General features: G+C 48.5%; 7 protein-coding genes and 2 long non-coding RNA genes across 21 annotated transcripts; 7 read left to right on the top strand and 2 right to left on the bottom strand.

The window, feature by feature from the left end:
• Positions 1–3,933: 3,933 nt before the first annotated feature.
• Positions 3,934–7,479, top strand: HOXA7 (homeobox A7). The gene is made up of 2 exons (XM_010712842.4): positions 3,934–4,577; positions 5,656–7,479. Exons 1-2 carry the CDS (start codon positions 4,202–4,204, stop codon positions 5,937–5,939), a joined length of 660 nt encoding a protein of 219 aa, XP_010711144.1. The 5' UTR covers positions 3,934–4,201; the 3' UTR covers positions 5,940–7,479.
• A 1,214-nt stretch (positions 7,480–8,693) lies between these two features.
• On the top strand, positions 8,694–19,089 carry HOXA5 (homeobox A5). Of its 2 annotated transcripts, none has more exons than XM_085226253.1 (3): positions 8,694–8,832; positions 15,799–17,071; positions 17,941–19,089. In XM_085226253.1, the coding sequence occupies exons 2-3, from the start codon at positions 16,510–16,512 to the stop codon at positions 18,189–18,191; spliced, it is 813 nt and encodes a 270-aa protein (XP_085082379.1). In that variant the 5' UTR covers positions 8,694–8,832; positions 15,799–16,509; the 3' UTR covers positions 18,192–19,089. The 2 variants fall into 2 exon arrangements, with proteins under 2 accessions (XP_085082379.1, XP_085082380.1); XM_085226254.1 differs by lacking the exon at positions 8,694–8,832 and having other exon boundaries at positions 14,537–16,763; positions 16,908–17,071.
• Positions 8,694–53,519, top strand: HOXA3 (homeobox A3). Of its 9 annotated transcripts, XM_085226238.1 has the most exons (6): positions 19,927–20,031; positions 33,708–33,905; positions 37,433–37,499; positions 48,549–49,137; positions 50,132–50,206; positions 50,539–52,220. In XM_085226238.1, the coding sequence occupies exons 4-6, from the start codon at positions 48,666–48,668 to the stop codon at positions 51,306–51,308; spliced, it is 1,317 nt and encodes a 438-aa protein (XP_085082364.1). In that variant the 5' UTR covers positions 19,927–20,031; positions 33,708–33,905; positions 37,433–37,499; positions 48,549–48,665; the 3' UTR covers positions 51,309–52,220. The 9 variants fall into 9 exon arrangements, with proteins under 9 accessions (XP_085082363.1, XP_085082366.1, XP_085082365.1 ...); XM_085226237.1 differs by lacking the exons at positions 19,927–20,031; positions 37,433–37,499 and adding an exon at positions 8,694–8,832; XM_085226239.1 differs by lacking the exons at positions 33,708–33,905; positions 37,433–37,499 and adding an exon at positions 8,798–8,832.
• HOXA6 (homeobox A6) lies at positions 8,699–14,535 on the top strand. Of its 3 annotated transcripts, none has more exons than XM_085226257.1 (3): positions 8,699–8,832; positions 12,874–13,031; positions 14,244–14,535. In XM_085226257.1, exons 2-3 carry the CDS (start codon positions 13,007–13,009, stop codon positions 14,501–14,503), a joined length of 285 nt encoding a protein of 94 aa, XP_085082383.1. In that variant the 5' UTR covers positions 8,699–8,832; positions 12,874–13,006; the 3' UTR covers positions 14,504–14,535. The 3 variants fall into 3 exon arrangements, with proteins under 3 accessions (XP_085082383.1, XP_085082382.1, XP_085082384.1); XM_085226256.1 differs by having other exon boundaries at positions 8,703–8,832; positions 11,155–13,031; XM_085226258.1 differs by having other exon boundaries at positions 8,707–8,832; positions 12,776–13,031.
• Positions 27,404–29,949, bottom strand: LOC109368257 (uncharacterized). The gene is made up of 2 exons (XR_014883912.1): positions 29,032–29,949; positions 27,404–28,949 (listed from the first exon to the last, which is right to left on the bottom strand). It is a non-coding gene; the product is annotated as an uncharacterized LOC109368257 (long non-coding RNA).
• On the top strand, positions 29,938–32,253 carry HOXA4 (homeobox A4). The gene is made up of 2 exons (XM_085226248.1): positions 29,938–30,637; positions 31,114–32,253. Exons 1-2 carry the CDS (start codon positions 30,040–30,042, stop codon positions 31,443–31,445), a joined length of 930 nt encoding a protein of 309 aa, XP_085082374.1. The 5' UTR covers positions 29,938–30,039; the 3' UTR covers positions 31,446–32,253.
• A 126-nt stretch (positions 53,520–53,645) lies between the features above and the next one.
• HOXA2 (homeobox A2) lies at positions 53,646–58,489 on the top strand. Of its 2 annotated transcripts, XM_085226245.1 has the most exons (3): positions 53,646–55,034; positions 56,572–56,791; positions 57,413–58,489. In XM_085226245.1, exons 1-3 carry the CDS (start codon positions 54,815–54,817, stop codon positions 58,134–58,136), a joined length of 1,164 nt encoding a protein of 387 aa, XP_085082371.1. In that variant the 5' UTR covers positions 53,646–54,814; the 3' UTR covers positions 58,137–58,489. The 2 variants fall into 2 exon arrangements, with proteins under 2 accessions (XP_085082371.1, XP_085082372.1); XM_085226246.1 differs by having other exon boundaries at positions 54,891–56,791; positions 57,391–58,489.
• Positions 58,490–58,644: 155 nt separating this feature from the next.
• On the bottom strand, positions 58,645–62,222 carry LOC146544129 (uncharacterized). Its single transcript, XR_014883913.1, has 2 exons — positions 62,087–62,222; positions 58,645–59,075 (listed from the first exon to the last, which is right to left on the bottom strand). It is a non-coding gene; the product is annotated as an uncharacterized LOC146544129 (long non-coding RNA).
• Positions 62,223–62,461: 239 nt separating this feature from the next.
• On the top strand, positions 62,462–64,861 carry HOXA1 (homeobox A1). Its single transcript, XM_019611043.3, has 2 exons — positions 62,462–63,092; positions 63,461–64,861. Exons 1-2 carry the CDS (start codon positions 62,486–62,488, stop codon positions 63,814–63,816), a joined length of 963 nt encoding a protein of 320 aa, XP_019466588.2. The 5' UTR covers positions 62,462–62,485; the 3' UTR covers positions 63,817–64,861.
• The last annotated feature ends 38,911 nt before the right edge of the window (positions 64,862–103,772 follow it).

The raw sequence follows: 103,772 nt of genomic DNA, 5'->3' as shown, positions 1-103,772 counted from the left end.
CCTCTGTTGTTGCAGACAGAGGCAACTTCAAAGAATCAGCATTAAGAGTGTGTAATAAATGACGGGTCTGCAAACTGTCTGGAATTCGGCCCTTAATGAGTTTACAACTGTCCAGCCACAATTAAGATTTTCTACAAAAGCCTTTTCATTTGTTTTGTCTGGCTGTTTTAGATAAAGGGAGCGAGCGGAAATAACAGCCTTTATGAGCCTCCCCCCCGGCCGGGCCGGGCCAGGCGCGGACGCGGACGCGGAGCCGCGGGGCGCGGCGGAGCGGGGCCGCCTGCGCGGTGCAGTTCCGCGGGGCGCGGCGGACGGGCGGCGCGCCGGCTCGCCGGCAGGTGGCGCTGTGAGCCCGCGAAAGAGCCGCCGCCCGCCATCAAGCGCTCGGCCGCCTCCCGCCAGCGCCTAAAATGTCGACGGTGTGGGTGCAGAACGCGGGCCGGAGCCACCGGCTGCGCGTCAACAAAGGCCGAGTTCTTTTTTTTTTTTTTCCCCCTACTATTTTTTGATCTCTCTCTCTCTCTCTTTCTTTTCTTTTATTTTTTTTTCTTTTATTTTTTATTTTTTTAATCCATTTGTTTTTTCTTCTTCTTCTTTATTTTTATTTTTTTACTTTTTTTCCCCTTATCCCCGGCTCACTGAGCCATTAGGGCACAGTGCGGGTAGCATCAATGTGTGACTACAGCAAACGCTCGCTCCTCACCGCGTCCCGCGTTATTATTCTCAAAGCACCCACCGCGCTCCCTATGATGACAGAGCCGCGGCACAGAGCTGCGAGCCCTTCCTCTCCTTCCCCAACCCTCGCCTCGCTGAGATCCTCCCGTTTTCCCGGTGAGGAATGACATATTCGGAAAATGCGGGGACGGCAACGCTGGGGCAGAGCAGGGGGAATCGGGGTGCTCCCGGCTCCGCCCGGCCCTGCCCGGGGCATGCAGTGGGCACGGGCCGCCCTCGGAGAGCGTGGCAAAGACGGGAGAAGCAGCGCTGTGGAGCTTTAATTGGAAAATTATTTACTGGAGAAGGGAAATTTCCAACATCTGTCTCTGGTACAAATAAAACTCTGCCTGCGTCCTCGGCAATCCCCTCTCCGTGCGACCCGCTGTACTTCCATCGTACAGATGCTAACAGTCGAGCACTCTGCAAACTTGACGCGTCTCAAAGTCACTCCTAACTTCTGGCCCGCTACTCTGATTTCCTCGTCTCGTTTCGTATTTTTCTCAGTTTTCCTTTCGTTGGCTTTCGGTCTTGGGAATGAGAAGTAGTGGGGAATGATAGCGCGTGTTCACATGTTGCCAAAAGAAAGAGGGGAAAAGTAATTGGAGAGAAAACAGAAGTGGGAGGGAAGGAAGCACAAAATGTGCTCTGCAAGAAAATCGTTGTATTTTTCAACTTAGTCAGAGAAGAGAGAAAAAAAAAAAAAAGCTGAACAGCGCTGCGTAACAGAACCGCTTTCTCTGCGTTTTATTTACATTTCCTTAAATCAAAGCCAATATCTTAACATCGAAATTCAGCATCGGAAAGGAATGCGCGCTCTGTGCTATTTTTTCCCCACCCCGTTGTAAAGATTTAATTCTTTCTAGGGATGGAGAGCAGCAGCCACTCCCCGCTTTCTAATAAGAGCCTTCTTATCAAATGTTTGTCTACAAAGGCGTTGTTAAACTTGTTATGATTAATTCCTTTTTTTTTTTTCTTTTTTTTCCGAGGGCAGTAAAACTGCACCGAAATTAAGAAGTGTTTATGCGTCGTCATGAGAAGTAATAACGTGGCACAGTGCGCTCCATCATAATCGGGGATAAATTACGGCGGGATTCCAAGACAACAAAAATCCTGTCTAGTGCGAAGCACACCGCGATCCCTCCCGGCACATGAGCCATAACTGGGCAGTGCTCCCAGGTCGCGTATAACTTCTGAGCACCGTTTAATCGCTACCTATGACTTCCCAGAAAAGCTCGGGACGCACAGCGAGGCACCCCCGGCTCTCCCACGTAAAAAATAAATGCATTGAATGCCGCCTGGAGGATTATTTTTAAAGCGTGTGAGAAGATTGCGGTGACGGAAACCTCGCAATCTCAGCTCCCTCGCTATTTCCTCGACTGTAACATATAGATATATATATACACATTTGAATACGTTTTGCAGGCTGCTGTGTCCGGGGTTGTTTGCGTGCGACAGAATGAGACATTTCAGGGCAATTTCCAGGCAGCGCCGTGCCGCCGTTGGGCGAACACGCGGGGGGTGGGCGCGCACATAAGGCGGTGGGGGCCAATTCGGAGCTGCTTCGACGATTTGTTTGGTGGGAGGCATTTTGACGTTGTTATTATTATTATTTGTGGGTTGGCAGATAAAAAGCTGCGAGCAAAATAAAAGAAAAGGCGGCGGTCACAACACACCCCCGCAAAGCTAACGGCATCGCAGCGCTTATTTTGCGGACACGCGGAAGCCGAAATACACGCGCCCAGCCCCGCCGTTCGCTTCGACGTTATCAATATTAGAGTCTAGACATCGGCTATGTTTGCCGTTTCTTTCTCCTCGCGTCTTGCTATGTTGTCACCAGAGAAGCAATTTATTGGTCTAATGTCATCTACTTCAGCTTCTTTGATCTTCTGAGTCGTCGTCTTGTTTGCTTCGCGTTCGTTTAACTTCTTGGGCCTTTCTTCCCCTCCGGCAGCCTCTTCTGCCGGAATGTTCCCACATCGACCGCAGCGATATTGCCAAAATCGGAATAAACGCAGAGCCCTTTTCTCCAGATTCTCCCCCGCGCCTCCGAGTATCAGCCGCGTTTTCACGTGCCTGGCGCTTGGCACATCTCTAGGAGCAGCCGCCACATTTGCATGCTCTGAGGCTGCAATATCTCGGGGACCTCGCTCTAAGAATTTACTCGCTTCTGTCAGAAACCTGTATTCATGGGGCTGCAATAACCGCGCATAAAGGCTCCCCAAGGGCGAGCGTGGAGGTGTGTGTGGGGGAGAGGGTGTTCCACGGTTACAAAACGGAAAGTTTAGGGTCCGTGCGAAATATCGCCAAGAACAATTTTAAGTGGTGAGAAAGTCTTTGTACACGGGGCACCAAACTATAATTGAAAGGAGAATTTCCGGGGCAATTCCATTGTGCTCCTTCCAGTTTATGATGTGCAATACAAGCAGGCAGTAAAAGCTGTCTTTACCAGGACTCCCTGTCTGAGGGAAGGAAACTCATTTTACGATCCGTTTAAAGGAAGGGCACGGTGCAGCATCCTCAATGCAGAGCCATTCGCATTGTTGGGGAGCCGGGGTTTAGAAAACCGGCTGCGGTCCCCACGAGCTGAGAAGAACGGGGCCGTAAGGTATGTACGACGGAAAGGTAAAAGGGGCGCTGGGGAAAAAAAAAAAATAATAATAATAATAATAATAAATAAGGCTCAGGGCTGAAGACATTTGCAGGCGGCTCCTTGAGTGCAACGTATTGTTTTCTTTTTGCTTTTTAAGGCGCTCAGAAAGTTTAATGTTCTCTCAACCGCACGTTGTACGCTGCCTTTATTCGGGGGGCGGTGGTGTTTTCCTTTCTTCCCGGGGAGGAGGGCCGGCCCGACTCGCCGAGGGTTCCGCGCACCCCTGTGCTAGGTTCGGGCTCCGGGAACCGCAGCGGGGGGACGGGGTCGGTTGTGCCCCGTAGGCGAGCGCGCCCCAAATCCCCTCCCCGCATACCAGTGACCCCTCTGCGTGCTTACAGCACGGACAATAATAACAATAACGAGCGCTTTCACTTCTTCCAAGTTGTTTTGTTTTCAGCGTTCTCCCTCTTGGCCCCCCTCCCCGCCCCCCCGCCCCGTCTAACGAGGACCACATGGTGCCCGCCCCCCCCGCCTCCCCCCCGCCTCCGCCGAGCGGTTCCTCGGAGCGGGACACGGGTTCCCCCCCCACGCTCGGCGGAGGCGGCGGTGCCGTCGGGGGCGGGGGGGCGGCGGCTCGACGGCGCGGGGCGGCGGCGGCGGCCCCGGCGGCCCCGTCCATGGCCGGGCACCGGCGGGCCGCGGCCGGCACCACCTGTGAGGCGGGCGGGGATTGGCGGGCGGCGTCATATGACCGGTCACGTGCTGGAGGCAGCTCAGTCCAAAAGAAAATGGGGTTTGGTGTAAATCTGGGGGTGTAATGTTATCATATATCACGCTACCTCGTAAAACCGACACTGAAGCCTGCCGGACAACAAATCACAGGTCAAAATTATGAGCTCTTCGTATTATGTGAATGCGCTTTTTAGCAAATATACGGCGGGGGCTTCTCTTTTCCAAAATGCTGAGCCTACTTCTTGCTCCTTTGCAAGCAACTCCCAGAGAAGCGGCTATGGACCAGGCGCGGGTGCCTTCGCCTCCTCCATGCCCGGCTTGTACAATGTGAACAGTACCATATATCAAAGCCCGTTCTCTTCCGGATACAGCCTGGGCTCTGATGCCTACAACCTGCATTGTTCCTCTTTTGATCAGAACATTCCCGTCCTCTGCAATGACCTAACCAAACCCAGCTGTGAGAAAGCGGAGGAAAGCAACCTGCACAACCAGGCTGAGGCTAATTTCCGGATATACCCCTGGATGAGGTCTTCAGGTAGGGGCGAGCGGGGCTGGAGCTGTGGCAGCCAGGCAAAGCGTGTCGCCAAAATTACTGTCAGCACAGCCTTGATGGTTTTAATTATAGCCGAGGCGCCATTGCGTAGAAAGCCCGTGGCATTGTATGTAAATGAGTATCATAAAACTTTTTATTGCCCAATTAATGGGTTCTAGCCTCGTAAATTTATTTAACTCCATTTGCTATGGAATTTTAGCATTGAGTTTATTCGCGCTTTTTGCTGCAGAAATGCGGAGAGTTGGCTGCGTGCTCGCAGAGCCCCTCGGGTGAGCGTCCCCACTGCCCTCCGCCGAAGTCGGGCAGAAAAGCTCCGCCCGGGGGGGGAAGGGGAGCCCGGGAGCGGGGTCGGCTGTGCCGGGGCTCCGCCGGGCCGCGCCGCGTTCCCCCCCTGCCCCCTCCGCGGAGATAAGAATCTATAGAAACGGACTGAACAGGAAAGCGGAGGGAGGGGAGGGAGCCGGGGGGGGGCTGGGGGCGAGAGTGTGTGAAAAGCGAGAGCTCGCTTCTGGGGCTGAACGCGGGGTATTGTTTACGACCCGGGCGGGGTAGGGGAGCGGCGTGTGTGCGTGTGTGTGTGTGTGCAGGGAGCCCCAGACATTAAAATAAAATAAATACGGCCCAGCCTTCCAGATTTTTATTTCCCCTTGCGAAACGCAAAAGCCTGGAAGGTTTTAGGGAAATATATCGCCCGGGGGAAAGTTCCTCCTCCCAAAAGCAATTTCCTCCCCCACCTCCTCTCCTGAATGCTTTCTCTCCACTTTTTCTATGTCTCGAGCAACTTAATTTTTGCTTTGCCCGAGCAGGACAGGTCGTGTCGCTGAAATGTCTTTGTTAGGACAAAGTGTGTGTGTATGGGGGGGGGAGGGAGGGTGGAGTGCGGGGGGGGGGGGAAAGGGAGAAGGGGATTATTCACTCTCGCTTGGGCCGGTTTTGTTTTGGTGTTTGTTTTTTACGTTGGAAAAAAAAAATAGGGATGAAATAAAAAAAGATAAAACTTTCCTCTTCTCTTCCTGCCTAACCGCTGGGCGCGTGTGCCTGCCTGCCTGCCTGCCTTCAGGTCCCGATAGGAAGCGAGGGCGCCAGACCTACACCCGCTACCAGACCCTGGAGCTGGAGAAGGAATTCCACTTCAATCGCTATCTGACTCGGCGGCGGCGGATAGAGATCGCCCATGCCCTCTGCCTGACGGAGCGGCAGATCAAGATCTGGTTCCAGAACCGGCGGATGAAGTGGAAGAAGGAGCACAAGGAGGAGAGCTCCAGCACTCCGGCTCCCAACGAGCCCACGTCAGCAGCAGCGTCTGTGGAGAAAGTGGAAGAAGATGAAGAAGAGGAGGATTAGAGAGTCCCATTCGAGGAAGCAATCTCTTAGAATAACGTACGCACGTGACAGCTGTAAAAGCTCCCTTTAAAGAGAGAAAGGAAAAAAAAAAAAAAGAGACACTCACTGTTTTTAATTAAAAAAAAAAAAAAAAAGTTAATCAGTTCCCCTTAGTTCTGTCTTGCAAGCGAGCTTTTGCAAACATGAAAACGTCTCTTGGGTTGGACTTCCAGCCCTGTCTCCCCTCTCCCGTCCTCCCCAGACCTGCCCCGTGGTAGCATATCCTGAAAGCATCCTACAATCATTTGAGTTTTTGTTCACCCGTGCTCGGGTGGGTTTCTCCTGGGGACGTTTCGGTGGGAGGACTGCTGCTCGCACATAAAGTACACCGTGACCTTCCGAAGTAACTACCTGACTCAATAGTCCCAATCACGTCGTAAGGGGAAAAGTGCATTAGGCTCGTATTGAGAAAAACTACCTAATTTTGAATAAGTAGCTCTGCACTTTTCTTTTATTATTATTATTATTATTATTATTATTCCTTTATCTTTTCTTTTAATTATTGTTAGGAAAGTATCGTAACAGCTACACTAACAAAAGGTAAAACAGCAAGCGGGGGGGGGGGGGAAAGATGTGCCACAAACCACTACAATCCACAGCAATGAGTCGTACTACCTATTTTTCAGACTACCTATATATCTTGCTCCGCCTACCTATCTTCGAAAGTATGCTGTATTTTAGTAGTCAGAAGAAGATAACGCACTAATGTGAATTGCAAAACGCTTTTAGAAACATAAGCGCAGTCGTTCAAAAAGCACGCATCGATAGCTTTGGTATAGAATTTGGTACCGTAAAGGCTGAATATATTTAAATTTAAAATAATATATTTATTCCAAAGCAATTATTAATGAAAACCATATGCTGCAATATATCTCTGTCCGCGAACCTTTACTCTCTGGAGTGAGGGAGCGAACGCACACGCCAATATTGTACAAAACGGTTTAATATCTACCGTGGGCTTCTACCTTAGGCTGCCTCTGCTCAAGGCCGTTTCCTTATCCTGGGTTGATCTTACTCAATATAGCTGAAAGTGTTCTTGGCAAAGTGAATTTAAATTACCATGTAACCGCCTTTCAAGTATCTGTTTGTCCTGATGATCCCAACGTGTTAATATGTAATACCGTGAATTTTCCTAAGATAGCAGATATTGTATATTTGAACGATTTTTTTTTTCATTTATATTTGTCTTGGAGCTCATTTGTAAGACCATGTCATAAATTGGGAAGTATGTAATTAATTGGGAAACTTTGTCGCATGACGTATCGTTCAGATCTCTGTATAAACCCGTCTCGAAGGTTTGGCTAAAGTTTATTCAAACAATTGTATGTTACAATGTGTTTCGATGTGTTCGTTGTGAACATTTGGATATGCCGTGTAAGTATTGGAAGTGGAAAAAAAAATGTCTGTGAACTCTCTTTGGAAGTGATCCCGTGTTCAAGTATCCCCCACGATAAATGTGTTTTATGTCACACGGAAAATAAAGATGCTTGTTGACAATTCATTGTGCTTTTATTTTTATTAGGGAAACAGCTCGAAGGGAGGGTAAAAAATAATTCACACGCGCAAATAAAGAATTTCGACAACATTATTATTATTGTTTTTCCCCCATGATCGAAAGGAATAAAATAATGTGAGGTGACGAATGGGCAGCGATCAGTCAATTTCTCTTTCTCGACTTCGTGGTTCTTTTTTTTTTTTTCCCCTCTTTTAAAATTAATTAATTTATTTCTCCCAGCACGGTTGATTAATAAAGCGGAAAGCTTCTTTATGGCAGGGCTTCCTTCCACCGCGCTTCGGGTTCCTCCAGAAAGCCCGAGCCCGGCCCAGGCGACCGTGACAGAGCCCCATTGGCACGCAGGGAAACCAGATTTAGGAAGGAGCAAAAAGTGAGGGGCGAAACTTCTCGAGGTGAACGCTCGGCTGCGGGCGGGCGGCTTTCCAGGGCCGGGGGGCACGGGAATGGGGCTAAAAAAAGGGGAAAAACAGCCCCGCTTTAGAAAAGAGATCCGTTCTGCTGTGTAGCACGCGACGTCGAGGCGAGAAAGTGTTTTCAACGGCGGAAGAAAAAAAAAAAGTCAGAAATTTAAAATCAGAAATTAAAAATGAAAAATAAACCAACAAATTTAAATTAATTTTTAGAAACCCGAAAAGCGCCTTTATTTGGGCGGCCGAACGGGGAGCGGAACGGGAGCATCGTCTGAGCTGAAGTTCCCCTTCACTGCCGCGCTCGGTCCCCGCCGGTGGACTAATTGCAATTTTAATAAAATTAGTGCGAACTCCAGGTCTGGTAAAAAAAAAAAAAAAAAGCTCCAGGGCTGCGTCTGTGGTAAGATGGCGCCTCTCTAAGACCTGCCTCTTCTTAGTGATGAGGAAAAGGCCATAAATCCGTTGTTGTTTATGAAAATTTACAACTTTGCAATACAACTTTATGAGTTGTTCGGTTTTTCCATTGGTCGTTGTCGGTCATGTGGATGGTAACCGTGAACATGAACTTTTTTATAATTTCCCTTGCGAGAATAGAGCCGCATTCTTTTGCTGAGCTCTGTCCTGCTTCGGATCTCTCTGGCTTTCAATCCCCATTTCATTTGCTCTTTGTAAGGCAATAGTGAACAAAGTGTGCGGAGGTTCGGCATAAGCAGCCGCCTAGAACACAGATCCGGGATGGCAATTTCCAGTTCCCCCGCTGGAAGGTGTGGCATATTGGATTCAAAGCACTGGCGTGGCAGATTTTCAACTTGCAACCTGGCTAATTTCCTGCTTCTTCTGGCACCAAAAGGAGGGCGATTCGTCTCCTGTGCAGCCAAAGCGACAGCTGTCAAAGTCGCAGGGGCTCCTGTGAGCCAGAACCTAAAAGGTGAGAAATGTATATGACACTGCCGTAAGCAGGGAAACATGCTTTAATACGGGGAGATATTAGACGTGTGCAATTAAAGCGAATGGGAATGTGAGCGGCCAGAAATAGACGCGGTTGCAGATCGGCTCCTTTCGGTTTGACCTGTGCATGCGGAGATGCTGAATAAAACGGCGATTTGCTATTATTTATTCGGGAAGCGTGGATTTTTCACCAAGCTTATTTCTGTTGGCGTTTGCCAGGGGGTCGCTGTGGCATTCCAATTATTTTCTAAGAATTCAGGTTTACAGCATCAGTCTGGGAAGATTACTGTTATTATTTTTTGCCGACACGGGGGAGGTGTGTGTGGGGGGAAGATGATTTATATACGTATATAAAAGCAATATTTTTCTTTCGCAGCATTAACTTTAAGCTCCATCGCGGCAGCTGAAATTTAGATGTGATTTATCTGTGATCATTTTAAGGTTGTTTGAGGGGGTGGGGAGGGTGGAATCACGGCACGACGCTGCTGTGTCCGGGGGAAGGTTCTGCCCGGAACGCGGCTGTGCCTTCGGTTGTCTCTCTCGGATGGTCGCCGCGGAGCCGTGGCGCAGCGCTTGGGCGGCGGCAGCGCTCAGCCGGCTGCGCGGAGCGGTGCGGATCGCAGAGCCGAACCCATTCTCCCCTATCTGTGAGCGGGGAGAGGGCGCGGGCCCCTAATCCCCAACCCCCGAGGAAAGCTCCCGGGCCCCCGCCGCCTCCCCTCGGTGACAGCCATCACGGATGAGCGGCTCGCAGCTCTGTTTGTGCCGCCGAAGCCTCGCATTTGCATTGCACTGCGGTACCCGGCGGAGTGGGGCTGCGGCGAGCGGCGGATTATTTATTGCGGGCGACGGTGCTCAGTGCTGCCACGGCGTGGCCGAGCGGCGGAGGCGGGCACCGGGCGCGGGGCAGCGCCGGGAGACTGCGCCGCTGCTGCCGGCACCGCGCAGGGGCTTAACCCCAGCCTCCCCTCATCCAAAAATATATATATTAAAAAAGAGATATATTTTTAACAATGAAATCCTGCCTACCGCACCTCTACAGATCATTGCTCCTGTGGGCCGATACTGCGCTGCCCCCTCCCTTCGCTGTGCCCTCAGTGTGTGTGTGTGTGTGAGAGCCGGGGGCGGCCCTCGGTCTGTGCCGGCCGGGCTGCCCCCAGTGTCCCTCGGGTCAGAGAGGCTGCTCGGCCGGCCCGGAGCGCTCGGATTCGAGCTCTTGGTTAAAGGCTTGGGAGCGGGGGGGGGGGAGGGAATGTTGCCGGGCAGAGAATGGTTTCTAAAGGGGTTCGTACACGACGAGGAGGATTTTAGGGTGAGGAGGGGAAGTGCCCTCGCACCTGTACCTATGGATGAAGAGAGGGGTACGCGGGACGCGGGGAGCTTTGCAAACAAACGCACGGCCGGCAGATACCGGGGGCTGAAGCGCGGGGCTCTGTGGCAAAACGCTGCAGCTGCCTTCTGCTTCCCTGCGGGAAAACTGCAATGAATGTGGCCGGGAGGGCAGAGCTCGGGGTGCCGGGATTCGGGGTGCGCGAGGGCGGGGGGAGGAGCGCAGAGGACGTGCAGATATGAGTGCGGCACAGAGCACAGCGCCGAGCGTTCGGCTGTCACCGAAACGGTTCGGACCGCGGCCCGGCCGCGCAGAGGAGAGCGCTGAGTGCCTTCGGATATTATGAGGGCAACGAAGAAATGGTTTCGCTGCCCGCGGCCGGGATGTGGACGGTTCGGTTTGGATGCGAGCGATAACTCGAGGGAGAGAAGGAAAAACCAAAAGGAAAAAATAAAAGAGAGAGAAATAAATCAATGCATAAGCAATGCTGCAAAATGTAAATAAAAGGGAGACTTGTGCGATTTTTTAAACGTTGGTCTCCGTGCCATGGATTCACATAAAGGCCTCCCGACCACAACTTTTTAAAGTAGGGCCGCTGAGCTCCGCTCGCCCCGAATATTGGTGTTTCACGGCGCGTTTTCGTTCTGCCCCACGTTGGGGGAAACCCTCTCGTTTTAAATCTCTTTGTGCTCACCGCGCTGGGTGCTGGGCTGCTGTCGTTCCCCCTTTTTATAGCCCTATTTGCAGAGAGCACAAAACTTTCCTGGGGAAGGCAAACACGCGTTTCCCAATGAGCCCGCAGCTCAGAGCCAGCGTTCTGCCAGGTGTGGCCGCGGGTCGGCCGGCACTGAGAGTTTAAGGAAGTTGAAAAAAAATTGGAGGCAATCAACATCTGAATGTGAAAGTCCAGCTGAGGCCGCGAACAATACGAACTATTGTGGGGCGACGTTTTAACTCGCTGCTGTTTTATAGGTATCGTAATCAGCCCCCGGAAATGAGATAAATAGTTCTCCGACAACAACAGAACTCTCGGGTTAAAGCTGCTTTAGGAAACGGGGCTCGCACGAATACCACTTTCCGGCGGAGAGCGTTTAAAATGAGGATATTGGCTGTGTTGTAATGGGAACACGCACGGCTCGGGGTGTGCCCTCCTCCGCAGGAACCGCGGGGTTACGGCTCCGCCGTGCGCATCGCGGCGAATTTCATCAGCCCTGTTACTGTCCCAGCCCTGGGCCGGGAGTGAGATTTCCGCTACGGGTAACTGCCATGTTGAAAAATGAACGTGGAAATGTTTGTTTCGCGTTGTTGGTGGTTTTTTTTTTTTTTTTTTTCCCCTCTCCCTTAAAGACACACATCCGTGTTTAATCAAATTATTTTAGAGCTATGACGAAAGCGATTGGCTTCTACTGACTCATTAGCGGGCCTTTATTAATTAGGGATAGTCCCGCCGGCTCGTTGTTGGGTTCGGATGTTGGGTTCCTTCGGCCTGGTGGAGGCCGGGGTGGGGAATCAGGAAGGCCGACACGTGGAGGTGTATCGGGGCTGTGCGCGGGGGCTCGCCCGTCCCTTCTCGGCCCCTTCTCGGACGCTGAGGCGGAACACCCCCTCCCCGCAGGCCTCATTTCTCCGGGCCCGCAGCTCGGGCCCGCAGCTCGCCGTTAATTGCCGGAGCGCTCATTAACGCCTGGGATCGAGCCCACGCGGGAGGCGCAGCCTCACACAAAGCTGGCGCCGGGGCGGGAAGCCCCATCGGAGGGGGGATTTCAGCACATCACCTCCAGCCCGGCGGCCTCGGCCCCAGCGCCGCGGTGGGGACGGCGGCGGGGTGCGGTCGCTCTCCCACCGGCAGAGCCCCTCCGGCGCCTCGCTCCCCCTCCACGCTCCAAACTTTCCCTCCGCAGCATCCATCATCGCCCGCCCCCTCCCCAGGGCCGGGGCCCGGCGCCCGGCGCTCGCCCACTCCTCCTCGGCGCTGCGCGGCGACAACTTTTACGGGAGCCTCCTCTCCCCCCGCCGCTCCCCCCGCGGCCCCCCTCTCTTCCTCCGACCACCGAAGGAGGGGGCTCCGCGCCCCCGCTGTCACCCGCGCGCCGCCGTTCTCACGGCGGGATCCCCGAGGGGCGGTCCGCCGGGCGGGGGCGCGGTCGGTCCCCGCGGGCCGTGGGCGCGGGGCGGCGCGGGGCGGCGCGGCGGGGCCGGGGCTGTCGGTAACTTCGCGGCGCGGTGGCGGCGGCCCCGGGGGAGCGGGCGCCGCTCGCGCTCCCATTGGCCGCCCCGCCGTCAGCTGCTCCTATTTTCTGCTGTCGCTTTTGGCGCTCGGCCATCCAGAAACAAACCACTTCGATGACTACTAATAGTTATAGCCAGATGTACTAATACACAACAAATCACGGTCCGGGAGAGGGGAGAGCAAATGAGTTCCTATTTCGTGAATCCCACTTTCCCCGGGAGCCTGCCCGCTGGCCAGGACTCCTTCCTCGGGCAGATCCCCCTGTACCCGGCGGGCTATGATGCTCTGAGGCATTTTCCGGCTTCGTATGGGGCGAGCAGCCTCCAGGACAAGACCTACACCTCACCTTGTTTCTACCAACAGTCCAACACCGTCATTGCTTGCAATCGGGCTTCCTATGAGTACGGAGCCTCCTGTTTCTATTCAGATAAGGAAATTAGTAGCGCCTCTCCCTCCGGCAGTGGCAAGCAGAGGGGACACGGGGACTATCTGCACTTTTCTCCCGAGCAACAATACAAATCCAACGGCGTGCAAAGCAAAATTGTGAATGACGAAGGCAGCGACCGGAAGTACACGAGCCCTGTTTACCCCTGGATGCAGAGAATGAACTCCTGTGCCGGTAAGTGACTGAGCGCAGCCGAAGGGAAGGGGCACCAAAAGTTTCTTTCCCCCGGATTTTTTTGTTTGTTTGTTTGTTTTGGTTGTTTGTTTTAGGTAAACTCGGGCTGCCGGGGGGGCAATGGTTCCGCAGGCACCCGCTCGTATAGGACCTGGCACACTGGCATCCTGGGAGCAGCGGCCGGGAGCCCAGCCTGGTGAAACGGGCAAAAAAATAATGGCAATAGAAGGGATGGAGCAAAGCCCTTTTCCCACTCTTCTAAAGCCACCCCAAAGCTCGGCTCCTTCATTGTCAGAGAGCGATGCAAGGAATATGCCCTCTGCACTGAGGATCCAATGCATTTGTGGCACATTCCTCATCGCCCCCCTCCCCCAGCTCATTAGTATTGGATATTGAGAGCACGTTTCGGGGCCGAACTCCCATGGCATCGCGGATTTTCTCTGCCTTACAAAGTGAACTGCATGGGATCGAACCGTTCTGGCTGGGAGTGATGCTGGGGAAAGGAAGGGTCCTATCGGGGTGGCACTTATTTTTGATAATCCCATTATCACATTTGCTTACATTATTTGCTAATGAGTCCCGGAGTGAGAACCCCTCCCGTGTTTATGGTCGTTGGACTGTGGGTTGTATTTCTTTCTTTTTTCTTTTCTTTTTTTTTTTTTGGGGGGGGGGGGGGGGGATGGGGGGGAAGTTAAACTTTTAGCAGGACCATTCTGATGCTGCTTTGCATTGGAGGGCAATAAATTCCGGAGCAAATGGCAAAGGCTGTTCTATGATCTTTAGCTGATGTCTATCATTATGCTTAAATTACAGCTCCTCTGTAGCCATAGAGCAATAGAGCGTGTTTGTGTCAGCACACACACGCACACACACGCGCATACACACACAGCCCTGCCCGCACACGTGTGTGTGTGTGTACGTATGTATGTGTGTGTATGCACACAGCCTCCCCGCACCCGAGTAGGGTGCTACCTACAGCTCTCCCTCCCCCCCGCCCCCACCTTACAGCCCCTTTGTATCACGGTCACCCCATGAGACGTCCGCACCCACAGCCGGTCAGGCAGGAAGAAAGGGGGACAAAAAAGCCCCAGCAGCCCCCTCCTCTCCCACTCCCGACCCACCCCCCAACCCCCCCGCGAAAAGCGGCACGGCTTTGTGGTCTGAAAGCACTGGGCCCTGTCCAACGCGCTCGTTTTGTCTTTACTTCTGCAGGTACAGTATATGGAGCTCATGGGAGACGAGGGAGGCAGACTTACACCCGCTACCAAACGCTAGAGTTAGAGAAGGAGTTCCATTTTAACAGATACTTAACCCGAAGACGACGCATTGAGATTGCGAACGCTCTCTGCCTTACCGAGCGCCAGATTAAGATATGGTTTCAAAACAGGCGGATGAAATGGAAAAAGGAAAACAAATTCATAAATTCCACACAGCCCGGCAGCGACGAAACAGAGGAAAAGTCAGGGGAGTAGAACCGTGTTTAATAAACGCTACCAGGCCCGTCCTTAGCGCTCGCTGTTATATTGTTATTTACCTTGTGCTCCTTCTGCTACTAAAATCCCATACGTTTGTCACAGCCTATTAATCCCCACAGGCTGATGTACATCTGCGATCAGCCGGGACTTGCTCTAAGACACGCACAAGTCCGAGCTTTCGAGCTACGGCCGTGTACATAGATAAGAACCGCTTCTGCCACGAGTAGATGGCGTTGTTTAAAACATTCAGAGACCTGGCCCAGACTGTAAAATATTTGGGTATTTATCTGCGTGCGGGAGAGTGTCCTTGGAGTGCCTGTGTGAGAACCGACCCGCGAGGGACTGTTATTATTATTATTATTATTGTGCGTGTGTGATTGTGAACATTCATAGTGTAGAAATATGAGAGATGGTAGAAAATCTCGGGTTTATCTTTTTACCAGCTCCCGCTACTTCAGGCCGCCTCAATACGATGTGTTTGGGATTTTATGGTCCGTAGGGGAGGGGAAAAAAAAGTTTTACACGACTGTAGGATATTTAAGTAGAAAAAAAAGCAGAAAAAAATCCTTGTAAAAAAAATCGTTGTACAAAAACTTGGGTATAAGCTTGCAGATAATGCGAAAATGAATTGCAGGGAGACTTCTAAATGCCACTAAACTGACCCCAATCTGCACTACTGATACCGAGTAAGAGCTCGGTGATAAACTTTAGGGCGAGAGAGAGGAGAGGCTTTGAAGGGGCGAATTTCTGTGGTTCCCGTTGAGCTCGCACTGAGATTTCAGTGAGCTCAGCTCTGCACTGAATTATGGACTTCATTTCTTGGGGATTCGAGGGTTTGGATCCGTCTTTCTTTCTCTTTTATTTTTTTATTTTTAATTTTTCCCTTACCATCTTTTGAACTAAAATGAAAGAGTCGGTCACATTAACTCGGGGATATTTTTCCCCGCTTTGTGGTACCTTAATTTACATCTGCATTTCCTAACACTGGGGGGAAAAAAAAAAAAAAAGACAAAAAAAAGAAAAAAAAAATTTTAAAGACATATAGCTGCGATAGCATGGTTCCATTTCGGATTCTGTGTAAGGAACAGCGGTTGATATATACGTTCTATCTCTATCTCTATATGTTGTATTGTTTGAGTGTGCTCTTGTGTGCACACCGAGGATCTTTTGTTCGGGAGGCAGCGCAATTTGGGCTACTGCTCTCAACATTTCACAAGCCAGAGCTCCAAAATCCTACTGCAAAATGGCCACCATCGGATTTATGGTATTTTTTTTTTTTTGCTGGGAGGCAGAAAAGTAGCACCGACACCGACCGCCTGCGATCCGACCGCTAGCTAGGGAAGCGCCGCACGGCTCTCATCCCGCAGAGCTACCTGCCTGCGGAGCGGCGGGACCCGCTCGCCTCTCGAAACCTCCGCCGCGGGAAAACGGTACAAAAAACACATATCGTAACGCGGATCGTGCGAGGGACGTGACCGCCGCCAGCGCCGGGGACGGAGCACACGGCGATCGCGGCCCGCCTCGCACGAGCATCACCCGCGGAGCCGGCGCGGCGCTCCCCGCGCTGCCCCGGGGCTGCCCCGCCGCCCGCCCGCGCCCCTCTGCCTGCGCTCCCGCTCCGCGCCGCCGTCGGGGGCCGTCACCCCGCGCCGACCCCGCTCCGCGCCGCCATCCCCCGCGTCGCCAGCGGGTGGCGCTCGAGGCCGGCGGACGGGCGGCGGCGGTGGCGGCGGCGCGCGGCGGCGGCGCGCCCCGGGCCGCCCGCGCCCTCCCAGCTCCCCCACCAGTGCACGAGTTTACCTCTAGAGGTCATCAGGCAGGATTTACGACTGGACAACAAAAGCACGTGATTTGAAGCCGTACCCCATATTTGGGTGCCTACGTAGGAGGGAACCAAGTACATGTCCCAGTCATTTCCATAATTCATCATAAATTGTGCAAGGGTGCTATAGACGCACAAAACGACCAAGAGCCACAAATCAAGCACACATATCAAAAAACAAATGAGCTCTTATTTTGTAAACTCATTTTGCGGTCGCTATCCAAATGGCCCGGACTACCAGTTACATAATTATGGAGATCACAGCTCGGTGAGCGAGCAATACAGGGACTCCGCCAGCATGCACTCCGGCAGGTACGGATACGGCTACAATGGCATGGACCTCAGCGTTGGGCGCTCCGCTTCCACCCACTTTGGTGCCAGCGAGAGAGCCCGCTCTTACCCGGCCAACAGCACCTCTGCCTCGACAGAGCCCAGGTACAGCCAGTCCGCGGCCGCTTCCCACTCGCCTCCCCCCGACCCCCTGCCCTGCACCGCCGTGGCCGCTTCGCCCGTCAGCGAGAGTCACCACGGGGTGAAAAACTCCCTGGGCAACTCCAGCAGCACTTCGTCCAATTCCAGCAGCAGCACGCACATCAGCAGGGACGGGGTTGGCACCTCGTCCGGCACCGAGGAAGACACTCCGGCGAGCAGCGAGCAGGCAAGTGCCCCGAGCGACCAAAGCACAGCACAGCCTTCCCAGCCCCAGATCTACCCTTGGATGCGAAAGCTGCACATAAGTCATGGTAAAGCAAATACCCTGTTCTTTCTTTATTTCTCTGGAGGAAAAGCAGGATTGAATGTAAAGCCGGTGTCCGCGCCGAGCGAGGTCGGGGAGAGGGGGAGAGGAGGGCGTGGGAGCGCGCAGCCCCCGCTCCCTGCACGGGAGCTCCCCCCGGAGAGAGGGAGCGCCCGGCCCCGACCCAGCGCCCGGCCGGCTCGCGGGGAGCGGGGGGCTGCGGAGCCTTTCCCGGAGCGGGACCGCTCCCGGCTCTGCCCTTCCGGGTGGACCCTCCGCCGGGAACGGCGCTGCCGACCCTATTTGTGTCTCCGAGCCGAATCGAAAAGAGAATAGCAGGGGGCGAGGAGGGCATTTCTCGCCGCCGGGAAGGCGCGGGGAGGAGGGGGGGAGCACCGCCCTGACCGCGGGGAGCGGGCGGAGGGGCGCGGAGAGCCCCGGCCCCGCTACCTGCCGCGTCCGGCCCGCCGGGGAGCGCCGGGGGTTCGCCGCCTCCCGGAGCTCCGCCGTGGGAACGGGCTGCGCGCCTCCGCCTCGCTCCGCGGGCCCGAGAGCCCGGCGTGCACCGCAGGCGTCCTCCGCAGAGCCGAGCCGGGGGAGGAGAGAGGGGGATTCGCCTCGAAAACGCGCTAAAATCCCTTTTGTAGAAAGAGCGAAACCGAAATCCGAGCGGAAACTTAGCACGGCCGCCAGGTCCCCCTCCCCCAAAGGCTTTTCTAAAGGGGCAGGAGGGGGAAACTTGTTGAGCATTTCTCCAGCCCGGCAACAAAACCGAGCCGGGCTGAGAATAACGGTCCTGGTGGCTCGGAGCTGCAGAGAGACACGAGGGCTTCACGTCGCTGCTGGGAATCTAAACGCTGTACTTTTCTCTTCCAGACAACATAGGGGGACCAGAAGGGAAAAGGGCTCGGACTGCTTACACCCGGTATCAGACCTTGGAGCTGGAAAAGGAATTTCACTTCAATAGATACCTGACCCGCAGAAGAAGGATTGAAATAGCACATGCTCTTTGCCTCTCAGAGAGACAAATAAAGATCTGGTTCCAAAACAGGAGAATGAAATGGAAAAAGGATAATAAGCTGAAAAGTATGAGCATGGCAGCTGCAGGGGGGGCATTCCGTCCCTAAGCGTTTGATCAATTAAAAGTACTGAGCAGTATTAGCTGACCCTGCGTCTCATGTCAGTACTAAGTTGACTTTCTAAAACTTCCTTGTGTTACTTCTGTGAAGAAACCCTGTTCTTGTCGCCCTTATTCATCTTTTAATCATGAGCCTGTTTATTACCATTCTCTCGCGTGTATAAGTAGATCTGCTTTTATCGTACATTTCTTTGTCTTGAATGGCTTTGTCTTGAAAAAATAATAGATGTTTTAACTTATTTATATGAAGCGAGCTGTGTTACTTGAAGTAACTGTTAAAAAAAAAAAGCAAAAGAAAAAAGAAAAAAAAAAAGGGAAAAAAGAGAGAGAGAGAAAGAAACCCTCCCCCGATTTAGTACAAATGTTATGTGTTGCACTCAACCTGCTTAACTGTGCATGTGTGGTCAAGTGTTAATGTCCGTATAGCTCCAAGCTGTTAAAAATATTTTTATTCAAACTACCTATATAATTTCTGTGTAATTAATGCTGTCGTAGAGGTGAAATGATGAAATCAACTGAACTTGTCCTACGTGTAGTGAATAGTGAATCTGTGACGAAAACTGTGATTCCAAGCAGTATGTCCTTGCTGTGCCTTTGTATATGACTCTTTGCACGAACTCTTAGAAGTGGCTCTTATTAAGCGCAGCTTCTGTGATGTATGGTTTGTTTTTTTTTTTTTTTTTTTTTTTTTTTGGTGGTCAGAGTTACAAATATAGTCAAAGTCTGGCTGTTTGAGCAAACTGTGAGCAGCTTTTTTTTTTTTTGTATTTGTTTTTTTAAAAAAGAAAAAAAAAAACCCACAAAAAACAAACCTGACTGGAAAACGACAAAAAAAAAAAAAAAATTGATGATGATAATAATAATAATAATAAACTTTCTATTGTAAAGTTTTCGTGATCTGGTTTGTGCAAAGCAAAGAGCTGCGCTGCTTCTGCGCGCTCCACGGGCCCGCGCGCAGCGCCTGAGCGCGTTCACCTGAGCGGCCGGGCTGCGCTGCTCCGGGAGCGCTGCTGCTCTGCTGCTGCTGCAAAGTTGGAGCAGAAGTTCCTCCCTTAATGGCCGCTCGCTAAGGTGGAAAGCCGCCTCGCAAGGACCGCGATCGACAGCCTTTGTGGGCTGAGCGGGCGTTAGCCGGCCGCTGATGGCTGAACAAAACTTGTGCTTTGTTAAAACACGCTGCTAAGTCCGAGGCGTGCTCGCCCCGCTCTAGCTTTTCTCCTGTGGTCGCCTTAAGTATCTTTGCGGGGCGGCCACGTTAGAGCCCTCTGCGCCTATTAGTAACACTCGATCGCCACGTTCCCACTTTTCGCCCTTTACGGATTTTTTTTGCTTTCTTCGCTACTACGGTTAGTTTTCTATAAGCGCGATGTTACTTACCCCGTCAGAGCTTGAATGGTTAACTCTTCCCAGCTTCTAAGAGCAACTACAGATTTGCACATTTACTGACCGGTTACATTGATGCCTTCCCTTAAAAGTTATAAAACAGTAAACTTTATAAGCCCCAGTTCCGGCTATATGACATTTGGGTGCCAAATGAATAGGGTTTTGTCTATGAATTAGATCGTAAAATCATCCATAGCACAGACAGATAGGCTCACTGGCTATAAAAAGTCACGTGGTGCCATTAAAGTAAGTTTTATGGTTTTGGGGAGTTGACATCCAACATTATATACCACATAACATATAATCTCACTGACGCTGGACTTCATTTGACTCTTTTGCAGGCTACGTGTGCCTCCTGGCCATTCACATTGTCACTTTTAGGTACAGAAGTATCCAAACCACAAGTTCTCAATACTGTGTGAAAAAATGGCTCCCTGCAAGTCGAGGTAAGTTCTGTGCACAAGTTCCTTAAAGTTTCTCTGTGCCGGGGGAGCCGAGGCTCCCGCTCGCTCTTTCTCTTCCCCTTCCCCTCTCCCTGTGCCGAGGTTCGGGGCTGTCCCCCCGCCCGGGGCAGCGCACGCAGCCCCAGGTTGAGCGCAGTGCCGCGCAGTGCCCCAGCCCCGCTCCCGCGGCTGCCAGCGCTCTATTTTAGCGATCAAATCAAAGTAAACCACAATAAGCGACTTTGGCAGAGATGGATTTTGGGGCCTAGCTTTAATCACTTGGACTACCGCAGAAGATAATTACTTCCTTCGCTCCAATAGACTCTCCAAGTTTGGAGAGGTTTTGTTTAGCAAGGAGTACTTACTGCGGGCGATTAAAAAAAAAGGAAAACAAAGTAGATAGGGCTTGATATGATCTGGGCAGCGCCTTCAGTAGGCACGATAGGGGTGGAGGCGTGATGATATGGTAATCATCTTCGCATTGGTGAAATGTGTTGCACATCAGAGCAAGAATTAAAATGGCACGGAGCATGCTGGAGTGCTTAAGATTCCTCTTTTCTGCACTGGGTCGTGTGGGAAGCTTTAGCTATGTAGCTAAGCCCATCCGCGAGCGTGCGCTGTGCTTCGGATGTGTGCATTTATAACTCCGCTGCAACTTGGGTTTGTTTTTTTTTTTTTTTTTTTTTTCCCCAGCTTCTATCTGTAAATATAAGAATATAAATTGCGTTTGAGTGATGCGCGTGTGTGCATGCATGTACCGATCTGTGCGTACCCTTGTGTAAATCCAAGCACATGCCTCCGTTCATGCGCTATTGGTGTCTATGTGTACAAAGGGTGTGTATGTGTGTACACATACATACGTTCCAGAGGCTTTTTTTTTTTTTTTTTTTTTTTTTTAAGCGAACCAATTGAGTGTAACTCGTAGCTTTAATACAAGAGACCACAGGTCATTAGAGTACTTCAAATTATGAAATACGGGCTCGGTTTATTGAAGACTGTAAATATCCCCAATGCTCTGCTCTCTCCCTCTCTGCCTTATATTGCTGGCTGCCATTGTGGGGTAGGCCCCAGCTGCGTGTTTACTTCCACATTCTTTTTATTTAAGTGGACTGTTCTCACTAGAGTGTGATTACTCAGCAATAAACTTTATGGCCGGATTTAACTTCAGTCTTTGAATTTCCAGGACTTGAATGAAAGGGTGAAAGGAGCTCTGTCTCTCTTTGGTAGCTGCAAGGCCTGATCCTTACCCTCAGAGCGAGTGATCTCGGGGGTGTGACGGACCGGTGGGGGCCGGGGCGGAGATCTGAGAACGAGCTCCTAAACGCGTCTGTCCCCAACTTCGCTGTGAGAACCTCGTTCTCCGCTCGGGTTTGGAGTAGAAGGGATTCAACGCAATCCCCTCTGCAGATTGCATTGTTTTCCTCCATGTGTCATAAACTCGAGATTCAAGAAGAACGGGGCGACGTGATGGGAGATGGGAGCCGGGCTTTGTTTGATGTTGCCCCTGCTATCCCATGGCCCGAGCGGTGCGGTGCGGTGCGGTGCGGGCTCTGCGTGGCACTGCGAGCGGAAGGGAAGACGGGGCTGCGGGTGGGGCAGGTCGCCGTGGACCTCTGCAGGGTCCGCCCAAGGTCCACCACCAGCATTGCTGTCTGATCTCTTTTGATTTCCCATCCATTCGCCTTAAATGTTAAAGAGACTCTCGCATCTAAGGTTGAAGCAGCTAAAAGATTTCACCCTTTTACAAATATTTAATATTTGGAGTCAACCCCCAGTGTAAGATAAATGAAGTCCCAAGTCTTTGCGTCTGCAGAACGCTCTGTGAGCACTAAACAAAAACATATGCATACACTTTGTATTTAAATAATAATAATAATAATGGGAAAGGCTTTAAAAGCACAGACCCAAATACACATTCGAAAATCATTTCCGTCATAAACAGCTGGGGATTTTATAGCTCGCTAGCTGTCAGCTTCATCAATAGGAATACCAGAAAGTTTTATATGATAGGCGTGCACTAGATTATATTATACGCCATAAAAATTTTATAGTAGGAGGCAAAGGAATGCAAATGCTTTAAAAGTTTGTGCTCCTTTCATATGCGGGTCCTTTTCCGTAGGAGAAACCTTTTCTTGTTACAGGGAACCATTCCGGGCGCAAACCGTTCCCGATTACTCAATACACAACACCACCGTGTTGCTTCAAGTGCCTGGTTAATACACAAACACGTCCACGCACACACCCGCTCAACTCATGCTTTAGGAACCTGGATGCCATCTCGGGTTGTAATGGTCTGCAGCGAAAAGCTTTGCTCCTATTATTTTTACATTTCTGTATGCGGTTTCTAGAGAGTATTTTCGCAGTGCTGTGGACAGAAATTCAAGAGCTATGGGAAAGGAAAAGATCACAAAAGCCCATAAGCTCTAAACCCGCCCGCACCGCAAGGAACTCTCTAACAACGAGAGAAACTTCGCTGGAAATGACAACTTCTCAGTAGATTCGGCCCTCCCCCGTCCGAAGCAGAAGAGCTGAAGTCACCGCAAACAGGGAGCGCGTTCAGATTTTACAACCCGCTTTTAAAATTCGGAACTCAAGCGACTCCAGACAGCCGAACTGTACAGAAATATTCCCAGATCCTAATTGTTTTTTGAGTGAAAAACGTCACGGAGAATAATTGCCTGGAATCGAGAGAGGGCTCTTATCTGAGCGCTTTTTTTTTTTTTTTTTTTTTTTTTTTTTTTTTTTTTTTTTGGTGCTCTGTTTTGGGGATTAATGCGTGCGAGTTTGTTTTACTTTAGGCACAGCAAGTGACGTTCAGCGCATTGAAATACAGTTTACTTAAGCCTTTGAAAGAAATACTTGAGTGTAGTGTGTCATGTCTAAGCGTAGGGCCAATTAAAGATTAGGCAACCCTCTTAATGTGTGTAGCCAGTGACTTTGGAAGCCATAACTTTCTCTAAACCAGAAGTGTAACAATTCGCTTGAAAGTCATCCGTAAATTACAGCTCCGCTGCGCTTTCTAAGCCCTGCAAACGCCCTAATTGCAGAACATTACAGGGAAATTTTGATTCTGCCATTTCCTTACAGTTAATAAGTGTGTATCTGTGGAAGGGTGACAAAAGAAGGGTTTGCAATCTGCTCCATGGGAAATTGAATGGAACAGATCGCGAGGGGCGGATCGGGAGGTTTCGATTTCAAACCCTGGATACTGGAGCAATGCCTTTTCCCTCCCCGCAAATACAGATTTAACGCATTAGCTGCACACATAAGTAAATCTCCTCACCAAGTGAAGCCATCGCTTCGCTTTCTCACCTCCTGTCCCTTCCTGCCCCCCAAATATCCCCGATTTATTGTTAGAGTCGCTACCCAGAGCGCAAAAGAACACAGCTCCCACTGCCGCCTGATCATCTTCGAAAATATTACCCCTTTTAAATGAAAGCATCCTCGCTAACGTCTCTCTGGAAGGCAAATACTCATGGACCGTCGCAGTCACATGCTCGTGGGGCTGCACGCACAAACGACATCGAATCTGATACAGAGAGAGTGTAAAATTCGCGAGGATTTCGCTTTATGGCACGCGTAAAGAATCTTTCCTGCAACCCCCCCAAAAATGGCTTTTCAATAATAATATTTGCTATGAAGGTTATTGGGTAATTATTGCAATTTTGTGGAACAGTCCTTGCTTGAGGTGAAGTCTGTCTCCGGATAACAAATGGCAGCCCGTGCAGTTCACTGCCAGGTTAAGTAAATGCAGAAAAGATAAATCTGCACACCCTAGGAATCACCAGCAGAGCTCGCTTTAGACCAAGTTCACAGTCAACTCGTTTGCCTAGACAAGGCTTCGCAAACAATTAGAGTTGTTTCTTTATGCTTAAATCAAGGAGAAATGACTAAGACCCTCGCAGCAGAGAGCTGCAGCTTTTCCCCCAAAGCCGGTCCTTACGTCCTTCCAACCTCACGCCCAGAACTTACCCAGCATTTCACCTGCAATTGTAACCAAATAGCGCCTTTGAGCACAGGCTTCCCTCCAACGCTGCCGAAAGGCTGTGCAAACTGATTTAACAGCACTTTACAAAGCTGCCAGATTAAAGAAGAAGAAGAAGAAGGAAAAAAAAAAAAAAGGCAATAATTAAAAATGCAAAAGTATCCGATTTCTCATCAGCGAGAAGGAGGAAAAAAAAAAAAAAAAAAGCCCTTAGAAAGCTAGGGGGAAACGGCAGAACTATTGAAACAAACACTGCGAGTCTCTTACTCCTAAAAGAAGCTGCATAGCTTTTGTATATCTTTGTGGTTAAGGGCGTTACAACTGCAGGTCAAAAAGTTGAGGGTCAAAAGTTTACGTTTTGCACCACTCTTAGTCATTCGTCCAGACAGAGTTTGATGTCAATGTTATAGCCGAGATCTTGACTATCAGCACAAAAGATAAAATAGCTTTGAGTTACGTGTGTATCACAGTATGGACTCCAGGTGAACCCTACTGGCTGAATGACCTCAATTACCAAGGAAAGGATAGAAAATTCCTCTTTTCAAGAGTAATGCACGTTGTATTTCATCTTGAATTATCGGTCACATTTGTGTCTGAATATCTCGGGCTCAGCGCGGCAGGTAAACACGCGTGTCCCCCCACCCAAGAGCCGTCGCCGCCTCCCGGGGCCGGGGAGCGAAACGTTTCCCCTTGTTTATTATATCATAACCCGCTTTAAGAGGTTTAACGTTAAGCTTCCTCACTTTGCCAAACGGCAGGAAGATAAGATAGGAGCGGGGCAATTAACGCGCGTATCGATCCCGGCCGCGGCTTTGTTTTTGGCTCTCGTTTCTGTAACGCCAACTGAACCGCTCTTAACCGGGGCAGGACGCGGCCGTGCCGATGCGGGAGGGCTGTGCGGAGCGTTCCGGCCGCGGGAGCGCGGTGACGGCGCGGGGCTGCGGGGCCGCCTTCTGCTACCGCTGGAATACGGTGCTGGCTGCCAGAGCCGCGATTTGGATGGAGCTCCGAGCCTTCTGGAATTACCCGTCTCTTCCCAGAGGGATGGGGAGAGGCGAGGGTTGGTTTGCCTTCTCTCCTCAGTTAAAAAAAAAGGAAAAAAAGAAGAAAAAAAAAAGGTGGATTTTTAGGGGAATTTCTTCGCGCTGGGTTATTTCCACGTTGCTGGCGTTTTGTTTTGTTGTTTTGTTCTAGCGCTCGCCTCGGTGTCGAAGCCTTAGCCTAAAGCTCTCGGCCGGGCGTGTCTGTGAGGAGAAGGGGCCGGAATCTCATGTGGGGACAGGGGGAGAGGAGACCACTGCAAATGGCAGGTTGCAGTGATGGGGATGAGGGGTGGCTGGGAGAGGGAAAGGTCGTTCCGGAATATCCGCTAGAGCTGTGAAAGGTATGGAGGAGGGGACAGTGCCACGAGGAAGGAAGTCAGAGAAAGAGCGCACCTCACCGCCATCCGTGCATAGCTGCCTTTCGAGCCCAAAGGCGGGAGCCTGTGCCGTCCTCCACGCACGGGCTACGCGTGAATTATTTGCCAGGGACACAGCTGGATCGTGGCAGCAGGGCGATATTTCTTAGGAACACGTGCGCGTGGTGTGAGATTTCAGACCAGCCCGACTTACTGCTGGAGGCTTTGCCCGCTGTACCTGCCGGAGCTCAGCAAGGTGTGCGAGCATTTGCTCGGCGTGGGGACGTTGTTCCCGAGCTCCTGCTGCTACTCCCTTACAGCGCGCCCTGGCACTGCCCGTTTGGACAGCCTCCCCTCACCGCAGATATTGTTTAACCTTTCACATCTAGAGTATTTATTTGGTGTAAGAGCGAAGCCTGATAACAAGCTAAAAGCCGTGGCCAAATATCTATTTTGCTAAAGAATAGCGGGCAGATTGTTTCCAAGAACAACAATGCGTCTTTGATACACCCAGAACGAAAACTGCTACTATAACTGGGTTACTCAAGAGTAGGTGACGGAAATCCATTTGCTTCCTTACCAAAACAATTAGCCGCTCGGATTCCATGTTTTTCAGTCTAGCCTAGGACAAAAATATCAGTGAGAATATTTTCAAAGAAGTTGAAAGTTCGGCTTCGGGAAATACCGAATCTTTCGAATTGGTGTCTGAATTATTCCCTTAAAATAAATATAATAAAGGGGAAAAAAAAAAAAAAAAAAAAGAATTATTTGAGCAGAGCTCTTTCTTCCCTTCGACTCTTTGCTTTCAGCACGCTGCTCTCCGGCGTGGAAGCTCCGGCCCAAAGACCATTCATTCAAAATCCGGGCGCAAATCACGTTTTACGTGTGTTTATTTAACCACGGCGGGACAGAGCGAGCACGGCCGCCAAACACGGCGTTGTTGGGAGCAGAGCCTCTGCCGGGGGAGTCCCCGCTTCTACACAACGCTGAACTTGGGGACCCAGCGGGCGCGTCCCCCCAGCAGCGCCCGCGCGGAGCGAGCTGCGCGCCCGCGGAAGGCGGAGGCTGCCCGGGGGCAGTGCGATCCCCGAGAACAAAGGGGGGAATACAGTCGATACATTCCATAACGTTTACATTTTCCCGCGATTTTTTTCTTAATTTTCCCTTAGAAGTGGTGACCTGGGCAAAGCACCCCGCTATCTAAAAGGCGCTGTTATAGACCTTTTAGAAAAACTAAGTCCAAGGCCGAGGTGAACTTCAGGTCACCGCGTCTAACAAATATGAAAATGTCGCCTGGTGAAGGGCACGCCTTGTTATTTAACAAAGACTGTCAATGTGTAAGATTAATAAGAAACAAAATGCACACGGTGTCACTTTTCGGTCACTTTGAAACTCGGGACAGCCTCGCATTCAAGAGAGGAAAGCTGGGGCTAAATATATTCAAAATGGTTCAAATCAAATTCAACCCAGGCTGCGGGTGCGATCCTTCCTCCTCCTGCCCCTCTCTGTGGTGGGTGCCCGGGCACGGCGAAAGGTTGTCTTCTATTATTATTATCTTTGTTGTCGTTATTATTATTACTCTCCTCGTTCTTATCTTCTCTTTTGTAATCCGTACGGTTTAGCCGCGGGCGCGGAGGGGAAAGCGGTGTTTGCATGCTTCCTGAGAGAAAGGGGGACCCCCTCACCCCCTCTTTGCGTATGCATGAAGCTGCTCTCCTCGATGCACGGCAATTAACTCTCTCACTCTCAACTTAATTCCAGTGCAGTCCCCATCTCCTCCTCGGCCAGGAGCCCCCAGCTCCAACATAGCTGATTAAAGGCTCCTTCCGCAGCTAACAGAGCCCCCGGCCCCTCTGTAAAAATAAGGGACCCGGCCTATTTTCCCTCTCCTTTTCTTTCTTTGAGAGGTTAGGATGATGCTACAAGTTTGCAAAGGGAAGTACCGGGGAGGGGAAAAAAAAAAAAAAAAGAAAGAAAGAAAAAGAAAAAAAAGGGTTTCAGAGATTGTTTATTACAGCCATAAATCTTGCAGTAAAATGTCGAAATGGCCGTGTGCAAGATAACACTTGGTGGTCTTGGCTGGGTTCTTGTTTATGATAACAAAACCACAAAGACATGGAACAGGCCTTTTGGAGGTCCTGCCTCAGCACATCTCCGCAGCCTGATAGAACCCCGCAGAAACAGGCTGAGCCCGGCATCTCGGGTCACCTTGCAGATTTACGGTCGCACACAGCACCGCATCCTCTTCCGTCCAACACAGCGCCAGAACCACACGGTAGAGAGGTGCAGCTAAACGAGTGATCTCCGAGATCTAATCGCGGTAAATAATAGGAAGCAGAACCCGCTCAGCTCGCCTGCACAGAGCTGAGCCTACAAATCGGGACAGCTTTTTTCGTTGCGTTTTCTCGTGCCTCGGGAGCACGGAGCCTGCTGTTCCGAGCTAGCCATAGAGCCTTTGGAATTGCCTTATGGCGAGGATAACGTGCCCGGCACCGCAGGGCAATGCATCTGGTGGCGGCCCGCAGGTATTTGTGCGTGCGTGCGTGCAGCTCTGCGCCGGGAACGTGCTTTGGGCTTTGGCAATCTTTTCTTTCCTTTCTCTCTTTCTCTCTCTCTCTCTCTCTCTCTCTCTTTTTTTTTTTTTTTAAAGGTAATGCAGGTGAAAGCTCTGATTTTCCAATCTGGGTTGCCGTGTTGTTGTTATTATTTTTAATAAAGCAATCCCCTGTTCTCTGCCCAAAGTGTGCGGCTGCTCTGTGTGCGTGTGTGTAACCGCATTTCCTCTCCACGCAAAGTAAATAGAGGAACTTATCTATTACCCCAGTTAAAGAGTTCCATAGATGTTCTGTTGGAAATGAGTGAGTAAACGTGTTTTAACTCTCTTTACAAATTAGCCATTCGATATGAGCAGGAAATGAGTGATTGTTTAGATAAGTAGTCCAGTATGCCCAAGTGCTGGAAATGTTCGAACATCTTACGAACCGCCTGCAGTGTGCGTGTGTCCGTGTGTGTCAAATACAGATCGATACTCCGTGCGCCTACTTGGGTAGAATAGAGCTTCAAATGGAATTCTATTACACGTTCCCATTATCTGTAAAACTGCTAAAGACAATAATCTGAATTTCAAGCAGAGTAACTGTTAATGTCGTATCTTTAGAAGGGCGAGATCTAAAACGCGCCGTACTTATGCCTGATAAATTAGATGCATTTTTCCCACACCGGAGGGTGAGATTACCCACTCCGCAACTATATTCTCAAAGGATGCGGTAAACGTTTCTGTGGGTATATATGCTCTGCTGTAAAGGAAAAAAAAAATTAGAGAAGTTCGCTTCTAACTTCCAATTTGCAAGAGTAGATGGCGTTCGATAGTGTTTTTTCCCCTTAGAATAAGAGCGTAATTAGTTTAACCATCAAATTTCAATTACCTAAGGTCAGGGCGGGTGCCTCTTTTCCCTCTGAGCTGAAAATATCGTTAACAGTCTCAGTTCCAGCAACGCAGCAGTGGCCGGGTGCCCTTTCCCTCCCTCGCCAGGCGTTCTGCGAAGGCGACAAAGATTTCTCTTGGAACTGAGAATTCAGAAATTGAGCCAGCACCAGGCAAGCGAAGCGACAGTCTTACATTCGTAGCTGGAAAACGCAGTTCTGCGGGGAGGGATGTTCGCAGCAAGCCCCGCGGCAGCCGGTAGGAAGCTTTTATAGCACCGCGCCGCCCTCCCTCTCTTCCCCGTTATTCCCCGGCTCCCCGCGTCCCCCGCACCCCACAGGACACGGAGGGGCTCCCCTCGGCCTTCCCGCGACGTCCGCGCTAACTCTGGGATCTGCTCCTCCGGCAAGCAGGCTGCAGGGGGACGGGAGCTGCCGGCTCTCGGCTCGGGGAGAGGTCGCGGAGAAGGGAGGGAATGAGGCGACCTCCACCCCGCAGCCCCGACGGGAGGTGTTGGGTGATGGGTGCGTGGAGAGCTATTGTGCAACGCCCCGCTCAGCGACTGCCTCCCTCCTCGGGCTGCGCTCTGCTTCCCCTGCCCGCTTTCTGACACGAAAGGGGAAAAAAAAAAAAAAAAAAAAAAAAGAAAAGAAAGAAAAGAAAATTAAAAAAAAAAAATGACGAGTGTGAGGACTGTCAGTTCTGGATTAGTTTTATCTCGCTTGACACCGCGAGTGCCGGCCGCAGCCCGGGCGGGAGGAGGCGGCGATGCCGTTGAGCAGCGAGAACGGGGCGCGGCGAGGCCCGGGGAGGAGGCGCCGGGAGCGGCCCCGCGGTGGGGCCGCGGGCGCGGAGGTGCCCTACGGCCGCTCTCCCTCCTTCCATTTCCTGATCCGGGGTCCGCGGCCCTGCACGGTAATTGGCGCTGGCGGTCAGGTGGTGATGGTTTGTCGGGGTGCGTGCGTGTGTGTGTGTGTGTGTGCGCGTTGTGCGCGCTCCAGGGGTGGGAAGAGAGGAAGGGAGGGGAGTGCGGCGGGGAGGGGGAAGCCGGAGGCCCAAACTTTGGCAGCGGCGAGCACTTGACAGCGGCGGGAGGGGGAGAGGGAGGGAGTGGAAGGAGGGGGGGGGGAAGGGGAGGGGCCTCGCCGAGCCCAGAAAAACGACAACGCGAGAAAAATTAGTATTTTTGCACTTCACAAATTAATGACCATGAGTTCGTTTTTGATAAACTCCAACTACATCGAGCCCAAATTCCCTCCCTGCGAGGAGTACACGCAGCACAGCGGCAGCGCCGGCAGCTCCGCCAGCTACCACCCGCACCACCCGCACCCGCACGCCCCACCACCGCCGCCGCCGCCGCCGCCGCCGCACCTGCACGCCGCGCACCCGGGTCCCGCTCTGCCCGAGTACTTCCCGCGGCCCCGCCGGGAACCCGGCTACCAGGCTCCCGCCGCGCCGCCGGGGCCGCCGGGGCCGCCTCCCGAGGCGCTGTACCCGGCGCAGGCACCCTCCTACCCCCAGGCGCCCTACAGCTACAGCAGCGCCGGCAGCGCAGCCCCGGGCCCCGAGCAGCCGCCCCCGGGCGCCTCTCCGCCGCCGCCGCCGTCCGCCAAGGGCCACCCCGGGCCGGCCCAGCCCCTGCTCCCCGGCCATGCCCTGCAGCGCCGCTGCGAAGCGGCCCCCGCCGCCGGGGCCGGCACCGGGCCGGGCTGCGCGTTGCTGCCCGACAAGAGCCTGCCCGGGCTGAAGGGGAAGGAGCCGGTGGTGTACCCCTGGATGAAGAAGATCCACGTGAGCACGGGTGAGTCGCCCGGGGCAGGGGGAGGCCGGGATGCGCCTGCAAGGAGGGAAGGGGGGGAGGGTGCTGCCGGGGCCGGGATGGGTCGGTGCGTGCGTGGCTTTTTTTTTTTTTAACTCTCTCCGCGTTTCCTTAAAAAAAAAAAAAAAAAAAAAAAGTGAGAAACCTTTTGTATCCGGGGTCCTTTATCAAAAGATTTACGAGACGCCAAACTGTTAGGGCAGTAATTATGGCCCCCATAAATTTAATTGCCCTTCAGTGGCTCTGGGCCATGTGTCTTTGAAGCTTTTCTTCTAACCCAAATGCCCATCACCATTTTTTATTGCTCCTCGATTGTCCCCGCTGCCGATAGGCTGCGAAACAATTTTTCTTGCCGTTATGTATCTGATTTGAACCCGGTGTCAAGTTATCCTCTAATGACGATGTTCCATCGCTCCCTCCCTTCTCTCCTCTCCGCGTGGCCGTGGGTGCACGTTCAGTCAACCCCAACTACAGCGGCGGGGAGCCCAAGCGGTCCCGCACCGCCTACACTCGACAGCAGGTCCTGGAGCTGGAGAAGGAGTTCCACTTCAACCGCTACCTGACCAGGAGGCGACGCATCGAGATCGCTCACACCCTGTGCCTCTCCGAGCGCCAGGTCAAGATCTGGTTCCAGAACCGGCGCATGAAGTGGAAGAAGGACCACAAGCTGCCCAACACCAAGATGCGCTCCTCCAACCAGCCCTCGCTCGGCCAGCAGCAGGCCAAGGCACAGACACAGGGCCACCCCCGCCCGCTCGACGGGGCTGCACCCAACGCGGCCGCGCTATAAGGGGGTTATCGTTATTTTTTTTTTAATATATAGATCTCTATTTACCTATCTATTGGGGTTGTGCTGCCGCCCGCGCTGGCGGCTGGCCCTTGGGACCACGCAACTGTGTAAAACAAAGCAGGAGCAGGGAAGGAGGACGAGACGTGCCCAGGGACGGGCACACGTTGAAACCAAAACCCGGACGATTGCCTACATTGTATATAGATAATGGTTCCATGCCCATCATTTTTTTTCTATTTATGGAAACCCTCTCTTGCCCTCGCTGTAAGAGTGCTGGATGCTGTCACGGACGAATTCTCCGTACCTATGACGGACTCTTTTTTTTTTTTTTTTTTTTTTTTTTTAATAGAGAACACTTTACAAAATAAAAGACGGTTCAAACAAAGCCAGGAGCTCGGGGGACGCCCGGCCGAGGCAGTGACTCGAGTGGCGTGGGACGAGCGTGGCCGTGAGGGGCAAACATGGACCCACGAGGCACAGAGCGGACACGTTCACCTCGGGTTAGAAACTTATGGGAAGCGTCCCCTCCCGCCGTGTTGGTGTACCGGCGCTAACTTAGCTGGGTTTCGATGTAGCCCCGCAGTAGCTGTGATATATGAGTTTTTCTCCACATTCCCAATTGCATTTATTATTTAAAAAAAAAAAAAAAAAAAAAAAAGCTATAAAGGCTGTGGCTGTGTTCATATTTGGCACCGTCTAAATTGTTTGGGTCCATGTACAGTTTGTGGATTTTTGGTGTAATGTATACAGTGCCAGATGCTGGTAATAAAGATTATTCTGTACAAAAGAATTAAACGCTTGAAACACATACGCGTCCACTCCGTGCTGTTTCGTGCACCTTGTGCTCCGCCACTCTCGGCACCAGGAGTGGCAAACAACGGCCTAACGTGTCGGTGTAACTTGGGATTCGTTCTGTCAGTATGGTTATGGTTGCTTAAATGTAGCGCAAAGCGTCCCCCGTCCCAACTGCCGTCTGTGGGGAAAGACCTACGGGACGGGGAAAGCTGTCTGTACCGCACAGCGAGCCAGGTTCTCTGTAGAACTCGAGGCAGAACCGACCCGGTCCATCTCCGGGCTCTACGCTCGTTTGCACCGCGCTGCAGAGGGACTGAGCTGCGGCTGGGAGCCAATGAGCTCCCATGGCGGATTGTGCTGGAGGAGAAGTCCCACATGCTCGCCACGATAACACTGTAAATCTGTAGCCGGCCGTGATTTATTCGTTCGTTTTCTTCCTATTGTGATTCCTCAATTGGCAGCTCTTCTGAAGGGAAATACATGGGCGGTAACCTAAAGTTTCTCTAGCTGCCTCCTTCTCTTCCTTTCTCTTCCTTTCTCTTCCTTTCTCTTCCTTTCTCTTCCTTTCTCTTCCTTTCTCTTCCTTTCTTCATTTCTCTTTCTTTTTCATTCTTTCTTCCTTTCTTTCTTTTTTCTTTCTTCATTTTAAAGACAGTTTCGAACTGTATTGAGAGAGCCTTACCAGTGACACGAAACAGGGCACAGCTCAGATGTTTATCTGACCGAGGTTCTTCATAAGACGGGGACAAAATGGGGTGCGAGGGGAGCGGCTCCTCGCTGCCCCCAAAGGCTTTCTCAGCCCGAGAGATGGTAGCACAGGTCTGGAAAGGAGCTCCAGCGCTGTACCTCTCCCAGAGAAGGGCCGGAGGCCGGGACTCAGTTACTTACCGCATCCATCCGACAGGGATTTGGGATCCCACCGGCAGAGACCGGTGCCATCGGCCCGGGGGGGCACCCGGTGGGACCCCACGAGCATCGCTGCCCGCCCGAGGAGCGCAGAGCGCCTCGGTAAGAAATGTAACGTTTCACTGGCGGTGTATGCTCAGCACAGCAGATATGGCGTTGTAAACACGCTGAGCAAACACTGCTGTCTCCGAGCCTGGCCAACGAGCAGGCCCGGGAGCGCTCCCACTCAGCGCTGTGTGCTGAGCCCCACGTCGCAGCCGCCTCCTCCTAGAGGAGAGGGATACAGCTGGAAGCGGGCAGCCGCTGTCTGCGGGCGTGCAGCTCCTCGTTTTGTTTATTGCTCGAATCCCTTCGCGTATCTCGAGCCAAAATTAGCACAAGCGAGCACAATTCCAGCTGAAACGTATTAACTGGCAGCGCGGGGTTGCTTTGGTGTGCAGCCTGTGCGTATAAACCTGGTTTGTCCTACTGAAAAGAGAAATGAAATCACGCTGCAAATAGCAATTTTAGAGAGAACCATTAATCACCTCCTACAATAAATACTTCTTTGTAATTCAACAGCGGTTCTGAAAGGCATTCTCTTGGAAAACTCTGTGAAGACGCAAAGGATTTTCCTGGAAGAAAAAAAAAAAAAAAAAAAAAAGTGGTCATGTGTAAAGACACCGCATCTCGGCTGTCTGCTAAAAACATGCACACTCTGCCGGTGGAGATAGAGCGGCGGACTGCAAAATGCCCCACGGCCGATTTTCGTCGTTTAAGGTAAATCTTCCTTTTTCTCCCTTCCCCCTCCTCCCCCCCCCCCGGACCTCTGGGAGCTACGCGATGCTGCCGGGCCGGGAGCCCTTCGCTCCCGCTTCCATCCCACCCGGCTTACAATAACTTCCAAAATTACGTCGTCCGCCTTAAATTCTCGCATTGTGCTCCCTTTGCTAGGGCAACCAGGAGTTCACCGAGAGGACAAATTTTCTATCCCATTAATTGTTTTTTTTAGAGGAGCAGACTGACCCTTCAAACCCTTGACCTTTAAAGACAGTATTCTTTTTAAGCCGGAGCTCGGACCGCAATGTCTCTTTCTCTCCCTCCCTCTCCCTCGCTCTCCCCTGTCTCTCACACACGTATTTATCTGCTCTCGCCACAAAGGCGAGCGCGGCCCAAAACGCCGCAAGTGGAAGTTTGTCAATATCTCAAAGAAAGACAAAATCACCTCGGAGTCAATTTAATGGCCGCAGGGAACGCCACGCCGTTAACCCCGCTCCCCACCTCCCCTCCACCCACCAAGAAAAATGGGAGTTTGCCAAGGTCTCCTTCCCCATTCTCCCGCAATCTCTGCTATACCTGGTGTTTTATTACAGGGGGAACTCGGCTGTGACAAGCGCCTCGTGGTATTTAATAACTAGAGCCATTCCGCATTGGAGGATTACTCAATCCTGTGCTTTTTTTTTTTTTACTATATATTTTTTTCAGGGTGCTGTCGTCCAACGGACCGTTTTTCAGTGTTAATAACAGTGCAGGGATGGGGGGAGCCCTCACACAGGCAGAAGTTTGACAGAGAGATCCCAGCCCCTCCCGCCCCCCCGGGGCCACGCACCGGGACCCTATCCGGGCGGCTCCGTCCCTCTACTGCCCCCACAGTTCCCCTCGACCCCTCGGGCAAGCGAGGGCGCGAGCCGGGGCCGCAACCTCCCGGGAGTGACGCTCCACACAGAGGCCTCCCCGGGGCCGTCCCCTCGGGCTGACCCGGCCCACGCGGGTCCGAGGTCCGGGACTCCCCTCGTGGGCAGGGGAAGCTCCGCCACCGCCCCCCCACCCCAACCCCCGCCGCGCCCAGGAGCCCTCCTGGCCCCGCCCGGGACCGTGCGAAGGGAGATTGTCCCTCGATGGAAGGTAGTCCAGGGGCTTCGGGAGGGGGGGGAAGGGGACCGCCTCAGTACTCCCATCGCCACCAGCATCCACCCCCCCACCCCTCACTACCCACGCACCGAGGCTCTGGGATCGTCTCGCTGCTGTGTGTGTGTGTGTTTGGGGGGGGGGTGCTGCGGGGCTGCCCCATCCCGCCAAGGAGCGGGACGAGCCCATATTATTCATGTCCCAGCGCTCTCCCTAGAAACTGAGGAGCTGTCAAAGGCAGCAGAGATAGGGGACCGAGTACAGGATCCCTGCGCTCGCAGATAAAGGTGTTGCGTCTGTTCTGGGGGAGATATTGAAATTTTAATCTTTAGGGTCACGTGACTCATTAAATAATTAATGCAGATAGTCAGGAATGGATCTGTGGCCGTCAGTCCTCACTAGGAGTGATTCTCTCACAAGTGAAACTCAACTCCTTATTACTGGAGTTTGTTTTTCTTTCTTTCTTTTTTTTTTCTCATTTTTTTTCTTTCTTTTTTTTTTTTTTCTTTTCCCTTTAAAAAAACCCACCTGATTTATCTTGAAAGATTCTAAACTCCTTAAGCAAGCAGTAGGGTCTGTGTTGGTAAGTAGGGAGTGCGTCTTTCTAGCTTGATGACTTTAATTGTTTGTGCTTGCTTTGTCTGCTGAGCCTTTGCTTAACAAGTTTAATATTTAGAAATGTTGAATCTTTGTTTTCGCTGCCTTGTGGTCACATTACGGCGTTTGGTGATTAAGCGCTACCGAGGCGAACACATTTGATAATGTTCTAATTCACACAGCGGAGGGCTGGGTGCCACCGTGCAGGAGGACCTGCTTTGTTCCATTTTCCCGGCGCTAATAAATCACCGGCTCCTAATGCGGGGCCAAAAAAGAGATGGAGAGGCGGCGAGCATTGTAAAGGAAAAGTCACGGGCGAATTTCTCTATGACTCATTACTCTGAACGATTTATGTACGAACTTAAAGTGGCGCAATGAATATTAGAGTTTGGGATAACAACAAATTAAAAAAAAAAAAGTGTCGTAGCGTTTGTAAAGTGCTTTATTGCTACTTAGCAACTCTTTCAAGAGGAAGCGTAGTTTAAAGGAACGTGGCAGCGTAATATATGGCGGTGTGACTTAATAGCTCCAAAATAAATAACAGAAAGTCGCTGGCACCGTTTGCAGATACACACTCCATATTTAACACGAGTGGGGCAGCCCGGTCCCGGCTCTCTTGATCGATGCTGATGGCCGCTCGTAGCGCGGCTGTCGATGAGGGGTCGGGGCGGGGAGGTGCGGGCTGAGCCCGCGGTGCGGGGAGCCCTCCGAGAGGGGCGGATGGAGCGCCGGGGGCAGCGCGGCACGGATGGCGGCGGAACTCGCCGAGTCCTTCGGTGTTTGCCAGGAGATTGTAGCAGTCAGCGCTCTGAAATTTATGAGACGGCAATAAACAGCTTAGGAGGCTATTATTGCATGATTTTATGTAGGCTGGAGTTCAACACCAAATTTAAAATTATTAGAGTAATTATGGGACTACTAAATTACCAACGCGAAGTATCTGCTGGAAAAGTTCTCCCAAGACAGACTTAATATTTCCAGGGCTCAGAAGACGTTCTTCTACGAGAACTGTGTTATTTAATTATTAGCATTTACATTTACTGACAATTTTCAGACGCGTTAGACTTTTATTAGCGAGAATGAATAGAGGGGGCACGTTATTACATCTGACAAATTCATACGTAAACGTGATTCAGTAAGTGGCACCCGAATAATCTGACTATTGTCTCTTTGGATTGTATAATATTGTTTATTTTAGGGGGAGAGAGGCCGTCCAGTTTTCTTCCCGTCTACTGGCTTTCAGTGTTGGTGTTCTCGCGTTGTTCTTTTTTTTTTCTTTTTTTTTTTTTTCTTTTTTTTTCTTCCCCCCTCTAAAGCCTTTCGTGCCCTATGCTGCTTCGGCGAAGTCAATTATCAGGCTCTTCCTGCGCTACCGGGGCCAGGATCGGGCCCCGCTCCTTGTTTGAATAAGAGCCCAACCACAATACTCTCCGCATTGAAACTGGAACTCGTTCCGCGTTTTATTCAACAGAGATGAACACCACTGGTTGTGTTTAATGTCTGTTCTTGATTAAATGATCCTAAACAAAGGTTTCCCAGAGGAAAATAAAGCAGACATTCATGTAACAAGAGTTTGGAATGACAATATTTCCAAACACTTGGAGACAGAAGGCATAGCTGTCTACGGGAGAGGGGGGGGGGGGTAGAAAAAAAGAGCCCCACGCTTTTATTTCTCAGCTAGCAGCCCTCCTCGCCCCGCCGGAGAGTTGCGGGGCCGTCCCGGCACAGCCCACCCCGCCCGCGGGCGGCCGAGCGCCGGCCCCGCTCCCCCCGTTAAGGCGCTGTTTGTCGCTTGTTTGCAGAGCGTCCGGCGCCCCGAAAAGCCCCGCTCCGGGCGGCGGCAGCGTTCCGGCCTCGGCTTCGGACGAGGTAAGAGCCGGGACCGGCCCTGTGCCGGCCTCGTACCTGAGAGGGGTGGCGAGAAATATTTAACCGAGCCGGGGGTTCGGTGGCTCGTCTCTATTCATCTTCCACCGCTGCGAATGCGCGTGTCCGGGCAAACAAAGCGACGTGCCCGAGCCCTTATAAAGGCGCCGGGAACAGGAAGGATGCGAAGTCGTCTGAGGAGCCAAAGAGCTTGAGGATTTCTTCGTCCGTTCTGAGCTCCTTTCAAAATTGAAGGCATAAGGGGGAGAGGGAGATAGCGGGAGCACGGCGGGGCTGAGCTCTTCTCGCTGCCGGTCTGTCGGCGGCTCCTGGAGGGGCCGTGAGGCGATGCCCTGCCACGGTACACTGCTGTGCGTGGCTGCTCACACCGCCAATAAGCTCAGGTAGCTGCCCGGCCCGGCCCGCCTCACCCCGGCCGTGGGCTGATGCGGTTGGTGCCCGAGCCCTGGTGCTCTGGCAGGGACCGGCGATGCTTCCCGTAGCCATCGTGTTCCCCTGCCAGCCGCAGAGGAGGGAGGATTAGAGAATTAGCGTAAATTCCTGCTAGATTTACCTGCTTATTTTTGGACGCTGATGTATAATTAGTGTATTTTACAACCTTTTAAAAGCGGTCATAAATTACAGGACTACAAGAGCTCTTTGTGTCGGTTTAATGAGCTGCTTAAATCTTAACTACAAAAAGGCGCTGCGAACGTCCACTCGCGGAAATTTAAAAGCGAAAACGCGGTACGAGGGAACCTTCCTCCTGTGGCACGCACCCGCAGCACTTCGTGCGGAGATATTTGGGATTCCTAAAATGCCCCGGCGCTCAGCCTCAGCTGCCTCTCGGGGCAGCTTCCATCAGGGCACAGGCGCTAGCTCTGCTCTTTTTATCTGCTTCGAAGTGATCAAAGGGCGACTTTATCTCGATCAGCCTCGCAGATGTAGGTAAACAGCTCCGCATCCCAGCAGATCCCAACTCTTTCGAGGAAGCGAGGAAATAAATACTCGTGTAATGCGGCGATTCCCATGTCCTCTCTGCATGGGAGTGACAACCTGACCTCTTAACGACTGCCATAAATGTAAACATGAAAGACGGCAGAAATTCGAAATTTATTTGTACTGAAGGTAACTTTAAATCACATTAATGCTAGGAGCGTTTATTGGTGCCAGAGCTGGCTAAAGGGTTTCTAGTAAAGAGTGCACGTTCTGAACTCAGATCTGTTTGTTGTTACCGAGGCTGGAGTTTCAGCCCAACTCGGACCCATGTGTATAAAGCACACAAAAATCAGCAGGAGACTCACTGAGAAACGCCACGTTTTCTTTTTCTTTTCTTTTCTTTTTTTTTTTTCCTCGACCAGAAACAATGTTTCAGGTCTCCAAATCATCGAGGTCATAAAACACAGCCTTGAATGTCCAGGAACAGGAACAAAGTAATATATGGGATGGCGGAGGAAATCTAGCGTCTGCTACTTACACGGTCCTTTGAATTCGTGTTTGTAAACCCGTGATCATAAGTAGTGGAGCAAAGAAAGCCTTCTCCAAATTCGGCGGGGGAATCATTTTCAGCTGCCACCCAGGACAGTGTGCAGCAGGGAGGACTCCCCCTCAGCCCTCTCGAAGCACAGAGTCAGGTATTCAGCCGTCAAGGAGTTACTTTTCTCAAGAATTAATTAGTTTCCCCACTGCAGACACGAAGTTAATTGTTAAACAGTAGTTTTAGCATTAACTTGACCATTAATACTAATAAAGACGTTCATAGAAACGGGGTTTTGAAGCCAGTGGCCGTAGCTAGTTAAGGCATTTAAGCTGACTTATGATTGTGATTTATTGCTTTTGTAGTTTCTATTTGCTCAGGACTGCAACTTCTAAAGCCATCTTTCTGCTTTTGACGCAAAGCAGTCGATAACTTTTTACAACGGCCCCTAGAAAGACTTGCTCTGCTTTTTTCAATATCTGCTCCATTCCCCATTAATTTCGGCCTCATTGTTGCAGGGGAACTTCTCTCTGTGTTTCTTTGATGGGACCTAAACGCGCTGTATTCAAAAGAGCCATGAATCTGCCCCGTCCAGTAAATCTCAGCGTTGGTTCACATTTAGGACGAGGGCTCCGGAGTGCCCTATGGAGTCCCACGTCGTGCTGCTAACTACCGCCTTGTCGTGTGCGGATAATGCTCTCTTCTCTCTTTCAGAGGTGTTATCATTTTTATTCCAGTTCCTAGTGAGGGATAATGTATGTGTGCCCTGTCACGAGCTTAGCGAGTTCCCTATGAAAAATTGCAAATTCTTCCTCTGCTGTAATGTCACGCTGACTTTGCTGCACTGTCCACTCATATACGCTGTTACTGATGGGTTTAAATTCCAGTGGCCCACTTTTACAGCCCAAGCGAGAGTAGGAAGGCATGCCCCTAGCAGTAAAAATCGCCTTCCAAAAGAAATCCCCTCCCTTTCTGCTCAGTGGAGTGCAGGTGAAACGCTAAGGGGGATATGCAGTTGGCTGAAAGTTTTCTTCGAGCCCGTGGGGGTGGTGGAAAGGTTTAGGCAAAGGTATTCACATCACAGCGCATAATGCTGGAGTCAAGAGACGCGGTCAGGAACGCGTTAAAAGCGCGATTCTGTCCAATTCTCTGCGACTCCTTCCAAAAAGTTGGGTGAGATTAAGGCTTCTTTTGTTTGTTTAGCTTATTGTGTCAATAGCAGAAGTTAAACTGCCTTGCAGGGAAGATGTGATGTGTTCACACACAGGCGAGGCTGGCTCGCTGGGCAGGCTCGGGGGCCGAATAGGGCTTCTTCTTCTTCTTCTTCTTCCTTTTTTTTCTTTTTCTTTCTTTTTTTTTTTTTTCTTCTCCCCCTCAGGCGGACAGCTCCCCCTCCCCAATTTTTTTTTTTTTTTTTTTCATCGTTAGAAACCTATAATTTTGTGCATCACTCAAAGTAGCTGTATAGGAAATGCGTAAGCACAGGTTTAACAGCGAGGTCCCAAAAGGTTTTGCAAAATTCAGAGGCACGCCAGTGAAGGAAGGTGCGTGCTCCATAGTGTGGTACAAGGACAAAAATCAACTAGCCTCTTAGAAGAGACTCTTTTTTGCCTTTGTCAGGTAATTATAGGTCTTTTAAGTTTCTGCAGGAGCCCCGATGTAACGTGTGGGAGGCAGCAAGCCCTATACAATGGAGGGCAGAGGCGGCTGGGGAGGGGGGGAGGTCGGGAATCGTCCCATGTAGAAGGGAGCTGAAAAGAATGGCGTTGAGATTTGGGCTTTCTTCGGGGCTTGAAGAGAACGTGCGACGTGGGGCAGTGCGGTGGCCCAGAGAGCAAATGCCGGTTAATTAGGCTCAGTATCAGGGTGCGGTGCGATCCCACGGCGCAAGGATTCTTCCGACTTTCCGATGGGCTTTGTATAAAGAAATGCTAGTGTGGGATGAAGGAGACTCGAACCGATCCCCTCCTATCCCTCCCCCCTCCCTCCCCCCCCCCCCCCAAGGCAGCGCCGGCTCTTGATTGAATTTTATTCTATTTTTTTAATTTTTGTTGTTGTTGTTGTTGTTGTTCTATCCCTTTAAACTCTCCTCTAACGTACCGGGTTAAGGCTCTAAAAAGCCACGGCTCGCTCTCAGAAACCCCGCTCCTTCAGTGATTCCCTATTTCAAATAAAAGGATTTAAGTTGACGTATGACCACGTGAGCACATAATACAGCGCATTATTGTGGCATTTGGAGTGGAGACCCGGTCTGGCTCCGTCTGCGATTACGCTTTTCCAGTTTCTGTTCAGAGCAAGCACTGCTTTCTATTTTTTTTTTTTTCTCCTGCCCCCATCACCGTCCCCTCAAGAGCTGGCCATTCCGCTGACAGCTTTCGTTCCTTATGGAAAGCTTATTGTCGAGCGGAGAGGACGAAATGCTTCGTTAGAAAGGATGGATTTTATTTTAAGGTATTTCCGTTGATTGTTCATTTATGTGGTGAGTTATTGCTGTTCGAGGCAAAGGTCAGTAGAAAAGGCTGAAGTGAGTGCGTGTGTGTGCGTGCGTGTGTTTGCACCGGGGCCGGGCTGCTTCCCTCTTTGTTTCAATTTGCTGCGGTAAATATTCCTCTCTCCCCTCGCAGCGAGCGGAGCTGCTTTATTTATTTTTCTCCATAGAGATCCCACACTGCTGCTGATGGCCAGCTGCCTCCGCTCCGGCCCCCCGATTGCCATCTTATCGTTATTTATGGCCGGCGAGAGACGGGAAGCCTCCTTTTAGCGTTTTGTGGCATTTTGATGATGATGACGATTTTTATTATTATGATTTTTAATTCAAATACATTTTTCATTTCGCTCGGTGCGTTTGTTTACTTATGGATTTGCGGGGGTCGGGGCTGGGGGGGTGGGGATGCACCCGGGTTGGGGTCGCGCTCGGGTGTGCGACGGAGGTTGTTTTATGCGCGTTTGTTCGGCCGATGCCGAGCTGGAAATCGATGAGTACGCGACTGTGCTGCCATTTTATTTACGATGCTTCGGTGGTGTTTTGCTCGCCGTGCGCGGAGGGCTGCGCGGGCGCTCAGCTCTGTGGCGAGGGTTCCCCTTCCCGAATGAGCCGGGGCTCCTTTTTGCTTCTCCTCGGTGAGGAGGAGCTCAGCCGAGAGGCAGCCGCGTCTTCCAGCAATAAGCAGCCTTGGAAATGCGGCGGGGTTTTATTTAATTTGGTTTTGTTTGGGTTTTGATTTTGTTTTCCTCTGGAAAGCGAGAACAACGGGGGTAAGATTGGAAATGAGCTTCTAGGTGAACGTATAGCTGGTCGTTAATTCATATCCATCCGGTCTTTTCTATAAATACATACATACTGTATGTATAAGTATGTGCATATATGGATAAACGTGTCTGTGTAGCCACATCATAAGGAAATAACTTAAAGAGGAGGGCAAAATGTTACGTAAAGTGACACTGCCCTGGCGGGTCTCTGCTCTGGGAAAGGTCACAGCTCCGAGGCTCTGTCCTCCAATTTGGTCAGCGCCTATTTCTGCGGTACCAAATTGCCCCCAGTTCCCGGTGCTTCGTGACACGTCTTCTAGGGGTCAGAAAGAGGGAAAGAGATAGAAAAGCGAAGGACGAGATAGAAAACGAGTTGAAAACGAACAGCAAAAAGAAGGCTGTTTCCACATGAACCTATTCTCGACCGTTCTGCGGAGACCTCGGGGGCAGAGATGTTTAGCGCTGCTTTCTCACCTCTTCGCTTTTTAAGCGGCTTTCAGAACACATCTGACCCAAACGACTGCTATTTCCCCTCTCGTCGTGCTGAACTAAACCTGTGTCTCTCTCACGCCGGGCAGGAGAGCTGCTCCGCTCAACAGCGTGTCTAAAAGCCAAGGTTAGCTTTGCCATGTTTGAAATGGGCCAAAACGCGCCTCGAAAATAAAGCGTAAGCTTTAATTGCGACTCCATTACTTGGCAGCGTTTCCTCTGATTTATGACCCAGCTCGGATGCATGTTGACCCAGTTAAACACTCATAAATAACACGGTCCTGCTCCGGAGCAAAAGAAAGGAGAGTTCTGTAGAGAGGGCTATCTCGGCGGCTTGGGTAAATAGCCTCGCTCTGCTGAGCAAAGAACGAACTGTTCGCGGCAATTCTCTGGTGTTAGAGGATATAAAGAACGATTGGGGTTAACCACGGCTGCTCGCACTGCTCTTTTGCCCAGTCCCTCTGATATTCCCTCCTAAAAGCCCTACCGACCTGCAGAATTCGTCCCGCAGCTCCCCGCCTTTCTGTTTAGACTCACAGAGATTCCCCAGAATTAACCTTGAATGATATTCGAAGCATTCAGAGATACAGAGCTTTCCAGGCACCATTTTATTCGAAAGCTAAGACAGTGCAGGATCTCGTAAACTGAACTTTGAGGGGAAGAAAAAGAGAGTCGTCCGTGAGTCAGGAGTCAGCCCCAAAGGTCCCTCTCCGAGCGCTATCGCTCTCTGCGGAATGTGGCAGAAAGAAAATATTCGGCCCCTGAGAGGGGAAGGCAGATAAAAGCAGCGGGGGCTGTGCGGTGGGACACTTATCCCTCCATCATAAGGCACATTACGAAAGAAAAAAGATCGTCTTCTCGTGTTTAAAATGACCTCTTTGGGGAGAGAGGGGGCGTGGGGAAACGGGCCAAGAGGCAAAACGCTCTTTGCAGGCGGAAAAGACGAATGGAGGAAATACCTCTCTATCCCCACGAACTACTTCGGTTCTCACCATTAAAGTCCCTCGCAAATCCCTCCGGTTTTACGAAGCACCCCCCCGTCCCCGTCCCCGTCCCCACACTCAGATACAGACATGGTATCAGAACATCCGGCTCCGAAGTTACAAAGCCCTCAGAGGGAAGGGCGGCACACGCTCTCCTCAGCGCTCCCGGTCCGGCCCGGCCCGGTCCCGGTGTCCGCAGGTTTCCTCTTCTTCGGTGCTCCCTCCGCCACATTCTGCTCTTTATTCCGGAGGGCTCCGTCGGGGTTCGGAGGTGCCTCTTTCTATTCGGTCAGGCACTGGGGCGAGCGACAGCTCAGCAGTTTCAGAAGAAAGTGTGGGGTTGATTATTGACTAAAAAGACTTTTCTTCCGATGCCACATTCACTGGGTTGTTTGAAGAAAAACGCATACGCGAGATTTTTGCTTTCTCCTCTCCTCCTACGCTGCCCGCTTCCCCTTTCATGTGGTGCCTTCTCACTTGTGCCATAAGGAGCAAGTGTTTTCTGTTTTAGTGCTCTGTTTACAGCTTTGGTGCATGAAGTCATAAATCTTGCATAGCCATAAATGACAAAAACCATTGGTATGCGTAAGAGGCCACCCCAGCCTTATAGTGCTTTTTATTTCTCGCTTCCCCCTCGCTTTGTTTGTGCTTTAGGATGACGCCGGGCTCCCTCGTGCTTTGAACGGACTGGTTATATTTTTAATGCCTTAATTAACGAAGTAACGTCAAATTTACACCTCGACTCTACGCGGAGCCCCCGCTCGGTCTCGGAGCCCACAGCCCGAGGGGCCGCGGCTGCAACTTGTTTCCAGTCCTCGTGTGAGAGCCCGCTTTGCACGGACTCTGCTGTGTTGCTCTTGCACAAAAAAAGGGGGGGACCCCCCACTCCCACCCAAAGCCGGGAAAAAAAGAAGCGAGAGCTTTTCCTGAGGAGCAGGAGGCGGGGAGGGGCTGCGCGGCGCCGGGGCCACGTCCACGCGGGACTGCAGCCCACGCGTCCCCACGGTGCTTCGGTCTCCCGGCCCGGCTGTGCAGCACATGGGGGGGAGGTGGTGGGGGAAGCGCCTCTGCGCCCGTCCCGAGCGCTGGGGATATTTGGGGGGCGGGGGGGGTTCTGTGTCTACATCTGTGTGTGTGTGCGCTCACGCATGCATGAGTTAATAATTAGTAACTCTAATGATTTCCAGCGTGGCTCTGCGAGCATTGCCCAGAGCGGGGATCCTGGTGGGCTTTGGTTGGCTCTCCGGTCCCGGACCCGGCGCTCCGGGCCGCTCCCCCCATCCCCAGCGCTCAGCCGAGCTGTGCGGGGCTCCGGGCGGCGGGGAGCGGCGGAGGGGCCATTGCACGGCCCCCCCCCAAACCCGCTCGTGAGAGGGACAAAACAAACAGCCCCGCCGCAGAACCCCGGAGGCCGGTGAGAGCGACCCTTTGTGAGAGCCGTTTGTCTTCATTAGCATAATTTTCCTGGACTTTGGTGACGCCCGGGTGCTGGGTGGGGGGGCCGCACTCCTTCGCTGCCACACTCCTTCCCTCCTTCCCCCAGGCTTCCCCAGGCGGCCGCCTTTCTTTCTTCCTGCCTTATAATTTTATTTTTTCCTTCCCATCCCATCCCCGCTCCCCCCCTTTCTTCTTTCCTTCCCCTCCTTCCCATTCCCTCCAGAGGTGGGGATCGGCCCTGGGAAACGTCCCCATCCTCCGCGCTCTGCGCAGGGGGACAGGGACAGGGGCAAGGTGGGCAGCGAGAAGCGGGAGGGAGCCGGGGAGGCGGGGGTCGGGAGCAGCCGTCCCCATCCCGCACGGGGCAGGGCTCGCCCCTCCCGGCCGGCGCGGAGGAGCTGAGCCGGTGCCCATCCCGCAGCCGCAGAGACACGGCCGGGGCAGATAAATCTCTGCTCCCCGGGCTGTGTCGCCGAGGCTCCTAAAAAAAAAAAAAAAAAAGGCAAAAAAAAAAAAAAGGCAAAAAAAAAAAAAGGCAAAAAAAAAAAAAAAAAAAAAAAAAGCATGCTGGCTTCCGCCTCAGTCGTCAGAAGTTAAGGTAAGCAGGCCACAAATACGCTGCTATCAGTCGTGAATGGCGGAGTTTATGTCCCAGTGATTTATGACCGTAGACTTAAATGTCGGTTCAAGAAGAGTTCACAAGCTGGGGCTTCCTTCCAGGCAGTGACTGATACCCTTACACTTCGTGTTCAGGCAGCTCTCTCTCCTCTCCCCCCACCCCCTCACCTCTTCTCAACTTCGTCTTTATCTTTCAGGAAATCTTTCTGGGGGGTTGCTGTTTTTTGCGTCCCGGAGTCAGAGTTTGGGGCTCGGCCGGGAGTTACAGGGGAAAGATGCGGTGTATTTAGGGACGGGGAAGGGGGAGGTAGGGGAGAGCGGAGCCGTGGAGCGGGGAGGCGAGGGGGACATGCCTGGGGGAGGCAGCTTTCATCTGCTGTCTCCGGGCTGTCTGGCGGGGGGAGAGGCCGGTAAAGGGCTGAGAGGTGTACTGCGCAAATGGGAATGGATGGACCGGCCGAAAAGGGCTCTGGCAAATTTGGGGGCCGAGTTCTTTTGGCCTTTTGTCTTCGGCGGGGGCGAGGAGCGCTTTTCCCATCTCAGGCACCAGTTCGGGTGGCAAACCTTCCGCCTTCCACACTCCCTTCCCCGCCAGCTCCCGTTAGGGCTCTGCTATTATCCGCTCCCTGTGGCTATAAATCCCGCTAGTGCTGTTTCCGCGAGTAATGGCCGCTCAGGTTACCCTAACTTTTAGGAAGTGATTAACTCCCGCAGCCAAAGGCGGGGGCCGATTTTCCTTTCCTGGCGGGCGGCCGAATTTTCATTAATATTTTGCCTTCGAGGCGCAGCCGCCCATTGTTGGCGAGGCGGGCGCGCAGCTTTTGCGCGGAACATCGCGGGGCCGCCGCTCTGCCCGCCGGCGGCACCCGGCAAATCTGGGAGCGCCCGGGGAAGGCGAAATGTTTGGTGTGGACGTCATGAAATGCCGGTTGTTTCCTTCCTGTTATTGCGGTTCCCTCTTTCTGAAGGATAGGAATTGAGAAAAATCACACCAGGCCCAGATATCTTTAGGGAAGAGAGGCGAGGAGCTGGAGATGGTGTCCGCGCCTCAGATCTTGATTGTCTTATTAGCTTAATAACAGCCGGAGAGGTTGATTAGTGCAATAATGGGGCTGCCGCCTTGCTGTAGGTGCGTTACCTTCATTTGGTTGGGATGTAACAAAGGAAAGGCTGTTTTCTAAGAACTTGTATAACTTGAAAGGCGCAGAATGAGGTCGTTTGGTGCATGTGTTGCCTAAGACATTTCGCCCCTAAGCATTTGTCGTCGTTAGATGTTTTTGGGGAAAATAGCCAGCTGCTTAAGCGCGGGGGAAGTGGCAAAGAGATCAGAGCTGTTCTGACCCGAAAGAACGGAGCTGTTGGTCAGGAAGGGGAGAGGGGACGGCGAGCAGCAAGCTGTGATTTCTGAGAACAATGTATGTACGTGTGGGACGAGCTGCTGGATGGGAGATGGCGTACAGGTCTCTCATTAGTGAGGGCCATCCTTGGGCTGCTTATTTTCAGGTAGGTAAGCCGCAGAATTTAATTTGAAAAAAAATAACATAGAACAGAAGGACGGAGAGAGCAAAAAGAGAGGGGAGAGAAAGAGATTCTCCCGGGCAGGAGCAGCATTCTCTGGGTCGGTGTCCACCCTCTCCCCGGCCAAGTGACCCTCATACATCAAATTACATAGCAGCTTCTAAGACAGAACCTATTATCGCTAAGTTGGAAGGAAAGTTCAAGCCGTGGTCATGGAGATGAACGCTGGTTTTTCAGGTTCCTGGTGTTTTGTCGGTTGTTTTTTTTTCTTTTTCTTTCTTTTTTTTCTTTTTTTCTTTTTTCTTTTTTCCCCCTCCAATCCATCATGTTTTAACAGGTAGAATCTGGCTGATTCCATGAAAAGTTAATGTCTCGAAATAACTGCTAAAAAACAACAGCAGAAGCACCCAGCTTGCCCCTACTGGCCTTGCTGAAGGGGCTCCGAGCTGGGCTGGGTCCAGCGGGGGCTCCAGAGCCGCTTGCAGGGGAAGGAAGGGTGGGGAGTTACCGTGGGGTTGTGGCAATGCGGTATTGAGGGGCTGTAGGAGTGACAGAGTGGCCCTGCTACCACTCCAGGGCCAAGCAGGAGCCACTCTGGGGGAACCACTGGTGCCAGGGTGCTTGACCAGGGAGGCTGGAGGCAGTGTGCGAGCACGGAGGGGAGAATGCACTGGCTTTGTTTTTTTTCCTATTGAGCGTTTCATAGATGAGCCAAAATCTGTCACTTAGGATCTGTGTGTGTAAATATCTCTGGCTGCAAAACCTTTCCACCCCGCTCCTGCCCCCTGCCACACATAGACAGGAACAATCTCATGTATTTCTTTGAAGCCGGATGGAGAGCCGTAACCTGGAGAGAAAGGCTAAAAATAAAGAGATGCCAGTTACAGGGGAGGGTTTGGTTGTGGAGCTGGAACGGAGCGATAGCCCAGCCCTTTGCATTAGTGATTCCTCGATCAGCCTTATCACAGAGACTGGTATTAAAACAGCCTCGCAGTGATAAACGGCTGACCCCTTTGCCGTGTGGTGCCCTGCCCTGTTTCTTAAGAAGAAAGGAAGGAAAAACCCTAGAAAGACCCTATCCCGGTGCAGCAAAGCACATATTTGTAGCTGCCAGTAAATCCAGGCAGCTTTTACATCGAAACACTCTGCGCCTGAGGCCAAGTCATGCTGCTAAATATTGCTGACCACTTTTTCTTTTATGGCTTTCATGTCACTTAGCTATTGAAAGTAAGATGGATTTGCACCGTTTCTTCACCCTGCTCTGCTCTCCCCACACCCCAGGTCTGCCCGGAGCGGCCATTGGAGGAGCAGCGCCACGTGACAGAGGGGTGCCAATGTTATTCTCCAAGGGTGTCAAGACCCTGTCAGTTTGCGAAATAAATATTGGGAAACAACGAAATGCAAAAAGCGACCTACTACGACAGCTCTGCAATCTATGGTGCCTACCCCTACCAAGGAGCAAATGGTTTCACTTATAATGCGAGTCAGCAGCAATATCCTCCGTCTTCGTCACTTGTGGAAACTGAGTACCACCGCCCCGCGTGCTCCCTCCAGTCCCCTGGCAGCGCCGTGTCCCACCACAAGGCCAATGACATCAGTGAGAGTTGCATGAGGACCCTCCCCAGCCAGCCTCTGCAGCCCCCTGGTCTCGCTGACCCGCAGGCCCCACCGCAGCCACCTCCGGCCCCGCAGGCACAGCCTCCACCTCCGTCCTCGGCCTCACCATCTCAAAATGCCAGCAGCAACCCTGCCCCTGCCAACCCCACTAAGAGCCCGGCTCTTAACTCGCCCACCGTGTCCAAACAGATATTCCCATGGATGAAAGAATCTCGGCAAAACACAAAGCAGAAAAACAGCAGTTCCAGTTCAGGTATGGAAAACGCTCCCCTCACGTGTCCTGCGGGGAGGGGGCAGCCCTGGGCGCCTTCACTTTTGGGAGGGAAGGGAGGGTGGGGGGCTTGTTTTCCTCCCTGAGCTGTCCCCCATGGGCTTGTTGGCTTGCGATGGGATCTCAGTGACCAAACAACACCCTGAGATCTTTCCCAGCCTTGCAGAATGGATCCAATGTGATTTGGTTTCCTTTCGGCTGTGTCCTCCTGCATCTACCACATTTTGTAGGTAATCCCCCACCCAGTAAATCACGCCAGTGCCGAGCAGCCCAGGCCCTGAGCCAGGGGCCTGTCCCAAGTACTTTGTTGGCACTATGCTGCTAGATTAATAAGACAGTGACCTATCACTGCCGAAGTGTAACACAAATAAAATAGCTCATAATTATGTGCAGTTGGGATCAATGCCCTGTGTGCAGTCAGAACCTCTTCCTACTTTTACAGGCTGATTGGCAAAGTTACAAGACTGGTAAACAAAAGTCTTCTGGAGCGCCATAAACTTTAGCCTGTAAAATATTATTTGGAGGATGGCAGTGTACATTAACACTTTTATTACTCAAGGAAGCCCAAATCAGTAACACCAGGATTAGCTCCAATCCTAGGAGTTGTGTTTATATTTACCTCTCCCTCTTTTTCTCATGAATGTGCTTTGGAAATAGGGTCCAAATCTTTAGCAAAGGTCTCTGCCAGTGTACTTTTAAAGCTCTGATAATATTGCTGTTTACAGACTTCCACAGCATGTATTTATTTTATTAAAAAGCAATAACAGTTAAATATGCCTGTATGCCTGTATACAAGCACTGTATGCCTGTATACAAGCACGGCCGCCATATGCTCTTCTGATGTGCATTATATTTCCCAATCACTACCATATGTTAATGTTGGATGTGCGAGAAACACTATACTGCCAATTCTATGTGTTACTGCATTATATGTAGATATCTGACCTTCAGACATCTACAGCTTATGTATGTACAGCAGGGTTATCAGAAGAAGGGGCTGTAGATCTCTGTGGTTGTGGAGAGCAAGTAGTTCTCAAAGGATCTAAGCCTGGTATGTATGCGGAACAATAGGTTCGTCTTTTGAGTTTTTAAAACCTGCTTTATTTCCCAGAACCTTTCTTATTCCTTTATGCAAAGCTCAAGATAAGTTGCGCCCTGTCATTCTTTATTGGAGCAAGTATAGCCAAACAATGGTACCAGTGAAATAAAGGAAGCCTACTGGGGCTTGGAGCATGGCGTGGCTGAGCTCATGTTGAGGTTACTTGCTGCACATGTGGGCGTCTCATGTCCAAGAGCTGGGCAGTTGTGACATTGTTGGGCACTGTCTTTGGTTGCCATGTCTAGGTTTACCATCTGATTGTGCTGTTTGTGTGATTTACATAGGTGAGAGCTGTGCTGGTGATAAGAGCCCCCCAGGCCAAGCATCCTCTAAGCGAGCCCGTACAGCTTACACAAGTGCCCAGCTGGTAGAACTGGAAAAGGAGTTCCACTTCAATAGATACCTTTGCAGGCCACGGAGGGTTGAGATGGCCAATTTGCTCAATCTCACAGAAAGACAGATCAAAATCTGGTTTCAGAACCGCAGAATGAAATACAAAAAGGATCAAAAGGGCAAGGGCATGATGACCTCTTCAGGAGGACAGTCCCCGAGCAGAAGCCCCGTCCCTCCAGCTGCTGGGGGATACCTAAACTCTATGCATTCTTTAGTAAACAGTGTCCCCTATGAGCCCCAGTCACCTCCGCCATTTAATAAGCCTCATCAAAACACCTATGGCATCCCTGCATCATATACCGCTCCTCTTAATAATTGCCCACCTCCTCAAAAGAGATACACGGGGACAGCAGCTGTGACACCTGAATACGATACTCATCCTCTTCAAGGCAACGGTTATGGGAATCCACATATACAGGGAAGCCCCGTCTACGTAGGGGGCAACTACGTGGAGACCATGACCAATTCCGGGCCTTCCATCTTTGGTCTAACTCATCTCTCTCATCCTCCCTCTGCCAACATGGACTACAGCGGGGCTGGGCCGATGGGCAACAATCACCACCACGGACCTTGCGACCCGCACCCGACATACACAGACCTTACAGCTCACCATCCTTCTCAGGGAAGAATTCAGGAAGCGCCCAAACTCACCCATCTGTAGGAGCCACGAGTCACTAGGTAGAACCTAGCAAAGCCCCAACCTTTTAAAGTACTCATCCCTTCCTCTCTGCCTCTCCTCCCCACCATGCGCCCTCCTCCCCTCTCTTTCTTCTTTCTTTTGCTCATTTTAGTTTGTTTCGTTTCCTTTGGTAAAAGCGTTTTCTAGTTTATGTGACGTAGCAATATTTGTTGCTTGAATTGCTCTATAGTTTCACTAGTGGATATTTATCTTCTTGAACTGCAGCCTCGTGTCTCACTTTGGGAGCATACAGAGGCTTTATACTTTACCTTCTACACTTTTATCAAAACAGGGTATATGAACAAATTTTCTATAAAAGGAATTCTTAAATGTGAATTTGTTCGTACATGATTGATCCCACGGGGAAGCAATTTTTTTATTGCACTTCTTTTAAATAGCGAGAAAGACATCAGAAGCGCTTGGACAGGGATTCCCTGGACAGTTATTGATACGTGTAAGTCTTTCAATGTGTGTATGCTGGTGAACATTCAGATTTATTTATATTATTTTTTTGTTTTTTGTTTTTTTTTGCAAACATTGAATAATCTAAGTGTTTAAAATTTTATTTATCCCCATTTGTTCATATTTATATATATATAAAGAATCTGTACCCTGAATATTCAGGAGGTATTTACCTGGCCATGTGTTAGATGGCATATCGGCACGCGTAGGAAATATCATTTGAAAGGGAACTATAACTCCTTTATTAAAATGATAACTGTGATGACAACAATGCAATAAAATCCGGGAAAAAAAAAATCACAGCTTGAATAATTGATGCCTGTAACATCCAGGTAGCGGGAAAGAAGGCGTGTGAAGCTGAAAGGCTTAGATTTGTGTTGAAAGTTATACATTCCTTGCTGCTCACGTTCTGAAAAAAAAAAAAAAAATAAAGTTTTTATTCTGAATAATTAAGAGTTAAGGCCACGTTATTTGCAGTGCGAGGAAGGGAGAGCCCTTCATGACGCGGGGAGTCGGTGGACTCATCTGGAGCCTGCACGGGGCTCAGCTCTCCCACCGCACGGCTCCGTAGCGCCCTTTTAGAGATTGAGAAAGGGATTTATTAAGATTATTTTTCTCATTGGGTTTCCTTGCCGCCTCTCCCACGCCTGGTGCGGAGGGCGGGGGCGCGGACCGCGGGTGTGCACGCGGGGGGGGGGGAGGGAGTGCGCGTGTGCGTGCACGAGCGTGTGCGCGGGGGCGAGCGCGGGGGCTGAGGCCCAGCGAGGTGCGGTGCGGTGCGGTGCGGTGCGGTGCGGAGGGGCTGCGCGGTGCCCGGGCTCCCCGAATGGGGACCGAGGAGAGACGGGCGGAGGCCGCAGACCCCAACCGCAGTTGTGGGGTGGATGCCGGGCACAAAAATGGCAGTGTGCCTCTGGGCACCTCTCCACCCGCACTGCTATTTTTCCCGTTTTCTTTAAAGGAGTGGGTTCTCTCTCGTCTTCCTTTCATTTTTATTATTACTGTTATAATACTGGATTTAAGTCTGGGGCCGTTTCCTGTTGGCCGAGCCTCCTCCCCCCCTCTGCAGCCTGAGGCAGTGGGGGAGGGGAGATCCCGTGCTGCCTTTACCCCCAAACCCCCCCGCCCCCCGCGTGTCCGTGTGCGTGCGTGTGCTCGTATGGCGGGGCTGTGACACGCGGGGGTGAGCGGGCACCCGCGGGTATCTCTGGGCCGAGTCGGTCCGAGTGAAGGCAGGAACCCCAACCGCCGTGTTTAAATGCCATGTTTCTTCCTTCCAGGCCAAATGTCCGTAATTTGTAGATTGAAACTTGGAAGATAAATCAAAGCGGACCTTAATAGACTGGGTAAAATATCCCCTTGCGCGTTTATAGAGACGTATCCCTATGCCGTGTAGATAATCGCGCACGCTGTTTGCCATCTGTATCTTCCAGAGCAAAGGAAAAATGTCGCCATTTTGGTCGCACGCTGAAATATTATTAATCTTTGGGCTTTATCTTGTTCCCAGAGCCACTCCTGCCCGATGCCGAAGCATTGCCACGCAGCCGCGAATCTATAGAGAGCTTTTCTGCATAAGTAGATAAAGAGTGCTCGGGCAGAGAAAGGGATGGCGGATATATCCTAACCGTGCTGCGCGTTACGGGCGGAGATGTAGAACCGTGGAAGGTGATCTCGTCCGAGATTTTTCTTCGAAACCCGATTATCGCCTAGCACAGACCAACTACCCGTTATTGTTTTGTAGGCAAGGAAGGCATTTTGGCACCGTCGCAAGGCATCGCTCGTTTCCAGTTAGCGAATATAGAGAATCTAAACGCCCCCCACCCCTCAGATAAGTGCCATAGATCAAACAAAAGGTAACGGTACGGGCGGTGAACTCGGGTTGTGAGGCTTAGCGCCAGGATTGCATTTCTGAAAATGTCCGTAGAGAAGGAATTCGGCTTTTCTTCCCCCTTCCACTCCGAAGAAAGAAAAAACAGGCGGCTTTGCCCCCTTCTTTCCTCTCTCCATCCTCAGAGCCTGCACGTTGGCAATACGAATTTCTATTTTTGCATTCGAGATTCGCCCGATTAAAAGATCTCTCTGGAGGCAGAAGTAATTGATTTGCCAAGAATTTCGCGTCCCCTCTCCAAAGGTTTTGTTCCAGGTGGTTTTTGTATTAGAACGACCACAAGGAACAAATGTGCAGAATAGAGACACCCACGCAGGTTTTACTCACAAAGCCCGGTTAAAGTCCAAACCTCCCTCTTTATTATTTGCCATCCTGCTGTTAATCCCAATATTTTCGAGGGGGGAAAAAAAAAAAAAAAAAAAAAAAAAAGAGAGAGAAGAAAAAAAGCAAAGCCCTACCCCGAGAAAGACGCAGAGAAGCAAAATAAAACCGGGCTTTTCCCACAGCAGAGCAGCCCTCCAACAGCATATTTTAAAAGCAGCTTTTTTTCTTGTTTACCCGCGTTTCTCTCTCTGCCTCTTTGCTCGGACACATTTGATCTTGGAAAGAGCAAGAAGCTCTAAATGTGTTCTTAAGGGCCAGAAGCTGTCAAACCTTTTGGCGGCCAAGATTGATCGCGCGCAGACACCACCAGAGCTTTGTTTGGACTAAAAGCAAGAAAATTAAACCCTTTGCATTTTCCAACAGCATCGATATTTGTAAGGCATCCCTTTCGAGGGATTAAATGACAAGTCTCGTTCTATATTTTATTTAAACAAGCAACCACCAAAAAGCCCATTTAAAGCCTCCCAGCCCCTCCCCTCCCCCTCTCTCCAATGCCTTCGCAGATATGCTACATCTTGAGGGTGCATTAACTTAAAACTGATTTTTAAAATGCACTTCGTGCAGTCCGGACCTAGACCGGTCCGCTGAGTGCTTGGGGCTTGTTTTTTTTTTTTTGGGGGGGGGGTTCTTCCCCCCCCCCCTCTTCTTTCTTCTTCTGTTTCTTCTTTATTTTTGCAACACGAGGAAGACTCTTTGCCGACACCCCTTTTGGCAACTCCGAAAATGCAGAGCGACGGCCCCGCCCGGCGCTGCGATGCTCCCCGGCAGCTGGAGGACACACGGACATCGCCCGCAGCTCCTGCCCGGCCCCCGGCCCGGTTTTGCTCGCAGGACTCGTCGGGCCGGGGACGCCCCTGGCATTGTCATCCGCTCTCCCGGTTGTGCCCAAAGCTCCGAATTCGGGACCCGACCGAGCGGAGGCACATGGAAACGACGGCGAGAGCCAAGCGTCGGAGACGAGAGCCGTGCCCCAGGTTATCACCCCGCAGCTCTGCTTGGCCCCGTGAAAACAAACCCGCTACCAGCCCATATATCTCCTGGTAATCGAAAATACTCACCAGACCCAGCCTACTACGGTTATTAAGCAATTTATGCCAGCAGACGGGAGTATCGTTTGCAAGCTAAGGCACAGGATTTTGGCCTTTTTTTTTTTTTTTTTTTTTTTTAAAGAGGCACCGGCCAGCCGCCTTTGCAGCCTCGCGATTTGGCTCGCCCACAGCGGTGCTCGCAAGGCACTTTTTTGTGGTCCAATCCCGGGAAGGAAATTGGAGAGGGAAGTCACGGAGCGCGGGGGCTGCTGCTGCCTGTGTGACTCTTCCCTTAGAAGCAAGGTTGCTGAGGAAGATTCTCTTAAACAATGGCTCGGCACCGGCGGCCAATTGTTCTCCGTACTGTACAATAGATGGCCACCAAAAAAAAAAAAAAAAAAAAAAAAAAAAAAGAAAAAGGAAAAGAAAAAAAGGGAGAGAGAGAGAGAGAGAGAAAGAAAACAAATGAAAAGGAAAGAAAAAAATAAAAAGGAAAAAAAACATTAAAAAAAAAAAAAAAAAAAAAAAAAGAGGAGCCCATGCATGGAGGCTGGGTCTGAAGCGGTAAAGTAGTTTTGGAGGAAGTGTTATTCTCCAGGAAAAAATCAGGACTCGAGACTCCTGCCTGGGTGCAACTTCTTATGTGGGGGCCTGGCAGTGTCAAAACTTTGAAGATTAATGGACGACTTTGTTAATGACTCACGGCGTCAGATTGAGGTGCTTAAATGATTTGTGAGGTGCAAAGCGCTTTCCTGACAGTCCCAAACAATGAGGGGAGAGTGCGCGGGCGGAGGCGAGGAGGCAGCGGGCTGCAGGACGGACGCACACACGCGGGGACACACGGACACACGCACACACCCCGCAGCCGCCGCACCAACGCACCCCCGCGCCCTCCCTCCCGCCCCGATCATTTCAGATTAGGACGCCGAGGGGACGGATGCGGGAGATACCGTTTCCCTCTTTAAAAAAAGTGTAAATAAAGCCTTTCTGGCCCCCAATGAGGCGTTCCTTCCCGACTTTTTTGGATCAATCAAACAGACAGTGGCTTCTTTTGATTAAAGCCCAAATTGTCATTGGGCAGAGGCAATCATGTGACAGCCAATTCGGTCCAATTTCAACCTTGTCTCCATGAATTCAATAGTTTAATAGTAGCACGGTCCCCATACGGCCGTAATCAGTGAATTAGAAAAAAAACACCCCACCAGCGATCTTCTATGATATATTTTTTTCTCCTCTCTCTCCTTTTTCCTGGGCCTTCCCCCCCCCGAGCCCCCGGCATCCGAGGGAACTTTTTCTCCGCGGGGGCTGCGAGTTGAAGGCCATGAATTTCGAATTCGAGCGAGAGATCGGTTTTATCAATAGTCAGCCATCGCTTGCTGAGTGCCTGACATCTTTTCCCCCTGTCGGTGATACATTTCAAAGTTCATCAATCAAGAACTCGACGCTTTCACACTCGACACTGATTCCTCCTCCTTTCGAGCAGACCATCCCCAGCCTGAACCCCGGCGGCCACCCTCGCCACAGCGGCGGCGGCCGCCCCAAGGCGAGCCCCCGCGCCCGCAGCGGCAGCCCGGGCCCCGCCGGCGCCCCGCCGCCCCCGGAGTACCCCTGGATGAAAGAGAAAAAGGCGTCCAAGCGATCCTCGCTGCCGCCCGCCTCGGCCTCCGCCTCAGCCGCCGGACCCGCCTGCCTCAGCCACAAAGGTCAGTCCCGGGGCTCGCCGCCCCCCGGCCGCCCGCAGCCCCCGCTCGGACGGGGCTCTGCGCGGAGCCCAACTTTCCCGAGTCGCCCCAACGCGGGATGATTTATTTGAGTTGGAGCTGACCTCTCTTGTCTTGCTGTCCTAGAGCCGGGCTATTTGACAGTAATGAAGAGTGATAGATTGCTCCCGCTCAGCTCGGCGGCTGATGCATTAATTATCAATCGCGCGATGGCCGATATAAAGTTGGCCGCGGCGTGGGGAGGGCGCGGAGCGGGGGGCGCGGGGCGCGCCGAGGGGCCGGGGGGCTCCGGGCGCCGCACAATGGGGTCCCGCGGCCGAGGGCGGCCATTTTGTTGCAGTCGCTATTTTACGCCGCGAGGACATATGGATAGAGAGGCGCTTCCACACAGGGGGAGAGGGAGAAGATCTGCCCCCCCCTCCAGCCCGGGCCGCGAAGGGCTCGGGGGCCGCGGTGCCATCCGCGCTTTTCCCCGACGTGCGCGGGGCTCTGCTTCGCCTCCGCTCTTCGCTGCGCTCCGGGGCGCGTGTGCGTGTGGTGGTGGTGGCGGTGGTTCGCCTTCTCTTTTTCTTTTTTAACAGACCCCCTTGAAATCCCCGATAGTGGCAGCGGTGGATCTAGGCGGCTGAGGACGGCCTACACCAACACGCAGCTCTTGGAGCTGGAGAAAGAATTCCACTTCAACAAGTACCTCTGCAGACCGCGCCGGGTCGAGATCGCAGCGCTGCTGGATCTGACCGAGAGGCAAGTGAAGGTCTGGTTCCAGAACCGCAGGATGAAGCACAAGAGGCAGACCCAGTGCAAGGAGAACCAGAACGGCGAGGGGAAATTTAAGGGTTTGGAAGACCCCGAGAAGGCGGCGGAGGACGAGGAGGAGGAGAAAGCCCTCTTCGAGCAAGCCCTCGGCACCGTCTCGGGAGCGCTGCTGGAGCGGGAGGGGTACGCGTTTCAGCAGAATGCGCTCTCGCAGCAGCAGGCGCAGAATGCGCACAATGGCGAATCCCAAAGTTTCCCCGTTTCGCCTTTAACGAGCAATGAGAAAAATCTGAAACATTTTCAACACCAGTCACCCACTGTTCAAAACTGCCTCTCAACAATGGCCCAGAACTGCGCAGCTGGCCTCAACAATGACAGTCCTGAGGCCCTCGAGGTCCCCTCTTTACAGGACTTCAACGTTTTCTCCACAGATTCCTGCCTCCAGCTTTCAGACGCGGTTTCCCCCAGTTTGCCGGGCTCTCTGGACAGCCCCGTAGATATCTCCGCTGACAGCTTTGACTTTTTTACAGACACGCTCACCACGATTGACTTGCAGCATCTGAATTACTGAGAAATTAAAGACGTCCTCTCCCAGGGTCCTGCCTTCTCCTCCTCATTCCTCCCCTTTATTATTATTTTTTCCCAGTGAATTAATTTTATTTCCTCCCCCTCCCCCTCCCCCCCGGTCGGTACATTCTGTTTGTCCCCTCCCTTCGCCGTGCCATTTTACCGATTCTGACCAAGTTTTAGTTGTCTTCGGTTTTAACCTAGCCACGTTCTAGGTCCTTCGACGAAAGCAATATATGAGGTCTGTAAGAAAGTGATCATATAGGGATCGAATCGTCACTTTCTTTTTATTTTTGTATTACATTAGGATGCGTTGTCATAAGTATTTTTGGTAGAATAAATTCTTGTTTGCTACAAGGCGCTTTCTCTTTTTTTTTCCTTTTTTTCCCCTCTCCCTCTCTCCTTTGAGCACTGATAACACAACGGGTATTTCTCACTATTAACTCACTAATAATCAAACCCTGCCATCTCTCTCTCGTTGGCAACGCAGGACATTTAGCAGAGAGGAAAAACACGTTCAAATTCTTTATTGCGAGGGTTAGCGGAGGGGAAACAAACAAACCAACCCAAATCGTTCCCAGCTCCTATGGCGATTTCTTCCCTTTAGTGTATAACCATAGCATCTCCGTGTGGACGCGGAGCTTGAGAATGCTCAACTCTAACAAAGGCGTAAGGGAGAGCTTTCTCTGTTACAGACAAAACGAGGGGCACGGTCAGGAGGGTGCTTGTCTCCTGCAGAAATGAGCCTGGTAGATTCACCAAAGGCTTTCTCTCTCTCTTTTTTTTTTCTTTTTCTTTTTTTTCTTTCTTTTTCTTTTCGAGCATAGTATTTTGTTCTCGACCATAATGAACAGCCAGCAGGCTGGCTGGGAACCTTAAAAATCGGAGCTCACAGAGTGCATTCGATGGGTCCTCCAGCGCTGAGTGGTCCGGGAGATCAGCCCTAAAAGGAGAAGGAAGGGAGAAGTTAGAGCCTGCAACAGCCAAAGGCCGCACAAAACACTGGGAGGGACCGCATCCTCCGCTCGGTCCTTTTTGGGGGCGGTGAGGGGTCGTAGAGGACGACATTTGCTGTTCAACCCCATCCTGCGGGGCGACCCAAAAGGGAAAGCTTTTCCGCCCGAGCTGCGGTTTCCTCGAGGTCCCCACTCGCCGAGCCGCTCTGGGAAACCCCCGGCACACCTCGGGCAGCAGCGCAGCCGGGTCCGAACGGGGCGAATCCCCTCCCTAGGACGCGAGTGGGGGCTCCCAGGAGGGCGAGAGGGGCGGCGGCCGCGGCTCCGTGCGTGGGGAGCCTGTGCGAGGAGAGCGGGGGCCGGGGAACGGTGCAGCGCTGCCCGTCCGTGCACGGAGAGCCGTCTCGCAGCTCTGCACCGCGTTGTGGAGCCGGGATGCGTGGGTTATGGCTGGAAGGGCTGAACGCAATTCTTCCTAAAGTCATAAATCAAACGCTTTCTATGAATGAGAATGTCATCAAAGAGATCAATTGCAGGAACACATGCACAAATAAAAATCCTCTTACGTATTTGCCGGGGCTGGGGATCCCCGTCTAAAACCATTAAGTGAGAAGGCGTTTAGTCATAATTCATTTTTATTGCTCCTTTAAAACAACAGCTTGGCTGAGCTGCGGCCGCGGCGAAACCCCTGCCCTGCTCCTGTCCTCCTCCCGCTGCAGCCCTGCGCGGGGCGGGCGGCCCCAGCGGCCCCGCACCTCTTTGGCACGGGCCGAACAGGGCTGCTGTGCGCGGGGGCATTTTGTGGCCCGATGTCTGCGTGCTGGCAATGCTTTAAAAGTAAAAAAAATGTATATTAAAAAATAAATTAAAAAGAAGAGGAAAAAAAATAAGAGAGAGGAATAAAAATCCCCGACAAGATCTCATTTTTTCGCCAACTCGATTTAAATAAACGTGGGGTTGCAGCTATCAGGAGTCGCCTCAGTTCCTCCCCATGAGCCCCGGGGCGCTGCGGGGGGAGAACTCCCACGCCAAAGCTTAAGTGTGGGCCCCACTCTCGGGCAGGAAACGGCGATTCCCGGCTCCGGCCCCGAGCGGAGCTGCCGAGGGGCAGTGGTCGCCCCCGGCCCTACAGCCTCTGCCCCTCACACAGAACGGGCAGCGAAAACCCAAAGCATCGCGAGAGAGACAATGCAACAAAGGGGATGGGGGCTGCTCCCAACAATGGCACAGAAAAGAGGAAGAAAAAAAAAAAAGGATTACAGGATGCTGGAGACTGTAAGAGATGCTGTAATTTGCCGAGATTTACGGGTAAAACAGATCCATTTGCAGATAAATACATACTTTTTCTTCGAAGGCTGCTGTTAAAAAAAAAAAAAAAAAGCACTGAAAGGATGCCAGCTCTTTTATTGGTAAACAGTCCCAGCGGCCCTCCTTGCTCTGCCTTATGCTGTATTTATCACAGCAGGTTTACGGGAATGAAATGAATGTGTTTCCGTCCCTTACCACAGCCCACACTGATGCAGTATAATGCCATAAACGCCCCCGGAGTGTTGTTGCTGTCGCTCTCCCCACAACCCCCCCTTCCTCCCCTCCCGGAGTTTAAGAAACGGAACCTTTCCGGAGGGCCCTCAGCCACTCGTGCCTGCTCAGTAAATCAGAACAGAGATCCTAAGAGCGGCCCTTCGGCTTTTGCTGCCCGTAGGGAGGCCTTGGAGATGGCATGGGGTAAGGGCTGACCTAAGAGCAGCGGGAGAGCCCGCACCTCGGGGAGGATGTTGTGGTTCGGAGTGGAGGGAGGAGCTTGCGGGTGAGCGAGTGTGCGCGTGTGTTGGTGAGCAGGGAGAGGTGGCAGGGCAGGGGGAACCTTTGGGATTTCAAAGCAAGCAGCAGCGAGCACACAGCGATGGAAGAGCCGGCCGGGAGTGCACCTGCAGCAGTACAGGAGGCGGATCCTCCCGGGGTCGGTGCTGAGGAGCACTGACTGTTGGTGCCAGCCCCTCTCCCTGAAGATAGATGAGAGCTTTGGGGCAGATGGATGCCCGCTCTTTGCATCTCCTTTCACTTTCCGCATATGTAAACAGAATACGGGGTCGCAACCCACGTGCAATCGCCCCCTGTCATTTTCTTTCCACGGACCCTTTTTTTTTTTTTTTTTTTCCCGGGGATGGGGGTGGGGAAAGATAAGCTTAAACCGATGCTCGGCGCGGTTCCCAAGGGTCCTGGGGCCGCCTCTGCCACCGGCCATCTGCCACCTCCCACCACTGCCGGCCTGGGCGGTGGCAAAGCGCGGGGACAAAAGGGTCGGGCTGAGGGCCCTGCGTCTCCTGCCTCTCTCCGGGCCCTACACCGGGACGCCTCCTCAGCCTGCGACCTGAGGCACACCTTCCCCCGCCCGGCCTGCGATATGCGGGTGGCAGCGCGCCGCGGGGACCCGGCAGATGGGTTGCGGAGCCCGGCGAGCCTCCGCCCCGTCGTCAGCCCCCCAACTCCCCCTCCTCTACCCCAGCCCCGGCTGAAGCGGGGAAGTCCGGAGAAGGTGCGGGGGGAGAGAGGATGCGGGCTAGGGGGAGGCTGGCGTGCCCGGCAGAGCACAATGGCCGTCAGTCCCCGAAGCGCCTCATTTCCATGCTAATGTCCACGGCCGCCTGGTGATGCGGCTGGACAAGCCCCTTTAACTCTTGGCGTCGCGTCGCGCTGGGCTCTGCGGAGGGGTCGGAGCAGCGGCCCCATTCTCATCCCCCGCATTATCCTCGTCCCCGTCACTATCCCCGTTACGGTCTCCATCCTCACCCACGGTCCCATCCTCACCGCCGTCCCTAGCGCTGATGCTCTCCTCTCTGTCCCCATAACCTCTCCCACCCCATGCCGCGGATCCAGCCCTCCCCAACCCAAGCCGGGAGGACGGCAAAGGTGCCCAGCACCAGTTTGACAGCCGGGTCGGCGCAGGAGCGGCCCGGCCGAGCCGGCCGCAGAGGCACGCACTCACTCACTCACTTACCCTGGAGGGGCCGGGCTCCGCGGGCCGGGCTCCGCCGCCGGGTTCTCCGCTGCCTTCCCCTCTCAGCCAGCGGGCGGGACCCCGGCGGCGCGGCAGCCCTGCCCCTCGCCCCCCGGGGGGCCGCCGCCGCCCTGCCCCGCGGTGCCGCGCCGCGCCGTGCCGCGCCGTCGGAGCGCTCGGCGTTTAAATGCCCCCGACGCGGCGATCTATCAGCGGCAGGAGCCGGGAAAGTCCCGCAGGCGCCGCAGCCATTGGCTGCCGCCCCCCACGTGCCTCCCCGCTCGCGGTACCTTCGTGTCATTTTCCTCCCGGCCCCATGGAGGAAGTGGGAAAGTTGGCGCGGCCCCGCCGGACGCTGAAGACCCGGCGGCGGCGGCGTGACAGCGGCACGCTGCGAGGATGAGCTCCTTCCTCGAGTACCCCGTCCTCGGCGGCGAGGCGGGGGCTTGTGCCGCCCGCTCCTACCACCCCGAGCACGGGATTACAACTTTCCAGCCCTGCGCCGTCAGCGCCGGCAGCTGCAGCGGGGAGGACCGCTTCCTCGTGGGCCGCGGGGTGCCTCTCAGCCCCCACCGGCACCATCATCCCTCGGCCCAGCCCGCCGCCTACCAGCACCACGGCGGCCTGGGGATGTCCTACGCGCACCCCGGCTGCCCCCCGACGTACGGCGCGCAGGGCTTCGGCGCCGCCTACGGCCCCTACGCTCTGGGGCAGGACGCGGAGCTGGGCGGCGGCTTCCCCCCCTGCGCGCCCGCCGTCTACTCGGGCAGCCTCTCCTCCGCCGCAGCGCAGCACCCGCACCAGGGCTACGCGGGGGGGCCCGCGCAGTACGTGCCCTCCCCGTACGGGCAGGAGCAGCAGAGCCTGCCCCTGGGCACCTACAACCATGCTCTCTCTCCCCTCCACGCCGGCCACCAGGACAACTCCCGCTCCCCCTCCGCCGATACCTCGCCGCCGGCGCAGACCTTCGACTGGATGAAAGTTAAAAGGAACCCCCCTAAAACAGGTCAGTGGCCAGCGGGAGCGGAGCAGCCCAGCCCGGCTCGCTCTGGTCCCGCCGTCGGGGCGGCAGGGGGAGATGGGTGCAGGTGCCCGCGGGGGCGGCCGGGTTATGTGCCCTCAGCGCTGGGTGGGAGCCTGCGCCGGTTCTTCGGTCTCCCCTCCCACTCCTCCCGCGGTCGTATTTCGTGTAATTCACAAAGCACTTCCCGATTTCCCCGACACCGGGAGTTTAGCACCTCGCACCCCATCATTCACCCTGCCGGGGCTTCTCCCGTATCCCGAGGAATCCCTATCGCTCGGCCGCTGCGGGCGTATCGATTACATAGCCTATAAATCATTTGTGCTCGCTTAACGCTGCCCGTCTCCTCACAGGCAAGGCCGGCGAGTACGGCTTCGTGGGGCAGCCCAACACTGTCCGGACCAACTTCACTACCAAGCAGCTCACCGAGCTGGAGAAAGAGTTCCACTTCAACAAGTACCTGACCCGGGCCAGGAGGGTGGAAATCGCCGCCTCCCTCCAGCTCAATGAGACGCAGGTGAAAATCTGGTTCCAGAACCGGCGGATGAAGCAGAAGAAGAGGGAGAAAGAGGGGCTGCTGCCCATCTCCCCCACCACCCCCACGGGCTGCGAGGAGAAGGCGGAGGACCCGTCGGAGAAGTGCTGCCCGTCACCTTGCAGCGCCTCGCCTGCATCCTGCACCTCGGACCCGGGTCCCGCTGCCAACTGAGCTCCCCTGAGTTGCGGTGCACTCTGTCGGTCCGTCCGTCTGTCCGTCCGTTGGTCGGGCCCGGGGGCGCCGGCCCAGCCGCTCCCGGCCCCTGCCGCCAAGAGGTTTTCTTTCGGTTCCCCCCCCTTCCTCACCTCCTTGCTGGAAGAGTTGCGTTGGCACATGCGTGGGTTCTCCCTCCTCCCCGCAAGGATGTTCCTCTGAGTTTCCCTGGCTGACAGACAGGTCATGGAGGGTACATAACCTCACAAAGAGATGCACTATGGCAAGTGTTTACACGACTTCTAGGACTTTCACCCTTTAATTTAATGTATACTTTGTTCATGTCTATGAGTTTGTTGCTTGTAAATACTTTGTCCAAGAGATTTATCTTTTTACAGATTTTTCTAGAGATGACGTTTAGATGATCAGGTGAAGCAGGGTGAGTGCATTCGCCAAACCAGACCCGCTTTTCTATCGGTCAGGCTGACGGCAGCATCAAGCAGACGTGTTAAGCTCCAGCAGATACCTCAAAGCGTAGCGGTATTTCCCAAAACGTGACAAACAAGGCTTCAATTGCACTAGGTTTTGTAAACCTTACCCTGTGTGCTCATTCCTCCCTCCCCCATACAGCTGTGCTGGGCTGTGCCTGACAGAGGGACACCGCCGCCGCACAGACCTCACCTCTCCCCATTTCCGTATCCCCCCTCCTTTAGCCTCGATGTCTTTTCGACCCACTCGTGAATGTGTCGGATGGCCAAATGAATGTATAACTTCTGTGGTTGGTGTCCGGGCCGCTGCATGCCGCCCCATGTGTGCTGTACTCGGGACACGGAGCTCTGTCGGGTGGGAGCCGCGTCCCCCGACGTTGCGTACAATCACCAGGGCTCTGCGGTCCCCGCCGCTGGGACCCAGGGCAGGATTTACGGGTCCTTACCATGTCTGTAATAAATATATTCCGCTTTCAGGTATACCTCGTGTGTCTGCCTCTGCGTGACGTCACCAGCACGTCACGGCTTGGCTCCCACGTTTTCCGCTGTTGGGCACTTCCGAGGGGAGAAGGGCAGAGGGTCCCAGCTTCACCCCCCCGGCCTGCCCGGTACGCCCCATAAACACGCACCTTCCTCCTTTCCTATGCTCAAACAGCATTATTTTTAGAAAAAATATGAGGCCCTCCGCTGTAACCGGGAGGAATTTATGACCCCGATCTATTTCTGAAGCACAAACACGAGAGCTTCCTGGGTCAAGTGCTAACCTTTTCACCTCGGGATGGATGGTGACACTTACATAAACAGAGCACGCTTCAAAAGCAGAAACTGTCTTCGAGCCCTCTTTCCTCACGTCGCAGGCCCCTCGCAAGGGCTGCACATTTAATTACCGCGGGCATCGCGTCCCCCCCCGCCCAGCGTTGCCACCCCGAAGGGCTGCCGAGGGATGGGGCTGGGGGGAGGGGATGGCCCCTAGGTGCTCCCAGCCCGTTTTCCAATCGTTTATTTCTGGAGAAAACCCAAACAAGTTATTGCGGGTAAATAGTGTGACATTTCCAAGAGGTGCCAAAAGCATAGGGGTCGGGGAGGGGGACAGAAGGTGCCGGGGGGTGCCCGGAGTCCCCGCTGCCTCTGGAAGCTCCACGCATGACACCGCCTGACATGATACAGCTGCGGGGCAGCGCTGCCAGAGCGGCTCCGCTGTGCGGGATCGCTGGGAGCCAACGAAACGTTCTTCACTTCGGTGTCAAAAGAAACAAGCCCCGATCTGCAGGCGCGGCGGCCATATCAAGAGCAGCTATCTGCGAGGCAGCGGGGCTGTCTCCAAAGGCTCCCGCCACCGCTGCCTCGATTTCTTTCATTTCCCAGCCTGCCATATACTTTACCTTTTGTTTATTAGTGTAAAGCCACAAAGCAAACCAGATGGCCTTCTTCCAGAGACTTGGATGTGTTAAAGTTCCATTTGCATGCCAATGAGGCCATTTCAATATCGAAATCTGGATCTAAACATTGCTGGAATCCGGATCTGAGAGCCGGCTCCCCCGGTGCTGACTCAATGCGTTGGGAAGAGAGCTCATAAATTACAGCCTAAATGCGGGACGGGACACACGGCAGTGCGTCCGTCTGCGCGGAGCTGGGACACAGAGCTTCCTCTCCTTCCGAGCCAAACCCCATGCTTTAACATTTTTCGCTTCATCATTTTATTTTATTTATTTTATTTTTTTTCTCAGCCACGAACGATTTAAAGCTGACACCTCCAACCTTCCCGACCCTAACTCATGTCGTTATTTTTACTGTTATCATTTCGATATGATCAAGTCCTCAGTGCTGCCGGTGGGGGAAGGAGGAACGAGTTTCTGGCACAGAAATACCTCAGTGAGCAGAGTACGAGTTGGCCCGGGGGAGCCATCAGCTTTCCTTCGGAATGAGGGGAGTCTTTTTTTTTTACCCGATTTTTTTCCCTATTTTTCTCTCTTGAATGTCTGGGAAACAAACAAACAAGCAAACAAACCACACACACACACACAAAAACCCCACCAACCAACAAGCAAACAAACAAACAAACAAAAAAACCCCAACAAAACCACACTCCAAAAACAACAACAACAACAAACAAACCAAAAAACTAAAAAAAGAAAAAGCCCAACTCACAAAAAAATCCCTCACCAACCACCCCAACTCAAACCGCGTTCGAATGTCACACGGAGTTTAGCATCCTCCTATCATACTTAAGGCCATTTCTGCTGTTCACCTTTAAAGTTTACTTTTGGAGGCTATTGAGATGCTTTGGTGTTTTCCTCTGGGGCAATCAGATTGAAAGCGATCAATATTTACTCAGTCTGAAAGGGCTGTTGAAAAGGCAGCTAACAACAAACTGCTTAGCTGCTCTCCCCTCTTTAATCTCAGGTTCACCGAAAGTTCAGGCAGAAATGAATTCAGTGATGGGTCACTTTAGAATAAGCCCCAGTGGTTAATCTCACTGCCTCGCTAAAGGCAACAATCGCAGAGCCATCCCTCTCTCTCCGTCCCTCTCTCGGTCTCCCCTGCGGCAGTAATTCCCTCTCCTCTTTGCCTGGCCGTTCCGCGGTGTCCCGGAGATGCGCACCGGGCTGCGGGGAACCGTCCCGCAGGGGACGCGGGGAGTCCCAGGGGCAGGGCGAGATGCTGGGGCTTCTCCCCGGCAGCGGCAGGGTCAGCTGGAGGCTGGGGGAACCGCGTCCCCCTCTCCGTCCTCGGTGGGAGTACATAATAATGATAATAAATCTGGGCATGAGAAGAAGAAATCTGGGCAAAACGCGCTGGATGTCGCTACTAATTGTAGGAAATCTTCAAAGGCCAGGGATCGCGCAATCACTGCATCACCGCATGCTTAACGGGGGTTTATTAGCACTTCTCTAACGGCAGCTCACGTTCGGGCCGTAGAGCCGAGCATGTTTCCTCCCGCACATCGCCCCTCAGCTCACCTCCCCCAGCCCCCCCCAGAGCACCGGGGCGCTGCGGGAGCCCTGCGGGCGCGGAGGCGGCTCCGGGGCGGCCGGCGGGACTCCATGCTGGGCGGCAGCGCCGGGAGTGCGCCCGTACGGGGCTGGACCGCTTCGCCCGCTCACACTGGGAGAATTTGGATGGAATTGAATCTTTTCGGAGGATTTCTCTCGTTAACTTCCTTGCTCGTCTTCCAGAGGAGATTAGTTCTGCGCCAGCTCCTTAAACTACAGAAGAAACAAACAAAAACAAATAAAAAAACCCAACAGAAAAAAAGCAGAAATAACCAAATGGATAATATTTAATTAAAGAGCAAAATAACATCTAAAATGATCACAAATATTTCTTTATAGCTTTCTTCTTTCCCTCTCCTTCCTCCCTTTCTCCCTTCCAAGGCAAACATTCCCGTTCTCCCCCAGGCACACCACTTGGTCGACTCGCGCTGTTAACATTATTCTTTTATGGTTTATGTGTCAAAAAATATTACAGGTCACAGTTACTCCTGTTTCAGACACAGGAAGACCATTGGAATCAGCGGGAGCCTCTGGGAAGAAAATTCCTAAGAACTCGGGGGGCAGACTGTTGATTTTGATCATGTGAAGAGCCCCATTTGCCATGCAACTACCAAAAAAAATGGCGTATTTTAGTAATACGAGCAGAAACCGGCCCGGAAAAAACGCTTCCATGCTACTTTTTTTTTTTTTTTTTTCTTCTCTTTCCTTTTCTTTCTTTCTTTCTTTCTTTCTTTCTTTCTTTCTTTCTTTTCTTTCTTTCTTTCTTTTCTTTCTTTCTTTCTTTCTTTCTTTCTTTCTTTTCTTTCTCTCTTTCTTTCTTTCTTTCTTTCTTTCTTTCTTTCTTTCTTTCTTTCTTTCTTTCTTTCTTTCTTTCTTTCTTTCTTTCTTTCTTCTTCTCTTTCTCTCTCTCTCTCTCTTTCTCTCTCTCTCTTTCTCTCTCTCTCTTTCTCTCTTTCTCTTTCTCTCTTTCTTCCTTCTCTCTTCCTTCCTTCCTTCCTTCCTTCCTTCCTTCCTTCCTTCCTTCCTTCCTTCCTTCCTTCCTTCCTTCCTTCCTTCCTTCCTTCCTTCCTTCCTTCCTTCCTTCCTTCCTTCCTTCCTTCCTTCCTTCCTTCCTTCCTTCCTTCCTTCCTTCCTTCCCTTCTTTCTCTCTCTCTCTCCCCTCTCTCTCTCTCTTTTTTTTTTTTTTTTTTAACGGGGCAGTGCCATATTTGAAGCATTTGTTCCACATGGAGAATGTTTCAGCCATTACTTTCACAATTCTTTTGGCTTTCCGATCTTCTTTCCTTGACAGTTCCTGTCTCGTGATGTGAAATGGCCACCGGTGACTCCTATGAAAATGTGACCAAATGATGATCGACTTCTCTTAGGGTGAAAACAACGGACGCTTCGCGGCTTTTGAGTGGGTCCGGTTTATAAACACAAAGGCAACGCGTTGCCAAAAATAACTACGTAAATGAATAATAAATACCATAAATCAAACGAAACAAATACAAGACCAAAGGAGCGCAGAACGGGGGCAGCGGGGGACAGGAGGCCAGCCGCAGCCCCAAACTTTCGCCTCCGCTCTCATCGTTTTAAGAAGCGGTATAGAGGGGGGTTGGGAAACACAGGGGCTCACGGTGCGCTCCGCTCGGAACAGCTGTAGGAGGTGTCGGAATGGCGGGGAGCAGCACAACTCTCAAACCCGGCCCGGCTTCCCCGATGGGGAGGGCGGTATCCGCGTCCCACCCGCTCGGCTGTGCGAAGGGCTGAGGGGTATTGCGTAATTGCAGCCCGGGCTGTAAGCCGGCCAGAGGAAAAGCAAGTCAAAACCCAGTAATAAGCTATCGATTATTAAAAAAAAAAAATAAAAATAAAGAAGAAATAAATCCCAGGAAATATCTACTTTGATGGAATGCTTGGCTAAGGAGTTTTGGAGGGATCGATCGCATTCGCAGCTGTCCTCGGTTTTGATCTTCGGGAAATGACTAATAGAAGGAAAATTCGTTGTGTGCTCTGTGACAATAACCGAGGGGAGACGGCGGAGGGAACGAAGCGCTCGGATCCGCTCTGAGCCGGGCCGGGGTGGGGCGGCCCCGGGGGCTGCACCGGGAGCGTGCGGGACTGCGAGAGCTGAGTCGAACCCCGGTGGCTGTCCGCGCCCGAGTGGCACCGCAGCGCTGAGCGGAGGGCATCGCAGTCGATCTACTTTGTCTATTAATACAGCTCTCACCAGTCCCGGCTAACTTCCCTCCCGCTCTGTCAACACCCGGGAGCCCCGGCCCGGACTCGGGGAAGAGGGATGGGAGCTGCCACCGGGGTTCTGTAGCAAGGGGGTGCCCCTTCTAGGGGGTTCGTGGTGACAGATGTTGATGTTTCTAGGGAGCTCGGTAAACAGAAAGTTGGACTGGACTTCTTTATAGCCCATGTGGTTTTCATCATCTCCCGTCAGGCTTAGACCAAAGGCAGGAGCTTCCCTCTTCACACTCCTCATCCCCTCTCATCTTCAGCAGTCACTCAGCTCTGGTGACATGGAATAAAGAGCAGAGAAAACACATGAGGCCGGGTTCGTTAGGAAACGAGAAGAGACGGGATGAGGATGAGGCTGGAAAGGGGAACAAGGCAGTGGGAATCTCCCGACTGCTGCCTAGCGGTGGGCACTCAGGTGCAGAGCACAGCTGTGCACAACAGACTCCATTTAGGGACACATCAGAGAGTTGAAGCGAGAGCCACAGAGTGCAGCCACTTGCTCAGGTTTCCCTCTGGCTTTGTAAAACGGTGAAGGTTATGGAAGCCATGAGGGTAGGGATTTCCACACAGTTTTAATGAAACTCCTTAGTACCAAAAAACCTTTTTTAAATTTTGACTGAAGCACCAGGTTGACAAACTCATGTGCAAAATGCCAGTTCCATTAGAAATGCTATGCAAGCCACGATTTATTTTCTTAGCTTAGTTGTAAAATATTCCCTCCAATCTTCAACAAAGAAGGAGACTTTACCAAACAAGGCTATTTTGGAAGAGATACCTGCACAATTGCTCTGTAATACCATTGGACTCCTGGATGGTTCTGGGGATGGATGGATCATAAAACAAAGTGCATTGATTGGGGTAGTTTGTGTTCCTCATGCTGTGCTGGGGAAGAAAAATATTAAAAAAATAGCACTGTCTAGGCACTGAAAGGTGATCCCATTCGAGCTGAGCCATCGAAAAGCCATGCATATTTCACTGTGCAGAGACATTATCTTGAAGGAACACTCCTTCCAGCAAACAGCATTAGCATGAACGATATGTTTAGTCATGGAGGTGGGCATTGCAGGCAACTAAGACCCCAGGGGGCTTTGCAATTCATTACATTTTCAGCCTCCTCCTCTATGTATTTCAGTTTTGCACCTCTGACAGTGCTAGGAGAACAGGCAGTGATGACACAAAAAGGTCTGGAGAAGACCTGTATGTTGGTCAGAAGAGGAAGAGGATAAGGATGAAAGTAAATCCCAGCTCCCACTGTATCCATGTGAATGTGTATGCTCCCTCAGAATTTAGGTTAATTTAATGAGAGATTACCATAGCTTCTTACAAGTCAGCTCCCAAACTGAATGATTTAATGTCAGCAGAGGCTTGTACCTGGCCCTGTGCATACATCGATCTTGTGTTGGACTTACTATGGCCCATTGCCCAAGGAGATTTTGCTCACCTGAGCCCCAGGTCTGCAAATCAAAAGATTAGATTCACTGAACCCAGTAATCCATCAGTAAAGATAACTTTTCTCTTTTCAGATTGCATGTTTCTCACCCTAGGGTTTTGAATGCCACAGTAAGACGCACAAGGAAAATAGACAAAAAACACTGAAAATTCTGCTGGAACTCAGAGCTCTAACGACTGCAAAGCAGACAAGTAGATCTAGAAATCCAGATAGCCTCCATGAAACCACCTTTTTGAGCACAAAACAGTGATGTGTTTTGGAAACAGTTGACCATGAAGATTGCCTCTATTTTTACCAGGGCTGAAAAGAAAGAGTCATGATCATTTCAGTGGACTCTGAACCGGGCTGTAACTTTAGGCTCTGTACAGAACAATGAGCAAAAATCCATCCTCTGCTTTCCACCGAGAAGGCAGAAGGGCAGGCTGTAGACCAGAGCAATGGAAACCCAACAAGCAACATTTGGTCATTTTACCATGATCTGTCTCTGGGAATCCTGCTTGTGAAAGTGGAAGGTAAAGCACTTAAAAGGTTTTCTACCACTAGAAAGAACAATTTTCCTCCCTCTATCCAGTATGCGTGAATCAAAAGAAATGCAAATCATTAAGGCTTAGATAGAAATCTTATCTGCAGCCTTAGCTATGAGCTTATGAGAGGGTTCTTTACTAACCAGCCTTAACCATGGTTGAATATAGAACATACAATGGGACCCCCCCTTCTGTAGATCTCATTCATTATAATTGGCATAGTTTTGTCTTAAAAATACTGCAGCTTTTTTTTTTTTTTTCCTGAGCAACTACTTTTTCAATGTGACATTTTACGATTCAAAATAAGTGAAAATCAGTCACCTCATATACAGCATTTAAAGTAACAGTGAGCCCATGTTAACATTGATTTCTCTCTGTGCGTTTCCTTCTCTCTCTCTGTAAAACTTACATACTCTATTGATACAATACTACCCACTTTGATAATAAATCTGTTGTTTCAAACTAGGATGCTGCCATTTCCTTTTCCATGTAATTTATAGTTCTATTGATTGCAAAGCTCCTCTTCTCTATTTCCCCCTCTTGTATTAAAAATGAGTTCTAATTGCAAGGCAAATGATCTTTGGTCAAAGCACCTCTCAGAGTATTTTAACTGTGGCTGAGGAGATTTAATTTGATTAATAGAGAAATGAAAGCCTCGAACATCTTAAATGATAATTTTCAGCCTAGAGAAAGAGAGGGAAAGAAGGGAGGTTAATGGAGCTGGGGAAAGCTTTCATAGATCAGCGTGAGCAGATGTTCTTTTGCTTTTCTGTCAACAATTCTGGTTTGTTGTGCATAGAGAAAAACAAGCTTTTCAACTCTCACCACGATTTCAGTCTGTTGCCAGCTTTGCTTGCCTGCAGGATATCTGCTTATCTAGTGAGAGCAGGATCAGGCCTCCTCCCCTTTGGTCTAGAAGCAAAACAACCTTTCACAAGGGCTGCAAAGGTTGTCACACTCCCCCTCCTCTGCACATACATTTTTCAGTCCTTAGATCTTTCATAAAATTCCTCTTAGACATAGGAAAAAAAAAAAAACCACACACACACACATACAAAAAAAGCAACACCAGGAGATGAACGGAAAAGCTGAGAAATATTAACTGCATTCAGGTGTGCATTTACTGAGAGGAGACGACAGGAGCTCCTTCCTCGAGGGCAGCACATGCATTTGGCCCCACAGCTGTACAGGGTCCTCTGCAGCATGGTACCTTATTCCAGTGAGGTGTTTTGTCAGAAAAAGAGCAGTGGAAGCAGCCCCAGAGTCACTATCTGTGTTGTAGATGGTATCTGATCTCAAAGAGAAGAGGGAGAGAGGAATGAAGCCTGTCAGCTTCCCTTTTTGGAAACACACCTGCCTGCAGTGGGTCTGTCCCACAGCAGGCGTGGTGCTCCGCTCCCAGGACCCTTCCAACCCATGCTCAGACATTCCTTCAGCTGCCACATGTGAAGGTCCTTGTGGTTGTGAGTAGGAATACATGCGCTCAGCCAGAATTCACTACTGAAAATACCTTTTCCTGACTACTCTAGGCGCACTTGAAGGGTGAAGAGCTGCATAAGCTCTTATTAGAAGAAGGGAGGGGTAAGAATTCCTCTCTGCATACACCTTACACTTGTATTTAAAAGAATTTTGGGGATAAAAAAAAAGGTTCATCTTTATGTTTACCATATGTTTATCCACATCTTTAAGACAAGCTCTTTAAGATCGTCATTGGTGCTCCAAGTCTTGGCAGCACATGATGAGCTTACATCCTCCAGTCTGCACACTTGGAGCAGTGCTTCCATTGCTTTTATTCATGTTGGGATGAGGGTGGCCAAAAGGGCAAAGCTAGTGTGGGGCAAGAAGAGGGAAAATCCTTTTCCTTCTATTCTCCTTCCCCTTCTCATCTTCCTTCCTTCCCTCCTTCCCTTCTTCCCTCCTTCCCTCCTCCCTCCCTTTCTCTCTCACTCTTCTCCCTTCCCTTCCTCCTTTCAGACAACCTGAAACCTTACTCTTGTTTGCCAGGTGCGAATATGAGAAGTGTGTACCTCCATTTCCCTTCTGGAAGGCCCCCAAAATTTATACTGGGGTGTGTGGGGAGGAAAGGGGATGTACTACTTCCCCAGATTTCTAACCACCTTTTCAGTGAGGGGATTTAAAATTAGGCTTTGTTCTGAACAAAGGTAACTGCTGAAAGGAAGAATGGTATTTTATTCCCTTTTGATGCTGGTGGTTTGCTTTTGATTTCAAAAGTTCCCTCATTTCCTTCATCCCAAGATGCACAGGCTCAGACTCTTGCTGCAGGGGAACGATAGATGTTTTTTCTTATCACAAAGCTGTTTTTTTTTTTTTTTTTTTTTTTTTTTTTTTAGCAGTTGCCTCCTTTTCTACCATCTTTTCTTCTGCTTTAATATCTTTAGTAAGTGCTACCAGCTGCCTGCATGCTTGGTGTTACATGTTGTGAACAGGGCTGGCTTTCTGAGGGTCTGGGATGGTGCTGTTTACTATTAGGCATAATGGATATTGTTGTTTTTGCCTGCGGCAGGTGGGCTGTGGCTGAAGCATGCACAGAAATGCAGAACATGTGCTGCTCTGAGCTATCTGCTTCTCTGTTAAGAGGAGGCCGAGCTGCAGCACTTGCTTAGTATGCAGGGACTCCTTCTCCTGCCATTCCCCGGCCCCTTGCATGCTTAACCTTAGAGAGAAAGGCACAGCATATTGTGATTCTGCTACCCGGTCGAAAGGCACTATCAATTTTAGAAGTGATAGGTGCATGTCAGAATCAGCATAATTAACTGGAATGACAATCCTGTTAAATGTGTTCATGCCATTGCACTGGCAATAAAGCATGTGTAAATTTACAATTAAGGCCTGTCTTTCTTCTGTACCTTGGAGACTGGTGACAAACATTAAGAAGTTGTATGGCATCGGGAGTTGAAGGGAGGTATTTATCACAATAAAAACATCAGGTGATGCATTTCCCAGATTATCAGGCCTACTTATTCAGATCTTCTTTTTGCTGGAAATTTCAGGATGAGTATTATATTTCTGATCTGAAAGGTGATATTTCACTCTCTGGATTTCTGTTTTCATTTGCAAGATGGATGAGAACACTACTGTTTAGCCACCTTGCAAAAAGATGTTTGAAATAATCCTCATCCCACATTATACGTAGGACTGTACTTTCTTTGCATTGGTTGTGTTGGGCTTGGTGGATCCAAAGAGAAATTTTCAGGGATGCTACAAGGTATTTCCCTACATTGCACAGAGGTGCTCCAGCTCCTGCTCAGGCGGCTGCTGGAAAGCATCAGCATAAGCGAGATAAAGGTGATTTAAAGCGCGTCTGTGAGTCAGGCAGTGAACTGACAGCCATCTTTAACCAGCCTGACCCTGGGATGACCCTGAGCTCAGCTGGTTGTGAGATAGTTGGGTCTATTATGGGACAAAGGATCATATGTCTGACAGGATGCAGGGAACACATTATGGGATCACAGCTGAGTAGCAGGGCGAGACATAATGTGCATTTATTTGATGAACAACACAAGCAAACCTTGCCAAGAAGATGTAATTTCAACTATTTTGTTTATTCTGAGCCAATCTCTTTCTGTCGCCTATTTCAAGAAATTCATATTTGTTAGATTTTTCTCTTCCAGGAATGAAACAGATGATCATGCTAGCGAAATTTATAAAGCTTGTAGAATGTATGCTGATAAATTCATATAATGGACTTGCACATTTCTATCGTATTTCCTGCTTCCCATGTGGGCTCAATCTGCATCTATTCCACATTAGATTTCTAACATCTTCGCCTAAAACCACATATAATTTGGTCAAGCAAGGCTGAGAATGTCAGAATGAATGCAATAGTAAGATGGAGAGAAAGCCATAGGCTTGAAACTGCATGGTGAGAAACTGCACTCATGGGCGGTGCCAGAAGAATGAAATTTAGTGTGACAAGCTTCTCAGGAAGGCAAAATATCCAGGTACCTTTCCATGCTAAACTCCATTCACATCAAGTCTTAGGGATAGGATATTGTAACAAGAAATCCAATATTCTCCATTTAATCATGAGAGATGGAGGGAGAAAGGCTGATGGAGAAAAGGGCAGTGATAAGCTGTGACCTCACACACACACACAAAAGAGATTAGCTTTACCTGCTCCACGAGGTGCATTGTATGCCACGAGGAAGAGAAACGACTGTGTTAAGGGTGTGGGAGCTGAGGCCAGGGAGAGATTGGGCTTGACGAGGTACTTGGAGTTGCAGGATGTTGGGTGCTTGATGCTCCAGATGCAGCGTTCTGCACCCTGGGGAGTGCAGCAGTGCGTGGCCTCTGTCATCACCACCAGTAAATGAAAGCAGAGTGGCTGGTAATATCCACCATGGTAACACCCACAGCTCCTGCTGTGTTGTGTGGAAGAGATGGGAGCATGGTGCCCATTCGAGGATGTCTTTTGACCCCCTGCCATGAAGGCAGAAATGTGTCTACTGGAGTTGCAGGTGATATTGAGCCCCAGTCCCTCACTGCCTGTGGTCTGGCTACACAGAGCAGGAGGCAGACAGCATAAGGAAAACTGAGCATTAGCTCTGTCCTTCCCCACTGTCATCTGGCCTGTGTGTCAGGCTGAGGAGGGCAGTGGGATGAAGCATCTCACTGTGGGCAAAGTTGAGAACAGCTTTTCACCTTCAACAGCTTCCGAGGGGATAGAGGGGTTAATTTGCACCCTAGGCCTCATTGTCAGCAGCCACACATCCTATTGCTCCAGGCAAAACTGGATCTGGCTTGGAGTCCTGTACAAACAGCTCACTCTTTGCAGAACTGCTGTGCTGGTGACCGCTCCTAATATATGACTGGTTTATATGTGGGCTGATTGCTTCCAAAGGGGAAACAGCACAAAGTGATTCAACGTGACCTCATTAGCTCAGCTCACACTGGTAAATGGATGGCCACCATTAGGAAAGCTCTGTTGTGGCAGCACTTCCATCGTATTACCTGTGGATAGTATCATAATCTTGCTATAACCTGCTGCAAAGATTTATGCACTATGCTAACTTGCACACTACAGCTGCTTTCTGTCTTATAAATATTGACTTCTGTGCCAAAAACAACAACTTTGTACAACAGGAATTAATCTTTTGCTTGACTGATGCATCTTCACAGGCCAGTTTGTCTTTAGCAAATAGAGCTCAGGAGAGTTCTATGATTTAGAAAAATACCTTATAAGTTGATCTAAAATATAGACTGTGATAAGCAGAGGCATCGTTAAAGTGACACAGGGGCTATATTTTGCCTTCTAGATTTTCCTAACTGTACCATTTGTTTGTCATCTCAGCTTGTGTGAAATTTTAAAGAAATTGCCAGACCCTGTGTCCTGAATCTTTTCTATATTTCACAATTTCTCTGATAATTTATCTCTCACGCTACACAAATGCTTTAAATTCATTTGATTTTTAATAAAAAGTAATCAATGGAGGATCTGATTTATCAAAACACTTACAAGCGTCTTATACTTTTTGTCCTCAGGTACAGCACTGCAATGCCAGGGAAGCAAAGCGCATCCCCTGCCTGGTGCTAGACACTAGGATGAACTCACGATATTGCAGGATTCTGGAGCTGACAGCACATAGCAGCTCATGGACTCAAGGTGTTAAAAAGACTAAAAGACAGAACATTAGCTTGTCTTATTCAAGATTCTTGTAGGAAGATTTTTGCACTGTGATTACTGAACAAAGATATTTTTCTGTGCAAAAGAACCATTTAAGGTATCGGACCTGAAGATGAACTTACTGTGTTTTGACAATGGTCCTTTACTGTAGTTTGAATTTCCAGAGCTCCAATTACACATATTTTTGTAAGCCCATTCATACTACACATGAGATTGAGAGAAAGCGAGTGCTCCCTGCTGGGGTGGAATTTTTGACTTGACTGTTCTCTTAGCGATCATGGAAAAGTCAGAGAAGTACTGTGGTTTTGGACCATATCAACTCATACCACATACTGTGATCTTATACTCTACAGGCCAGATATGACTGACTTACAGCTCAGTTTTCATTTGGATTGAGACTTGATTCTTCAGTGTTTTTAATGAAGCACACTTGCATGTACCCTGGGTAGGCAGGCTGGTGGTAAGACATTTCTGGGATGAAATCATGCTCCCAAAATGGAGCCAGTCACTAGGTTGTCTCAAGTCCCTACCTAGGCAGCTGTTTGTTTTGTGCTATGTCACAACGATGCCTTCAGAGCCACTAGCTCATGCTGTCCCACCGAAACTTTCCCTTAGATGAATGTCCACGGGTGCAACCTTTTGCAAGTGAAGGAATTTAATGTCACACCTTTGCTCCATACACATGTCCATGTCAGACACCATTCTGTCAGACTGCCCGTCTGCTGCCATCTGTCACATGGCCAACACATGGCAGAATATCAGTGGGAAGGTTCAGCTTATACTACCATGCCAGCAACATCCACCTCTGACATCATCTGCTGACACAACAAAATAGGAGATACTGCTTTCAGTTCAGCCCTCATATAAGGCTTCAGTTTCTTCAGAAAAAAACAATGAAGGAAAATACTGTAAGCACATAAAATGTACAAATTGATAGTACTTCACAAAGCTTACTTGTTATATAGTGAAATTAAGCATTTGAGTTTTAATTTTGATAAACTATTAGCTTTTATCTTTTTGTAGTTCATTTCCATGCTTGCTGAATGCATAAGAATTCAGGCAAGTACCACATTTCCACTAGCTGAACTTTATGGCAATCCCAGTGATTAAATTTTAAAATTTTATTATGCTTATTAATAGGAAATATATATGCCTGTGTCCTTAAAATTATGGTGCAGAGTATCTTCAAACAAGAACTGCTTTTAAATCTTTCCAGTGGACATAGCAACGTAAGGTAAATTAAGATGGAATTTTAAGGTTCATCTGTTTAAGAGTCTTTCTAATGCAAATATTCTTACATGAGATGAGCATTTTTTTGGTGTTTAAGCCTCCTAAAAGACAACTGAACTGATTAAAATCTCTTTCAACCAATGGTAAGTAATCAGTGGAAAAATTCTTCAATAGAACTTTGAAAACATTAATTGAGAATTCAATTTCTCTTGTGATTATAAGCTCTACAGTCATTTGATTACTTGAGGAGTATGAATAGGTTCATTCACAGTAAAATGCACATAATTCAGGTATTTTTTAAAATACATAGATACAAATCATGGCAATGATAAGGTTAAATTAAAAAAAAAAAGGAAAAGAAATTCCATGGCCAGAATATTTAAGTGAGTTATAGCTAGATGCAGATCTTCTGTAACAGCCTGAGAAACTGTGCATCTAATTACAAATATATCAAAGCACAGATGTGATCTTAGTAAATACATGTTCATACATGCATCTTCCCAGATTTCCATGAAGCAAACAAACATATTTTGAACTCTAGGAATGATTTATATATGGAAAGTCATATGGGCTGTAGTTTAGATGTGCTGAGCCCCAGTCTTCAGATTGCAAGGTAAGAAATCTTATGATAGTTTGGTCTTAATTTTGAATCTAAATATATGAAGGAGAGGATATTTGTTTCTTTGTTTAGCACCTTCCACAGATGAGATGCCAATCAACACCACAGAAGTAATTCCTGTTGTTTTGGTACTGAAGGGCAAACCAAAGAATGGCACTTGAGTAGCCCTCCCAATCTGCGGTACAACAGTCACCAGTACCAGCTGTAGCTGAAGATCCAGGACTGGCCATATTGCAGTAACAATAGCTCCTTCCTATATATAAGCACAGGCTTTACTCTGGATTTTTAGAAGCCTGTCCTGCTTCAGGCCCTGATCAGTTCTCAAGTAGCAGATAATCCAAGACTTGAGACAACGTGGCTACAAGAAAAGGACTTCAGAGTCCATGATCTGTGAACCCCCTCAGGTTTCTTGAAGAGTCCTCTTGGGCTAGGAGTTGTCCGATAGAGAGCAGATGAGATGAGCATCCATGGGCTGGAGATTCATCACGGGCATTCACTTAGAAGGGAAAGGGGAGTTCTTTTCTCACGTCCCCATCTCCGCTTTCCTTCCCTTGTATTGTGCTCTTGTATACCCTGTGAAGTGAGTTTGAATGAGACAACAGGAAGCCAGCAAAAAGTGTAGGGAGGATCTGGTCTTGAGCTCTACTCTGAAAAAAGCTGACGTTTGACTTCATTGGAGGCCCAGGCTCTGCAGAGTGGGATGAAAAGGGGCAGGAACCACATTTCTTCCAGAGCTGGGAAAGTCACTTGTGGCATTCTTTTTCTCCATGGTTTCAATTTCTTGTAAATTCCTCCCAAACTTCTCTGGAGCTGAAAGTTTTGACGCTCCTCATAAAAGACTTTTTTTTTCTTCTGAAAGTTTGAGGAAAATTCTTTGATTCAACTTTAAGTCACAGAAGAGAGAGACAATGAGGTTTTTTTTTTGAAACTACAACTTGGAAAGAAGCAAGTAAACAAACAAAACTGAAAACTGAGAGACGGAAGGCTAATCTTGGTGCCTGAATGTTCTTCCATGAAGGCCAACGTCCTAGCCAAGCTGTAGTCCCACAAAATTGGAGGAAGGTTGTGCACAGGAAGATTGTGGATAAAACCTCATGTTTGAAAAACACATTGTTGAGAAACAACTACTGGGTATGCATTGGAAAATATCCCTTTGAGAAACACAAACAAATGACAACCCTTCACCGTGACAGTGTGGGATGTGGAGAAGAGCTGTGTATGTCATGTGGTTGGTCCCACTGGAGCCTGGTGGTCATGAAGAATTTGTGAATGCCTGCAGATGTGTGCCTCTCAGACTTGAAGGGACTCATCATCCCCATGCAGTTTTCAGCCTATTTGGACACCGATTCAAGCACTGAACTTTTTAAACTGTTATCCATATAGATGTGTTGTTAGCCTTGTACACAACTGGCTGTTGTAACTTGGTAGTTGTAGTAATAATCCTGATGGGCCTGATGAGCCATCTAGACCTAGATCCTATTTCAAATTCAAGTATTTCATAAATCAAGGTGCGTGGGCTTTTTTTGTTTGTTTGTTTGTTTTTTGTTTGTTTTTGTTTTAGCTGCAAAGTGCTAAGCATATTCTGTTGGCCTGATTTTGTATGATGACAAATAAAAGCCCATAAAATAGCTGATGCCCTGAAATAATACCAGCAGGAATATGTAATGAAAGCAAAGTAATAGTGTTTACAAAATCAAGGCTTATCATGCTGTGTAAAGCAAGGCTCTTATTTCAGCTGCCTTTAAATCTGAGCTCCCCTCACTGGTTTTGTCTTAATAACAAGCACACATCTCACACTGGCAAATAGAGCAATCCCTATTGAGAATAATATGCCCGTTGCTGTCATAATGGATCTCCACTGACAAATTTAACAGCTTGAAGGTATACACTTCAGACACTATAACTTACACTAATTAATCTTTATTACATCATTACTGCCTTATAAAAAAATTAAAAGCAGAATCTCTGCAAGAATTTTTCACTGATATTAATGAACATGCCAGACCATAATAAAGTTACAGTTAAACTTTATTTTTACATTAAGATGCTCGAAGAACCTTGTGCCAACAGTGGGTGAATAAAGCCAGTCAACCAAAACTCTGTTCTCCGTTGTGGTAGAGTGTAACCACAGCATGTTCTTATCTGCCACTGAGTTATGGGTGTCTGTGTTTAGAATTCAGAGGATTACTAAAGAGATTATCTGATCTGTCAATCACACTGATATCTTGATGAGTTGGAATACTGCTCCAGATTTAGCATAGTGTCTTTGCTCTAACGTTCATTCTGGATGTCATGGTTAACCAACATCTTAATTATGTATAATGAACAATCACTCCAATGGCTTATTATTGCAATGCAGGTCTCAGTAGTGTCATGTAAGCTGAGTCCATTGCTGGGAGTCGCTGAGAGCTGCAGGTCTCACTGAAGGACTGCTGCAATAACAAATTCAGTAAGCCTCATCCACAACAAGTTGAAGGAATCTTATTCTTGCCTGCTTTGGAAACTAAGTGTGCTCAGGCTTGACTAGGAGACTTAGGTAACCATATAGAAAGTCCAGGTACAGTGAGCACAAGTCGTGGAAAGGAATTGACCACAGAAGCTAAGTAACTGAAGTTGAAATAATCTACACTTCTTCACTGCTGCTGCTATATGATGCTTATGGTGAAGAGAAGAAGCCTCAGTGTAGCCAGTTGAAAACAACTTCTTTCATTAACATTGCATCCTGTTGTCTGGTAGGACCTTGAGGTTTTGCATAAGCTCTATCGGTGTCTGAGTTAATAGACTAATGCACCAGCAAGTTCACCCCTCTTCTTTGCCTCATCCTTTCTGCATTCCTAGGACTTTTTGTTCTCATCCCTCTATCTGTTTGTTTGTCTCACAAGAGGGGCATTTTGGTGAGAAGTTTTCCAAGGAGAGACAGACACCCTGCTCCATGAGCATACCTGAGAATTATTGGTACAGAATAAATGGCATTTTGCACTAATAACTATGTAAGATTGCTTGGACATAAAGACGATGAGGTGTAACAAAAGTAGGCACCAGAGAAGGGACATACAGACAGTCTCTTAAGCCCAGAAAAAGATATCTGATAAGAGCAAGCAGTTTCAGCATAGCACTTCTTCATTTGCATGCTTTAGATTTCTTCAACTTGCTATCAGTGCTGCTTAGGCAACTCTAGGTCTAAAACAACTGAAAGATCTAACATGATTCCAACATGAAAGCCTTCTGTAGTGGCAGCTGCCAGGGCTGACTGTTCTCTATCACAGCCTGGAGTGGAATTGCAGCAGTATGATCATTGTGTGCTATCAGTGCCCCCTTGTAACTGCAGAAGAAGGGAATGTCATTAACTCAGCTGGATCCCTTAAAACATGGCATTGCTGAGGAAAGATGGTTTCACCAAAAAATTGTTACCATAGGGTGTAGCTATCCCTATAAGGCTTCATCAGCATAGAAGGAGAGGGATGTGTTTCAAAGGGATGTTCTAAAATGTCTAGGTGCTCCCTTTTGCAGCAATACAAACTCATCTGCACTGTGCACTGCATCGTCATCTAAAATTATAGATACCTAAAAATCAACACCACTTATTCTCTGCCTGGGCACTGAAAACAAATGCAACAGTTATAGTGGTTAGTATATATAACAGATGAACACAAAAAGGTAGGTATTGCAACATTTTCTATGTCTTTCTGCCACAGCTGAAGGCAGACAGTAAAGAAAGGATTAGATTTGCATGCAGACAGTGCTGCAAACTCACAGCTGGCCTAGCTGATGGGAGATAAAAGATTTCTGAGGAAGATCTGAGAAAATACCACCAAGGACTAGCAAATACGAATCCCAGTAATTGTATTTTAAAATTCATGATCAGGCTCTATTTATAGTTATTTTGCATTTTCTTGCATTCCTGTCTCTGCATACCTCTATCTGTATGAAGTAGGCTTGAGCATTTACTTGTCCCGACAGAAAATGGAAATGGTCTGAAATGATCAGCTACATGGACACGTGACCATAGATACAGCCAGGTAATGATGTATAGTTATAGGTAAAGCTGATAAGTAGATAAGATTTAGGAAGAAATATGGCCAAAATTCAACAAATTATTCTCAGTTAGCATTCATTTAATGTTTTGGTGCACTGTTCTTAATGTGTTCCTCATTAAACTTTTGCTAGCTGTGCCTGATATGTGTAACAAGTCCTCTGCAGCTGAAATGGAAGGTAATGATCTGCACATGCAAACTGTGCTCCGTGACTTAAATGAAAGGAATAGGAGTGAGAGCTACAAAGTTTATTTCACCTCATTGCTACATTCCTGGCACAGGAGGATGACTGGTGGAAGCTGAATGATTCTCTCTGGTCCTTACAGTGGATTTGGGCTGATTCACTTTACAGTCTGCACATTTTGGGACAGATTTTTTCCTACCATAGGAAAGGTAGCTGAGGTCTACAAATCAAAAACTACTTCTAAACTGGATAGGAAAAAGCCTCCTGAGTTTCTTATTTTGGACTCAATATCATCAAATTGACAAAGTGACCTTGCATACACATTATCCAAAATGATGTGCGTACCATGTTGTTCCCAGTTCAAAGAAACAGCAATCTGCTTTAAAAATAAAATGGTAGAAATTGGTAATTTAACGGCATGTAGTAAGCAGTTTTCAGCTTTCCCTGCTGTGAATCAAGTCTGTGTCTTCCTGTCTTAATCAGGATTTTATTTAAATGTTTAATTGTGCCAGATGAAACAAAATTGGCAACTCATTCTCTTGCAAAGAGCTTCATTGTCTGTGGGTCCAGCTTGAAGCCTCTCAGCAGTGTTGGCAGAGCTGTATTTTGCAGCCATGACATGAGACGACTGGGCTCATCCCAATGCTGGATGAGAAGGGCAAAGGAAGGGCTGGAATAGAGGAGAGTCCTGGAGAGCCAGACTCATCCCTCCTGTAGCACTAGGGCGGGACATCTGCCACAATCCCCAACTTGAATTTCCAGGGCTCTGCTGTAGGTAAAGCAGGGCTATTTTGCTGTTTCTACCCATCATCTGCCCGAGGCAACTGTTGACTTTGCCAGCAGCAGTGCCAGCTGTGGTTGTTAGCTCGTCACATTGAATGCGATGTGGAAGGCAGACGAAATTGAGAAGCCACTCTCAGCCGCAGTGGGAGAGAGATTTTGACTGGCAATGTGCCTTTGAAACTGCCAGTTTCCCCCAGTGAAAGGCTGACTGTTCTTGTTTTACTACTTTATGTAGGTATTACTTCCCCCTACTGCAGCACCACTGTGAAATGTGTGTCTTGACTTTGAACTTAAAGATCAGGATAAATTTTCCACTTCATCAGAGTCTGACTTATGTTGAGTAGGGCAAAAGGGAAGGAGACAGCATCAGTTTGACCCTGGATGTAATTTAGATCTACTAAAGCGTCAGTCCATGTGTCTGTCATGCCCTCTCCTTGACAATCAGCCTTCTTATTGCACAAACATCACTCTTGCCTCTCAACTACTCCTTGCCTGTAGGAGTCTCCCCTCCTGGATGGAAGCCTCCACTGCCCATTGCTTATTGTGAAGGTAAGCCTTGAATGAAGCAGAATTTGAATTCAAGAATTTCCATGACTTACCCACATTTGAGGAGTGTGGCCTTGTGCAACCTTTTATTGGTTCTTACTCTTGCAACTTGCTGTTTTCAGATGCCAGTAAGAAAAGCCTGTCCTTGTTCTATATTGGTTGAAGTGGCTTTGTTGAGTTATGACTGCATCAGCTTAACAAATATGATGTCCTAATCTTAAATTTGTGTACAAATTCTCAAATGAAATACAGAAAGTGCATGCAGTAACCTTGGGTGAGGCTTGCTAGTGTTACCAGAGAGGGGTAACAGTGGTTCCTTGGGGACAATGTAGCCTGGAGATACTGGAATAATACAGTGGCCTCTGTGGTTTAGGGCAAGAAAGAATGACCCAAAGTGGGTGTTGAATATATAGATCCTTCCTAAAGCTCTTGTATCACTTGCTATCAGTGCAGGCAAGATGCATGGCTTGCCCTTAGGCTAGTGACTGCTGTGTCTTAGGGGCATTCTGGGGGTCAGAACTTTTTTGGAAGCAACCAAGTTGCTGCTGTTCTGGGGGCAGTCTGTAGGGACTTCCTCCATGATCCTTCCTCCATGAACAACTCTTTGCCTTATAAAGTATTCTGTGATGAATATTTGAAACACTTAGTTATGTCCTTAAATATATAGGATAAAGCAGTAATCATAGCTAATCACTGAAGAGAATAATTAGACACTTCTTGATGTCAGATGACCATAGCACAGTAATACCCATCTTGTCACATTTTATTGTCTAGTGACACGATGAAGTTTTTGAAGATAATTGAATGGCAGGCATTCACTAGCACAGCCTGTGATTAAATGAGCAAATAGCCTAACAAGCATGGTCAGGTACTGTGTGCATTTCAGCTGTTCATTTTGCTGAAGGCCAACAATTTATGCTACACCCAGTGGCTACTGACTCTCTTCAGACCAGGTACATGCAATAAAACTGGAATGTTAATGGAGCTGTCTGCAAGGCCTTAAAGGAACTGTGTTCTTGCAAGTATTGGCTATGCCTTATTCTAAGCTGTTTCACTCTTGAATTTTAATTTAAACCAGACCAGTTGAAATGCATATGGGAAGGAATTAATAAAATAGGCAACGTGTTTTGACACATACTGAACATCCTCATTTCAAAGTGGAATCCATCTCTCATATTTTCCTGCAGGCAAGATGACGTAGCAAATATTTTAAAGTAATGCTTCTGGCCTATGAGAAAGGCACTGCACTAATAAATGTGGAAGAATGCCAGCTCTGTGGAAATATTGACAGGTCTGGTGTAAAATTCAGTTTTCCCAATACCACTCCAACTAAACAGAATGAATGGGACATTAGACTCTCAGGGCCTGTGGCTGCAGGCACATTATTCACTAAACACCTTCCCAGCTATGCAGCTAAGGGGCAAAGGCCAATGTTCTGCTTCAAATCACAAGCCTACCAGCACTTCTTCTGCAGCAGGTAAGCTTCTTGCTACCTGCAGTATTAATTATTAATTACATAACCAAATATTTTTATAATCTGTCCTGCTCCTCAATAACCAAAGTCGGCATCCTTCAAAATTGGGAACATCTCAAGGAGTAACTCCTCAGGAAATTGTTTAAATGTTATCTGTCTAAGCTCAGTTTCCCAAAGGTATTTATGGTGTAACCCTTCTGTGGCTAGATTTCCACCCAGGCCAGAGGGAAGCCAAATGCCCCTAAAGGATTTAGGTTTCCAGATATCATTCTGAATTTGACCTCTAGCATCTGTAAAGTCTCCTGTTGAGTGGCATAAAATGTTTCCTGCTCTCTAGAGATTAAGCATATTGGCTATCTACACTAATCCCCATCTGTCAAAGAAAAAAAAAAGAGAGAGAGAGCGCTGAGATCAGTAGCTGGAAAACAAGTGTCTCTCCAGCGTAACACACACTCACTGGACCTTCGAGACAAGCTATGTTTGGAGGTTTGCCACATCTTCTGTTTTCTCATGGACTGGATGTTGACAGCAGTTGAGATCCTCATATTGCCCAGACTCTCCTGACATGAGAACTGTACAGTGATTACAGATTAAGGGTGTTGGTTACATCTGTTTCAAGGCTGCTCCACTCTCTCTGCTAACAAGCTGAACTGCCCCAGGCCAGTTCCCTGTTGTTTGTGGCTCTCCTACCTTTTCTCACACTTAGTCACGAGGCAAAGCACAGATACTTGTTCTGCATGGAGCCTGGCTGCCGAGCATATCCTTAGCAGCTCATGTCACCAGCTGGATCAGCTGGATTAGCAGACTAGGCTCTTGCAATAGATCCTCAGCCTTGGCAATAATGGCAGGAGGGACAGATATAGTCACAGGGAGTTGCGAATATGATTAAATGCACGCAGGCTTAGGAGTGTATGGCCCACACAAGTCCATCTTTGATAGCTTTTGCCTGATGTTTTGACTTTTAAGCTCCCCTGAACATGATGGGTCTATATTTTCACTGAATTACACAGTCTTCTCGTACATATTCCCTTTCTAAAATCAAAATGAATAAAAGACATTAAAAGCCTACACTCTTGCCCCTATCAAATGAGGGCATGAAGCAAAAAATAGAAAAGCAAGTGAATGAAGTTTAGAAAAATATGAAAGCAGAAGTAATGTGGGAATCTATGGAAAGAAAATAGTATATGGAAGCTAATGATAAGTACGTAGGCTTATTCTTACATGAACCATTTATCTTTTTAAATACATTTAAAAAATAAAAACACCGAAAACTTGTAGGAAAGAGAAATCTACCTTGTGGCACAATACAAAGGAGAGGTGAGCCCAGGTAGGAGGGCCAGAAGCAGTTAATAGTGGTGCTCCACAGTCAGGTTTTGTAGTGTCAGCTTCTTTCTGCCTCCCCTTGCGTTGCATTTGGATAGCACTCCTGCAGAGAGGAGCAGAGTGCTGGTCAAGGAGGGGCTCACACACCTCCTGTGAGCTTCTCAGAGTACACTGTTGCTGCAGCCCATTTGTCATCTGGTATTACATTTGGGATGAAAGAAATGAGCCATTTAAGTGAACTTTTTCCATCTTTTCAACTCTCGCTTTATTTGGGCCATCACAGCCAGGCAATATTGAGTTCTACACTCAATATAATATAATCTGTAGAAACCTTCAGTCTAACGGCAGTATCAGGATGTTTAACTGGGGTTTAATTTTGGGAACTCACTAGATCCCAGCTTATTTTAGCCTTGTTCTCTCCTGCATAGGATTAGAGTGCCTCTTCTGTCAAAATTACTAATAGATCCCTCAGGCAGAAACTGCTTCTCCTGTAATGATATGTACCTTACTACTTCACATCTGGAGTGCTGCAGGGCCACTCTTTTGGCTCTCACTTTGTGGGGAAAGAGATGGAAAAATGACTGTCTTTGCTAGTACATCTTCAACATACTTTAGTTCAGTTTACATTAAATACCCAGGAGTGAGGACAGAATGACAGCTACTTTACTGTGTGAGCTGCCCAAAGGTAGACTCTGTTAATACAGAAGTTAGACAGTGTGACAGATAGATGGGAGATAAGCAAAAGGCTATTATCCCAAGGTAAAGTTATTTCAACATACTGCCAATAACCCCTACATATAATTTGGATGAGAGGTGGGAAAGGCACGACTTCAGCTGAGATCCTTTGACTGCCATCTACACCTTTCAGTGAGGCTCTGACACTCTATCAAAGACGGGGGGAAAAAAGAAAGATCAGTCTTTATATTCTGGGCATATGTCCAATAAGAAACTCTAGCAGAAGATTAAAGTCTTTAACATGAAAGAGAGATCTAGTGCAATGTGTAATATCTAGCAGTTCTAAAAATAAGCACATTTGTCAAGTCTGTAACAATCAGGCTGATTGCTAGCTTTGACAGCATGACATGCAGCTTGCAATCTGGCACGGAGTAAAAATGTTATTCAAATGTCTCCATAGTCAGGCTGGCCTTTACATTTAGTGGGAAGAGACTGTATGGCTGTCCTGGCTGCATGCATGCACTTAGCTCTCTCCCAGCTCACGACAACCCAGTTCCCAATGGGATGGGAAAGGTCTAGAAAGGCACTTTCTAAGGTGTATAAAAAAAATATCCCTGCCTGATTATGAATGTCTGAATAGAGGCTTCTGATTGTCCCTGGCATGTCTGCGGGAGTATCACACATTGAGATTGAATTGTACAGACCGCTGCTGGGAGAAGGATAAGCCAAGAGAGATGACGGTTCTTCAGCAAACAGTGCCAGAGCTGAGTCTAGGACTTACCTGCGCCCCTAGACATTGACAACAGCTAATGGGTCAGAGAAAGGGCTGTGCACAGAGGATGAGATTCTGTGTGCTGACTGATTACGCAGGGTCTTCTGAACTCCTCTGTGAGTAGGAAAGGAGCATTATATCATTTGCAAAAAATAAGGTTGGGATTTGGAAAGAAAGAAAACTGAGGGGGAAAAGCTATGTAACTTGACTGTAGCCGCAGAGCGAACTGATGTACAAAGTAGGATTCACATACAGAATTGCTCTCCTCTGGTGAAGGAGAACTAAATATAAGCCCAAGACTCTGGACAACCTGCCAGTTCGTGCTCCAAGAGCAGCCTTATGTTTATGGCCACAAATCTGAGCAGTGGCCCTCAAAGGATTTCAGTCCTGGAAGGGAGCTGCTGTCTTTGGGCTGCATGGGGTCCCTAAATGGCAGTGCTCTACTCCTGAGTTGACACAATGCTTCTCTGAGCAAGGTGTCAGTGCACAGGCACCCCTTCTGCAGACACTGAGCCCCAGCCAGAGCTGGACTGAGACCAAAAACAAACTACATGCCCTAATAAGGGAGCCCCAAAACAGTGGGTATTTGTTCTGTCAGAGAGGCATGGTTGGCTCAGTTTGATCTTCAAAAGAAAAAAAAAATTAAAAACTCACTTCAGCTTTCATCTGTTCCTTACTGGGGATGAAATGGGGCAGTCGGTGGTTTCCACGGGCACAACACCAGCAGCTAAATCTCTGGGTTTAAAATTCCAACATCCCATTCCCTGTCTCTCCTGGCTAACCTTCCTGCGCACCCCGTGACTTCCACACTTGTTTCCACACTTTCTTTCATTTCCAGGTGTCCTTCTGATCCTCTCCAATGCATGGGATGTTTTTCCTGCTTATTTTTTCTTTCCATGAAACCAGAAACTAAAATCTCAATGTGAACGTAGTATTAACCACCCTAAACCTTGTTTTAGGCCAAGAGAACAGCCAAATGAATTGCAATGCTGATGTTCTACAGCACCTCATTAAAATCCTGGACAACTGAATGCAGATGCTCACATGACCAGAACTGCAGACATTTGCAACCCTCCACATTAATAAAATTCTGAAATACTTTATTAAAACACTGCAGCTCCACCCACTGCCAAAGATACCTTTGGGGTTTGTGAGCCTGAGGAAAGAAAGCATCAGGCAGCAGAACTATTTCTGGGTCTGGCAGGCGTCCTCTGATAACAAATAGTGGCTTTGATTCCTGTAGCTCTCTTGCTTCTTTTAAATGCAGAACCTTTGACTGCATACTTTCTTCCTGAGGCTAAGTGATGATTCATATTCATTACTGCACATCACTTTCTGCAGCAAGTATCTTCTCATGCTCTCTTCCTGAGAAAATAAAACACAACCTTTGTTTTCTGGGGCAGGTCCTGTTTTTATGTAAATTGACTGAGTTGGGAAAAATACAAACGTTTTAGGCAAATACAGTCATGGAGGGCTGGCTTAGTGTCTCACTGTTTGTCCCTAGGGCTAGAATGAATGGGGAACACCCAGTTTCACTTAGAGGTGGGACAACAGAGTAAATTCATGTGATCCTTGACTGTTTCTCTGCCAATTCACAAGGCCATTGCTTGTGTGTTGAGAGCACATCCATCTCTGACGGATCTACAGGGAATTGCGCTTTACTTGTTATAGGGAGGGGTGGTGGATACACTGGGTCTATTACACAGTCTGAAGTAGTTTAGAAAGTTTATGTGATGAGAAATGACCTTGTGGTAGCATTTTTGAGTGAGAACTGGGAAAGTGTTCCCATACAAAAACATGTCCAAAATGTTTCTGGTTTCTGGGAAAGCCTTGTCCAATTCATCTTTATAAGGTAAGGAATTAGATAAATAGCTATAATTTACCCTTTCACTCACCCGTAAATGTGAAATGCAATTCCTTACCTCCTTGACCTTAAAAAGATACATCCGGGTTTAATGACTCTAATTCCGATGGTATTTTACAGACTGTTGGCTATGGCAGCATTTCTTGCACAGCAGGGTAAGGGTTTGTTACCCTGGAGAGCAAATCCTAATCCATACCTAGGAACTGATCCAACCCCATTTTAGCCATTCTCTAGCAACCTGCCTCAGTGTCCAACTGCTTCAGCACTACTGATTGAATCTCCCACCAATGATGTGTTTTTTGGGATCACAGCTGTTTCTCTAGGCTCATCAGCAGGACTGGCATATGAAGCTTTCATGAGAGAAAGAAAGATCCTGTTCTCTGTCAGTTTCAACACTGCTGTGTGATGCGTTGGAAGTAGCAAATCATATCCAGAAACCACCTAAGCTGGAAGAGTAGCCAGACCTTTTGTGAGAGTGGTTCACACTTTCAGCTGAGCAAAGGCACTAATGTTTCCACAGCACATTATTTCTGACATTTAAAAATGTCTGGCTTGATAAAAACTCAGTAAAACCTGGCTTTATTACAGTTAGTATGAATTTCATAGATGATTTCAGTGGAGCTAGAATTTTACCTTGGGCATACAGACTGGCTAATTAGCTATAAAAATTTACCTATTCAAACTTACTCCAAAGCGCTTTTGTAGACAGGTTTATGAGATGAGATGTAAGATCGTACTGCCAGTTTGAGTTGAGTCATATGCTGAAAGCTCTTTCAAATTTAAGGCATGATACTTGGGAATAGGATGACAGCCCATACCATTCCACTCTTTAGTAGCACATAATAGAGCAAGTGCCACCTGTTACAAGAGCTGTCAGCACTCTATTCAATGGAAGGGCGATTGAACAATGAAAAACACTTGTCTGATCCACTCAGGATTTATGTTGATGTGCTTCTGAGTTCATTCTATTTTTTTAACTTTAGGAAAGCATATATATATGAATGCATCTACCTACATCAGTTACCTTTGCCTCTGAGATGGCAAATTTATTTTGCTTTTTTTGTATTTTTTCTTGCAAATGTTTTATTCCGTATCTACTTATAAAGTTGCTTCCTCCATAATATGTCCCTTAATCACCTCTTTCATACACCACATCACTGATTTCCCCCGCTGCATATGCAGATTATGTGGTAGGGACTGCGGGTAATTCCTTCCCCCAAAAATGCCAGAGAAGGGCACCTCCTTCCAAACAATCCTGTTTACCTTCACAAGAAGCTGTCTTAGCTTAAGGAGAGCATTTTTTCTCTTACTTACAAACAAATTTCCCCAAAGGCTTTGTGTGAATTGTGCCAGATGAACCCTATTTGTTAGGACACTCAGAACAATTACCATACAACACCTGTTTTGTTATGACAACATTTCCCTTATATACAATCAATTCACTGTAGTCACTCAGACCTGAGGACTTGCTTCACTTCTTAAGTTTTGAGCCTGTTTAAATAAGCATTAAAGTGAAGCAAACTGGAAATCACAGCATTTGACTGGGTTCTGGTGAGCAGTCCAGGAGGCAGCGCTGAAAACTGAGGGGACAGCAGAGGTGCATTCCTCCCCATCCTAGGCATGCTTGGAAAGAGGAGGATGGTTGAAATGCAAGGGGTAGAAGAGGCTGCTGTTTAAACCATGATCTTCCAAAGACTTTCAAGCAGATGAATTTGTAGGGCTGACTAGAACCTCCCTGAGTCATCAGTTTCCAGTGCAACTCTGAGCTACTTGCTGGAATCTGATCAGAAGGCCAGGCTGTGGCCACAATGCTGTGGACCAATTCTAAGCCCCAGCTGCCTCTGTTTGTCCTCTCCAGCTGTGAGAGAGCCTCCTGCAGTTTTGCCCTGATGCATGCAAGCCAGCCCTTCAGGGGAGGAGTGGAGGTGGAGAAGGTGCTGGTGGGCAGCCCGTGTCCTCCCTGCATGTACAGGCCCAGTGCCAGGAGGCCTTTGATATGGGGATGTGATCAGTGCTTCCATCCTTTTGGGCACTTCTGAAGAAGGAAGATATCTTAAAGGGAATTTTCCCTTGTAGTTTAGCCCATTGATCCTTGTGATGTGTGTGAGGAAGGCAGGACATGCATACATCACTGTGTTCCTCTGCCATGCATCTCTGTGAAGACCCTACCTTCATCTTCTCAATAAAGTATCCTGTAGGTTCTGCCAGGGTGCAGTTATGTCCTCCCAGAGCTGCCTCTTCCCCACGCTGAACATCTCCTTGCTGGGAAAATCACAGAATCACAGAATTGTAGGGGTTGGAAGGGACCTCCAGAGATCATCAAGTGCAATCTCCCTGCCAAAGCAAGCTCCCTGGCCATCTCAGCAGACCGCTGCTGAGCTTCCTCTAGCTTGCGCATTTCTTGTATTATGGACTCCAACGCAGAACTTCATGTGTCATTTGTATTTTTTTTTTCCACTTCAGTTTGATTTATATTGTATAGACACATAAAGTCTTCTGTTTGGTTGAATTTTTCTTAAGAATCAGAAAGCTTCAAAGTTATTCCAAGATGATGACTTATTTTCCCAAAAGTTTACTGAATCACTCTGGGAAAACTCTATCAAAATGCTAGATTTCTGCATGCAGTTGTTTTTCAATTACAAAAAAAAAAAAAAAAAAAAAAAAAAAAAAAAAAAGCTTACATGTAAAGATATGTCAGTGCAAAAGCTGATGAAGCTGAAGAAGTTGTTATATTAAGGTTGTGTTCTCTGAGGGGATGGATTCTTATATCATAGAAACTGGCATGTCAATGAGCCACAGACTGCAGCTGACAGGCTGATCCCAAATAAAATCTGGCAACTCAGAAAGTATAAATGGATTAAAAAAACAATTAGGAAAAAAAATCATGAAGAAAAAGCCATGAAGAATAATTCCATTAAAAATGATGTATGTATAGCCTTCTGTTTAGGATGTCCTCATAGTATGGATTGCTGGATATTGCACTGAATTAAAATATGCTTGTCCTTATATGATACTCTTCCCCAAACATTTGGTGCTGGACTCCAAGCAAGGCTGGGCAGGACTATCTGAATCGATCCTTGGTCTGGCACAGACCTGTCACTGAGTTCTCACTTCCTCATAATATGCAAGCCATCATCAGTCACATAGCTCTTACCTATATAGCAGAGGCTACTGTACTTCCCTGATTTTCAAAGGAAGTCATGCATAGCTTTATTTACATACATTTTGTAAAATACAGTCTGTGGGATGTAAAGTATGGCTGTGCTCAACTTCTGTAAAAATATCAATTTAAGACATCCCAACTGACATCAGTCACTAAGAAAAATGCATTTAAATGTCTATGCTCTTACTTGTTTTTGTACAAGAAATCACATGCTACTGATGCACGTCTTGTTTTGAACTGCAGACTTCAGACTTTTTCTTCCCTGCGAGGCATACTGAGCTACCACTGCTGAGCAGCATGGAGGTTTTAGCAGGCACAGTTCGCAAAGAACCCCCTGGAAATCTCATCAGTGTGTCAAGACTGATGTTATTGATGTATATGGGGAGACTTCTCATTCCATCCCCTGCTGATCCTTTAGAAACCCAGAGGATTGTTAACATGGTTAGAGAGAGTTCATGAACTCTGCTTTGTATGAATGCAAAGTATCTGGAACATTGATATGGAAGTGGGGATTCTCTTGCCTTTGTTTCTATTCATGTTCCCTTACATAATATTTTAATGATTAAGAACCAGATTTAGCCCTCTGATATGCCTGCTGACCCCTCTGAAGTCACCCGGCTGTTACCGAACACAGAATTGAGTCCTGAATCTTGTAAAAATGAGGTGATAAAAATCCCAGCTCTCTTAACTTTGTAGAACTTTGAAAGAAAACTATCCCTTTTAGTTTCTGTCATGTATTATTATTCTACTAAAAAGAGGAAAAGGAGCTTAAAAGACACAGCACCATGGATCTGGCTTTCATAACGGAGGCATAAGCACAGGGTAAGTTCCTTATTAGTTTTTCCACTGGGCAAGTGAAGGTGGAGGGAAACACCTATGAAGGTTCTCTTCCAGCATCCTCAAGGACACAGAGGCTTCTAGCTGATCTATGCCTTCAGGAAGTATGCTGTAGCATCAGAATTTCTCATTGAGACACTGGTGCAGTGTGAATCACTGAGGTGATCATGAGGTATGACACAAAGCAGAGGGATGCAACAGTCAAAGCCTCACTTGAGATAAACCACACTTTTTACTGGACTGGGTCTGGTCCCCAGCCTGTTATTGGCTGCATCTGCTGCCTCCTCTACCTCTCTGGAGAGGTTCTACAGATCTTGGTAGGTTGGATCCCATCCTTCCCCTGCAGCATGCAACCTCTTCTCCAGTTTGACCCCCATACTGGCTGGGAACTCCTGAAAGGGAGACAGGTTGATGGTATCACCATGCAGACACTTCCCCAGCTGCCCGTATACAAGGCACTGCTGAATTCCCCTTCCTCCTTTTCTGAATACATCTTTCTCTTTTTGACAGCATGGACACTTTTATATTCAGCGGGCCAAATTCTGAGGAGTATAAAACGGATTTAGCTTGCACACAAAAGGGCATCTTACACCATGCTCTGAATTTGAATTTCCTGGTACACTAAAGTTAAAGGGCGAGTTACAAAGTGTATGATAGCTGTTAAATAACTTTAAACACCTCACAGTTATAACTAATAAATTGTTTACAGCTAGCATGTAATTAAGAGAACTGCTTGATATGGCTCCAGGCTGGTAGGTCACTTAGGGAGAGTGCATACATACTGTGGCAGTGTATGGGAACTGTTGAGTCACGGCCTGAACCACAGATTGAGGCAAGCACTGAGTCAGCCATAGGAGCACAGGTGAAGGCAATTCAGCTGTGTGACCGGAAGGGGTGGAGCCTGGCTGCACCTCTCCTAGACCCCATTTAAGGGCTGACTGCCATAGGGGGAAGATCTCTTTCTGGAGATTCCTCCTTTTGGAGTTTTTTTTGCTGTGAGTCTTGCGTATGGGTGAGCCTTTCATTTGTTCTTGATTGTCTCTTTCCATTACGATAATTACCATAATCTTTCTAAGTACAAAACCTGTAAAATACAATTCTAACCACATCACTCTTCTAGCTGTATATTTGTTGATTGTACAGGCAGCAGTGTAGTTTTCATCAAGCGTTTGTTCAGAATAATAGCTGGAAGCACATGGGGTAACTTTTAGAAGGCAATGAGATGGGGCTCAGACATGGAGAAAAGAAGTGTCTTTGGCTGTTCTCAGCTTGCTAATAGTAATCACCTCTGGCAGTTAAGACAAAACTCTACAAAGGCAAGGTAGGCATTTCTATGGCGTCTCTACTTCTTAAACAGTAATAAGTACATGCCTCTGAGCCCCTCTATTGATCTTTATGTCACATTCTTTGTGTGGCTAGACTCTCCTGGTCTGTGCTGGCACAGTGGCCTGAAGAAAGCTCTTCAGTTGCAGGCAGCTTTCATTTTAGTGCAAAACTGAATAAATCCAGTGGGCCAGACACAAGGTAAAGGGCCATCTCTAGCTTACCTTCTCATTTTGCTGACTTGCTTCACCTGCTTAGGTGGAATTATGCTGAAAGATTCTGTTTGAGACTGAGATCGCATGCAGTGATTTCAGATGTGATGGCTGATGAAAAATGTTAGGTGATGTGACATGATACATTCTCTCTGTAGTAGGAGAAAAAGAGAAATCTATAGATAACTTTAGACACAGTAGATATACTATAGTATAGTATCTATAGATAACTTTAGAAACAGTCATTTGTTCAAACTAAATGTTAAAATAGCAACAGGTTTACTACCACCATCACCACCAAAGCTCCAAGCCCATGACTCGCTTTGTAGTAAAAGCCTGGCTAAAAATACTGTTTTTCTTCACCTAAAAAGCCTGTAGCCAATGGATGCTGAGCAGTATTGCCATTTTTGATTAGCCCTGCCTTCGGATAAGCTGTAACACTTTTCTATTTTTATTCTTGTTTTAGTAGACATTTATTTAGTGACAAAATCTCTTGCAGTGTAAACTTACCTGTCTCCAACAGAAATAAAACACATTTCAGTCAGCTACATTTTGCCACTAGACATAACATTGCTCTGCTTATACTATCAGTGGTCCTGTCATTTTTTTTTTTCCTGGAGTGTTGTACGATACTGTTCTTCTGGGTCCTGCTATAACAAGTGAAGTCAGGAATTTTCTTCTGAGTGAAGCCTTCATTGCTGATGGCTGTATTGACATGGAGATGATGGCTAAGGGTAATGTGTATTAAAGGCACGGCAGTCTGCTGAGATAGGTGATAATCATTCCTGAAATGTTTAATGTAATCTCATTTTTTCATTGTTTCATCAAGAAAGCACATGTTTTGTTGGAATTATTGTAATTTCAGGACTTAGCTTTTAGGTGTGAGAGTATACATGCTGACTCTTGAAGCTCTACGTTGTGTCCAGATCCTCTTAACTTGGCAGAATAAGTAGAAAAGGCATCATGGTCATGTTAATGGAGGGTAGCAATGATCAGCCATTATGATTAACTTAAAGAATGTGAGACATTCTCTTATGTGACAGTAATGTCCCTGGCTGAAGTGTAGTTTTGGGTGTGGATTAGTTCTTTGAAGTGACATAGTTGGGCTCTGTGCATTCTCTCCATGTCTCAGATGGGGAGCAGATGGTGCATTTGCTCCTTCAGTTGGAATATAAATAACTCTTTCTGTTTCTGATGCACAAACCAGAATGGATTCCAGATTATTCATCTGTTGCTCTAGAGCATTTCTTAAATGTAACATTGTGCTCGCCCACTTCATCCTTCTTACTGTTTGGATGAGAATCATCCTTTCAATACATTTGAGGTTGGACCTCTAGAAAACTTCTCTTTTTCTAGATTCTAGCCATTCTGTGATCAGCAAATAAAGGAGAAAAGAAAAGCTCTAGTTGTTTTATCACTGAAACCGCAATTATTATCTTGCAAAATTAAATTGAATAGGTAAAAATCCAATGGCTTGGAATTTTGAAACCTAACTTTCGCACTGTTTTTCAGTTCAATTTCTTATAAGTAATTTTCAGAAGATGGCTTCATTTTCTTGCCAAGAGCTATCTCTTAATGAAAGACGCTTTCTTCCAAATAACATAGATCCCTTGAAACCTTTGTTTATTTGTAAACAAAACATCTGAGTATGCACACACATTATTATGGATGGCTGTCACTCATGTTTCATTCCAGTGGAATTACTGGTGAAACTATGACTAATAAAATTGGTTGTGAACCAAAATTCAATAACGGCAAAGTTAATTACATGTTTGCAAGAGTATAAACTTACAGTTTGATCAATATGTAAATTCTGACCTTCAATGGTCTTTTCAGCCTGCTTTTAAGCTTTTAGTCTTGCAAAGATTAACTTAACTGCCTAGAACTACATTTCATGAAGTTTCCAGCATATGAGAATAAGAATTTTCCCATGGTAAGATCGTATTTTTCAGAATTTTTAAAAATACAAATGTTATAGATGCTGTAAGCATTAATTCATCTGAGTAGCGGTATTAAACTAATATATAATTACTCTAATGAGAATAGCTAATCAACATTTTTTATATATTTTTTTAATTAACTATTCTGACATAGCATGGTTGTTCAGATGGGAGCCTTGAACTGGAGTTTTGTTTAAGGAATAGTTGTGGAATCAAAGCATTTTATGAAGTTATTTGTCTCCCAAGATCTGCCAGAATATCCTTTGTGACAGTGGTCTTCTTTCCCTGACTGAACAACTCCTTTTTATCTGGCTTTCCTGAAGTGGATGTAAGGACACCAGAACGCTTGGGTTTTATATTGCCTCTCCCGGAGAACCTATTTCTCTTGCAGATCAAACAGGTCTATCACTCTCTACAGTTAATATTGCTGTGGGTTCCGATAAACTGGACACATCCTTTATTTGGGGCGATTAAGAAAAAACACATTTTTGGATATTGGTTTAGCTCTAATCTGACTTTAGCATGACATGTTATTTGAACAATTTGCAGGGTACTGACAGTTGTACCACAACAATTCACTGTACATTGTTTCTATCTAGGCATCCATCATTTTAGGGAAATCGGTACGTTTGTCTGGTTAGTTTTGTGTGTTATATTTATGTTTGTCCTCAGAGCCAATATGGAGTTACAGTAACTGGAATAGAAAATGAAGTAAGTCCTAGCGCAGACTGATTATACCCTACTGTGTAATATGAGTCTCTACTCTTTCTGGAGGAGCTGTAGTTACAAAGAAAACCACAAAACCAAAGTAATTGGATGCTTTCTAGTGTGTTTAGGTTGAATGGTTTCTGCAGAAGGATGTGTGTTTCTCCTGTTCAGCACTAAGGCAGATCTTAGACACTGAAGAAGATTGCTTGATGGACACAGAAAGACTGCATTATTTTAAAGCTACTGAACTTCATTCAGTACTGCCCAACAATTATTCCCTAAGGAAGAGCACGTCTCTGGGAAATTTGAATTGTATGGCTTATCTAACTGCAGCTTTCCCTCTGGAGCCTCCCTCTGCGACTGAATGTCCCACTGTTTTGAGACTCATCAGCAGGTCTTACGTGCTCCTCTTCTGCTTTGTGGTCAGTTTTGCTAAGTGCTAGAGCAGAGGAACTTCCACCCATTTTAGATGGCCATGGAAAAAAATAATTTCTCTCCTGATCAAACCAACATTCTCTGATATTATCAATTTATACTATTGATATACTATTGATACTATTACCTGGGAGCTTCTATGTGCCTCATGCAACCCATTCCTTGATTTCGGTCTTACTAGGGCTACGGAATCACTGAAGAGAACAATAATTAAAGCAAATTACAGCTTTTTTTTTTTAGTGTCAGTAGTCATTTCAGGCCTGACTAAAGTGGGAATAATGTACATGAACGGAGTTTTCAGTGTATGAAATTAGAATGTTATATCACAGGATCATTGAAGGCAGTCTATAATAGCATAAGATGCTCTTTAGGAGGAGGCCCGATCTTCCCCAGCCCTGAGCATCTCTCTTTCCCCAGCATGAACACAACTGGGAATTAGAGTACCCAACCACCTGCACAAGACCTCGGTACACTGTGGAGCTGTATTATTGCTTGTTGAGAGGGGGTATTACTGAAATACAAGGTTCGGTGTAATTTGCATGATATTTGCTAAAGAAGATTTAGTAACATATAATGAATGTATAAGTTACCCTTGTTGATGTGACTTAATTATAATGCTAAAACAGAAGTGAGTGGAAAGTGTCAGGCAACAAACAAGAAGCGAACCTAGCGAGAATTACTTGGTCATTGAAATCTAAAAGTCAGGAAGGTTTCGATCTTTGGGCTCACCTATAATTTGTGCACCATAAATGTAGACTGAAGTCGTTAGGGACTTTGTAATGACAGTGCTGTCTATAACAGTATCATCAAGCAAGACATTGGCATAAATCATTGGCACTTTGCAAAGTGTCACTTCTGTCAACCTCCCAGTGATGTGATCTTTAGTCTTTCAAATCTATAGACTGGCATTTGGATCAGCTAAGCACCTAACATCCTGTCTTGCATATTAAAGCTGCTTTAGCCAATATCTAAACGCTGAAGTTAATGCCTGTTTAAAAATATTTTTAAATGATTTGCATAATATAATCCCACTACTTTAAAGCTTCCCTTTAGGGCATAACAGTACAATCTGTTCTCCTCTGAATTCAAAATAACCTTATTCAATAATAATAAAAAAAGCTATTAATTGAAGCAAGAAGCCCTGTAAAATAACTAGATGGATGCTAAGCAAAATCAGATACTCAAATAAGAACAATTTATATAATAGTTATAAACAAATGTTATGAAGATTAAAGCTTTTCAATTTGAAATAATTTCAGATGATATACAGGCTTGTTATGGTTTGGAATTGTGCTTATATGGACTGATATAAATAAAATACAAGAAATTTAACAAAGGCTGAGAGTGGACAGCAAGCAAGGAAATCTGTCTTCCATCACTCCATTGAACCTCAACAGTAGAACTCAGTGATACAACATCTCTCTGGACAACAATGAAATCCAATCAGAAGTATAATGTTTTTCCGTGGTTGAGGTTTTTAGAGCTGATGTATAGACAAACATGAAAAGCAAGCAGTGCTGGCTATGTTTTTGATGCTTGACAAGTGTTGGTATGATTGATAAACTGTCAGAAGATCCCTGTTGTGGTCTTCTTTTGTAGCTGTTGAATCAAGAACATTTAATTGACAAGTACAGATGCTGTCACAATGTCTGCTTGGAGCTACCAAGAAGCGTGTGCAGAAGTTCGAGGTGTTCTTTTGACTGCACTGAGAAGTATAGTCACTTCATTCTACTTTTCTCCTTCTTCCTCAAGCTATTGCAGCTTGAGGTTGAAACTTTTAATGAAGTTTTGGAAGGATTTTCTTTTGAATTATGAATATATTTGTTGAGAGCACTTCAAGAACCCATTTTGCAGTCTGTGCTAAAAACGAATTGTTGCAATGAATGGACAAAACTATCTTTGCTATGATTACAAATATATGTAGCTCAATGAAAGTCCAAAACTTTATGATCCTCTGCACCCTGGACTAACCCTAGTCTAGAAGTCTTGCATCTCTTAAACTATAGGTCTTTGAAACAGGTTAGATTAGAAGAGTGGATTTTATTTTCTTGCCTACTAGCCTCTGGAGTTTTCTGGAGTACTTCTAAAATGCCTATAATAGGTTGCAAAAACACAAACCTGTTTTCAGTGTAGTTAGGTGTCTTCTCCTTTGCTGGAAAAATTGGAGAGATTGAATGGAGGTCAATGAAACATAGCAATTTAATTAACGCTAAGTGTCTTTGGACTCCATCTTAATATTAAGAAAGACATATGGCCTATTTGGAAAGATACGTTATAGCTGTGCAGACTTCGTGAAGACCTTACAGAATTCTGCTGTAAGTAGCTGTACAAGCTCATTTGTCAGAAAATAAACAAAGCTAGAATTGTTATTTAGAGTGCTATTATGTACATATGGCTTACGATGGACTGAAGCCCTGTTCTTCTATATTATCTGTTCAAACATAGCATAATTTTGATTTATAAATACATCATAGCAAAAGTGGACAGTAGCAGAATAGCAGCACTCACGTAAAAACTTTATAACAGTGGGAATCACAGATGTATGACTTTGCAGACTGATTCTACTGTGTTTTTGATTACATAAGGTAATAAATGAGTGGCTTAGCCAGGTTGTATCAATAAACTTGAAGCAAAATGGATGCAAGTGGACATGTTATAAAGAAGCGTGCTCAGAATATAAAGATTTGTGCCTGTTTTTGACATAAAAGTGGACATATTTTTGCTGATATGCTGAAATCCTCAGTGTGTAATTTGGAAAACCATTTTTACAGGCAAGAATTAAAGTCTACATTAAATGACCTTAATGATCAAAAGTGCAAGCGAGGCATGTGATTTCTTATTTAAAATACTAGAAGATATTTTAGAATTAACTTGAAATATATTAAGAGCTTCATCCATCTTCCACCTGAAACTCAGAGAAGCCCCTGTCCCACCTTTGCTATTTAAAGCTAACGAATTCATAGCACATCTCCTAGGTTTTTTAATGTTTAAGCTGTGCAGTGGTGAAGTCATAACTTTTAAAAAGATTAGAAAGAAAGACTGAACTAATATTTGCATTTCTGCTTACCTGATCTTATTTGTCTAAGCTAAAAAAATTTCTATTTCTGTTTATATGACCATTTTCTACTGTGAATTACGTTAAGTGATGAAAGAATGTGTGTACTTAAAGGGATAAAGAGAAAGAACTACATGGAAGGCTTCTATCAAATATCTTGCTAGCAATTGGAATGAAAAGAAGAAACTATCAGCACTGAAATTAATAGTTGCCCTTTTATGGGCTTTAAGGTGTTAGGACTGTCTTCTCTACCATGCTAGCCATAGTAAGAAAAACAATTGCACAAGTCAAACTAGATTCAGGGGTATTCTAGCAAATAAAGGAAATACAGTAGTGTAACCCTGCTTCCAGTACCATTGTAACTAAATGTTATCTAAACAGTCAGCAGCAAAAGAGAAACTCATTAGGTTTCATGTTTAAAATTTCATTACAATGAATAAATTCACTGCATCCAAAGCAGGGGCAGAAAAGTGGTCTCAGCAGGAAAAAAAAAAAATCTCCCTTGATACTCCATTTCTTCCTTACAGCAGGCTCAGCAGTCAAGGAGCTGAATAATTTCAACCAGAGCTGAGGTCATTGAGCTAAATTTTCTGCCCTTATACAAAGTCATTGTAGGGTAATTCTGAGGAAGCCTGTTAACTTAGGCCAGTGGGGGGGAGAAAACACACAAACACACAGTTGAAATGAGAATGGATCTGTCACAAGAACAGGTGAAGATGCTCAGCAGCACACAGAAAATACCATATATTTTGTAGTATGGATTTTTCACAGAATATCAGATGGGACAATAAGATTAAGGGAAACCTATCTTCCCTTCTGATTTAAATACTACCTAGCAAATTCTCTCTTAGCAGAGAATATTGTTTTTCCCTCATATATAAGCAGCAACAGTTCAAATCAAATTTAGCACTTCAAGTGTGCTAAGATCTATATAATGGAGTAGAATAGGAGATCCATACCTAATAACAGTTGCTCCATGTCTAGATAAAATACATCTAACATCAATTCTGTGCAGTGGGCTGCTAAGTGGCAGGGTAGCCTTATATCACCATGGGCTTAAATTTCATCAGGGGCAACTCTGAATCTCTGCAGTGCTCAGATGTTCAAGCCCTCTCCATGATATCCCATCTGTCTGCGGAGAGCGTTATTCATGAATTGGACATACCTGAGAAAAAGGCTGCTTTCTCTCTTTCTCTTACTCCAAAACCCTGAATTTATTTGCTGCGCTCGCTCCAGTTTGCTTCTCCTCACTTTTCTTACCTATGTTAAGAATACAATGAGATTTCCTGCATTTCCTTTTCTTCTTTCCAAGCACTGCTGATGATGTTTCCATATTCTCTGCTCTTCTGACTTGCTTAATTCCTTTCTGCCTCCTGCAAGAGTTTGGAAAAACAGCAGCAGCAAACTGTTCCCAACACTGGTTTGGCTGGTCTGGAAGAAGACAGTATTAATTCATAACTTCCCCCAAG

The sequence above is a fragment of the Meleagris gallopavo genome, chromosome 6, assembly GCF_905368555.1.
Source record: "Meleagris gallopavo chromosome 6, MGAL_WU_HG_1.1, whole genome shotgun sequence".
NCBI classification, from domain to species: Eukaryota; Metazoa; Chordata; class Aves; order Galliformes; family Phasianidae; genus Meleagris; species Meleagris gallopavo.
Note: the sequence above shows the minus strand (reverse complement) of the source record. Positions and strands in the feature narration are given on the sequence as shown.

Bases quoted from the DNA above. Each gene is read 5' to 3' on its own strand.
- HOXA6 (XM_085226256.1), top strand. From the start codon at position 12,596: ATGAGTTCCTATTTCGTGAATCCCACTTTCCCCGGGAGCCTGCCCGCT. The intron at 13,032-14,243 runs GTAAGTGACTGA...TTACTTCTGCAG, and splicing joins GAGAATGAACTCCTGTGCCG to GTACAGTATATGGAGCTCAT.
- HOXA3 (XM_085226237.1), top strand. From the start codon at position 48,666: ATGCAAAAAGCGACCTACTACGACAGCTCTGCAATCTATGGTGCCTAC. The intron at 49,138-50,131 runs GTATGGAAAACG...ATGTATGTACAG, and splicing joins AAACAGCAGTTCCAGTTCAG to CAGGGTTATCAGAAGAAGGG. The intron at 50,207-50,538 runs GTATGTATGCGG...TGATTTACATAG, and splicing joins TCTCAAAGGATCTAAGCCTG to GTGAGAGCTGTGCTGGTGAT.
- HOXA2 (XM_085226245.1), top strand. From the start codon at position 54,815: ATGCTCCCCGGCAGCTGGAGGACACACGGACATCGCCCGCAGCTCCTG. The intron at 55,035-56,571 runs GTTATCACCCCG...CCTTTCGAGCAG, and splicing joins AGACGAGAGCCGTGCCCCAG to ACCATCCCCAGCCTGAACCC. The intron at 56,792-57,412 runs GTCAGTCCCGGG...AATCCCCGATAG, and splicing joins CGCCTGCCTCAGCCACAAAG to TGGCAGCGGTGGATCTAGGC.
- HOXA4 (XM_085226248.1), top strand. From the start codon at position 30,040: ATGACCATGAGTTCGTTTTTGATAAACTCCAACTACATCGAGCCCAAA. The intron at 30,638-31,113 runs GTGAGTCGCCCG...GTGCACGTTCAG, and splicing joins GAAGATCCACGTGAGCACGG to TCAACCCCAACTACAGCGGC.
- HOXA7 (XM_010712842.4), top strand. From the start codon at position 4,202: ATGAGCTCTTCGTATTATGTGAATGCGCTTTTTAGCAAATATACGGCG. The intron at 4,578-5,655 runs GTAGGGGCGAGC...GCCTGCCTTCAG, and splicing joins CCCCTGGATGAGGTCTTCAG to GTCCCGATAGGAAGCGAGGG.
- HOXA5 (XM_085226253.1), top strand. From the start codon at position 16,510: ATGAGCTCTTATTTTGTAAACTCATTTTGCGGTCGCTATCCAAATGGC. The intron at 17,072-17,940 runs GTAAAGCAAATA...TTTCTCTTCCAG, and splicing joins AAAGCTGCACATAAGTCATG to ACAACATAGGGGGACCAGAA.
- HOXA1 (XM_019611043.3), top strand. From the start codon at position 62,486: ATGAGCTCCTTCCTCGAGTACCCCGTCCTCGGCGGCGAGGCGGGGGCT. The intron at 63,093-63,460 runs GTCAGTGGCCAG...GTCTCCTCACAG, and splicing joins AAGGAACCCCCCTAAAACAG to GCAAGGCCGGCGAGTACGGC.